Source organism: Crinia signifera, chromosome 4 (genome assembly GCF_055691185.1).
Source record: "Crinia signifera chromosome 4, ASM5569118v1, whole genome shotgun sequence".
NCBI classification, from domain to species: domain Eukaryota; kingdom Metazoa; phylum Chordata; class Amphibia; order Anura; family Myobatrachidae; genus Crinia; species Crinia signifera.
The window spans coordinates 18,959,031-19,094,451 of NC_139220.1; the positions used below are offsets into that span (position 1 = coordinate 18,959,031).

At 44.4% G+C, this 135,421-nt stretch overlaps 2 long non-coding RNA genes across 3 annotated transcripts; one reads left to right on the top strand and one right to left on the bottom strand.

Annotated features, from left to right (window-relative positions):
* Positions 1-9,557: 9,557 nt before the first annotated feature.
* Positions 9,558-31,419, bottom strand: LOC146073818 (uncharacterized). The gene is made up of 2 exons (XR_014473317.1): positions 30,350-31,419; positions 9,558-19,834 (listed from the first exon to the last, which is right to left on the bottom strand). It is a non-coding gene; the product is annotated as an uncharacterized LOC146073818 (long non-coding RNA).
* A 1,251-nt stretch (positions 31,420-32,670) lies between these two features.
* Positions 32,671-100,634, top strand: LOC146073819 (uncharacterized). Of its 2 annotated transcripts, XR_014473318.1 has the most exons (5): positions 32,671-33,905; positions 33,995-34,071; positions 61,171-61,223; positions 91,397-91,446; positions 98,360-100,634. It is a non-coding gene; the product is annotated as an uncharacterized LOC146073819 (long non-coding RNA). The 2 variants fall into 2 exon arrangements; XR_014473319.1 differs by lacking the exons at positions 91,397-91,446; positions 98,360-100,634 and adding an exon at positions 69,307-69,439.
* Positions 100,635-135,421: the final 34,787 nt, after the last annotated feature.

Below are 135,421 nucleotides of genomic sequence, written 5' to 3' on the forward strand. Positions count from 1 at the left end.
TGGCTGCAGTTTGGTGAAAATAGTTCCCATAAATCAAAGTAGATTAAATCCTGTGGCGCATAGGCAGACCTGTCCGCTCCATGTCAGTGAGGACAGGGCTGCAAGTGACAGGGGCAGTGCCATAATGTGAGGGGAATGGAGGCAGCAGGAAGCCACAGACTGAGAGTTATATAGTGGGAGGAGCTGGGTCCCCACAGCAGCACAGAGCATACCTGCCGAATTTTTAATACTCCTCTCCGGGAGAAGCCTGGAGAGGAGTGAAAGAGGGGCGGGACGTGGCTTCGTTTTGGGGGCGGAGCAAGACTGACATCACCAAGCCCTGCCCCCAAGACAGACAGCCACATTCATTCGTGGATTCGTGGATGGGGGAGGGGCTAAAATTAGGCAAAATTATGCAATTTGCGTCATTTTAGCCACGCCCCCTCCCCGTGGACCCACGGAATTCGGTTTTATACCGCGGGGAAGGGGGGAGCACGGGGCCTTGGCGTAATGCAGGAGACTTGCCCACCTTCCCGGGGGGCCTGGAGGGGGACCCGAATTGCAGGCCTTTCCAGGAGGGTAGGCAAGTATGGCATCAGGAGATGAGTGATGTGTCAGGGAGGACAGGGCTGCATGTGACAGGGGCAGTGACATGATGTGAGGAGGGGAATGGAGGCAGCAGGAAGCCACAGAGTGAGAGTTATATAGTGGGATGGGCAGGGTCCCCAGCAGCACAGAGTATATCAGGAGATGAGTGATGTGTCAGGGAGGGCAGGGCTGCATGTGACAGGGGCAGTGACATGATGTGAGGAGGGGAATGGAGGCAGCAGGAAGCCACAGAGTGAGAGTTATATAGTGGGATGGGCAGGGTCCCCAGCAGCACAGAGTATATCAGGAGATGAGTGATGTGTTAGTAAGGACAGGGCTGCATGTGACAGGGGCAGTGACATGATGTGAGGAGGGGAATGGAGGCAGCAGGAAGCCACAGACTGAGAGTTATATAGTGGGATGGGCAGGGTCCCCAGCAGCACAGAGTATATCAGGAGATGAGTGATGTGTCAGAGGACAGGGCTGCATGTGACAGGGGCAGTGACATGATGTGAGGAGGGGAATGGAGGCAGCAGGAAGCCACAGACTGAGAGTTATATAGTGGAATGGATGTGTTTCTGCAATAGCACACAGAATTGATGTCGATGCTATACGCCATGTTGGAAGATTTTGGTGTCAATGTTACAAAGTCCATGGCTGCGAGGTAATGGGAGCCAAATTTGATCCCATTTTGTGATATCGGGGGAAATTTACCAATATGAAAAACCTAGTTTTTCGTATTGGTATTTTCCCTACGACTGCATACGACTGTTTAAGTCGTATGCAAAGTCGTGTTCCGGAGGATCAGTTACAAAGCAGTCATATACGACTGCTTTGTAACCCTCCGATGGTGTAATGATTCGTATTAGCGGCCGTATATACGGCTGCTAATACGAATTATTTCTAGCAGTCTGCACGGATCAGTCAGATCCGTGCAGGCTGCATGGTGTAAAAAAAATAGAAAAAAAAATAAATTAAAAAAAAAAACGGCGTGGGGTCCCCCCCACAGCCGAAACCAGCACCAGGCTGACAGAGCCTGGAGCCGGTAATTAAAAATCAGGGAACCCGACAAATAGGGGTTCCCCGATTTTTAACAACCAGCCCCAGGCTCCTGCTCTGGGGCTGGTTCCCAAAATACGGGGGACAAAATGACTAGGGGTCCCCCGTATTTCAAGAACCAGCCCCAGGCAAAACCAGCCAGCGGGTAATGCCACAGCCGGGGGGAGACTTTTTATGCAAGTCCCCCCGGCCAAAGCATTAACCCTACCGACCAGTCAGCCTGGCCAGGGGCCCTGGGGGAGTGGGGACCCCCCCAATAAAGGGGTCCCCCCCCTCCAGGACTTACCTGACCAGGCTGAAGCCTGGTGCTGTCCTCGATGCCCCTGGGCGGTGGGCATCGAGCTGATGGTTTTGTGTAAAAAATAGAATAAAAAACATTGTTTTTTACTGTGGCACTACAAGTGCCAGCAAGCCTCCCCAGCAAGCTGGGACTTGGATAACCACAAGTCCCAGCCTGCTGGGCATTAAAGGGCCCGCTGGGTCTTGTAGTGCCACCGTAAAAAAAATAGTTAAATAAAACACACTGACACCCGTTTTAAATAAAAGTTTAATACACACATTACATACATACTGATACTTACCTTTCTTGATCCCGTAGGTAGCCCTGGTCCTGATGTCCTGTGTCGTCCTCCAGGTCCATGTCGGCTGTCTGCGTCGTCCTCCAGGTCCATGTCGACGGTCCGTGTCGTCCTCCAGGTCCATGGCGGTGTCCGGGTCCGAAGAAATCCATGTTGGAGCTGTGGAAGGAAATCCTACTCACCTGTTCCTGCGCTGAAGAAGTCTTCTCTTGATCCGACGTAGTCCAGGTAATCTTCCTGCTGTCGCCGGTCCCCGCTGTCTCCGCTGTCCGTGCATCGCGCTGAGGAGAGATGCTGAAGTTTCATATTCGGCGCCTCTCCTCAGACTGAATTCTATTGGCCGCCTAGCAGGCCAATCAGGAGCCGAGAAAGTCGGCTCCTGATTGGCCTGCTAGGCGGCCAATAGAATTCAGTCTGAGGAGAGGCGCCGAATATGAAACTTCAGCATCTCTCCTCAGCGCGATGCACGGACAGCGCAGACAGCGGGGACCGGCGACAGCAGGAAGATTACCTGGACTACGTCGGATCAAGAGAAGACTTCTTCAGCGCAGGAACAGGTGAGTAGGATTTCCTTCCACAGCTCCAACATGGATTTCTTCGGACCCGGACACCGCCATGGACCTGGAGGACGACACGGACCGTCGACATGGACCTGGAGGACGACGCAGACAGCCGACATGGACCTGGAGGACGACACAGGACATCAGGACCAGGGCTACCTACGGGATCAAGAAAGGTAAGTATCAGTATGTATGTAATGTGTGTATTAAACTTTTATTTAAAACGGGTGTCAGTGTGTTTTATTTAACTATTTTTTTTACGGTGGCACTACAAGACCCAGCGGGCCCTTTAATGCCCAGCAGGCTGGGACTTGTGGTTATCCAAGTCCCAGCTTGCTGGGGAGGCTTGCTGGCACTTATAGTGCCACAGTAAAAAACAATGGTTTTTATTCTATTTTTTACACAAAACCATCAGCTCGATGCCCACCGCCCAGGGGCATCGAGGACAGCACCAGGCTTCAGCCTGGTCAGGTAAGTCCTGGAGGGGGGGGACCCCTTTATTGGGGGGGTCCCCACTCCCCCAGGGCCCCTGGCCAGGCTGACTGGTCGGTAGGGTTAATGCTTTGGCCGGGGGGACTTGCATAAAAAGTCTCCCCCCGGCTGTGGCATTACCCGCTGGCTGGTTTTGCCTGGGGCTGGTTCTTGAAATACGGGGGACCCCTAGTCATTTTGTCCCCCGTATTTTGGGAACCAGCCCCAGAGCAGGAGCCTGGGGCTGGTTGTTAAAAATCGGGGAACCCCTATTTGTCGGGTTCCCTGATTTTTAATTACCGGCTCCAGGCTCTGTCAGCCTGGTGCTGGTTTCGGCTGTGGGGGGGACCCCACGCCGTTTTTTTTTTTAATTTATTTTTTTTTCTATTTTTTTACACCGAAGCCTGCACGGATCTGACTGATCCGTGCAGGCAAAAACGCAAATACGACATGAAAATGGTGTTCTATTTTCCTGTCGTATTTGCGTGGGTGTTTTACACCACTAAGCAGCCGTATTATCCATACGGCTGCTTAGTAAATCAGAAACCACCATTCTTTTGAATGGTGATTTCTGTCGTATTCTATCGATGGTGTAGACATTCGTATTTGTAACTACAAATACGAATGTTCCATCTTTAGGACTACGAATTGTTGTATTTTTGGGATTGTAAATCCCGAAAATACAAATTCGTAAAAAAAAGGTGTATTTCTCCCTACGAATACACCTTTTTTCTACGAATCCATTTTGGTAAATGTCCCCCATCATCTCCCATTACATTGATTCGGGCCCACACATACAACTCGACTTAATATTACTATTATTTTCATTATCATTTGAGGAAAGGTGTGAAAAGTACTAAGAAAATAATGATTTCCTTATAGCAAGCAGGCCAGTAATAAGGCCGGGCATTGTATCTCCTACAACCATAACCAACGCTCCCATAAATGTTCTATATGAGTGCAGACATTTGCTTTGTACAGATTACACTAGTCATACAAATCTAGTCTGTTTGTGCAATATGAACAGGTGACATTTTGCAACACTTATTTCTTGTCTTTAGAGCGCCTGGTAACATAAATGACAAACAAAATAAACTGGTGGCAGCCATTTTGTGGACGGAACCAATAATCATGAGGCAATTCACAAGTAATATGTGCAAGACATTGGTTCCTAGTGAATTAATAGCCTGGCTTCCCATCAGTATTTCTCCCTGGCAATGGAAGGGTTAACCAGGCCGTCGGCAAGGCCCGTGGCATCTCAGACGGGCTGTGTCAGCCTCCTCTCTGCATGGCTCCTTTTCTCTGATGTGTGTGAAATTATCAGTACAAAGACTCCTCCTTAACGGTGCGGGAACTAAATAAACACAGAAAGCCTTTTGTTTCCTTGACGACTTACTCGTGACTGTTTTGACTAACGCCCTCCATTTTGTTTACGCTTTCTGAAGGCTCTGCGCTAATGATAAGGAGGATGGAAAAAGAAACAAAAATAAGATATGCTACAGATTAGAAATGTACCCAGACTGCCAGGGGGCACCAAGTCCGTGTGAATATTCCTCGCTTTCGATTTACTGTCTTCATTTTTACTTGGCTAGAGCTTTGGGGGAGGAGCGGGGGGCATGGTGCCAAGCCAGGCCTAAACGTGATCATACTGGGTAGGGTGGCAGAAGCAATCCTCTGTTAACACATGAGGCACTGGGTTGCGGTTGTTGTCTCATGGAGGGCTAGATGTACTAAGCTTCAAAAGTGATAAAATGGAGAGTGATAAACCACCGGCCAATCAGCTACTACCTGCCATTTGACAAAATGGCAGGTACGAGCTGATTCTTTGGTGCAGCGGCACCTATCAAGGCTGTTTGTCTGATCCAGCGGCAGCAGCTGTAGATGGACAATGGGGTCCGGCAATTTCTGGGGCAATGGTAGACTCTAGAGGCGACTGCAGCTCAGTTCAACATTCAAATAGGGGAAATATTTATTTACTCATTTACTTATTTATTTATTACCAGTTTCTTATATAGCGCACACATATTCCGCAGCGCTTTACAGTGAATATTTGAACATTCACATCAGTCCCTGACCCAGTGGAGCTTACAATCTATATTCCCTACCACATGTACATGCACACACACAGACATTCTAGGGTTAATTTTTGGAGCCAATTCGCCTACCAGTATATTTTTGTATTGTGGGAGGAAACCAGAGTACCCAGAGGAAACCCACGCAAGTACAGGGAGAATATACAAACTCTGCACAGTTAGAGTCATGTTGGGAATCGAACCCTTGACCTCAGCGCTGTGAGGTAGTAATGCTAACCGTTACACCATCCGTGCTGCAACAACTGCCAGTGAGTCAGTCTGGAATGGCAGTGGGTGTGGCTCCACTATTTAAATTTTGAACTGTGCGGCAGCCCCCCCTCTGAAGTCACCCCTGTTATTCCCTTCGAGGAGATGACCCAGATGTGACAGGTGAGGGAGGAAGTTCTCAATGCACTACAGGGTAATAACTCCCTTGAGATTGTGCTGAGCTCTGACTGGAGCACTACAGTGTGGACTGTGGTATAATGTGGGGCTTGCGATAGAATCACCAGCCACCACCTTCGCCAGCTGCCAGGCCCTGCCATCTGTCAGAAGGGGGGCGCGTGCACATGAGACGCTCGCGCGCCCCGTTCCGACTGAGCTCCCCGCTGCCGTCCGCCGCCTCCCCGTGCCGTCCACCACCTCCCCGCCCCACCAACCCTGCCCATCTCCCTGAGGCGGAGACGGGCAGGGTTTCCGCTGCCCGGCCATGAGTGGGACGCGTGTGCGTGGGAGATGCTCATGCGGCCCTCTCCGCCAGCGATCGCCAGCGGGGAAATTCTATCGAGCGCTGGAGCTGAATGAGAGGGGCTCCATCTGTATCCTCAGAACAGTGTGGTATAATGTGTGGGCACTACCTTTTGGTATAATGTGTATGCAATGCAGTGTGGTACAATATGTGGGCACTACAGTGTGGAATGTGGTATAATCAGTGGGCACTACCTTTTGGTATAATGTGTGGTCACTACCTTTTGGTATAATGTGTGGGCACTACCTTCTGGTATAATGTGTGGGCACTACCTTTTGGTATAATGTGTGGGCACTACCTTCTGGTATAATGTGTGGGCAGTGCATTGTGGTATAACGTGTGGGCACTGCAGTATGATATAATGTGTGAGTAGTATCAGTTTGGTATAGTGTGTGTGTGTGTGTGTGTTACCCATTACCTCCTCTCTTTGTAGAAAGGGGGCCCTTTCAAAATGTTGCTATGGGGCTCACAAAGTTCTGGTCACACTGCTGTCCATGTCCCCTGCAGGGGGTGATGCGGTACCGCTAAGTGTGTCAGGTGATGCAGGCCGCTAAGTAACTCCAGGGGTAGGGAAGGGGATCGGGTGATGCGGCGGCCGCCGCCTAGTCGCTCTGGAGGGGGGGGGGAGTTGCGGCCACCGCCGATGCCACTCACCTCCATCAGGGGGGGACCTGCTGCAAACTGCCACCCTCCAGTGACCCGGCCCTGACTACAACGTACAAAAAAATACCAAATCATTTGATTCTTTTTCATAACATTACAGTATATTTCCTGGCTGCAAGTATTCCAGACAGCTGTATTCTCCTCTCGCTAACCCACCATTGCCAGATTATGCTATTTCTCGTACTGCAATAATCCCGACCCTTTCAAAATTTCTTATTGTCTTTTTTTTTTTTTGCTCATCTGCTTTTTTAGATTTCAAGGGCAATAAACTGTTGAATTTTTCTGCCACATCTTAATCTTGATTAACAAAATCTGCTGTGACCAAGGCTGAATTATTTTTTTCTAAGTGTGTTTCCTTTGTCGTAGAGCCTTAACATCCGTAGTTTAGATTTGTCTTTGTTCTCGGGTTTTATGCTTAGTAAAATTAATTTCATTGTTGAAGAAGTGACAATGCCGCCTGTTTAAAAAACGAAATAGTAAAACATGTAATAATACAGTCAATTAATGTTTGCGGGAAACAGAGGACAATAAAGTAGGTGACAATCCGAATCTACAGATTTATGAAACCTTGGAGCAATAATATAGTGTCGACCAATCAGGCTGCTGAAAAATAATAGGAACTGTTTAACTAATTGGTTGGGACTTATCTCTTCCCACTTTATCTCTCACTACACTCTCTCCCATATATGGCGTCCAGGACATATAGATTTAGGACCTTATTCTGGTTGACTCGCAAGGATGCAAATTTGCACCCTTGCGAGTCCACCAGAACCAGCCCTGCGAATACATAAACATCCATTTGCAGGTCGGGGAGAAACTCACACATCTTTCGATGGTCGCAGACCATAAGTGACTCTCAGGTCACTTATATATGCGTGCACACTCGGGAGAAGTGTCAGCTGCCCGCCCCCGGCACCCACATCCCGCGGCGTTTTCCATGGGAAGGCCGGAAATTTCAAACCCTGGGCGTTCCCATGGGCGAGAACCCCGGCCCACCGACCCATGCCCCTCCCACCGCCCTCCCCCCGCCCGCAGTGTTGGGTGCGTGCACCCGGTGAATAATCTGTTTGCTGTGGACGCATGCACATTCCCAGAAATGCGCATTTAGAAAACATTGGGCTTGCATGCAAACAGACCTGAATGAGGTCCTGAGTGGCTCATTACATATGCACTGCACTCATTACATATGTGCATATGTAATGAGCAGCTCATTACATATGCATTGCGCTCTCATAGCTACTGCCTGAGTCCTATATACTGGTTCAGAGCCGTTCACACTGCGTAAAAAATGGCTCTGAACCGTGTAGGACTCTGCTTTTTACCCGCTTGCGAGTACCGGTTATTTGTAACCGGTAAATGCAGACTGGCGCTTTCACACTGCAGCTCTAACCTTTTTAAAAGGCTAAAAAATCGGCAATATATCGGTTAAGAGCTGCAGTGTGAAAGGGGTAAAAGATTCAGATTTTGGTATGATTTAAAATCCATTGAAATAAATAAATAAATAAAAACAATAATAATAATCGAAATTCATTGATTAAAAACAGCCAAAACCGTATAACTTTTGAAATTTTAAATCTGAATTCTTAGCCACGGGAAGTTTTGACCCAGGACTTTCGGTTCAGATCAGATCTCCTCAGTGGATCAGGATTTTGGTCCCATTAGTATTTTGGATTTCGGGAGAGCTGATCCGCACAACTTTTGTATTACACCATATAGCTCATTTAGCTTACCAACTAGCACCGATTATGTTGATTGTTATTTAGAGTTTTCCTATTTGTAGTTAACAGTGCTGGCTCCAGAGGTGGTTGGTGATTTAGCATAGCTCCGCCTCCTCTTGCCCTTGGTTTTGGTGTCTGACCTCTTCCATCCACCAATCATTATGCTTCTGCAGCCATATCCAGCATGGCTGTGCCTGAGGAGCACCCAGATGCACTGTTGTATCTAAAATACAATGATAGTGACTGGGCAGGATCCTCTGTCTGACACTCGGCCTCTAGACTGTTGCATGCCATGTGTGGCCACAGCTGACCTCCATTGCCACCAGTTCCTCCTGTATCTGGTACTGTCAGGCAAGAGGCATTACCTGTAATATGTAGAATGTGACAAGTACACTGTAATCCGCTCCATCTGCTTAAAGTTAAATAGACCACCATGTGGTTCTATCACTGTGGAAAAATACTGTGTATGCCTTTCACTGCATCGTCTGATAGCTTCATCCATCGTTCTAGAATTTCCTCGGGACACAAGAAGTATTTGAGGTCTGATGACCATGCAGCACTGAGGGTATTTTAAGACCCAGCAGGAATTAAAAAGAACGCATTGCAGCCTGTCTATAATTTTGGAAACAGATTACATGTAAATAGCCCTTTAGTTGGCATCTCAACACTGTAACCTCCACAAGCTTGTGGGCTCTGGGTCATTGGGTCGACCAATATTAGGTCGACAATGACAGTTAAAAGATCGACATGGGTTTTTCAACTTTTTTCCCCTGAATGTTGACATGGTCAACATGGACACCACCAAAGTGTACCGCTGCGATCGCCATGGTTCGGGCACTATTTTATTCTCCCTCCAAGCCCTAATGGATGGTCGGGCACGAAATACCGCCTCTCAGCAAAAAAAAAAAAGTAAAAAAACCCATGTCGATCTTTTGACTTAAATATTTAAGAACTCACACTTTATAAAATGTACCCCTAGGAGAGGTTCTTACCTTTGAGCAGTTCTGAACCCTGCCCAGGAACAACAATGTCAGTTGAAGGGAAGGTCGTAAATCTTCATATTGATATAAGATGCAATGACTCAGCTTTAACGAGCGCAAAAAAACAGACGAGTTCCAAAATGAGTCTGAGAATATATTTTATTATTTGAATTTTCTAAAGTCACAAAAATTGTTCACTTCAATCCTGTTGGACGTGACTGCGATATAGCAATTTTAAGGGTAGCTTCCTTTGAAGGACATTTACACAGCAATAACACCAGGTTAAAACGTTGCCTTAAAACCCATAAAGTACTGAGGAACTGGGCTGGACCCGGATCATGGGCTTCCGGCTGCGGCTGTCCACTACTGAACCACGTTCTCCACCGCTTAGTACATAGACCCCACAGTCAAGTACATTGGATTCAGAAGTCTTAAGCTGGGCACACATCACTAGACTAGTTATGCAATCATGGTAACGATACATTGGGGGGGTATTCAATCCCGACAGCATTGAACAGGCATCTTGGCAAAACATGCACGACTTTATAAACGGTCGGACTTGTTTTTTCCAAGAACGGCTGTGTATTGTCGAGCTCACCGCCAGATCTTGACGATCTGGCCACGCGCCCTTTTTCGACATTTAGCAGGTGGGACATTGAATCCCGCCTGCCGAGATGCAATTGAGCGGGCCGAGAACGGGACCGGGTCATGACTGTCGTGACCCGGGATTGAATACAGCCCATCGTATCATCATATGGAGAATCACATAATAGGTACATTATATCGATAAATCGTATCAGTCCGACATGAGACTGCATGATCGTTACAATATGTACCCAAGTTTCTGCAGGCCATACACTGAACCCTCATTTTTGATTTGCAAACTAGATCAATCTATCAGTCTGTTGTCGATAAAAAGCTCAGTACGTATATGCGGGCAGGTCAAAATCATTGGAATCCTCCAGATGGTGGTACCATTGATCGGTTTCACCGTCTGAAAAAATGTACAGTGTGCGGCCCGCGTTATTTATGTTACCCACCTGTTCATTTTATGGGTAGAACTACTGATATTTTCAGATAGTACTTTATTCACCATCTCTAAAGGAATGTGGTATTCTTGTGTCTATAAGGAAATATTAGCTGTATTTTGCTTCGGCCAGAATTCCATCAAGAAACATTGCTCCAGTCATAAGCGGTGCTACTATCGTCTCCTGAATTGTGCATGGCAGCTGCTGACACTGTAGAGGTTAAATATTAGTTGTGGCAAGGTGCAGGCTACACATAAATATTCATAGGTACTTCTGAGACTTTTCTGGGAGCTAGCTGCCAGTACAAACCCTTGCTTGGGCTATAAAGGCCGACGGGCCTCTCTCGTGGCACAATCCTTTGTCTTGTGTAAGCTAGACTCATACATTAGCAACATATACATACACACACCACAAATGTCCGCACGCGTGCCCCTGCAAAAGACATAAAGGGAACATTATTACAATGACGAGGCATACAATAATGCAAAGACCAAAGACTACTGATGCTGACAAATACAAGATAATACTGTCTATGAAACAATGTCCTTGACACATGATTACGTATATATATATATATATATATATATATATATATATACACACACACACACACACACAAAGAATGTATAGCAATTGCAGAATTGAACATATAAATAAACATTGGAAAAGTGTACCTTTTAATAAGAATATCATTATAGATATATGCATATATATATATATATATATATATATATATATTATATATACATATTTAAATATGTGTATACTGTGTGTATATATAATTGGTGTTTACTTACATTGTACCTGCATAATAAAAAAAAAATGCAATCGTACCTGTTAATGTACTCATGGTGCCACTTTTTGGGGACGTAGATTTGGAACTTTAAATAAACTTAAAATATCTAATATGGCAACATTGCAATGTCTAAGCTATTTTTATAAATTCATGGTACATTCGTTCATATAGAGCTATACTTATATTGTTAATAACTTTTATATGTTAGAGGAAAATAGGACACCGACAAATGCAAGTTAAAAAAAAAATTATCAACAGGCTAAAATAAAGATTAAAATAAGTTTACGGTGATATGAAGGTTGCAAGAGACTAACTAGAAGTAAATATAAGATCTCTAAAACTGCTCCGGACAGCACATTGTCATCTTGGCACAACTATGTACACTATATAAACTCTACTATTTATTGTAAAAAAAATAACTAGGCCATAATAATAGCATTTAAAAATTATATAATAATTTTTTTTTTTTTTATAAATATATACTTTTTTTTTTAAGTGGTGTTTCTGGAGTTTTAAATTATACTTGGTAAATATGAAGTTTTTATAATAGTTTATAATTGTCGGTGGGGATGTGAATGTTTTCTCGTATGATTGCCTTTTCATTTTCCCTGCAGTCAGCAAAAAACTTTTTTATAGACTTTTTAAGTTATTTTTTCGAAAAAAGGTATTTTATAGTAAAAATATATAAATAATAAATGAATACAAACACTTGTCCTGATGCGAGATAGGAAACAAACTTTGTTGCTTGAATCCTCCTGAACTGATATATATATATATATATATATATATCACTGCATATATTATTATTAATAATAAAAATAGTGACGATGATAATGATTTTTATCGGCAGCATTACTCTAATTCTGTCATTTTACAATTGTATGTACATTTCATTATAGGGAATGTTGTATAATTTAGTGAGCAGGACCCAACTCCTGGACCGTATGGGTTAATGTGCTTTGTAAGTTTGTATAATAAGTTTACTTCAGAATGTTCCAGGAACTGTATAATGAAGCGGTTAGTCTCAGTTTGGATGTTGTGTCGGACAAAACAGTGCAATAGCTGTGGATTACGTTTTCAAGGGGTGTTAGTAATGTGAAGGGGGTAAACTACTGTCCCCACCATTGCTCCCGGATATTGTATCCTGTACCTCACAACCTGAGCAGCTTAGATTGTTCTCTGTGTCCTTGGTGTGAGCCTCCTGTTATAGACTTTACAAAACCTTATCAATGTCATGGGACTGTACAGTGTACTGTGCTGCTATCATACGCCCCAACAGTATACCCTAATCAAGTGGGTTTTATGCCTATGTTTGTTTGTTTTTATATCATTTTAATAACTGCACACATTATATATATAATTTGATCTAACTCTTTGTTTTATACAGTACAGATATTAACTACCACAGATGCATTATTTGTTACTGTATTGGTTAAATTAGCCATTATTTATTTGAATATTCTTTCACAGTAAAAAAATAAATGCAAAATGTAAAGTTTTGTTCCCATGCTGCATTTAAAAAAACTGACTGTAATATTTAATATTTAACATGTCTAAAAAATTCCGCTCATAAATATTATATATAAAATTTTGCCATTTAGATTATTATAAAGATGAGTTTATAACATACTGTACATATAAATATATATATATATATATATATATATATATATATATGATTATAAGTATGCTTGTTGTGTGCATGCAACATACTAAAAAGCAACTTTTAAGATACATTTTGAAGGAAGTAAATATGATCTATAGTCCAATAATAAAGTGGCGCAAAATTAAAATTAATTACCAAATTTTTGTTATGGATAAACATTCTAAAAACCTGTTATTGTCTCCAGTGAGGAATATTTTATATCACTAAACTTACAACATCTAGACGCACATTAGAATTGTTTTTTTTAAATACAACCAAGTGTTCCTGGTACATTATATTTTACTAGGTTAGTATTTACATAGCCCTATATCTATAATAAAATCTATAATGACCCTGAATAATTTTTATTGTTTGTTATAAAATATATGAGAAAATATTGCTCGGAACATTGTTTCCATATATATATATATATATATATATATATATATAGTTATGTATGTATGTACGTACGTACGTACAGTACAGTATGTAAGTATGTATGTACAGTATGCATGTATGTATTCCTCCCACATTTCAAAAACATATTAGTAGGTTAATTGGCTTCCAACAAAAAAAATTACCCAAGAGTTATGTGTGTACGTGTTCATGTGGTAGGGAACATAGATTGTAATCTCCACTGGGGCAGGGACTGATGTGAATGTTCAAAATATTCTCTGAAAAGCGCTGCGGAATATGTGTGCGCTATATAAGAAACTGGTAATAAATAAATAATAAATAAGTAAGTAAGTTTAATTTATAAAGGGCACTTTCTCCAACAGGACTCAAGGCGTATGTATGTACTGTATGTATGTACAGTATGGATCTCTCATACATTTGTAAATATATGGTATAACTACTATTATGTGAATAACTATGTATATAGTTATTTCCATTACTAAACATGTTTTTGTTTATTCGTTTAAATCCAAAGTACATTCATTTTTAATAGGGTATCATAGTTTGCTTTATAGGAAAACAGAATAATGTAATATGTCATATAATTATATACCAATGTTTTATAATTACAAGATAATATATAATAATAATAAAAAATATTATTAATAATACTAATAATAATACTAATAATACTATACAGATAGGATTGTCCTGTTGCTTGGAGTAAAACATAGATTGTATGAACAAATTATAAAACACAACCATTGTGTATTACAGACTTTAAAGACAGTAACATATAATTACTCTCCTAGTTGCCTACTGTAGATATAATAGCCATATCAATACTAATTTTCATGTATAATTATAAATTTAAACTTATTATTGTTTGTTTAGATTTAATAAAATTATTTCCAATTTTTTTGACGTTTTATAGCTGATACCGTGTTTTTTGGTTTTTTTTTTAGAAATGTTTAACTAATTCAGTTTTTTTGTCTTTTTTAACACTTTAGCAGCATTAAAGAATACAAATCAGTACAACAAATGATTACAGAACATCATTTTGTGATGTAGGAAAAGATATTATTTACGTTTTATCGTAGAATTGTAATGTAACTGCCTTGAGTCTTATTGGAGGAAGAGCACCATATTATTAAAATTATTATTGTTATTATTAGTAGTAGTAGTACTTGTTGCACGGATGTATATGTTATAATAGCCATATCTTATAAGTAAGAGTTTATTTGGGATTCTTGGTTTACATACTTTATATAGTTTAGGCATGTTCATAATTTTTATGTCATAACTATTTTTTTCAAAATTAATTTTATATATATTTGTTAAGGCCAAAATATATATGTCTTAGTATTTTATAGACACTGTGTACTAACAATAAAACTACTATTGTAGCAACTACTATACATATAGAATATATTTTTTTACTTAACTGTTGCAAGACTTTTAATTATTTGTTTTTCATTACTTCTACTTCTACAATTGTTAATATTATTATATAATAGTATAAATTTGGTTAGATCATTTGAGTATGTATGATTGAAGTGTACCTGATTGCTTTAATAATTTACATATACATTTACAGTACTAAAATTTTATTTAACATAAAATGCTTACAGTCAATTACCAGTTTCATAACGTCAGACTGGTAATCTTATACATAGGCATTTTTCACCTACTATAAACAAAACTCACACTCATCAAATGTGCATAATGTGTTCATACTTAAAAAAAGACATATAGTGAGTGAAATTTAAATTCTAAGTAAAATAAGTTTTCGTAAGTACATAGTATCTGCCAAGAACAAACAATAGATTATATGAGAACAGATAATGTTTGCTGAATCGGCCAAAAATTGAAAATGCTGTATTACTGTATGTTAATCTAAAGCGGTTGCAATGAAGTCCCTCGAAGCACCAAAAGTGTTAAGGATTTATAATGTGTTCCGTGATATTCATGGTATGTTTTATTTGATCATTTTTATCATTTTTATTTTAAAGCGATCACAATATTTGGGCTATAGTTATATATCATGTATAGCGCCTTACAGATATCTCCAAACGACGACTCTGCAAGATTCTTGTAGGAACAAGATATATAACTCCTTGTAACATCATACTTTCAATTAAAAATGTTGTCCTCGTAGATATTCATGTTCCTGTAACTCCAGCAAATATTTTTAAATTTTTCTAAAACCTTTTTTTTACAATGTACAGATGATTTATTCAAGATCTAAGGTCCGTAAAACTTCCCGGACTTTTATATTCTAGCTTTTTTTGTATTGGTCTGTTAAGGCATGTGTTTGTCTATGTCTCAAATTCATGTTTCCGTGCAAAAGAACTGAAGCAACGTTAGCAGTGATACTGGCTTTTACATGACTGCAGTTATTCAGGAAATTTAGCAAACAAACAAGGAACGTGTTGCCAAGTCCCTTTTTTTTTATTGCAGCATGGGACAAATGGCGATGTTAGTCTGCGAGTCCTAGAGCCTACTATACAAGTACGTGGGTGTATTGTCATATTGATTTTGGCAGTTAAACAACCCTTGAAAGAACAAGCTGCAACATTTTATTATCAATATCATAGTCAGCAACTAACCCTTACAAAACTGTCTACGGATTGGCAATACAGTGGCGTATTATACAGTGCTGAAAAATTATATATTTAAAGAATAATGACTTACTGTTATCCAAAGGTATGCAATATTATTTTAACACTCCTGCTCATAATAAAAATAACTGCAACTGTCTATAATATATCCCCTTTAAATAACTAGATTATCTATCTATCTATCTATCTATCTATCTATCTATCTATCTATTTATCTCATATTTATTTATTGCATATCTACTTGTCTAACTTTCTCTCTTTCTCTCTCGCTCTCTCTCTTTCTCTCTATCTCTCTCTCTCTCTCTATATATATATATATATATTTAGGAGACAGGGTGAGGGCACTCCAATGAAGGTGTTGAAGTACCGGGGTGCTGCACTCAGAGAACAGGTAGCAATGGGTAGGTAGTGGCACACGGTCGGATTTAGTAAAGAAAGTTGACAGACACCTAGTGTCTGTCAACCTTCTTTACTAAATCCGAGCGTGTGCCACTACCTACCCATTGCTATATATATATATTTATATATATATGTCATCTATATAGAATGTATTTAATGACAGTTAAATGTACCTCTTCAGACAGTAGGGTTAATTTTGGTTATCCGGATCCATCCTATTAGTATGTTTTTTTGATTGTTGTAGGAAACCGGAGCACCCAGGGGAAACCCATAGAAACAAGCGGACATACAAACTCCACACATATAGGACCTCAAACCCAATACCTCAGTGTTATGCAGTTGGAATACTATCTGCTATGCTACCTGTGCTGTTCTATCTATCTGACTATCAATCTATGATTTAGATCATGCCCGCACCTGATGTATTTATAATGGTGTATTATAACAATTTGACCCACGTGTAGATTGGGCTCTATAATCACCATTTTATAAACAAAAAGTTGTTGATAACACAGATGGGTATTGTGGTTATTCCTAAAGTGGGAAACGACCCCCCATCATGTACAAAATACAGGTCAATTCTCTTGAACAATGATCTTAAGCTGTTTGCTAAAATCTTAGAAAACACACCGGCCTTAACCATGACCTCTGTTGTGCACCAAGATCAGCTTGGATTTATTCCTGGCCTGCAAAAGGCAGCCAACAAGCGCAGAGCAATGGACCAGATCTATTCGGGCTCCTGCTATGGTGATGACCCTGAACAAAATTTGGCTATTTCTCCTGATTATTAAAGTCTACATACATACATACATACATACATACATACATACATACATACATGCATACATACTTAGCCACCTTCATCATGCAAAAAATGACAATCATACGAAGAATGTATAAATTTTAAAACGAATTAGGACAAAACGGAAATCACTGAACTGGTCTGTAGAAGTTCTAAGAAGTAATTGTAAGTGGGAAATGTACAAAATGAACTACTTTAAGGTCTACAGTATTTGACAAAAACGTATGGCCAACTTAATTTGGTTGATTATTCAGAGCTATTTAAAAATAAAATAAAAAACGGTTTGGAGGACTGGGGCAAATTCAGCTTATCTTCGACCGGAAGAATCACATCAGTTAAAATGGATGCCATTCCGAGACTTCTATAGATATGGGATAAGCTCCCAATTTGGGTTACTTGCTCTGAAAGATGTTTAAAAGAGCATATCTGTTTGTCTGGTAGGAGTGCCATGGTTTGCTTTTACTTCCTTCGGACTCTATCTCGAGATACAGGCCTATAACTTCCATGTGTAGAAATATCACACCAAGTTCTGGGTTGATATAGATGTGGCTCTTATATATAACCTTCTCTACTTTTTCACTATTTTGGATCGCCCCAAAGGCATGGCCTCCAGCGAACCAACTCCCTTATGTTCTTGATGGTTTAATTACCACTTGAGACTACAGAATGCAAATTAGTCGACAATCCACCCAGATTGACTCCCTTATGGAGTAATGCAGAACTTTTACTCCCTGGTGAGAACCAGGAAGTATTTTAAAGTTGGACAAAGTCTAATATAGAGTTCCTTCCAGATATTTCACTTACGTGGCATTTCCTAGAATTTTTCGATGTTTTTGCCGAAGTCTCTTCACTGAAATTATTTTACTTTTCCATGCAAGGGGCCTAACTTTAACTGTTTAGAAGCTCCTGCTTTCCCATGGCCACCTGCTGCACAAATTGAACTGCTTAGGGATATTATTTGGACCCTGACGAGTGGACCGAAATTAGGGATTATTGAACAGACTAAATTTATATACAGGAAGTGTGGGGATACAACAAACCCCAAGATATAGCTCTGATACAGTGGAGAGAGATAAAATACCAACCAATCAGGCTCAAACTGTCATTTTTCAAACATATCCTGTAACTAAAGAGCTGATTGGCTGCTACTTTATCTCCATCCACTACAGTGCATCTCTCTCCAAGGCTTAGTATGTTCCCCCCCTTAGACACGTATGAATTGATAGGGCATATGTGAAATTTGTGAAGTATATACAAATTCATGCACATGTATGTAAATCTCACACACACACACCCCTAGTAAATGAGATCTCTTGGGGTCTAAAATACACTGAAAATGTTTATGTATTAACCCCGTCTTGAAGACCATAATACACTTATCTATAGTTAATAATGAATAATGAATATTGTTATTTAATCTGTCACTTTGTTACTATTAGAACATTTACATGTCTTTAAATCTTCTACTGGTATTTTTAAAAATTAAATTCTATTTTATATTATATATACAGATATTTCTAGTTTTTTCTCTTTCTTCTTTCTGTTTTCGTGCCTTCTCCTTTAAGGATAGTGTGCCCGATTACTGTGCGAGGTGCTGAGAATCTGACTTACATATGTACAGTATTGCTGCTTGATGCGACTCGATCCCTTCTCTAAGAGGCTCTATGGCGTAATGCAGCCTACATGGTCCCGAGCTGTGGATTTTGCCACTTGCCGGAATTATATCCCTGGGGGTATAACCTTTTTAATCCTCTTTAGTTAATGTATTGGTGATCTTTACTTAGGCAAAATAAACAGGGCAGCTCCCGACAAAAGGAAGGTCAGACTTCCTCAGTTACTCTCTGACCTCGGGGTCACGGCCTTTGTTCAGATCTCAATGGGAGCCGCTCTCAATGGGGCATCACAAAATAGAGAACTAATTTAGGCACGTGTATTCAGAGGCTCGCTGGCTATCGGGTTTGCTGTAGCTGAACTTTTTTTTTACTCTAATATGGGAAGAAATGTGTTTTCTGGGTTATGTGGTTGTTGTTTTTTTTTTTTGTTTTTTTTGTTTTTTTGTACTCATTATTCAAAACACACACATATTGCTATACCTACTCTATGGGCCTCATTCAGATATGATCTCTGGACTGTGAATGTTGGGAGCTCAGCGATCTGGTAAATGCCGGCCCTCCACGGTGTCTCCCTGCCGATGTGCCTCTCCTCCCCTGTGCACGGCTGCAAATACGTTCCCAGCCGCGCACACGGGGAAAACCATTATATGGATTTCCCACATGTTCGCAGCTATGAGTAAGTCTAGACTTGTGATCACGGCTGAGAGAAGGAGGCCCTTGCTGATGTCAGCGGCCCTCCCTCCCAGCGTCTGCATTTAAGGGGCATTTCCAGAAAACGCTGGCATTCTGTCCCCTAAATGATTGGCACCTGTCAATCAACATGTGAATGGCCAGCCATCGGCTGTGTTCACAAGGATGGCTCAGACATGCGTACAGCGCACTGCGCGCTTGCACGTTTGTTCGATAATCCCTCGGGCCGCAAATTAGCCGCCCAGCGAATGGGTCTAAATCGGGCCACATGTGCCATCATGGTGTTAAATACAATTACAACGGTATATGTGCAATGAGTAAAAATACGTTAACAATTTATGAAGATAAACTTATCTCTGCCTATTTCCAGTGCGATGGCATCCAGCTGGTCTACCTTCGCTCCCAGAGTACTGGCGCAGATGACGATCCTGCGTGATAAAGAGAAAAATAATTAATTAAAATCTAGTTTGTATGCGGCATCATGCAATTTATCACAATACATGAAAGTCTCCAAATTTCAAAAGTTTTTTCTTCATTGCAAGTTGCACAATAATTATCCTATTTTCATTCCCTCTATAAAAACATCATATTTTTGCACACGCGTCATTAAAGGTCTGCAAATACAACCACACATTTGTATGTGTTGCATTGCACCCACATGTTCATGTTCAAGGGCTCCAGCCAGTACGTCTGTTGGAAAGTCCATCTTGAAAATTCACGCTGATGTTGGCAACTTGACGTGAAGTAAACGCGTAAGCTGCACATGTGAAGGCAGAGGCATCGTGAGATATGACTATGTATGGCAATACGTTCCCATTCTTTGGAGTAATTTATTTTGCTAACAACTCCATAAGATGCTTCCTCTGTTCGCTGAGCAGATGTAGGATAACTGAAATGACTGATGTCACCAGCACCTTGATTTTGAGGTTTTTGGCAGCAAACCCTTGGTGGACTTTGTCCTGAAGATATCAAAGTGTCGCCTAGATAAACAAGTGGTTATGTCACATCCTGGCGCAGATGGTAACGGCTAGTAAGAGAGGCTTGCAGGTAGGTGGTAGAGAGATGAAGTGTCAGCGGGATAAGCACAGTGGATCATTAGCTGTGTGAGGAAATTAGGTAAATAGAGTCACGACTCAAACAGAAGGCTTTTTTTTTTTGCTTCTGTCTCTTATTGGCGCATTGCAGCAATTTAGACGGATTTAAGCTCCCTGGTTAGGTAAAAAAATTATGACGGTTGTGAAGAATTGTGGTCCGATGAAAAGAGACTAGATGACACTTCTGGGAAGTATGCAGTGCCTGGCTAAATTGGTGGCTGAGCAGGAAGTAAAATACAGTAACCATAAATAGTTTCATATGAGCTGTGCATATTGCAGTTTGAAAGTATTATTACAGCTTCTTATTACTTAGACCAGGGGTTCCCAATCTTTTTCTAATCACGGCACCCTAGAGTATCAGAATTGTTCCATGGCACCCCTAGGCCCCAAAAAATATATATCAAATTAAGAACATTGTGTTTATATGTGCTTCTTAGGTTCAGTTATGTGGTAAAGGGCAGGATTTGGTTCTGATTGGACATATTTTATGATTGGCAGCCACCAGCACTGGTTTTGTCCAGAAATAATTGATCATAAATTATTTAAATTGGTCCTGGACGACCAACCCGAGGCAGCCCAGGGAGCCTAGGCGCACAATTTGGGAACCACTGACTTAGACATTTATTCATTGGCATCACCGATGTGGGCGTCACCTAGTGCACTTTACTTCCATACTGGGCGACTGAAGATGTGAACGCCGTTAGAAGTGCCTTGGCCTCATGCCAGTGAATCCACACCCCCAGTCTATGACATCTTGGGAGGGGTCCGATATTTGTCACACTGGGGCCTGCCCGAGGCTCCAGGAGCTGTTGAGTGTCCCCCAGTCTTTGTGTGTCCAGTGCTATCACCCAAGATGCAAGGAACCCTTCTCCAGCTTGTGGGTGTGACCGGTGATGCCAAGTCTATGGTGGCCTGGAGGTTTCCCAACCAAGGTGCCCTGCTTTGGTATCAAATGTATGCTTTAAATTCACTATTTACCTCATGAAGATGTGTGGGAGGGGGAGATGGGTAGGATGTGGGATGAAAATTATTCACAGGTATAAATCCTATGCATGAACACTAGAAACACCAAGGAGACTGGCAAAGGCAGCCATTGTGTGGGCTTTTGTTTGTCACCGGTTACTGGTGAATTGATATACAGGTTGAGTATCCCGTATCCAAAATGCTCGGGACCAGGAGAATTTTGGATAACGGATTATTCCGTATTTCGGAATATTTTAATATTTCAATGATGTATTTTGAAGTATCTTGCATTTATGCTGTATAAACACATAATATACACACAAATATATTTTATTACCACATAAAATACACACAAATATATTTTAATTGTTCAAAAAACAAGGTTTCAAAACGTGAAACAAAATTTGTGTACTATCTCAGCACTGAATTTGAATGCCAAGCAATCATTGTCTTGCACATATATAGTGCCAGTTACATATCATGTCCCCAGTGATGCTGTTACAAATGTCCCCAGTGAGTTTTTAGCAAAAAAAAAATAATTTTTCACTTTCTGGAAAGTCCGTATTTCAGAATAATTTGGATAACGGATATTCGGATACGGGATACTCGACCTGTACTACTTTCTCAAAATGTCTGCCTTCGTTTATTATAACCACTGGGGTACTAAACATTCATTTGTCCACAGTGGAATAGATAGCAATACTGAAAATGTGAAGGATTGTGATTGGATCTAATTTTTGTAGCTTAAATAGGGGTATACAGTAAGCAACACAGTACAATAACATTTTGCTAAGGAACACATAAAGGTGAAAGGAATTTGTATGACAGGGTAAATTTAATTTGATCGGATTTGCAGGCTGGTTACCACTTCAGGTACGACTATTCTGGTGCATGCCGCAATTCAAGGGCAATTTTTTTTTCTACAAGTGTGAAGGGAGCTGAGAGTGGCCTACTGCTCCAGAAGTTCTAGACTCATCCTGCGGACACGGTGACTTTCCTTTGATGCGGACAAGACCATACTAATGCTTATAGGAATCGTGGCCATGCCCCGATTTGTAAATTATAAATGCATGCAATGCCTGTACATACAATTCTTACACAGGTTCTGGAGAGAATCTGCGTTATCTGCGTCAATTATGTGAAGGATCAGTGACCAAGCAGAGTCAGCCATTTTGTTTCCTGGCAGAGAACTGGTTCTGCCCACAAAATGTCTGCCGCCGCCGTGTCTAGGCAAGAGGCCCACTTTAAATCTGCTTTGCATTTTTTTGTTTTGCAAAGTAATCTTACAAAGAGGTCAAAAATGAATATGTCCAGACCATGTTCCTTTCCCATAATTACACTGCAAAGCACATAATAATCATTTAGCAATGACTGTTCCTGATGCAAATTGTGCCCGTCGCAAAAGCATATCTTGCCCAGCGAATCCTTCAGCAGAATGCATGCTGGCTATCTGAGACTGCTGATTGAGGGTAAATTAGATGGAAGCAGAGCAACGCTAATTTCCTCTTCCTCAATTCACTGAGCTTGTGACATTAAATTTGTTGCCAGATTTTTTTTTTTTTTTTTGCTAAGTCTTGTCCAAGATGATTTGGTAACCCTTTCTCTGCGGCATTTCATTGGTGGGATGATCGAGAACAGGGACGTGCAGTGAGGGAGGGGGGGGGCAGGGGCGGTGCTTCCACTGCAATTTTGTTTAAAATAATAAATAATACACCTATGACACATATTCTGTGTCATAAGTATTTTCTGTATATTATTTTAGTAATTTCTAACATTGAAATTAGTTGGGGAGGCATCGATAAGCGTTGCTTCCCACTGACAAGTGTAAGGGGATGAAGCCATGGGCCGAAAAAAGCCCATTAAAAAAATTGGTAAAAGAGGCACTTCTAGAAGTGCTTCATTGACAGGAGCTGCTGTGATTGGACAGCAGATCCAACTGCTGTCCAATCACAGCAGCCCCTGTCAACTAAGCTTCTATTAGTGCCGATTTTATCTGGCACTCCCCTTCCCGTTCTACTGCCCCTGGTGCCCCAGATCGACTGTTCCAGCCACGCTGTGAAGGGAAGTGACGTCTGTGGAGTCCTGGCGAATATATATTTATTTTTATGGGGTGTCTGCGGTGAGGGGGGGGGGGGTTGCGGTGAGTGACAGTGCCTCTCTGTATGTATTTTATTGGATTTTATCATACTTTTTCATCCACGTGAACTTCAATTGGGAATGGTAACGTTACCCAAGCATAGCGGTAGCAAAGCCAGGCACCTTGCCCAAAGCATGGCCAGTGCGAGCGAGGCCATGCTGTACACTAATTTGGAATCTACGTAATGAACTCTAAAATTGGCACGAAAAAAACCCCAAAAAAATGGCTGCCATATACACGCCGACCTTTTGCTTGTGACGACCTTTTGTCAACCTTGTGGTGTTGACTGTAAACCTAGACACTGTTGACTAGACCATATACCATAACCCACGTTCACTTTTTCTGTCTATTAAATACTATTTTTCTATTATTATTATTATTTATTTATATGGCGCCACAAGGGTCCTGCAGCGCCTAATACCCCTTTCACATAGCCATGCCGGATCGGACCTGGAATCTTGATTCCGGGTCCAACCCGGGTCCAGCTCTTTCACATTAAACTTAGATCACCCATTATACGGAGAAAAACACATTTTTAACCCTTGTTATTCCCCGGATTAAATTGCCAGGCCAGTAGACCCGGTTTATAAGCTTTGGTGCTTTCACTCCAGACCTTGACCTGTGCCCACACGTCACCAACCAGTTACCAATTACCATGCTCCAAGGTGAGGTGTGAAAAGGGTATAACAGAATATATAAATGAGCAAAAACAAGAAAATAATGACTATGGGGGGTATTCAATCTTTGCCGTTATTCCTGCCAGGGGGAAAACCGTCTGCCACCTATTCAATGCTGCCATTTCCTACAGCACTGAAGGCGGATTCCACCGAAACGGATCCGACTACAACAAGTCAGATCTTTTGTGTTGGAAACGTCCGCGGATTGTCGAATTCACTGGCGTTTTTCGACAATTTGCGGCCATTTTTGACGACACGCCCACTTTTCAACACGCAACAGGCGGAACATTGAATTCTGCGTGTCGAGAATCTGTCGAGTGGACCAAAAACTTTCCAGGATTCCGAATAATGGGAAGTTCCGACAGTCGGAATCCCGGATTGATACCGCCCACAAAGTACAAGGCAATTTAGGACAAGTGCATGGTAAATAAAGATAGATCAGGACGCTGAAATCATTATTAGGGTGGCAGAGTTCTAGGGTTAAGTGCCGTTGAAAAAAGTGAGAAGCAAAAAGATATCTAAAAATTCTATGGGGTAAATTTACTACAGTAAAACTTCTAAAACTGGAAAGAGATCACCCATAGCAACAAATCAGATTGGGTTTAATGGACAGAATCTGGTTGCTATGGGCTGCATCACCTAATTTTTAGAAGCTTAAGTAAATTTACCCCTAACAGAGAAAAGAAAGTACATTAGGATTGAGGGCCCTGCTCGTCAGCTCTTACATTCGACAAAGAACATTTCCTCCTAGTGTCCTCATAATGAGATTAGACGGTAATCACATCTAACCCACAGTGGATCGATTTGTTAAAAAAAAAAAAAACAACAACGGACATTTTCAAGGACATGTCTTCAAAGTTTTGGGCCTGTTCCTGGAAAACAGGGACAGTTTGCCATCTAAGGCTTGTGTTTCAGATTCAAAGCGTATTTCACAGGATGTAGGGGCCTGGTCTTGTGAAGGTTTTATTTTTTTTGTGCTTAGGAAAAAAAATTTAGTCAAATAGCAGATGAATATATGGGAAAAAAACAGCCTTACGCCTCTCGTAGAGCTGAGAAAAGCTTCTAAAATAGGTCAGCAAGAATTTCTTTTGAAACCCAACCATGAAATTTTAAAATTGGCAGCGTCTAGGCCGGTTGCAAAATGCTTTGGGTTAGAATGCAGCTGATAAAACTGGTGCTTCGGGGCAGACAGACAAAGGAGGGTCCCCATAAAACGCTGTGGATACCCCAGTAAATATTTGGCAGTGTGCGCTCTTCTACAAAGAACCTCGTAAATCTCCCCACCTCCGTTTGTGCGCTGTGTGAGAACAGCTTTGGGAAATGACAGCGGATCTACAGTATAAACTGGATACCAAACTCAGGTTTTGTTTTTCTTGATTAAGCTTTGCCGAGCGCCGTATTGCGACATACGCCTTTAACGAGACATTTTATCCTCTACAAATAAAACATTCACAGCTCAAGCGGGGGTCGTATAAAGCGATAACCTTATTTTTATAACACTTTTCTTTCTTTTTTTTTTCTTTTATTGAATCCGCAGCATTCCTAACGGTTTGCCGTAAAGGAAAAATGTTGTCGCGTTGGGCGTTAGGATTTTGCATGCCGCCGTTTACGCTCCTTAAATTCATCGTCTAATGGGGCCTTTGCTGCAGGAATACTGGCCCCATTTATCGGGTGCTGGACTTTTAAATTGTATAAGAATTTTAGATCGTGGGTTGATTTCACCTGGGTGGGCAAATTTCACCATCTATACCGGAAATAATTACCATAGCACATTTAATTATTAATAGTATCTTTTTTATGGTGCCATAAGGCTTCCGCAGCGCCGCTGGAAGTGTTTTTCGCCACTGAAAATGACATGGGTGACCGGACGGGGCAGTGACAGAATAGTTCACTTTACAGATTATACATAATCTGCAGATTACGTCTTTACCTAGGGACCAGACCTCTGCTCCCAAGAGCTTGCAATCTACCGGGGGTTTGCGTTACCCAATCTCACCCCCCCACATACATCTCGCTATTACGCCTGGTCCATAAAGTTGAAAGGTGGCGCTGGATTGGGCATGATTGGCAAGGCAACGTTAAGGGCGGTATTCAATGTCGGGAACTATTTCCAACACGGGAAATTACAGCGGCCCCTATTCAATGCTGCCGTTTCCGACAGTATTGAAGGTGGATTTCAACAAACACAAGACACGCCCCAACACTGAATGACACTTATTATAAAGATACTGTAGGCTGACAGAGGAATTTATCCATGTTGCCCTATGAAAAAAATGAGTGTGAAAGGTTTGGCGGGCACTACGTAAAATTTGGATGAGATCAAAAGAAGCGTTATTTTTCCATTCAGGCTACAAACACGAATGTTGCGTCTAACCTCGTTCCTCTCTGCTACAGAAAATTACATCCGACACACCCTGGTTCCACGCCAGACAGTCACAGCCCCTGGATGCATTATCCACATTGATCTTGTGACTTGTGTATCTCTATCGCAGCTAAGCAGTGCACAGCAAAAGCACTTTTACACACACACATACACAATAACACACACACACGATGATAAGTAACAACGTTCTTTTAAACCTGTTGGTCACAATTCTGATTAGAGGGATAAATACAGTCACTGTAACAGTAACAGATAAGCATTACATCTATCTGCAGGACACAACGACATGAGATCAGCACCAGAGGTGCACGAAATAAACTTCAAATATTAAAATGCAAAGTCTGTGTGTGTGTGTGTGTATACAGTATATATATATATATATATAAATATATATATATATATATATATATATATACACACACACATATCTATACATCTCTCTCTCTATATATATATTTCTATAGATTGATAGATATATATATGCACCTGTATATAGTATATTGGCATTTTCCTGTATAACCCACATATTATGCACTGCGTATGTAGAGAGAACATAAAATGGCGGATCTGAACAAGCAATGAAATGGCGTCTGGACACTGCCAAGATATCAGACACTATGTTAGTTGCCGGGACAGATTTAAGTACAGTACTTCCTTACTCCTAAGTATATTTGAACTAGGTGCATTGTGTGTGTGTGTGTGTGTGTGTGTGTATGTATATATATATATATATATATATTCATATATATATATATATATATATATATATATATTCATATATACACATGTAGCACTCGTCTGTGGTAACTAGCAGTTCCCTCTATAGAAGGGAAAAGGAGGAACTTTTATCCTTGGAACCACTTGTTCCGCCTTATAAATAAAATGTGATAGAATATATATATATATATATACACATATGCAGAAAGACAGATACATTAGTGCTGCACATGTCGTGCTTCGTTATACTTAGTTGTGTGAGTTCTCAGTCAGGTACAGTAAGAGCACAGCACCAATAGCTGGCTGTATATTAGTCTGTCAGCCCTCAGTGTGACCGGCATGGAAGGAGTGTTTGCAGTGAATGTCCTGTGAGTGACCAACATGCGTTCTCCCTGCTGCCAGTGCTCAGCCCTGGAACACTGCCGGTCCACACACAGTTACACAACTTCTGACCCTTCCATCTCCTCAGTTTAAGGGAAAAGGCATGCCGCTATAATAAACAAGGGGTTAAACAATAGGGGTTGTTTCTTGCCAATACCTGAGTATTAGGGTGCTATTAACAGATATCAGGATGGGGTGTAATATGGAGTAATGACCCCCTCTCCAAAGCCACTGTTACTGCCGCCCTGCAGTATACAGGGATTATATTTATATGTATGTATATGTATATATATATATACATATACACACACAGACACATGCACGCATACATATAGATATATTAGGATGTTTGGTCTACATACTATATATATATATATATATATATATATATATACACTGTATACATATACAGTATATAGATCGATTGAATGAATCTATGTATTAGTGTAACATATATATATATATATATAATATATATAGCAGATACACAGAAATGGAGGGTCATTCTCGTCATCATCATCATTATTATTATTACTATTATAATTATGTGGGATAGCAGCGATTATTTGTTATGAAATCATCATTCATGACAGAAATTGCTGGTACAGTAAAAAAAAAAAAAAAAAATGTTGTGGTACAGTAACTACATTACCAACAAGTACAACAAATGCTGCTACTGCTGCACTGTACATTTCCTGTGTATCAGTGCAGTCCCTATACTGACATACAGAGATCAGTTACATTAGCTGTTATATATAGTATAACATATCTACATATGTACTTCATTTTATCTTATACTATATATATATATATATATATATATATATATATATATATATATTACACACACACACACAAACCTACATTGTCAAGGTTTATTTTTTATCTCTATGGTATGTGTGTGTGTGTGAGCTGTGAGGAGTTTACCTTACAGCACATATGACACATATTGGTGCTTACACACCATAGATATTTCTGTATTATACATTATATAAAAAAATGCAGTTATTCCACTGATCGTTGCCACGAATCACCACGAGAGACACTACTGGGGGGGGGGGGGGGACCCTGTACATGGTAACTCTAGCACCCTGACAGGAAAGCGTGACTATCTCCACCTCGCTTGCCATATAACATTAGCATTACATCCAATCGCTAAATTAAGTGATCACCGATGACAGGACGCACCATGAAACCGCTCAATGACCGTCACCATTAACATGTCAGGAGCCACGATTTGGGAAAGACTGTAAGATACTGTGAACCGAGTTACTTTGCAGGTCTTGGTCTTACACGCCGGGTCCCCACATCCTGCCCACCGAGTATGGGACTATTTTTACTTTGTCATACTACTCTTTAGTGTTTTCGTATTCCTCCTCTGCTCGGTGGTGCCTGTACTACTTTTTATACGTGTAAATGAACATACAACATATCTGCGGATTAAGGTGAATCAGCACGTGTTCCTGCCGGTAACACGCGGTCTCTAGGCTGTGCCGGGTCCATGTATAAAACCATGTAAAACTGTGCATCTCCTAACTTTTTTCTCTTGTGTGTATATATATATATATATATATATATATATATATGTCCGAGGTAGGCGGCACTCAGAGACGGTATGAACAGTTTAAACCATAAACAGGTTTATTGTGCAAGATGAGGCAACGTTTCGGGGATGACCCCCTTTCTCAAGCCAAAACAAACAATATATATATATTATAGTGCACATTATAGTTGCATGATGTTGTTCCTTACGTGGTAATTTTGTCTGTACGCAGAAAGACCCCGATTTATATAGAGTAGACTGAATTATATAATACACCCCCCCCCACCCCCAAAAAAAAGTCATTCTCAAATTCTTGACCTTCAAAACCTGCTCCCCTCCCAGTATGTGGACAGGTACACAAAGTTGAGTCGGGCCAATGCACGTATAATAGTTCCTCTCTCTCTCACTCTGGTTCCCGCCTCCCCCCACCTTTTTTTTTTTTTCTCCTTCAAATTTACCAATGAAGTTAAAAGTATATATTTTTTGATTAGAGCAGAGAGAATTCAATTGGAGGAGAGGAATGGCGAGAGATGACGCAACGGGACACTTGGCCGGGTAGAAATGCTGATGTATGCCAAAGCAGATGTACCAAGAGGTACTGTTGCTATGATAGAATTAGCCGATTCCCCCCCCCCCCACGCACCCACTCATCACCACCGCCCCCCTCCCCAACACACACACACACACACACACACTCTTTTTCTCTCTCTCTGCTTTTTTGGCTTGTACCATCGAGACTGCAAGCAACTCACTGTAAAGAAGGAAAGGAAGACTCCAACGGATGTTTTCATTACAATGAATAGGGCAAAAAAAAAAGGGGGGGGGGGGGGGAATACAGGTTAGTGAGAAGGCTAAAAGTAGAGGTATTTTTATAGCGAAAATATGTTGGGGGGGGGCTATTAAGTCTAAACACAGGGGGTGCAGTTCGGGAAACCAATAGTATTGCACTAATCGTAAGACGACAGTAGATTAGAAATTAATAAATAGCTACAGAACAGTTATCATTTTTGCTTTTTTTTTTTTTTAAAGATAAAAAAAAGACCCCCACCTTGGTTTTTTTTGAGTCAGTTTTCCCCCTCCGCAGGATCATAGCTGTTAAGACTTTGCTTTAACTCCTCGAAGTAAAAAAATTGATAAAAAAAATCGGAAAAAGAAAACATTGAAAAAGAAAGAAAAAAAAAAAAAAAAAATAAAGTGGGGAATAGCTTGCGGGATTTTATTTTTATCTATTTTTTTTAATTCATTTTTTTTTTTTGTCTTGCTTCTTCGTTCGAGTGAGAGAGAGAAAGAAAAAAAAAGTTTGTTCTACTGAACTTAGTCAAGCAGCCTTTGGAACCGATGCCAAAAGAGGCAGGATGTTCTCCTTACAATAGCCGTACAGTGATCTGCCACAAATGGAAAAAGCCAAAGGTTGGTCTTTAGGAAAAGAAAAAAAAAATTATACAACCTCCACTTCTCTTACTCCGTCCGTCCGTCCATCTCTGCAACGTCTCTGAGGCATGCAGGGTCTTTTTGGTTTGCAGAACCCTTGCAGCAGCAGAGGGGTTAAGGAACAGGTTTTTATTTTTTAATATCTGGCGGAGACGGAGGCTGTTGCAGCCGTATTCTAGGAGGAGGGGGGGGGGGTGCACTGTTTTTTTTTTTTTTTATACTGTTATCTCGCTGGCTTTTTGCAAAGACCAGTGGAAGGGTCGTTTATTAAAAACAAAACAAAAAAAAACGTACTGGGTAACTAGCAACGAGACATTTGGCAAGAATTCTGCAGCTTGCTTGAGGTTATACAGGGGGAGGGAGAGCAGGCGAGGCTGCAGCATTATGAGTTCGGCAGTGGAGAGGAGAGAGAAAATGGAGGACAGACATTTCTTCCTCCTGGACGTGGTGGATCTTCTGCAGGATCCTCCGGCATTTCTCCTCTTTCTTTGGTGTCTGATTATTTTTTTCTCCCCCCCCCCCCCCCCACACCCACCCCACCTTCCTGTAAGCGCACTCAATCAAACTGCAATCATGCCAGCTGGGTTTTCTGTTTTTTTCCAGCCCAGCGTTTGAGCTGTGTCGCCCAAGTGCTTATCAGCCTTTGACTCGGTGCCAAGATCATAGCTAGAAAAAGGGCCTAGCGGCTTCGGCTGGGTTTTTGCAGATGGTTTTAAAGTGAAGGCAGGGGAGCTGCGGGTGGAGAGGGGGGTGGGGGGGGAGAGGGGGGTAGGGCAACCTCTAAAACAGAAATTAAATAGGGGGAGAGATCATCGCCCATAGGAATATTATCGGGGTTCGTTTTTCCAGGTATTTGACATTGTGTGTGTGTTTTTATATATGTATATATATATATATATATATATATATACATACACAGAAACATACATATGTACACAGACCCACACATAGACACACACACACACATATATATACACACACACACACATTTATATATATATATATATACACACACTCACATACGTACATACACACACACATATATATATATATACCTATATATATATATATACACATATATATATATATACACATACATTCACACACATACTGTGTGTATATATATATATATATACACACATATATATATACAGAGAGAGAGAATGCGTTTTCTCCTTTGAGTGATACACTGCAGACACGTCACGTCCGCTGTCCTTATATACTGGTCTGTACCTATATAGAACAAAGGCCAGCTTGGCATCATAGTAAGCCTGGCATCAGTGCGATTATACCCACTGGCAAGTGAATGGGTTGTATAAAAGGGAAGGCGGGTGTATAATATGTGCAGGGCTCCCAACCAGCTCAGGCTGCGGCACAGCATATTATTAGGGGGGGGGGGGGATTAAGAAGCCAAGCATTTGCCATTTTTGGGTGCTATTTCTGGGCACCCGGATAGGGGAATACCGCCCTTCCCCATCGTGACCCGCAGGGCACAGTTTCCTGCCTCGCACCCTTTCAGCCACATTCAGGTGGCACTGCTGAAACATTCCAAATTATATATGACATTGCCAATCCCATGTTGGCGTTCGTGTCTTGCTCAGGCATGCACACTGGCACGTTGGGGATAGTCATCACGTGATTTTTCTTTTTTTGAGATGATATAAAAAAAATATTTTTTTTAAAACCACCCACCCGCACCCTGTAATCTCCTGTAAGTGACTGAAGTGTTAAATCAAAGGCTACAGTAGGGCAGGAGGTGCAGGGCTGCTGGCTGCATTGGTGCACGGTGGTACGTGTGTGTGTGTGTGTGTGTGTGTGTGTGTGCAGCTTGCTCACGCAGGGCTGTGCCTCTGTTTCATCATCAGTCCTAACCCATCTCTTTCGCTAGCTCACGTCCTCCTCCCTTCTACATGAGACAGACTGCTCTAGTCTCTTGCAAGGGGGAGCTGGGCGTCTGCAAATAGCTCCAGCTCCTGGTTGCATTCCTGCTGCACGGGCCTCCCCTTCAAATGGCTGGTGCCAGGGCATAACTTTTTTTCTGTTGCACCAAATAGGATCATTTTCCTCCCCGCTTTTTATTTAACCCTTTTTCCCCCCCCATTCTGTGGACTATTTTTTTTCTCTCTATGGTTATTTACAGCTCCGACTCTTCCCCCTACAGCTGCAGAGATTTGCTCTCCAAGACCTTCCTGTACCCACTGTTTACTGTACAACCGAATTTTTTTTTTTCCTCGTTGGTATAACAATAAGCCGGCCCATGCCAATTTGCCGTCTTAAAGGACTACGGCGACCCCCCACCACCCCACCCCCACTCTTCTTTCTTTTTTTTACGAATCGTGACGCACTCCGTCCGTCGACCAAACATACCGCCCTTTTCCGTTTTTTTTTTTTACTCCACTCGCGAAGCGACGCCGCCTAACTAAAAACGGATGGATGCTTCTATTTCCTCTTTTAATCTGACAGTGGCTACAAAGGGAATACTGCTTTTTTTTTGTCGTCTTTCCGTCCTTCGCTCTTTCTTGCTTTTTTTTTTTTATTATTACTATTTCGGTGTGGGAGGTATAACCGTGTACGTAGTAATGCACTGTCTGGGACAGGTGCCAGCTCAAAGACAAAAGGCATAAAGTAGACGGCAAAGACGGGAAAATGGCAGTAAACGACAAAAATCGATCCCGATTTTATGATCCTCTACCGCAAGAAAAAAAAAGAAAAGAGGGGGAAAAAAAAAGACGTAGACTCAATTCCCACGTTGGCATGGCACGGAGGATACCACCGTCGAGGTGCCTCGTTAGAGGGGAGGGGGATCTGCAATTTGGGGTATTTTTATTTTTTTTTAATGTCTCTGCCAGCGCCAGAGGAAGCGTCAGTTTGTATGAAGGGGGTGGGGGCCTATTTTCTCTTTATTCCATCTGCTGAATAATTCATATTTAAGTAGTAGCGCAGGACTATTAGCATGCTCCAGCTATGCTGTTTGTCTGTTTGCTAACATTCTTCATTCAAGACTTGTTAACTGCCGAGACGAGCTTAACACGTTTCGTGCTCTCCCTCCCTGCCTCTCTGTCTTTCTGATGCCTTTCATGACAGACCTCGCAGCCTGCTGTCGTTGCTGGGTGCTGGTAGCCAAGGGGTAGTGGTGGCAGGGGGAACGCACACTACGGAGGATCTCATGCTAGGTAAGCACCGCCTTCTGTTTCTTACAGGCCCTGCAACCACTTTGCAGAAACTGCAAACGTCTAAGTCTGCTCTTGTCTGCTTTCCACAGGAGACTGCAAGGTGAACACATTTGGGCTGGTGCCCTCCTCCGTCCGATGCTCAAGAAAGCTTGCCACCTTCACATGGGTAAGGATCTCTATCCCTTTCCAAAGCTTTTTACCACATTGCTTATAGTTTACGTATTGTCTTTCTATTGCAACTTTAACGTAGAGAACAAAGTTAGAATCTATTGCACGGTTGAAAAGGTTGCTTTTATTCCCCCCCAACACTTAATTCATTTCAACCCATAGCAAGGAATTGGCCAAAAGGCTTTAAGACTTCGTTAAATTATATTGACTCCGAAAAAAATTGGCATTCAGTTTAACTACCTCTAGAACAGACTGCTATCTCGAGGGTTTAGGGTACTTTCGTTTTCACAGACTCATAAGAGAAATTCTACGTGCAGTGGAACATGTTTTAGAATCTTTTTTTTTTTCTTGCTTTTTTTGTTGTATATTTTCATGTTAGAGTTTCTCGTTCTTGTGGAGTGTTTTTGTGCTGTGATTTTTTTTTCCCCTTTCATTCAGTGCTTAAGCTTTTTTTTAATTTATTTTTTTACATTAACCATCTGTATGGTTGTGGTCAGCACGTTGTCACTGAGTAACTTCTTATTGTGTGGGGGGGCATTCCTTCCCTGCTTGCGTTTAACCTGCTAATTTTGGAATAATTACGTGTTTTGTTTCAAGGTTTAGTATAATTTGACAGGTTAATAGTTTCTTGTGTTATCTCAGTGTGTCGATGTGTTATGCAGTATTCAACACTTCAGCAATCTATGAAATAACATACACACACACACACACACACACACACACTTACACTATATATATATATATATATATATATATATATATATATAGTCCATGAGTAATAAGTAATAGTGTATGTGTGCATGTTTAGAGTCCATTACATACATAAGTACGCAACTGACCGTATACATGTGTTGAGAAAGTATATATACATATATATATACAGTATATATACATATATATATATATATACACACACACACACACATATATATATATATTCTTAAATAATCAACTGAGGTGCATAGCTTGCCCATTTTAATATTATATGTCCTAAAAGACAGAATATACACTTTAATGTTATATTTCCATACTTAGTTGCATACTAGTAACACTGTAAAGTAATTGTAAACATGCTATTGCGTGATACACGTATTACCGTAACTTGTTATTAAGTCTTGTTATTTGTACCAGGATGTGTTTGCATGCTCCTTTTGTCAAATATGATTGCTATTCCCAGGACATGTTAATAGCACTATCTTCTACAGACATTTCAATGAATACATATAGATACATGCAGTACACAGTTTATAGGTAGTCGTAGCTTTTCACCACTTATGTTATGTTCAGCAGGCCATTTTTGCATATATATATATATATATCTATATATATATATATAGATATATATATACACAAATAAACACACGCACATATATATATATATATATATATACTTACTGTATGTGAATATAAGAACTACAACTATACTCAGTATAAAATCTATATACATTTCTCTCTCTATATATATATAACTATATATATATATATATACACATTCATAAACACACACATATCACACATATATATATATATATACGCACATGCTCACACACACATACACACACACACATATATATATATACAGTTACACACATGCTCACACGCACACACACACATATGTATATAGCATAAGCTCAGCTATTTTATTTAAAGAGTATACTGTAAGTTATAAATTATTGCTCAAACGTTAGTTTTATAAATAAGCAAGATGGATAAAATATTTTTGATACCTAGATTGTCATTATCATGATCAATACCCTTCTGTTCTGTACTTCGGAGGATGCAGTGTGACACAAAATGGCTTGTAGACGTACGTTATTATCTACTCCATGCCTGTGTAATACATACAAGCCTTCCTAGAATAGCGCCCTTAAAACGTGTGACAATTTGACTATAAGATAAACTTTTTGCGCAAAAAAATAAAATAAAATGTAGAATTTTGATTTAGATATTGGGATATCTGATAGATCATTTTCTGGGCCTGGTGAGGTGATGTTTTAATGTACACCCAGTAAACACTGCATACACTAAATTCCGCCGAGATCGCTATATTTTTATATTATTTTTAAAGTTTTTTTTATTTATTTATTTTTGTATTATTATTATTTACCAAAATTCTGAAGAGACCTTTTGTCCTGCTGGCATTGAGAATTGTTTCTTCTCATTTATTATAAATGAGTGAGGTAAAAAAGGCTGTCTGTAATTGTCACTGGAAGACTTAACAGACAAGCTGAATGAAGAGAATTAGTTATGCAGTAAATTTCCATTCAAATGTGGTTTTTTTTGCCATTAATTCAGAAAATCGTATAGATTAGCCAGGAGACGACAGGGATTCCCTTAGTCTCCTATAGCTTATCCATGTACTGTTGTTTGAATTCGATATTTTAGTTTGTTTTTTGTGCATCATTTCCGTCCATGTTGCGCTTTTTTTTGTTAATGGCGCACATTAATTCATTAAACACTGGGCCGCAAAATTGATTTCAAACAAAGTGAAGCTTGGAACCTTTATTCTGACAAATGCACAGTACAGCCATTTGTGTTATAAGATTAAACTCAAGGTGAATTAAAACAAACAAACAAATATATATATATATATATATATAAAGACAAAGGAACAGAGTGCGCTTATAAGTAAAGGTACATAGCTTATTCCTCACATTTGTTTAAAACATTTATTCAGTAAAAGCCTTAACAGCTGGCCAGTTGTTATATTGGAAAAAATTGTATACTACGACAATTGTCACCTTCAAAGACTATATGTATTTGTGTATTTTATATGAGCCGAACTGTTAAGGCTTTTACTGAATAAATGTTTTAAACAAATGTGAGGAATAAGCTATGTACCTTTACTTATAAGCGCACTCTGTTCCTTTGTCTTTATCTCTATCTGTCTTAAGTCCCGGCTAACAGGGGACTTTCAGAGTTGCTGCTAGCCATCTTTAAGGCGCGGACGATTAGGTATTTCCCTTTTTTTATATATATATATATATATATCTTTTTAGTTTTTTTTTTTTTTTCTAATGGTTTTAAATGGATAAGGGGTTTTGGCTAAATTGAAATATTGCAGTCACTTTCTACTTGATCATAAATAGCATTATAATTCATTTACTCGTAAAAAAAAATCACCATTGACTGTAGCGTTGCTTTGATTGCTGTTATCTAAATTATAGGGGGGGGGGGGGGGGGGGAACAATCGTAAAACAATGTAAAAACCAGGTGTTCCAATCTCAGACATAAGGAGTAACACAAAAAAAAGCAAATCACTAAAGCAGATCTTTGTAACAGAATATTAATGAAATCATTTGAAAGACAGGTCACATGAAACCAGACTGGCGATCGTCCAAAATTTCGACTGAACTGGGGACGGTTTCTTTATTTTATTTTTTTATTATTTCATTTCATTCTAAAGAGCATATTGTTTGTATTTCCACTTTTGGACACTAATAGTCTTGTTCCCTCTTTCCTTCTCCCCAAATGCCACTATAATATATTGTTAATTTAATGGCGGACACCTTATGCTGCTTACAAAAAGAAAAAAACAACTAATTGGACACACTGCATATAAAATATGCTATATTTTTGACAATCAACTCTGCATAGGTACTATTCAGCCTCTTGAGACAAACTGAGTGAAGCCGGGATTTTATTGGGTGGGAAAATATTCGTAGAGTTTATTTGTAGGAAAGATAAATCGAACTTATCCCCACACCACCGTTTCCATCGTCGCAAGTGACGCGGCGATGTAGTTAATTAGTAGGCCATTTTGTTTTAAAATTACACGTTGAAGTTCTTACACATGGTATCATTAGTACTTTATATTTTCACCGTTAGAAAGGTCATGGATATATATATATATATATACACGCGCGCACACATATATAAATATTGTATCTGCTGTAAGGATTTCAGGCCCAGTCTTCTGTTCAGATCCTGGTTGAATTCAAATATGTCACCAACGTTTCAGGGCAAACAGCCCTTTCTTCAGGGTTGTAAGGCTGGCCGTGCAGGCTCTGCGGTTCGGTATTACAGGGCCTCACATTAGATGTCCCACACATTGCATCCAGAACACACACACTTAACCCCTAACTGCGTGATTAAACACATTACTCTGATTTTTCTTTCTTGCATAATTTTTAATATGTTTGAACTCTATAATCCTCTTTTCTCTTCTCTTCTTTACCAGACTGCCAATTGTCATATTGAATTGATTTATCTGTCCCCACATAAATTACATCTTCACTTTGATCATTTACATGTCAAACTAACTTTGGGGCAGCGGTTTTCAAAAATAACCCAGCGCTAATAATAATGAAGATTATAATAATGCTAATAATTAAAACAAGATTGCCCATTTTTTATGACTTGTACGTTAAAGAGGAATGCTTTTCGGTGTAGACGAGTGATGACGCAGTCTTAGTGCACAGGAATATTTGTGGTGCATACATTTATTTTATAGACGAGATAAGTGATACACCGCATTATAAGTAACAGAGAAGTTGTGCGACAATATAAAGTACCAAGGCCGCCGACCGAAGCTTTACACCGGTCTTGGGTCTTTACGATGACTTCTAGTATCTGCAATAATGTTATTTCATTCAGTCCCTATAATCCACCAATTTTTCCTACTACCGCCGAAGTGCTGGCATCATAATTTACAGATCTAGAGATATAATTTAAGGAACTTGCAAATGACATCGCCTTGGGATCAAATGCGTGATCTCCTTCAATGTGATTATGTTGACGGAGGATTGCCCATTTTTAATTGTATAAAATAGTCTATTTCCAAATCAGGTTGTTTTTTGGTGCAACGTCTCTGAGCTGGACGGATAGGACGTAGTGAGTGTAGAGAAATGTCGTTCATGTGAGTATTTCTGTGTGTATAGAATTAATTTAACTTCTTGTAAAGCTGAATAAAGCTACACTCATAGAGTTATATGAGTCTTAAACCTTGTAGAGGTACAATATACTCTACAAAGGAATGTTAATGTCTGGTCTATAATGTGTAGAACATTAACTGTCACAGCGGTCAGCTCTTTGTCTATTTCAAACGCCATCTGCATTTGAAATTTTGTTTTTGTTTGTTTTTTAATATCATACATATTTATTATTATTATTATTATGCTTTGAATCCAGCCAGGTCCTTACGACCTTGAGCTAAGGTCGTTTCTGCATGGACTTCCCTAAAATTTGTATTCTCCTTTTGTCAAGCAACGGTTGAGTTGCGCAAGTGGAGCCCAACGACAATGCATCGTTAATTAATGATTGCAGCTCGATGCACCTGTAAACAACTTATACTACACACAACGGCTCTGAGCCTGGCACTTGGTAGTTGTGTGTGCGTATATGCCCAGGGAAGCGTCCCTGCTGACACAGGCACCAGGTACAATACGAAAGGTTGTAACGGCATACCCAATACATGGAAAGGGAAGAGAAGCTGTCGGATGAACTGGTTGTAAAGCTTGTACCTGGCACACCTAGGGGAGCTGGCAGAGGTGGCAGGATCTCAGAACGCAGAGTGTGGGTAGTGCTTTGCCGCCATTATCCAGCTTATCTACTGCAGCTATCGCCTCTGCATGATGCCACTGGGTACAGCCTCGGTTTGTGCGGTTGCCGATGCAGACCTCGTTTGTTTATCTCATCTCTGCACATTTTTAATATGCTAATGTTTTATTCACGGACACAATTATCGGGAATCATATTTAGTGTACCGTCCATGGGGTTTACTGTCGTCACGCAGAAAAGGCTTTGCCTCTATAGGACACGGCTGTTCTCTTTCTCGTATCCTGGAAATTGGTGTGGCTCTAGGGGAATAGCAGAAGTGACAGAACACAAGCCTGTATAGAACATAGCCTATTGCGTTACACAAAGGTCTTATCAATGAAAGAGTGGATCTTGGGTGACAGTTGTGTTATGGGTGGGCATGGTGGTTATTCTGCATGAATGTTGCAATCTCCGATTTTGTCAGTTGCAATTTATGCAATCAGAACCTCTTTGTAGAATCGACCTTTGATCGTTTATTGCCTCATTGGCCGGTTGGACATAAGGCTACCACGGCGACCACGGCTATTTTGATTTACCCGGATTTTCTTTTACTAGTAAATCTGCACCACATTTTGTAATTGACGGTTCCCGACGACTGACAACCCTTTGAGTGCCAAGATCTCTGTGCAAAATATTTGCTAAAAATTCTCACGTTTGTTATATAAATTCAAATCAAAAATGTTGTTTGAAAAAAAATATTATATTTCCTATATAAGGTAAATGTTACAGGTCATTGTGATGAATACAAATGTTTGCTCGGCTACTTCCACCTACTTTGGCAAATTTACCTGGCAACTCAAAGGGTTAAATAATTTGACGACATCTTTGGCCGTTATACCGAACCGCTTACGCAGTAGCGGCCTTATTGTTATAATCCTGGCGGCCATTTTACCTGTGAAAGCAGAAGCTTTAAGTCCCAGGCGATGAAATTGTAAAGGAAATAAGGTTTTGGACATACCCCGGTATTAATGTATTAACCCTTTGTGAAAATTGCCAGGCAAACTTTTTTATGTTTCATAATGACCTGTAATGTTTAAAGTATATAGGAAGTATAATTTATTTTTTTACACCTCCCCCCCAAAAATTTGATTTGAATTTATATAACAAATTTGAGTGATGTTGGCACTCAAAGGGTTAAAAAAAAAAAGAAAAAGAAAGAATCGTTAATATATCCGAGGATTCGTTTGTGCGGGTTTAAATACAGATGTAGTCATACACTGGTGTAATCACAGTTGCATCTTCTCCCAGGGTGAACTGGAGATTGGTAGATTAGAGTGAGAGCTCCCAGAGAGAGCAGGTATGTCTCTCCTGCGCGGTAGGTGGGTTGGGATTTGCAGCCATGCCGCGAAAGTGCGTAATTTAATTTTATGCTGCATCCTGCTGTTTCACAAAGCAAATGATGTAATCAGGCCCCACCCAAACCAGTGAAAACATTGGCTAGGCTGGAAAGTGACAACGCAATAATAGTCACCCCAGGAGGATGATGATGCAGTGGGAACCCATCAGTACCTCCACAGAAGAATACGGCACTCTTTGGGTATTTACACGTTAGTAAATATGCGTGTATGTGTACAAAATACCCCCCCTAGTCTTCACTTCAAATGGCCTTAGTGCTACCTTATTTTGTCACTTGAAAAAAAAACCTATTTGTTTCTATCTCGAAAACTCCGTGCAGGAGAGACCTTTGTCTCTGCAATATGTAGGCCTCTGAAGGTCAGGGGGCAAGGATGAGATTGAGTTATTGACAGGAGTAGTTGTAGAGCCTGTACCTGGGAAGGGCAGACAGGAGGAAATGGAGGGGTATGTATCCTCATGTGCAAGGTGAGAAGGCTCCAGCCAATCAGCTCCAGTATGTATATTGACACTTAGGAGCTGATTGGCTGGAGCATTATCACTTTGCACATAACATGTGGGATAGATCCCAATTCTCCAAGCTTCATACATTTACACCATAGTCACTGGCTGTATGTAGAGTCACTGGCTGTATGTAGAGTCACTGACTGTATCTAGAGTCACTGGCTGTATTTAGGGTCACTGGCTGTATGTAGGGACACTGGCTGTATGTAGAGTCACTGGCTGTATGTAGAGTCACTGGCTGTATGTAGAGTCACTGACTGTATCTAGAGTCACCGGCTGTATGTAGGGTCACTGGCTGTATGTAGGGTCACTGGCTGTATGTAGGGTCACTGGCTGTATGTAGGGACACTGGCTGTATGTAGGGTCACTGGCTGTATGAAGGGACACTGGCTGTATGTAGAGTCACTGGCTGTATGTAGGGTCACTGGCTGTATGTAGAGTAACTGACTGTATCTAGAGTCACCGGCTGTATGTAGGGTCACTGGCTGTATGTAGGGTCACTGGCTGTATGTAGGGACACTGGCTGTATGTAGGGTCACTGGCTGTATGAAGGGACACTGGCTGTATGTAGAGTCACTGGCTGTATGTAGGGTCACTGGCTGTATGTAGAGTCACTGGCTGTATGTAGGGTCACTGGCTGTATGTAGAGTCATTGGCTGTATGTAGGGTCACTGACTGTATGTAGAGTCACTGGCTGTATGTAGAGTCACTGGTTGTATGTAGGGTCACTGGCTGTATGTAGAGTCACTGGCTGTACAGTATGTAGGGGTATGTGCTCATTTGGTCAACCGTGTCTAAGTTGACACTCAATAGGTTGTCCACTATTGGTCAACTCACAATAAACATGAAAAAGGTTGACATGCTTTCGGTCGACATTGAAAACAGGTTGACGCAAGCAAAGGTTCGAAACGGTCAACATAGAAAAAAGTAGTTTTTCATGATTTTTGTTTTAGCCGACTTGTTCTTACTGTACTTCACCATCCCAGTAGGCATAGAAGAATAGAAAGCGCACTTGGCACCATGCCCGAAGCATGGCGAGCGCAGCGGCATATGTCAACAACCATGAAAACCTTTTCCCATGTAGGTCATTTCCAAGTCGACATTTCCTTGTGTCAACCTTTTGACCATGTCGACCTAAAGCAACCTTCGGCGAGTGTGATAGTTGCCGAAGGCGTTCGCACAGGGGGGTGCACATGCGCATATACGCACATGTGCAGACCCACCACCATCGAAAGCAGTTCTGAATCAGCCCCTTAGTGATATCATATGAATAAAAAATAATAACAAATTTAGAAATAATGTAGGCAAGTGATGCATTACAGGGGCTGCTTGGGGTGGCCATCTGACCTTCAGAAGATCGACAGGGTTGGAAGGTTGACACAAGCATTAGGTCGACAATGGCTAAGTCGACAGTCAAAAGGTGGACATGAGTTGTTCATGTTTTTTGGCCCAAGTGTTGACATAGTTGACATGGACATCGCCAGAGTGTACCACGTTGCTCGCCACACTATTCTATTCTCCCTCCGTGCCCTAGTGGATGGTAGGCATGATATACCGCCTGTCGGCACATGTCGGTTCAAATACAACATGAAAAAGTCATGTCGACCTTCCAACCCTGTTGACCTTAGCCATGTCGACCTTCTGTGGTTGACCCAATGCATTTAGACCTAATATGGGTCAACCCAATGATCCATATCGCTTGAAGGGAAGGAGGGATGTTCCCAAAGGTTGGATCCTACCCCGAACTGTGATGAGACAATGAGCCATTGGGGCGGTGGAGTCTAGACCAAAATGTCCAATGAGCCATTGGGGCGGTGGAGTCTAGACCAAAATGTCCAATGAGCCATTGGGGAGGTGGAGTCTAGACCAAAATGTCCAATGAGCCATTGGGGAGGTGGAGTCTAGACCAAAATGTCCAATGAGCCATTGGGGAGGTGGAGTCTAGACCAAAATGTCCAATGAGCCATTGGGGAGGTGGAGTCAAGACCAAATGTCCAATGAGCCATTGGGGAGGTGGAGTCTAGACCAAATGTCCAATGAGCCATCGGGGAGGTGGAGTCTAGACCAAAATGTCCAATGAGCCATCGGGGAGGTGGAGTCTAGACCAAATGTCCAATGAGCCATTGGGGAGGTGGAGTCTAGACCAAATGTCCAATGAGTCATTGCGGAGGTGGAGTCAAGACCAAATGTCCAATGAGCCATTGGGGAGGTGGAGTCTAGACCAAATGTCCAATGAGCCATCGGGGAGGTGGAGTCTAGACCAAAATGTCCAATGAGCCATCGGGGAGGTGGAGTCTAGACCAAATGTCCAATGAGCCATTGGGGAGGTGGAGTCTAGACCAAATGTCCAATGAGTCATTGCGGAGGTGGAGTCTAGACCAAATGTCCAATGAGCCATTGCGGAGGTGGAGTCTAGACCAAAATGTCCAATGAGCCATTGGGGAGGTGAAGTCTAGACCATAATGTCCAATGAGCCATTGGGGAGGTGGAGTCTAGACCAAATGTCCATCTCTCGCCTACGGCCAGTTTCCATCGGGCGACAATCAAAACTTTTCTGGGGGCTCTAAGAGCAGGAACTTCCATAGTCCCCATATAGTAACTGTTTTAGGGAAGGGAAGACTACAATTAGGAAATCAACATATAAACTGTTTTTTTGTTTGTTTCACTTTTTTTACGGGTGGCGTCTTCGTGATCACGCGTTTGAGTTTTCAAGTCAGGTTCCACTTTATCTTTCACCAAAAATGTTCATTTTCTTGGAAATGAAATAAGAAATGAAATTGTTGTAAAATTAGTCTAAAAAGGCTAGAAAGGGGTTAAAAAAAACCACTGTACAACTCAAAACAGAACATACCTAACAAAGCAAAGTTGTATATAAATAGGGATTTAAACAGTAACAAACTCAAGGTTTCATTACAAATACTTTCCAGCACAAAGACATCAGAATTCTGTTTTATTCAATGCATGCCTCTACACGGGCTATCCAATGATATATATTAGCAATCACACATCAAGGCAAAACACACCTAGACATGACGGGCTCCTTTTTAACATCTAGTTCGAGTTCTTGGAAAGTCACAAGAATCCTGCAGTCAGCGAAAAAGGAAAATAAAAGAGAATGACCTGGGGTATTTTACACGGCTCATGTTCCTCCGCGTGCTCTCAGACATTTCCAAAAAACCTGATGAGTTTCGCAGAACTCTTGCTGAGTATCATATACAATTATGTGCAAATATAACATGAACCCGAGTGCCCTTACTGGGGTGTAAGGTGTCAATATGAGATATCGAACGGAGATCCCCATCAAGTTGTTTTACTACTCTTTGTTGTGGTGTATTTAAAACCCTTCAATTAATTTTCTTGTTCTCTATTCCTGAATTCTAAGCTTATCTATTTATGAAGCTGGATAATCAGTTGTCACCATCAATGGTGGTTAACCTTGATGGTTTGAAACCGCCGATGGTCATCCGTGCTCTGTTACTCAGCCGGCCAATCAGAGTTAGCGGGCATGACTTTACGAGAGCCACGTCAGTGAGCAGGGTTGAGTGGAAAGCAAAGCCAGATTAAAGGGGGGGGTACTATACCCCAGGTACCACCTAGCCAGAGAACACTAGCATCATTAGCACTCCCTCTTGTGCAGCAGCAGCAGATCCAGCCAGCCAGAATGCGAGCAAGACAGTATGCAGTGCAAGCAGAGAAACAAGTGTATCAGGTTTCATGAGCTACTGTCTTAAGTACCCCCTCCCTCCCCTAAGGTCTCTGTGCCAACCACTGGATCTCCACAGGAATGGAAAAACTATCTAGCATTGGTATTTTTCAGCCATCGATGTTTGAAGGCCATCCCTAGCTCAAACATGATGCTAGTGATAGGACAGCAGAAGTACTTGGGGACTTGGGAATTTATAGGAGGACAGCAGAAGTACTTGGGAAAGCCTTCACCGTAGACCTTAGGTGATGGACAACATAGGCAATGGTCGTATACCGGCTGGTAGTCTTTAATATGAAGATATCCAGAGCAAGATATAGGGATCCTAAAATCTTTGTAGATCATTTCTATATCACCTCTTAGATAGTTGTCAATAATCTGTTAATATTGTATTTCATGATATGCTGATGTTATATCATGGATTAAGGCTTCCCTGGCATGGCTGTGGCATCTTTGAGGAACTGGAATCACAGCGACTTTGTCTTTGTTTAATGGTCAACACAGACTGCTGCCATTAGGGACCTACTGGTGATGCTGCATGCCCAACGTGTTTGTGTTGGACTTGTGTCTCTGTTTAGCTTGATTGATCCCATAAAATTGGTAAATTGGGCATCTAAAAGATTCTGCCACACCATCGCAATCACCAGCAGGGACACGCGCAGGGAGGTACTGGGTCATTGTGGAATCAGTAGGTACCTTCTCTGTCTAAATGCATTACTAGCATTAAAGACAAAAAAAATCTTGATTTTAATGCCACATGAGGCTTCTGACATCAGAAATACACAAAGGGCCAGTAATAAATGTAAAGGACCCTTTTTGGGATGCTCCGCGACTGATTCCTACTGAAAATGTTCTGCTGATCTCCTACCCAAGTTCATCCCAATGACACTATGGTTCTCGCCGCATGTAAGGGTTAAAAAAGCCTCATTATAATGTACCACTGTGAGGTGGTACATTATATCATGTGCCAGACGGGTCTTGGACAGTGGATGTACTGGGGGTTGGAAAATAACTGGACATATACAGGTCGTCCAGTGGCACTGCTACCGTAGGAAGTAATATGCTGTAGGACTGCCAGTGATTTATCTGCCAGGTTATAGACAGACGCGGGAGCTGGTACAGTATACAGCACACATATAGGGGTTTGTGGTTGGGCACATTAATGGTGCATCATTGTTTATTGTATTTGTTTTTCAGGAAGCAATACATCTGTGCTTATTGTATAGTCTGATGTGAATGTTCAACTATACTCTGTATAACACTGTGCTGCGGAATCTGTGTGCGCTATATAAGAAACATCCAGTAGTGCCCAATCACATAACACCCAGCAGTGCCCTATGATATAACACCCAGCAGTACAATCACTTAAAACACAGTAGTACCATCACATAACACCAAGTAGTGCCCAATCACATAACACCAAGTAGTGCTCAATCACATAAAAAACTGTAGTACCATCACATAACACCCAGTAGTGCCCAATCACATAACATCCAGTAGTGCCCAATCACATAACACCAGCAGTGCCCAATCACATAACACCCAGTAGTGCCCAATCACATAACACCAGCAGTGCCCAATCACATAACACCAAGTAGTGCTCAATCACATAAAAAACTGTAGTACCATTACATAACACCCAGTAGTGCCCAATCACATAACACCCAGTAGTGCCCAATCACATAACACCAGCAGTGCCCAATCACATAACACCAGCAGTGCCCAATCACATAACACCCAGTAGTGCCCAATCACATAACACCAGCAGTGCCCAATCACATAACACCCAGCAGTGCCCAATCACATAACACCCAGCAGTGCCCAATCACATAAAACACTGTAGTACCATCACATAACACCCAGTAGTGCCCAATCACATAACACCCAGCAGTGCCCAATCACGTAACACCCAGCAGTGCCCAATCTCATTAAACACAGTAGTACCATCACATACTATAACACCAAGTAGTGCCCAATCACATATCACCCAGTAGTACAATTGCATAACATACACAGTGCACCATCACATAACACGTACAGTGCACCATCATATAACACCCAGCAGTACCATCATTCACCATGCACCAAGTAGGGCAATTGCATAACATATACAGTACACCATCGCATAACACCCACAATGTCCACACAAAGACGCACTATCTTTCGGACACTGGTGACATCATCAGACAGAAAAGCCACCCTATCGCTGCTCAGTATGTCTGTCCAACCATGGTGGCCAGTCCTCCTCTGCATCAGGGCTATAGGCAACTGTGTGACATTAGTTATGGAGAAATGCGTGCATCAGACTGCTGCATTTATTAGGGATTGTACAGCAGATCTGTGCCTATGTGTTACTATTGGGACCATAATGACATCTATGCATTCCCCTAGCAGTCTCATTATTAGAAATAGTAGCCGAGTTCAGCTGCAGCGGAACTACAAATCCCAGTCTGAATCAGACCCTCGGCCCATTGCCTGAACTGGCTTCCGCAGTGTATTCCAAGTAGCCTTTGATTGTTGTATTCCCTCCATAACACATTAAGATATTATGGTTTTTTTTCTATTATTCGTTCAATTGCCCCCCCCCCCCCCCCATTACATGTGTTATTACTAGCACATATTATTTGTATTTTGCAATGTTGCATGGCGCTGCGCACACCATGTGACGCCTTTGGATTAAACGTATACCTAGATTGCTGCCTCCCAGTGAGTAATGCTGAATGCCGCACATTACGTGTATTCTGGCAGTCACTGCTCTCGCTCCCTCTGTGAGAATCAAAAGCTTAGCATGTTGTCCACGGTGCTCTACTTTCCCACAGTCCTGGTGATCATACAGCTTTCCTGTCTCGCTGTACATTGGTTTTCAGCACATAGAAAACGTACAGTAACAGGCCCATCGGATGTGGTCAACGGATCGAAGATGACTAGATTGAAAATGACTCGGTGGATCACTAATGGTCAACTGCGACGAGTTAGAGACCTAAAAATGATCGGCATACACTTGATTGACATTGATAGAAAGTCGGCACAAGCAAAAGGTTGAAAATGGACATGGTCGACACTGACATGGTCAACACAAGTTTTTCGTGTTTTTTTTAAATGACTTGTTCATACTTTACCATCTCAGTGGACATAGAGGGAGCATCAAGCAGTGTGCCGAGCGCAGCGAGCCAAGCGAGGGGACACAGTACACTTGTCAACCTATGTCAACACAGACACCAAAAAAAAACTCATGTCAACCTTTTCACCTTCGACCACATTCCTGTCAACCTTTTGCTTGTGACAATTTTCTCTTCCTGTTGATCTGCCATCTATTTTTAGGTGGCGATCTAGTCTCGTCGACCATTAGTGTGGTCAACCAAGTCATTTCCGAAGTAGACATCGCAGATCTTCTACACCATAACCCAGGCCCATCTGCTCTGTATGTCTGTTACAGGATATTTCTGTTCCTTAGGTAACATCCAATGGGGCAATAGAAACATAAGAGAACCATTGTTTTTGTCTCTGCAAGATCCCATTATTGCTTCCCATAATGCCTCAGCCACTCTTATTCCTGTGTGATACGGTTGTGGTCAGATTTTTTGGTGCTGCAAACATTTGTGGCGCCTTATAAATAAAATAAAATTAATAATAAAAGTAGTAATAACAATAATAATAATAATAATAAGTTGCTTATATCATATACATAAATCATGTAACATTCTGGGGTGATTCGATTAGGTACGGGTTGGGTTTTGGATAGATGTAACGTCCCATGTATGAATAGAGTGTTATCCGATTGTATCATCAGGTTTTGTTGGGCAGATTATCCTGCATATTATTTTTATTACAATCATATGAATAAGGTTTTTTTCACACCCTTTTCACATCATTTTGGTATCACCTAAATGTAGTAATAAGCAATTGTAGGAGAATGTGCTAAATTCTTCTCTAAGCCTTTGATGAAGAGGAAGCGCAGTTTATTCAGCCGGGGGCTGGCAATTCCATCGCCAACTCCCTGCATGTCTCCCTGAAGCGGAGACGGACAGGGTCTCGCCGCCCAGAGACTGGGACACGCACGCGTGTGAGACGCATGCGCGTCCCATTCTGATGGAGTCCCTCTCCACCGGCGTTCGCCAGCGGGGACGTTCTGGCGAGCGCTGGGCAAGCATGAGAGGGGCTCCATCTGTAAGTAAAGAAATAAAAGAAAAATACCAGAGGGAGCCCTGTGATAATAATGCTATCTTTTAGATGTGTTCTGGCCAGGTCATGTTGGGGGTGTAATGTCTGTATAGGGTGTAATAGATGTATTGTGGCCAGTGGTCAGGGCATGTTGGGAGTGTAGTGTCCTATGTTTGTATTGGGGTTAATAAATGTATTGTGGCCAGTGGTCAGGGCATGTTGGGAGTGTAGTGTCCTATGTTTGTATTGGGGTTAATAGATGTATTGTGGCCAGTGGTCAGGACATGTTGTGGTGTAGTGTCCTATGTCCGTACACGGTGTAATAGATGTATTATGGTCTTAGTGTCCAATGTTTTTATACAGTATAATATAATGAGTATTCCCAGTTGTTCATATTCTCATGAGTATGTCATAGATATGCAGACGTAGGTTTATATATTGGCTTGTCATTATGTCCCTTTAATCTAGAACACCAATTAAACTGGCTGATTACATTAAAACCTGCATTTAACCTGGTTTCAATACATCTGCCACCTCTTTCCCCCCATTGTGATGCTAAAACAGCTCTGACCCATTGGGGCATGGTCTCCACAAGACCTCCGAAGGTGTCCTGTGGTGTCTGGCATCAAGATCTTAGCAGCAGATCCTATGAGTCCTGTAAGCTGTGAGGATGGGCCTCCATGATTTAGACTTGTCTCTCGAGCACATCCCACCCACAGTTGCCAGATCTGTGGCATGGTCTCCACAAGACCTTTGAAGGTGCCCTGTGGTGTCTGGCACCAAGACCTTAGAAGCAGATCCTATGAGTCCTGTAAACTGTGAGGACGGGCCTCCATGATTTAGACTGGTTCCTCCAGCACATCCCACCCTCAGGTGCTAGATCTGTGGCATGGACTCCACAAGACCTTTGAAGGTGCCCTGTGGTGGCTGGCACCAAGACCTTAGAAGCAGATCCTATGAGTCCTATAAGCTGCGAAGTTTGGCCTCCATGATTTAGACTGGTTCCTCCAGCCCATCCCACCCACAGGTGCCAGATCTGTGGCATGGACACCACAAGACCTTTGAAGGTGCCCTGTGGTGGCTGGCACCAAGACCTTAGCAGCAGATCCTATGAGTCCTATAAGCTGCAAAGATTGGCCTCCATGATTTAGACTGGTTCCTCCAGCCCATCCCACCCACAGGTGCCAGATCTGTGGCATGGTCTCCATAAGACCTTTGAAGGTGCCCTGTGGTGGCTGGCACCAAGACCTTAGCAGTACTGTAGTGAGATGTCAACGTAACATCCACAGGAATGCTAATGTTTTACAACAGAACATTGACCAGAGCAGCACACTTCTTTTTAGGCATTGTATTAAAGCATAATAATGTTTATAGACATCATAGAGCAGTGTGTTGCCATAATATGTAATGATGTCACATCCAAATTAACATAACGGGCATGAATCAGACCCAATGTCTATAAGCTTATTACACAGGGAAACACTCTATAAAAAAATCCCACAAATTGTCCTTATTCTTCAGAAAGTTAATGATTATTATTGTACTGTATTATTGGTTTATAATGACAGCTTGCTTATTATTACATAATATCAATGGGCAGTCTTATCTGATCTGTCTATAAATGCATTAGAATTGCCTTATCAATTATGCAGGAAGGGCCGGCCATCTTAACATATAGACACACTGGGCAGCTGTCCAGGGCCCCACAGTCCGATGGGCCTCCGATCCTGGGTGGTGGTCACAATCAGAGCACTGAGGAAGCATTCTTCCACATAGTGACTGGCTGTCAGTTGTTGATTGGTGGGTGGCTGGAGACAGGGGTATAGCCAGAACTTTGTGTACCCCGTTTCAACATATTGAATTGGCCCCCGTCCCAGTGATTATTGATAGACACTTCTCTGCAGCGGTTATTAATATTATGTCCCATAATAGTGCCCTCATTCATCTTATATACCATAGTAGTGCCATCCATAAGGTAATGCCACATAGTAGTGCCCTAGTTTATTTTATTATCTATTGTAGCTCCATGATGTCACATTGTAGGGCTGCCAGTACACATTATACCTCCTTGTCACCCTAATTCACATGATAACATATTACAGTGCCGCCTGCTTATACTGTGCCACATTACAGTGCTCTCCAGTTCATATTATGCCACATTAAAAGAGCCCCAGTCTATATTATGCTCCAGCATACTGCATACATTTCATACTGTGCCACATTACAGTGCTCTCCAGTTCATATTATGCCACATTAAAAGAGCCCCAGTCTATATTATGCCACAGCATACTGCATACATTTCATACTGTGCCACATTACAGTGCTCTCCAGTTCATATTATGCCACATTAAAAGAGCCCCAGTCTATATTATGTCACAGCATACTGCATACATTTCATACTGTGCCACTTTCAAGTACCCCAGTTCTTATTATGTAACATGATAGTGCTCTCCGCATTACAATGAGAAGATCAGAAAATGACAAATTGCAGTGCCCTCTGCTTTATATCGCACCACTTTACAGTCTTACCATTAAAACATATATTGCAAAATCTGAGAGAAAATGTAATGCCACAAAATTCAGACTGATCAGACCCAACTTTATCCTGGCTGCCGATGTTCCCACTGCCTGTCATCAGTAAATATACTGTATTTGCATCCCATCCCTGTCCATAGATATGTTTTCTCTGGACCTTATCTAGTCACCGGTAAAGCAGGTCTATCAGAAATGGTGTACATGGCTATTCTCTATTATATGAGCTACATTGGCAGGGGAGGCTCCAGAGGGGGAGGGTTACAGCACCGTTCAAAATTCGAATAGGGTTGCCACATCCACTGCCACAACTGCCATTCCAAACTGACTCACTGGCAGTTGGTGTTTCTCAAAAAAATTATAATCTTTACAAATTAAAACAAAACTCTGTAAAACATGTGCAGTATATTGGTGTACATTTATTATAGGTTGATTTTAATTAATTTTTATCCATTTTAAATAGATTAAAATCGACATAGAGGCTAGAACACACATGTACTTACAGATTTACATTTTGTTATATTCATTTTTAAATATTATTAAATGTTAGTTTTAGCCCCAGAAACTCATTTTAGATTTGATTTCTAATCATTATAAATCCATGAAAAACCACCTTTAATCTATACCATGGTCTAAAATATTTTATTTTACCATTAACCTTCTTGTCAATACCATTTATATCATTCGCTGGGTATGTTCCATATTTTATAACTTTTAAATATCACCCAAGAGAATGGGGCTTGGCCATATCAAAGGGGGCATGTCACATCCCCTTGGAGGCGTGTCACATGCACTTGGAGGCATGTCACATCTCTGGGGAGGCGTGTCATATCGCCTTGGAGGCGTGTCACATGCACTTGGTGGTGTGTCACAGGCCATTGGAGGCGTGTCACATGTACTTGGAGGCGTGTCACATCTCTGGGGAGGCGTCACATCTCCTCAGAGGCATGTCATATCTCCTTGGAGGCGTGTCACATGCACTTGGTGCTTTTCCTGCTGTTTATAATATCTGGAGCACCCTCAGCCTACCTCCATTGCCCTTAGAACATTACCCGAGGCAGCAATTTTAATAAAATACCCCTTTACCCTGTGTGCAAACTACTGTTCTCCTATCCCTGTTCGTTCTCCGCTATTGCCCATTTTATTATGCAATAACAATTTTACTTTTCTTTCTTTCTTTTTTTACTTTTTTTTCTGCATCTTATGTTTCATTCAATGGTGGCAGTGTTGCTATTCCTATCCGCAGATAACGTGCACTGCATGCCCCCGATAGAAGCCGTAGTATGTAGTTCTGTATGCCATCTGGTGCAGTGACAGTGTTAAAGAGTTAATATACAATGCTGATTCCTGGATATGTCTTACAAGGTTATTTGACACCTTAAAATATGTGAGTAAAGCACACAAACCACAGTAGTAAAAACACACAGTGTGTCTCCTATCCGCAAAGCCCCAAACTGCACACTTTACATTAAACTAAGTGCACGCTCCCTGGATTAGGTTACAGACAGCAAAGTGTGTTGTCCAATTACCCAGCACTAAAACTGGGGATTAGCCGGCCGGCAGGGCCACCTTTACTGCTGGGAGCCCAGGTTATTTAACTCCGTCGTGGCTGGTGAGTCTCCCAACCTGGATCAACAAATATATATTACACAATTACCCAGGGCAGTTGCATGGCTGGGTATCCATGAGTGAAGGAAAAGCGCTATCGGGTAGAATAATGGCATAATGGTTATCATTACTAACTAACCTGGGTTCAGTTCCCAAACTGTGTGGAGTTTGTACGTTTCCACCGTGTTGGAATGGGTTTCCTTCTGGGTGCTCCTACACTTACAAAATCATACTGGTGGCACTTTACTCTGAATGTGACAAAAGGAACCCTTGTGTACCCTACTGAATCTTGCGTGCCTCTGGCCTAATTTAAGGGGGTGTGGCCTTGCTGGGAATCCTGATGACATCACTAAGGGGGAGCGGCATCCCAGGAGATGCTGGGCAGGCTCTGGAGAAATAGTGTCTGCACTGTCAGCTCGTCCTCTATGACATCAGCCAGGTGACACTTGTGTACGGCCTAACTCACATCTATTCCCGGAGACAGAGGGGCGCATGCCAGCGTACCTCTTCAGCCTCCTCCAAAGATGGGAGGTATGCTTCTGCTGCCACTGCTATCTGCAAGTCTAATTGTGCAGTGACCAATATGAATTCTTAAATCAGTTGGACTTATATTCACAAACGATAATAATAAAAAAAAAGTCATGTGGTACAATATGCTATATATGCATTTTACATAGGGGCCCGAGATTAAAGTCTTGTTGTTCATTAAGAGTCTGGACACGCGGGCGCTCAGTCTGTTGGTGTTGTTTTTGTCTGGTGTATTTTATCTTTTGCTTTGTGTGTTTTTTTTTGTGGCTTTCTTATTGATTGCTTTGGTCTTCTCTCTAAAACGTTTGACAACAATATCCTGGTGTCCGGGAGAGAAAACTGCTGCTGTATATACGTGACCCTAGCAAGACAAAAGCCGCACAGTTATTCTATGTATTGACAGATATATATATAAATATATATACTGGGCATCAGTCCCCCGGTAGCACCAACCTAACTGCTACGTAAACCAACTAATCTCTTTGCAGATAATTTGCCTGTGAAGTGTTGTATGTTTAGAAGCTGTCAATACCACTTTCCCTTCTAGTTGACTGATGACCGAGTCAGGGCTACCCAGGAGGCCACAGTCCCCCCAGCTACCGTCCCCAGGTCTAGACAGTGCTGCGAGCAGGGACAGCGAGCTGATTCAGGGCTCTTCGCCACTATGCAGCCTATGCGCCTGAGTACTTGAGAGGTCCTGAATTGCTCTAATCTGTTTTTTTTTTATTTAAGATTCTGTTTTTCCAAAATGAACGGGTGAAGGGGCCACAGACCATTATGGGGGCCCCAATCAGGCGCCAGATTCCGAGGTTGGGATTAGCTGAATTGCAGAAAACTTTTGCGCTCAATGGATAAATGTAACCGAAAACATCAAATTAAAGCGGATTAACGGAGACTTTTACGATTTCGGTGCATGTTACTTTAAGCCATTAAAGGGGTTTGGGAGGCAGATGATAGAGAATCCTGGTGCAGCGTTATGGTGCTTATCTCCAGCTGGACAGCCCAGCGCACCTGTGAAAACAAGGCACAAGGGCTAATGTGAATTGGCTTTCATGGGCCGGCCTGGCGCTCTGCTGCTGCTGCTGCTGGTACAGCGACTTGTCCTAGTTTCCCTTCTTCCTGTATGAGACAGGCAGAAAGCACATTAACTCCTCGCATCCTGGATGTCTTCCCTGCTAAGTCGTCACCTATAAACGCACGATTTTTATGAAAATTTTGTTTTGCAATTCGCATTCGTCTGTTTTTAATTGATTTCAAGCCTGCAGAAAGCTGCGACGCGACCATTCTCAGGCCTGCACAGGACTGGGGACTTGGCCGGGCGAGGCAGGAGTTACATGCCGGCTGCCTGATTATCTCATCCCTGCAGCCAGACTCATTTACTCGCTGTTATTGATGAAGTCATTTTTTTTGCTAAATTGTTCTGAGTTTGATCCAGGTCAACTTCTGTGTGACTCGTGTATAGAGGTTTCATCAGGCTGGGTACTAGACAGCAGAGGCCAGGAATACCAATGTGGCTGCGCAGGAGGCGGGCAAGCACCTACAGATGCCCGAACCCCATCTCAGCTTACGCCAGCACATACACGGACTCCTATGTGCAAAAAAGTGATGAAATGGAGAATGATAAATGACCAGCCAATCAGCCCCTAACTGCCACACCACCACCCGTTATTTTGAGAAATAACAGTTAGGGGCTGATTTGCTGGTCTTGTCACTCGACTTTATCACTTTTCAAGGCTTGGTACATCTGTCCCATAATGAGGAGGGAGATAAAGTACCAGACAATCAGCTCCTATTCACTATATTACAGCCTGTGTAATGGCAGTTAGGGTTTGATTGTTTAGCACTTTATCTCTCTTTGCTTTATCTCTCTCTCCAAGTCTTAGTACATTGGCCCAAGACACGTATGAACGTCATGTGCTGTGTGGTTGTTTTGCAGTTAGTTCACATGCATGTCTGTGGTTTCCTTTATGCTAGCATGAGGTGTGCATGTGATTGACGGGGAAACGGTCATCTGTCAGACCACACTTACGTCGACAGTCATTAGGTCGACCCCGGAAGGTCGACTGGCCCCAAGGTCGACAGGGTTAAAGGTCGACATGGGTCAAGGTCGACATGGGTTTAGGTCGACATGAGTTTTTCACTGTTTTTTGAGCCGACATGTGCCGACAGGCGGTATTTCATGCCCTACCATCCACTAGGGCGTGGTGGGAGAATAAAATAGTGTGCCCGAAGCATTGCGAGCGATGCAAGGGGCTGCGGTTCAACTCCAACTGTGTCCATGTCGACTGTGTCGACATTCGGGTAAAAAAAACAGTGAAAACCTCATGTCGACCTAAACCCATGTCGACCTTGGCCCATGTCGACCTTGACCCATGTCGACCTTTAACCCTGTCGACCTTGGGGCCAATCGATCCTCCGGGGTCGACCTAATGACTGTAGACCTAAGTCTGGTCTGACAGATGTACCGATTCCGATTGACGTGCTCATACGTTCCTACATTTCGGGATGTTATCTAAGTGGCAAGTAACATGATTGGCATCCTCATACCCCCATGCTGTGCAATGCAGCATCACAGTGCAAGGGGCAAAATGCCCCCAGGAGTGGCGGAGGGTGCAGAAGGATCTAGGAGGGAGGAACGTCCCAACATTACACAAGAGTAGGCAAGATCAGGGGTGCCATGAGTGGTATTGGATCATGTTCTGATTTTGTGGAGGGCCCAATAGGGGCAGAGTATATCACCCCTAACCGCAGCTTGCCCAATCTATATAGTAGCAATTGCCACCAACCAACGATGAATCAAAAATCATCTGCAGTCTATGCCCGATGTAGACAATTCTTACAATCGATGAAAGAACTGTGGCAGTTCTTACCTATGGGCTGCAGCCCCCCCCAGGTAAAATCCGCCACTGTAGTGAAGCCAGATGCAGTCTGTGAGACAGCACTGGCTTCACTGTGACCGGCAGTGACTTCCTATTGGAAGTCCGACCTGCCAGTCACAAAGGCAGTCCCATTAGGAGGTGTTCCCTCCCTCCGAGACGCCTTGTTGCGGGCTGCCGGGCAAAAACGGCAAATGCACATTACCTATATCCGGTACTGTGCACGTGCTGGTCCCGGTGCCTGTAACTTATATTGTACAGGCGCTGGGACTATGATTACTTCTATGGGCTGCCGCCGAAGCAGCCCATAGAAGCTGGCCATATGCGCAGTACATATGTTTGTACTGCGCATGCGCCAGTCCAGGCGCCTGTCATCATAGGACAGGTGACGGGAAAAGGCAACTGCGGCGACAGGCGGTGGTGACAGGGGGAGGGGGGGTGCCTGCGGCCAAAAGCAGCCCCCCTCCCCGAAAGAGGTAGGAGCCCCAACTGAAGGAGAACTAGAGGATTTCCCATCATCGATGATACAGAAGCACCAAATGACCACCCGTAACATCATTCCCGTTTATTAAAGTATTTGGCCATCATGAGGCAAAACAAGCGTTGTTTTTCCAGTGCATGTCAGCACTGAATTTAAAAAAAAAATGTACTGTAATTGTCCATTGAGATTCATTACATGTGGGTCAGTGGCAAACCGCCAGTGCATGGAAACCGCCACAAATAAATTCCACGTTAACTACGTTTTATATATCTATCACCGATGTTGCCATATCTGCATCCGTCAAGGAACCTTCTGGTGTTGCCAGTAGTAATATTTTCCGACGTTGCCTCTGAACTGTACTCATGACTAATATTCTGGATTTAGGACAGTGTACTCAGGGACAAACCGCCACAACCAACACAACCACACTGTGTACTTTCTCAACTAGTGAGAGAATTAGAGGGGAAGTGTAACTGTATTACAACTTGTCCCTATGTGACATTGGATTTTATGTTTCACAACATGTGCTCTCATTTCGTGTAACTATGCAGCATTGCTGTACTGTGTGTGACCATATTTCGGTGGTGGAATCCTATTATGGGACAGAACAGAGTTTACTGTAGTCATTGAATGGAGCACGAAGTAATGTCCATTTACTAACACTATTTGCTGGGCTGTCAAACTCTAAGTATGTAAACTAGTTTTTAACCCACGTTACTTCATACTATTTTTAAGCCCTTACCTTTTTTTAGCCCCTCAAATCATATTTGACTATGACCCTGACCCCAGAAAAAAGTCATAGTTCACCTAACTCCTAGGTTCCCCAATTGTTAGGCACAAATATAGTGAAATGCGTACTCACAGCATAAGTGAGTCTTGGCGGTTGTTTTTGGCCAGTCGACCATGGAATGACCTAGGCAGATAGACTAGGACCTGACTTTACCAAACCATGGTAAAGTGATAAAGCGGTGATAAAATGGAACCACACCAGGCGAGCAAATGCCTTCCCAACCCCCCCCCCCCCCCCCCCCCCGCCGCCGCAATGCGGACATCCCTGCCACAATTCCAATGGATGTTTAACATAAATTCACTGATCATGGAATGATTTTTTCCCCGTTTGCAAATATAAGTCAGTCTTGACTGGCCTATAATTGTGGCGTGCGACTCCAAGAACGGGGCGTGAGCTGACGTCATGTGACCCCATCGGCCTGCCTGCTTTTGCATAGGGAAGCATTTTCCTGGGTGCACCCATCGTTTTTGTAGGCACCCCGAGGAAACACTGGGCGTCCAAATGGGCCTGCCCGCCCGTTTGATTGCAAACAGCTTGGCGACTATGCAAGTCGCCGAAGCCATTTCCAAAAGGCATAATAGCGCATATGCAGTCCCCAAAACATCGGGACGGGGACAAATTTTCTAAATTGCGAGTCGTCGTTAGTCAGGCCCATTGCCCAATCAAATTCCTTATGTCAGTTAAAATGCTCAAAAAAAAAATTGCATGCCGTTCAAAATGCTCCAATCCTGTTATATTTTATTTTATGAAACAAATATTTTTTGTAAAGAAATTTAAAAAACAAATCCAGAAAAAGATATTGAATGTTGTTAAATATGCCTTACGCTTAGGACAATGTCCTTTGTAAACGGCGCGCTTGTGCAATCGAACTGACGGTCGGACACAATGCCGCATTGAGCGGACTGGAAGGAGCCAGCTATAAGGGCACATTGCAAAGATCACAGGCAGGGTTTACCCGAGGACAGCCTTTTAGTCTTATGCTTTCAGGTCATGTTCTGTGTATGATTAACAGGAACCTTAGTACAGAGAGGCGATAGAACCAGCTGATCTGGAGCTGCTGCTTTTCAAATGACAAGACTATGATGCTGAAGCATGCGAAGGATCTATGTATAAACAATCAGTATTATTCTTCCCATAATTGCAGCGAAAGGGCTTTTTTTTTTTTCCGTGACTCCTTTCTCAGGACAGGCGAGAGGGGGGGGGAGGGGCTTTACGCAAACTCATTAACATAATAATGCACTTAGCAAATGTTTACATTGTGCAGTGAGTGAATGTGAAATATTCAGATAAATATTTAAACCGTGTCCTGAGAGTGACGGGTAAAGCGGTAGCTCTCTGGCGGGGCTGGATGTGCATTTTCTTTTTCAAACAATTCTATATATATAAATATTTTTTTTTTTAAATGACTGACATCTAGCAATTAGTTTTGCTGACATCATTATGCTCAATCTGGTTTCGCCCAGAAGTAATCGCTGTAACCTCTACGGGAAAAGGAGGTCGTGGATTAGGGGAAAGCGCAGGATTTTCACTTTTCACACAGGGGATTACAGCGTCGCCTTTCACCAGGAAAAAAAAAAAGGGTCACAATCTGTGTTTATACATGCAAACTATTCAGTATAGCGTATGCCAGGGGTGGCTAAACCGGTCCTTGAGATCTACCAACAGGACACGTTTTCCAAACCATCTAGCTGGTGCCCAGGTGCAGTCATTACTAACTGTCACATGTCCCAATCCACCTAGCTGGTGCACAGGTGCAGTTATTACTAACTGTCACATGTCCCAGACCACATAGCTGGTGCACAGGTGCAGTCATTACTAACTGTCACATGTCCTAGACCACCTAGCTGGTGCACAGGTGCAGTCATTACTAACTGTCACATGTCCCAAACCACCTAGCTGGTGCACAGCTGTAGTCATTACTAACTGTCACATTTTCAAACCTGCTGCATTCATTCGTACTATAGATCTACGGGTTGCCTGAGATATATGAACTGTTGGTAGATCTTGAAGACAAGTTTGGTCACCCCTGGCGGTACGTGGTACATAGCAAACATTTTGTTTATGCCCTGATCCAAATAGCCAACCAATCACACTGCCAAGTACTTGTAGAAAAAGCCTTTGCAATAACTTCACCTTAAATCATATATTTGCTCTATTGGCACTGGCCAAAAAGATTTTGCTTAGGACAAACTTGGCCATCAGCCGCCAATGTTTCATAATCATCTATGATTTATAGCCGAATACTTGCCATCGATGGGGGATGACCAGATGGTTCGCACATAGCACAGCATAACTGAATGTATTTTTTTCTCCAAGGTGCCAGGATACGGAGCATAGATCACCTCCCACTAGATACGCCCACAGGTTCTGATTGGCTCATAGATCAGTCAGACAAAGAAAAGGGATGACCCTCGGTTGATGGTCATCCATTGCATAGTTGGCTATCATCGATGGCCACTTGCAATATCGCCATCTATGGCAACGACCAATGGCAACAACAATGATGGCCATCCTTAGACTAGGCTATCTATTAGCTGGGTAGTTTAAGGGTGTGGCCTTGTTATAGTGGTGGCGTGGCAGTTAGGAACATGTATATAGCTTGGTGGCTCGGTGGTGTGGTCTTGTTATATTGGTTTTGTGGAAGAGATGATCATGTGTATAGCTGGGTAGGTTGGGGGTGTGGCCTTGTTATATTGGAGGGGGGGCAGAGAGGATATTGTGGGAGGTGCGGGGGTGTGGGTTGTTAATTGGGGACATGGTTGAGAACTGGTGTACCCAGAGGAAACCCATAGGGCTCTTGCACGTAACTGCTCAATGCATGTGGAATGCGGGCTGATCAGAATCGGGCCCTGTATGATGTCTATTGGGTTCTTGTGTTGGTGGCTGCGTACACTATGATTCTCAGTAAGGTTACTGATATTATATGGAGGTATAAGTATCTAGGCCATAGAGTGTCTACCAGCAATCAACTGATGCTTTATACCCTGATCAACCTAATAAGTCCTTGTTTGTCTGTTTTGTAGGTTCAGTTGACGATGAGACATGAAACATACAAGGATTACAGAAGACTATACAGGTATTTACAGTACCTATTTGTTAATGTCTGTAACGTCATACTTGAGATAGAACTATTGTCTTGTAGGGTCTTGGCGTAGCAAGGGTGAATCTGAGTTTAGCTTGCCCAGATCATAAGAGGGATTTATTAAATCACTAGACTTGAACGTTAGTGTTATGAACCCACCAGATGAGGTCACCTAGTCTTGGATGGTGGGCCCATATATTTGGTCAAGATTATGCTAAGCGCCTCAAATTAGCTTTTTTTGTTATATTTCATTGTTTATAAAGAGTATTATGATTAGAAGTGTTTAGTATTTACAGTAGTGTGCACATCTGATTTCTGTGAGTAATTATGGGTCAGAAGCAGTGGCAGATCCAGGGGAGGGGCTGTAGTACAGTCAAAAATTCAAATAGGGGAGCCATGGAATACCACGGTTTTCACTTACTTTTCATCACATACAACATAAAATCTTAATTTTTATAAAATGTACTTTTACTGGACTGACAAAATAATGACGTGTTGCATTGGGTTAATGCTATATGGCCTGAAAAAAGGATGAATTTCCATGCCACTGTTGCCCATATTGATTTTTGTCTTGAATCATAAATGTCTTTTGTACAATGGGCTGTATTACAAGAGGTAAACTATAAAAGCAAAATGTTATATTAGTAGATAGAATCCTGTAAGATGTCACTTATGTTTTAAACAGTGACAGTATAATACTTTATTAGAATTATTTACATACTGTTTGTGTGTTCTTGTGATGAGTGTGTTTTTTTTTTTTTTAAATATAAACTTTATTTATATGACGCAATTGAACATGCAGCTTTCCTATTCACTGGCGCATTCGTTTGTGCGAAGGGCGCCATCGGAACTCATTTTAAAAGTGTTTTTAATGAGCTTATTAGTGCATGAAAATGCATTTACACTGGACTAGTGTGCACAGGCCCTAATTATTTCCTGTGTTTAGTCATTGTCCCTAAAATCCCCCCCGGTTTTCAACATTGCAGAGTACAACTTCTCTAATTACGTGTCTGTATGCAATACTCAGATTCAGTTCCTTTTTTGTGTGTGTGTGAGTGCCCAACCACATAGTATTACATCACGTCTTGTCTGCTGGCGCCAATAATTACTATTAGTTTGTCCACGGCACTTAAATTCATTTTTATTATTCTAAAAAAAAAAGTCTAAAACACTTAAATGGCATTTAACAGTTCTATCCTCTGGTCAGGACATGCTGAGGTTTGCAAAGCAGTTTATACAATAAACCATACTACTAGTGCCATTGTGCATTGTACCGATGTGTTGTCATGCCACACCAGGTTGAGAGTGGGCGGACCGTGCGGTCTGGGTGTGCTTAACGCTTCCATCCACCACAATACCTTTATGTTGCCATGCACAATGAAGCTAGGTTCTCTTCATGGTGAACAGAACGTACTTTTCCTATGCCAGGATTGTTCCCTCAAATCGGGACAATTGTGCGTCAACGCAAACACGCAACAACACCGACTTTAATTAAAGGATCTTTCCACACATAACTTTTTATTGAAATTTTCACACACATAGGACAGTCCCATTTTGCAGGGCAGTACGGAGGGGTGTGTAATCGGTGCCATCTGCCAAGGCACAGCCTTGGGGGCAGCACCATTGCTGACCCAGCAACTGGTTAACAAGGTGCTTGGATGGCACCGTGCTTCAGTGCTGCCTGGCAGACTCTTCACTTTCTACTACCGCTGGCCCAGCCCCCTCATGTGACATCACTGGTTCAGGGCGGGGCCTGTAAACCTGTCCCTGCTGCTGCAATTCCGAATATACTGAGCACAAAAGAGATTGCTTATGATTCATGTTAATTTATGATCGCCCAATCTATCCACCCACTTACCAATGCGATTGTTTGGGTGACAATCCCATTTTTGATCAATCAGGTGCAGCTGTAGCGATAATTGATAAGTCTGACCAAATATCATCAGATCGACAGATAATGATTCCCTTGGGAACATCACAGACACAGAGAGCATTAAATTCAAGTGTCAGCAACTATATCTAATTTTTCTTACCAACTTTTAAGAAAAATATCCCTGTCGGTGACGCCAATAATCTCTGCCACATTGGATATTCTCTTTACTCCCCGCATAGCACGACCTAGTTTGTTGGAAGGTAGTCATAGTCCCACATTCTGGTTGACTCGCAAAAGCTGAGGATTTTGCAGCTTTGCGAGTCAACTTACCGCCACCCGCACTAATGCACGCCTGCCACATGCACGCCAAACATCGAATGGTTTATCAAGCACTTGCAAATCTAAGTCAGTCTCTGCTGACTCAGATTTGCAGCGCCCTTGTATGGGAAGAGTGCGGGCAGCTGACATCCAGTAATGTCAGCTGCCTGCCCCCGGCACCCGTGTCACGAGCGAATTACCATGGGAACGCCCAGCATTTTAATGGCAATGCCCATGAAACGCTGGGCGTTCCCATGGACTCAACCCATGTCCACCGCCCCACCCGCACTGCTCCGTGAAAACGGGCCGGCGACTATACAAGTAGCCGCATCTGTTCGCACAGATGGCCTGCACATGCGCTTAAGGGAATATGGATATGCGCAGTCCATCACCATCGCTCACCATTGTGAATTCGCAATGGTGAGTGTTAACCAGAATGACCTCCACAGCACAGTCCAACACAGTGCCATGTTATCATTTGCCGGAAGCATTGGCTCATTTTCGCGGCGGCCTTTCATTTTCTTTCTTGCGAGGTGAGCTCTCTCCTGTGATGTTTCACAAATAAACGGTGAGTTTGAGCGGCTGTTTATTCAGCTTTAATCCTATTTCCACCACCATCATTTCTGAGCATAAGGGATGGAGGGAATATATTAAAGATGAAACATTCCGCGAGGAGCAGCACCGTTCTTAGTTTACCCTTCCTCTTGGCGGTTTACTGCTTTCTACACAGGCAAAGGCTGCATATTTCCTTCACTCTGGGGACTGACACAGCCCCTGTTATGTCTTATTAAATGGCCTGACAGCCTGCAAATCTATAATGAGAGCCGAGTCTGCAGACTGTGGGAGAAGACTGTCTCAATGTTCCAGCAAGTTTTTTTTTGCTGCAGAGGCACGGTGCTGTCCTAGCGGTCAGGGCATCCGTGTTACCCGTGGGAGGTCTGTGTCAGCGGCAGTGCCTTAGGTCGAAATTTAAACATGATCATCAATTAAATTAATCAAACTCATCATAATATTTATATACAATTTATACTTGTGTACTGTATATATATATGGAGCACTTTTTGTTCTCCATGAGGACTCAGGGGTCGGTGTATCCAGCAGAGAAAAGAAGGGAGCATTGAAGATGATCCCCGTCTGCCTATCATTTAAAAAAATATACACGATAAATGCTTACTTGCAGTGGACTGGTTGCCACGGGAAACTTGTACACTGATCCACTCTGACCCGGGGGCCAGATTCTGTTTTTGCACCTCGCTATCATCACACTTCCCAAAATCCTCACTTTGGGCGAGATGTACTAAGCTTTGAAAAGTGATAAACCACCAACCAATCAGCTCCTACCCAGGGTCGGATTGGCCCGCTGCGAAACCATTTCCCGGTGAGCTAGTCCAGATTTGGCCACTTCCCCCCCTGGCTGGGCTACTGCTTTGCCCCTGGCTGTGCTGCCCACAGTAAATATGGCGGCTTTTACCAGTTTGAAGATGGCTGCTGGTCGCTCTTGGGTGACGTCACCACGTCACCCAGGACGGTGCCGCTTCAGCGTGGTGATGCGGTGGGCGGAAGCATCCGCAGTGTTGCACCGAAGCCGGGTAAGTGTGGGTAGCCCCAGCAACCCCCCCCCCCCCCCCCCGGGTCAGTAGGGTTACTAAACCCCTCCCCCTTGCGCATTACGGCCCAGATGCATGTGCAGTCTATCGATAATCGGCAAATGTGCAGGTCTGAATTAGGCCCTTTGTAAGCTGCACGCATATTTAGTTCACTAGTGATGTATCAGTAAGGCCCCGTAGCTCATAATGATGAGCTGCGAATGCATAGACACACTATAGACATTTGTTAGGGTCACACAATATCTGTCTCCACTGTGTATAAGCCAGGGCTCCACTAAGATCTAAGAAGATTATGCTGGAAAGAGCACAGTAAAGACCAGCGTTGGATGTTCTTACATTGAGTGGCTCCGAGGCACACAGAGATGAATTTATTTCACAACGAAATGACTCGGAGTTTTCAATAGGATTTCTGTTACTTCAAAGGCTCGGTGCACAATGACGGCTAAGTCCGCTGGAAGAGAAGATTGTTTTAGCAAACTCGGTTACACTAAGTACCGAAGGCATGTCAAGTATTGCCCTAGTTATTGGCCGTAACCCGTCACTGCCGTGGTGGCACCATACAACGTTGATTGGCATTCTGTCTGACAAAAGGGCTATAGAGCAGGGATAGGCTTCCAGACACAGTAGTGATGCCCAGGCTGCATCCATTATTGTGGGACGAAGAACTGGGAAATAATGGCCCTTATTCTGGTTTACTTGCAAAGGCAAATTTCTTCTCAAATGGACAAAACCATGTTTACTGCAGGGGAGGCAGATGTAACTTTGCAGAGAGAATTAGATTTGGGTGGGGTTTTATGTCAAAGTGAGATCTATATTGCAGTGTAAAAATAAAGAAGTCAGTATTTACTCTGCACAGAAACAAAATAACTCACCCAAATCTAATTCTTTATGCACATGTTACATCTGCCCCCCCCCCCCCCCCCCTCCAGTGCACATGGTTTTGTCCATTTGAGAAGGAATTTGCCTTTGTGGGTAAACCAGAATAAGGGCCAATATATATTAGCAATATAGATTACCAAACATCCCTGTTTCTTGTCTGGTCTCAAATATTATTGCCCGTCATGTGTATGCACCGACACAATTCTTCCGAGATAGCTTTAAAGCATCTAATGGCAATCTCACCAAATTCATCCCAGTCCCCTCAAAATTGGAAGCTGTTACTTGTGGGCCTATATCTCATTTAGGGGTGAATTTATGAAGCTTGGAGAAGTGTTATCTATCCCCATAAAGAACGTTATGAGCAAGGTGATAATGGTTCAGCCAATCAGCTCTTACCTGTCAATTTACATATTGTAGCTGATTGGCTGAACCATTATCACCTTGCTCATAACGTTCTTTATGGGGATAGATAACACTTCTCCAAGCTTCATAAATTCACCCCTTAGTCTTCTGGAGAGGTGGCGCGACATCGATGATTTAACATCTAGAATTAAATCAACGGTAACTTTAAAGACAAAACCAACCTGGTCGCTTTAAAGCTGGTGGCTCAATCGCCCGTTACCGGCTTGCAAAGCTCACCGTGCAGTACACTTGCCATTGCTTTTCTTCCCTTTGTCATAATCATAATCTCAAAACTGCGAAACGCGTCTTCAATTTCTTGCTCCGCCCAATCCAAAAGGGGAAGTACTTTCCCTGGAGCCCAATATTCTGAGTATACCAGGAGTGTAGTCAAGTATGGGCATAACTTCAAAAAATGTCTGAATAAACCTTGCCCTCCAGTAGTCGTGATAAATAAAAAAAAACTATTACAAGTTTATGGTCCTTAAGCCTGTGAATTTGTCATTTTAATTCATCATGACCTTATATAGGTAATATAATCTTTTTTTTACAGAATATTTTTTGATTTGAATTTATATAACAAATGTGAGCGACGCTGGTCATTTCGGTGGATATTTTGCACATCTCTCACAGAAATTGTTGCCACTCAAAGGGTTAAAGTTTGTTTCAGAGTTGAGGCCGTTCTTCTGACTACCGACATATAGACGAAACGCTCTTATTTACTTCTGTGTATCATGTAAGAAATAATTCGCAAGTCCTAGGAGAAAGCATGGATTCTTTATGAAGGGGGGAGTTCAATTAATACAAGAGATGGAGTCCTTGTGGGGTGGGATTACTACACAGGGAACACTCTGATGTCAAGGGTAAACATTCGGCACAAGAGGACCGGAAATTGAAAATTGATTTAGAACTTTTTCTTAAGCCGTAACACTTTTTTCGTTCTTTTGCTGTTGTATTAATGCACATCCGGTACAAAATTACTATTCAAACAAAACCTTATACCTTCCTGAGAGGAATGTTTTATGGCGTTCTTAACACTCTGCTTCCCTATGACGGCTACAGGAAAAGCTCTATATAAATATACACATATACACCACTGTACCCCATCTGGAGTTACCGAATACATGTGTACTGTATTTCCTGTAGAGCAGTGATTTGCAACCTTTTTACCTTGCGGCACACTAAATAAGATTTTAAAATTGTCAAGGCACACTATGGGGTCCCCACAGGGCAAAACACATTGTGCCCCCACAAGAAAAAAAACAAACCTATTGGCCCCCATATAAAAAAAAAAAAAACCATCACACTGGTCCCCACAGGTAGCAAAAATTAAATACATTGGCCCTTGACATGAAAAGAAGAGACCAGTAAATAACAGTTGAACTGGTGGTGGCTGTAATCTGGTTTGGGCATCTCTAGAACTGGGGGCACACTTGAGAACAGCTCAGGGCACACTGGTGTGCCACGGCACGGTGGTTGAAAAACACTGCTGTAGAGCAATAGTTAAGTTAGTTCCACCAGCTGCTACCAAGGACAATAATAATTTATTGCAGGAATTTACAATGGTTTCATTAAGTACATCCATGAGTACAAGGTCCCGAAAAGAGGATTTGACATTAACACTGTGGGGGAAATTTTACTAAGATGAGAGTTCTATTTCACATGGGCAACCAATCAGAATCTACGGCTTATTTCTGCTTCTAGAAGATCATAGATAGTATGTGATTGGTTACCCATAGCAACAGCCCATGTGAAATAGAAGTCCCACCTTAGTAAATTTACCGCCTAGAACTTTGTCAATGTTTGTGAGATGTGGATGGACAGGTCTACAGTGTCCAAGTCAGCAGTCAATAAGTCGACACAAAAAGATCAACATGTACTAGGTTGAAATTGACAAATGACGGCATGGGAAATGTCGACACGTGAAAACGGTTGCCGTGATATATTTTTTCACGTTTTTTTGTGTCGATGTCGACACTCTCGATCATGTGCTATGTGACTGTTGTTACTATGGTAGTCACATGACTTATTTTGGCAGCAGTTATTATTCAAATTTATTGGGGGGGAGGGGCGGGGTTAATCACTATTTGGGAAAATCATAGAACGCAATACATGGATTTTTTCCCAATGTTTTGCTGATATTTTCCCTGCCAATTCTGTTAGGTCCCCAGAAGAAGAAAAAAATCATTTGCAAAACTTTTTTTGAATTTTGCATCCCCAAAAGCGCTTGCTTTTTGGAGACAGTACAATAGCCCCTGGTGATAGAGTTACGCACGGTAAATTACCCAATTGGCTGCCTGGCTTCTAAGATTTGTACAGTCCTTATTTATCTACAGTATATATTGCTGTTTTTATGCTGCTTTGTACACTTATGTTTTGCAATTATACATATTTGCATAGTATCTGTTTCATGGTTGGTAAGTGTCATGAATCTCACCACAGAGCTAGTTTCAGATCACTATGAATAGGCACTAGCGCATCAGTGCGAGGGAAATGGTGCGGCAATTGAAAATAGTCATTTAATTTGACATTTTAATGTATTATCGGATGGTTTGGGCACTATCAGTAAACAATATGTCTGTGAGAGGTGAGTGTAAGTGATTGGTTGCCATGCCAACATGGCCCCGTATAAATAACCCCATATAAAAAAACCTCATCATACTTGAATAGTATAAAATAAAGTCCACGTACCGCATCTGTTTGAACACGCTAATCTCAAAAACCGCCGGACAATTTTTTTTGGTGCAGTTTTCACTATGTAGTGCAGTTCTCAAGGAAGATCACCCTATCCCGTATTGGAGCAGAGCAATCATTATTTTAGTGAATCAAGTTCATCATTGACGCGTGCCGCGAGCTCGCAGCTTAGCTCGCGCAACAGTATATAAAGCGGGGAGGAACGCAGCGCTCGGGTCATGTAATATTGCATAAAATATAGAATTGTACTCATGGAGATGATTCGTGCGAGTATTTGATTGGTTTTATTCATTCCCTTTTGTTTTAGGGTGGAAGGGAAGGATTCTTTTATGAAAAAGCCATATGACGTGTTTTTAAAGAATAAAAGGCTGAAACATTTAAAGAGGATTGGATTGATTTAAGATTATCTAGGCCCCCGGTGCACATTTGTAATTATAATGGGTGTAAACTATTTATTTGCAAAGTGCTTGCAATTCTAATTAGTGGGGGGGGGGGGGGGGGCGGCGTTATGTAACACATTCATGGCACCTTATGGGAAACAAGAGGCTTTGTTAGACAGCTGAGAAATTCTAAAGGCTTTCCATGCGGCAAGCCAGCACACAGCTCCGCTTTAGATCGGGGAAAGGGGGCGTTTAACGTTTTTAACCCCTTATGATTGTGACCTCTGTAGTAAATGACTTGAAATATCAGAAAGTGCCACTTCCCATGTTCCCAATCCGCTCCCTGTAGCGCTGCTCAGCTGCCCAGCACACAGAGAGATGGGGCGGGGTGAGACCAGGCCCTTGTGACTCTTGGCCCATCCCCATGAGACATGGCACGCCCCAGTATCAACCAATCCTAACTGTCACAGTGGTAAAATAGAAATGGAACTCAAAGATTTTTTTGCTGGGCCATGGTGCCTCTGCAAGACGATGGCCTATATTGCAACAAAGTAAGATTAAAGTCATCGATTTCAGTTCCTGCCCCTATGCCACCTAGCAATGTTTCCCACATTTCAATGCCCGATTCAGGGCTGCCACTAGGAATTTTGGGGCCCAGTCAAAACCCCCCACCACCACCACCCAATTCCTAACCTGGTGGCCAGTGGCAGTGTCAGCGGCGCAGCATCACCCGGCTCCTGCATCCCCTCGGTCCCACTCGGACATGAGCGCACATTGCAATGCACAGTGCAGCCTGCAGAGCACTGAGCCTGGGACACAGAGGGGAGCACCCGAATGATTCTGATCGGCGCTCCCCCTCTGTGTCCTGGGCTTGCTGCTCTGCGGGCTGCCCTGTGTGGTGTGCGTGCCTGGCTGGCTGGGGAGCCGCCGAGTTACAGGCAGTGTGCAGGCAAGGGGGGGGGGGGGTGCCCAGGACAGCTGTACATAAAGCAGCCCCCTGTCGGCGGCCCTGAGTGGGCCGCAGAAGGGTCAGAGTTGAAAGTGGGCGGGATTTAATTTAAAGTCAGCCAATAACATAAGGGGTTGGTTGAATTATAGGAGGGACCTATTTAGTCTAGATTTCACAGAAACAGTCATTAAAAAAGTTGCTTACTGTAGGGAGCAAGTGACCACTGTTCTAACCTGGATGTGTGACCGCCCCAAATACAGCACAAATTCTGGAGTGAAGTACCGCCACTGGCCACTCGACGGACCAAATTACTCCTTTGTGTGCTGAAATATGTCATAACAGAAAGTGAAAGCAACTTTTTTTTAAACTTGCTAGATATGCAGAGAGGGAGCTGTGAAGACAGATTGGAGGTAGGAGCAGAGAGGGACTGGGGGTGCGGTGGAGAGTTTTTGGGCTGAAAACTGTCACAGCTCAAAGCGGAAGTCCATTGCAGAAGCCGTCATTTCGATGGGCTTTTGGTTTTAGCTAGTAATGTATCATTTGCTTTTAATAACGTTATCAGCCCTGAGCTGTGTTGTTCAGATAAATTTCAGCCGCATTTCCTGCCGTTCATAACAGGAAGCCAGAATATCGCTTTCTCCGCCGAACAAAAATGAGCATTTGCAGATACTTCTCGATGGCAACTGAGAACCTTTTAAATACAAACGCTTCATTAATTTGCCAAAAATAAACGTGGTTCAGGGTTCGCGGGACCTCCGCATTAGCTTAAGCCAAAAATTTATCATTTCTGTCAAACGTTACTCCACAAAAAGTTGTCAAATGCAAAAACAAAACCCCAAAATCTCGTTATCATTGACTAAAATTCCTTTCCAGATTTTTTTGAATGCCAGGGATAATGCCCGCTAGGCCGTTGCCCAAGGATTGGCATTTTCCTACGGCCGTTTTCACATACCGTAGAGGGCAGAAGAGCATACCATTAGTGGGCCTGCCTTCAGCGCCTGTGCGTCACTTGCTGACCCAAGGGAAGCGCTCCTTGTGTCCTGGGCCGTGAGCATTTATCGCGCCCATAGGAGTGCTCGGCGTTACCTGCACCTTCAGGCAGATGTCTGATCCTCCAGTTGTTTATGCACTAACAGAGCCATTGTGTCAATAGGGCAGTGTAAATATATCCTCACATAACCCGCACATTATAGAGAGCACTTCCTTAGTTACGTCCCTCTGAGGGCTTGGCTGTTTGCTTATCTCTTTATTGCGACACGGAAAATGTTTTCCATACAAACAGAGAACAAGAATAGAACTCAGCAACAGGCTTAACCCCTTTGTCTGTGGTAGAAGCAGAGGCCCAGCCAGTCCTGAGAGCTAAGAGACCTTTCTGTGGCAGGGAGATATAGGGACAGATGTATCAAGCTTTAAAAAGAGAGTGATAAACAGCCAGCCAATCATCTCCTACCTGTCATTTTTCAAACCCAGCATGACAGTTAGGACCAAACTGGTGGAGCCAATTTGAGACGTAATTTAGGAGTATGGAGTTCTATGGGAAAATAGGTCCTTATTCAAAGTTAGAAAGCAAGCAACCGGGGTGGAACCATGCTGCACTGCAGGTGGGCAGATGTAAAAAGTACAAAGAGAGTTGATTTGGGTGGGTTACATTTTTTCTGTGTAGGGTAAACACTGGCTGCTTTTGCATGTAGCCCACAAATTAGTTAGACAGCCTTATTTTTACACTGGAATGTAGGTATCAGTTTGAACACACCCCACGCACATGTAAAGACCCGTACACACTAGGCGATTTTAAGCTCAAAATCTACTAGTGTGTATGGTGGGCAATGAGTAGTGAGCGCTAATGCGCACTCCCGCATCATCACCAGACGCCGCCATCTGTCACCCTGTATTACAGGCCGACTAATGCACTTTCCACAGTCTCCGATTGCACTGAGCGATTTATCTTCCAGTGAATTTTAAAACATCGCTGAGGGGCAAAAACGCACCAGTGTGTTAACTTCAGCACATGTTACATCTGCCCCCCTGCAGCACAGCATGGCTTTGCACAAGTGTTTTTTTTACTTACAAACATGAATAAGGCACACATTATGGCCTTATTCTTTTGTACGACTATTGTTTTGTTAATTTTTCTTTTCTAAGGTGCTCATATTCTACTGTAGGTTGTTTTACTTCTTTGTGCGCACAAAAGGTCGACATGATTTTAAAAAAAATTGCCGACATGTGCCGACAGGTGGTATTTCATGCTCTGCCATCCACTACAGCACGGTGGGAGAATGAAATAGTGTGCTGAGCGTGGCGAGGGGATGCGGTACACTTAGATGGTGCCTGTGTTGACTGTGTCGACCTTTGGGACAAAAAAAGCATGTGAAAAACTCATGTGCCCTGGTAAATGCCAACCATTTCACCTCGTGCCTCACTGATGTTGCACCTCACGCCTCACTGGACCCTGGGAAAATGAAGGTCTGCCGCTCCATTTGGGTGACTGGGGGACTGAGTATCTCTTGCAGGGACTTTGGACCCTGTGAGAGTGAGCAGTTTGCGATGAGCCTGGAGCAGAGAAGGCAGCTACTCATTAACGCTGACACCGTCGGGAAGCGGCTCTCAGTGCCTCTTGCAGCCACTCCAGGGGTGGTTTAAGGACAAAGAGGATTTGCATACTTTATGCTGCGACGGCTGAACAGCAGATACAGTATAAACATGTTCTTCCGCAACCAGTATAAATAGCTTGTTTGTCCTTTTTCTTCAGAGATCAGTCGATAACCTTTGCTACAGCGGGCGCCATGGCTAAAATATATATATATACGCTCGCCGCTCCATTCCAACCGACAACGTCTGTGCAAAAACAAGCATTTTCTCCGCAGCGTCTGCAGCACAGGCACTGGGGACCCAATCCCCCCCCCCCCCCCCCCTGCAACAACTAAATGACCTTAAAAAGAATAACATGCTCCAACATAAACACTGGGGATGTAGTTTCTCATGCAGTTAATGCTAATTAATAGGTGAGGTAGGAATCCGTAATATATGATTTTAACTCCCGCTGAGCGTGGCCAGCAGAGGACACCGAGTTTTATTGGATGTCGGTGTCGCCGGTCCCGCGCAGCTCAGCAAACAATAAACGCGATGAATATTCTCACGGGCTTTGAAAACAGACGAGAACTTTGCAAAAACATGAAAACGACAATCACGTGTTACAGTGGGGGCCCTTTCATAATGTGGCAATGGGGCCCGCATGTTCTGACTACACCCCTGGCTCAGCGTTCGGATGAGCTGATTGCGGCAGGTTCATCCCCCCCTACTCCAAAATTGGGTAGGGGAGGCGGCCGTCCGCCGCCTCCCCCACCACCATCGACGGTCCCCACCGCCGCCCCGAACCCCACCTATCCCTGACCATCTCCTTGAAGCGGAGACCGGCAGGGTCCCGCCACCCAGAGATTCCTGGGGTTTCATGCTCATAGCCAGGGGTTGAATGCTCGTTGCCAAGGGGTTAATTGCTAGTTTCCAGAGGTTACATGCTCATTGTCATGGGTTTCATGCTCGTTGTCAGGGGTTACATGCTCGTTGCTAAGGGTTTCTTGCTCACTGCCAGAAATTTCATGCTTGTTGCCAGAGGGTTACATGCTCATTGCCAGGTATAACGTGCTTATTGTCAGGGGTTAAATGCTCAATGCCAAGGGGTTAATTTCTAGTTGCCAGAGGTTACATGCTCATTGTCATGGGTTTCTTGATCAATACCAGGGGTTTCTTGTTTGTTGCCAGGGGTTTCTTGTTTGTTACCAGGGGTTTCATGCTCATCGCCATGGGTTTCATGATTATTGCCAGGGGTTGCATGCTCGTTGCTAAGGGTTTCTTGTTCGTTGCCAGGAGTTTCTTGCTTATAGCCAGGACTTTCATGCTCGTTGCCAGGAGTTTCTTGCTCGTAGCCACGGGTTACATGCTCGTTGCCCAGGGGTTAATTGCTCATCGCCAGGGGTTTCTTGCTCATTGTCAGGGGTTAAATGCTAGCAGGCACGCAAGTATTTCCTGAATCTGGCACTTCTGGGTAACGCTGTACACATTGCACTCCCTTGACAGACGTTAAAGGTCCAGTAGGACCTCTGGTATCTGCCTCCTCCAAGGCACAGTACTGCTGTGTCCAGTCTGCCCAGCCATAGACCCACCCTTATCCGTAATAATCATTTTTGGATATAATTGACAAAGGTGTACGCCATTTTGAATGAGTTTGTGATGTCTGGGTGGCCGTCTATTTTCAGTACCGAGCAACAGCTTCGCTTGCTGACATCTGCAGTTCCGTAGCCTGGAACATCGCAATTGCATTTGTGTACACACAATGAATTAGGCCCGGGGTGCGGGGAGAGGGCCCTTTTACCTTCCTAGGGGGCATTGGGGCTGAAGAATTTGTCCACACTTGCGTCTGGTTTGGCATGTCAGTAAAGGAATAAGATGGCTGTAAAAATCCACCATGGCTGATGACTCCATCACATGTCGCAACCACGGACACGCATTGCAATTGCTCCACCTGGTCAGTCAGAATAAAAGGGGCAAAATGACAAGTCTGTCATGATTGTTCCAGCTGAAAGCCCTGTCCCCCAGAATGCATTGCAGTTGAGCACTTGCATGAGGCAGCACGTATATATCCTGTTCACAGGCCACAAGCCTCTAACCACAACAACTTGTATGCGTAGTCCCTCAGATAAGTGCCATTTTTAAACTACCCCTCCCAATTTCCCATAATAAACCTGATAAGACGATTAACCATTTCATCTCAAGTTACAACCACTACGGCCTTAACCCTCTAGCTTCCGGGCACCGTTTCTTTTGAATTCGACTAATTTGAACAATCAGCTCCTACCTGTCATGTCACAGTCTGTATTTTAAAAAAAATGACAGGTATGAGCTGATTGGTTGGTGGTTTATCACTCTCCATTTTATCACTTTTCAAGTCTTAGTACATCTGGCCCCTTTTGCGCTTGGTTGAACATGGGCACCTGCGCAGTGCCGCGCTCGGGGTTCCATGCGGGAAGTCACGCGGCTGCCTATGCATTGGCTTATGTTTTACTGATCGCCATGAGGGGCTCCTATTTACACTGTAAATGGGCAGGGCATGCTGACATTTGTAGTGCTAACTTTTAAGGAAGGGAATCCAAGTCTGCACCTAACTCGGAAGGCAAATATAAAGCGTAAATGCTTTATTAATGACACAGTATTTTCTTACTGTAGCTCAACGTGTTAAAACTCATGTCGACCTAAGGATCCCATTCCCTTCACCACCCCATGTCAAACTGAAACCAGTCGTACACTGAGACCCCATGTCCCTCATTTATTCCAAAGCCCCCCTTTCTATGGATAATGTCCTCCATTGACATTAAAAAGCATCTGTGTGGTTCCCAAAATGTGTAGTACACCCTTTATAGGATTACCACCCAATCCCTTTAAACCGGGACACTCGTGAATTACAAGGTTCTGTGGCTGGCTGACTTCAAGCCTTCATTGCACCTGGTTTTAATCAGCCACAGAACCTGTGTAATCCATGAGCGTCCCGGGTTTAAAGGGACAGTATGGTAATCCCCTGTACGACGGTGGGTTAGTGCACTGTGGGGGTCTGCAGCATCGAAAGAGAAACATCAGGTGTTTGACCACTGCAGAACGTGCAGCTCTGAGGACCAATGTATGGTCGTATGACACTGACGGAACGGCAGTGAGGGTTGCGCTGATATTACAGACTGATACACTATATACCGGAATGTCTTTCTTAGGAGAACTCTCCTTCTAAGGCTTAATAGCACCAGCTTGTCTAGAAGGGGTTAATGTTTGAGGTGACACCCTCCACTCTCAGTGCGATGTAATGGAAAATGCCCAGGTGCGCTGCAAATGTTCAGCCATTGTTTATGAGAGAAACTGCCCTTGGGTTCAGGACATGTAATGTGGCTCCCAGAACAATATCGCACAGGGGGGAGTTGGGGGGAGCTTGTCATCATTTTTTTATTCTTTCATTGAGCCCACTTCTGTACAGGGGAACTGAGTGACTGCAGCCTGTGAATGTCCTTAATAGATATATATATTTCGATATACGTTCGATATATATATATATATATATATATATAGCGTGTGGTGCGCGGCGGCACTCGAATAACTGAAACAAACTGCAGGGATTATCCCAACGTTTCAAGACCTTTCGGTCCCTTTATCGTCTTCTGCACCTTGATAAAGGGACCGAAAGGTCTTGAAACGTTGGGATAATCCCTGCAGTTTGTTTCAGTTATTCGAGTGCCGCCGCGCACCACACGCTATCTACAAATACCTTTGGGTATAACCTGTCGGCGGGCACCGGTTTGTTTGCATCTATTGAGCCATTGGAGTGCCGCATCAATCAAATTGCTATATATATATATATATATATATATATATACTGTGACAGAGGTGGCACTCCGAGATTCACAGAGTGTGACAGAGGTGGCACTCAGGTAGTTTGTGCTTAAATCCACAACAATCAACGTTTCAGGGACTGTGTCTTTGACTTTCATCAGGATCCACCTCTGTCATAGCGTCTAGTGGAGATGCAAACGTGGATTTATTAAATTTGGCAACGTTTCGAGCCTGCGCCCCTTTCTCAAGCCACAACAAGTGATATATATATATACACACACACATCATTTTATTTATAATTTTTTTTTGGGGGGTGGGTGACTATATTTCGCATCATAGTCTCCCTTGAGGGCGATACACTTGGTCCAGCAAGGTTCAAATTTTTTTAATAACCGTCAGAAAAGTAGGGTGTCACAAAGCCTGCAAAATACTTCCTGACTTTCCCGTTCGCCGAGAATTTATTCCCGAGCCGGATTTTCAAATTTGGAAATAGGAAGAAGTCAGTCGGAGAACAGGGTGGATGGGGAATCAATTCAAAGCCCGGTTGGTAATTTGGGCAATTTTGCATGGAATTTGTTATTATTCAATTTTGTGCTAAACCACTCGCTTCTAGCGCAAACCCCCCCCAGGTACTATATAATAGCCCATTCAAAGTGACAGAATCTGTAATGTACTTTCACTTTAAGCTGTGACAGTTTTTACTTTCAGTTTGAGCAGTGACCGTTTTTAGCTCACAAACTCTCCACCCATCCCCCAGTCCCTATCTGCTCCCCTACCTCTAATATCTGACTACACAGCTCCCCCTCTCCATATCCATGAAGTTTGAAACAGATCAGTGTCCCTGCCAGGGGCGGATTGGGACTGCAAGTCAGCCCGGGAAAGACACATTTTGTATCAGCTCGGGGGGGGGGGGGATAGGTGGCGTCCTATGTAATGCGGGGATGCGGGGGGTGGCGGCCGCTGATGTAATGCGGGACGGCGGTGGTGTTTGTAATGCAGGGCTCACTTGCTCCGTTCTTCAGCCTCCAGATGGGGTAACAGGAGCTGGGAGCCCGCTGCCGCCGCCGCACATGACAGTCCATGGGAGGTGCTGTGCGCTGTCGCGCATGTGCAGCAGCCGTCCCGTGGCCATTTTGGATGTGGGCAAAGTGCCATGGCCCTGCCAGTCCAGGGGGGGCGCGGCCGGCCCGTTTTTCAGGAGTTTTGGGACGGCCCACCAGGAAATGGCCCGGTTTCCCGGTGGGCCAATCCGCCCCTGGTCCCTGCAAAAATAGCTTTCACTTTCTGTTATGCCATCTCTTAGCACACAAAGGACTAATTTGGACCAATGAGTGACCTCTAGTGGTTACTGGTGGTACTTCACCTCACAGAGGTGAGGAGTAGTTAGGCTTTTATATATACACATGTAGATTACAGCGTTTATACTGTATAACATTAGTATACTAGAGTACTTGCTGTAAGACCAGCATATGTTGTTCCTGTGCTGCTTTCCGGCTTCATCTCCACTTTAAATGGCCGTAAAAATAGAGTTTATGGTTTTCTATGGCAAGGGCGCTTCTCTGAACTCTTGATGTGGTGAAAACAGGGGGACTCCCCCAAAACTTTTCAGAATACTCACTGACATTCCAAGAAAGTGGGCAAGATCTAGAGCAATTGTCGCAGGTCCTGGTTATATGGTGCCATAACATATATGGTGGTGGTTCCAAAGGTGGGACTTCCACCGAAATAATATTATTTATATAATAAGTTATTCAGTAAAATAGTTTTTGAATGTGGTAAACACCTTCATTCAGTCTTATGCTTGATTGCAGCAACAACAGAGAAAGACGTCTTGTCTTCGTCTTTTAATTAGCGTTGTTTTTGAGCACCTTAAATGGCCGGTGCAGCATATATTAGTGCGGATTATCCATCGGAACGGCAGGTATTATTAGCTGCACTCTGTACTGCCGTCTTCTCGACAGATAAAGGGTTAACTAGCCTCAGTTCTGCCACGCTAAACTGCGTGCACTTATCTTATCCAACTGCAGTGAAAGTGTTAAATAAAACAAATAACAAAACACCCGTCGCCAGTTCTATTATCGTAGTTCCTTAATGCCAGTAACGCTGTAAAAAGTTACCCTTGGCACGGACGCAGTTAAAACTTGCCCAGCTTGTTTTATTGTTTCCATGAACTTCTGCCAACCTTCCATCTACAAAATGTCCGCCGCTGCTCCTCCGCCATTTTGTCGATGTGTTTTATTTCGTGGGTTTTTTTTTTTTTCTTCTTCCCCCTCCTGCGCCCGACGTTGCTGCATCTGTGCCGGACAGGAGGTCTCGAGGAAAGTAAACAGGCGTGGATTCGAAATCTTCCTGTTTTATTTCGTTGGACGATTGTTGCTGCCTGACTCCTCACGAGGAAAAAAAACAGAGGCGTACAGAGCTCGAGGAGTTTGGATCGAGACCAATGCCTGCTCTCGACAAGCTGACCTTGGGGCAGTGCCATTAACTGTTAGCACAAATAGCGCTACTGGCAGCCTCAGCCGAGATCTCTGACCCAGCTCACAGATTGACGACTGGATCGAAAATCCACTTCACCATAGGCAGCGATGCAGATGCTTCTGAAGGGTTAATTGCAGCGGGCTTACTTAACTGTGTCGTGTACCGTGCACAGGGTGGAAAGTTTTGCTTGTAAATTTAATTATAGTTAATTGAATTTAATTCTCATGAAGATTTAAAACACTTTTTTTTTTAAACCAACTGTAATTTTTTTTTTTTTTTAGTACTGCTCTTAGGGTTATTGCGCCTATTTTAAGGTTGTTTCGGAACCACAAACGTGGCAACGTGGCAGGCTGACGATTCTTAGCAATGAACTGTTGTGGTATAAATATTAAATGCCCAATTACAAATATATTATTATTACGTCTGACCTGGCTAATCATCCTACCCTTATTTACTCTCTGAAATATTTAAATTAAATGTATTTTTTTTCTATATATTTTTTACAATTGTATTACTATTCCTAGTCTATTATTTCATTTTATAGATCTTGGTACTGGAAGCGGCCAGTGCAGTGTGCGTGTGTGACTTGAACAAGACAGAGATCTTTACTGATCTGAAGCGCTAAGTTTCTTCCGATCACTTCTGGCATGAATAAACTTGGGAGTGGTTTCGTCAAATGGGGGTGTGGTTTGTGTGGGGTGGGATGTGGCTTGGCATAGTAGGAGAGTGGCCAATTTTTGCACCTGGGTTGTTGGCTTGTATGACAACATTAAAATTAATCCACACAGTAACCTCATGGGATCTGACACACGTTTAAAAGACTGCAGTCATTTGAGCTGCTGTGACATAACAGGTCCAACCTCTGTTTACGAATCTTACAATAGAATTCCTGCAGAGCCAGTCTGGAAGTTACTCTTTGGATGTTCTGTTAGCGAAGCAACTTTAATCCACCCAAAAAAAGGATAGTTATGTTATATGCACACAGTTTTCCCCATTACTCTAGCAACTTCAGTGTCTTATGCTACACATACATAATTGTGCAAAATATTGTAACACGAACAACGATGGGGTTGTGGCAATTAAAGTAACATTGTCCCAGCGTGGCATACAGTACGGGAACACGGTCCCTTTAATGTTGGAAATACGTCAGAACTTTTTTTTTTTAACGCCACAGCTTATTCTCTCTACCCTTTGTATTTTCTTGGAATTACTGAATGCAGCTGGGGATGGAGGGCAGAGAGGTAGAGAAAGGAATGGGACTGGGGTTATTTTAATTGTATTGGGTTTTTTTTATTATTTTTTTTATTTTATTGTTCTATAAACGTTAAGTAAAATATATTGCATGGGCTATTCCATACAGGGAAGTAAATGTTTGGGCTATTTAAGGTTAATATGAATGGGGAATTTATTTGAATAACGTAATGGGAAGAAAAAAAAAATCATATTTGGGGGGGAAAAGGGGCCACCTAGTCGCGGTATTTTTGAAAAAAAAATCAAAAACTGCTTTTTAATATCATAAAGCAGTAGGAAGCGCAGCTCAGAGATGGGGGAATTCTGTAAAGATCCTTTTTCTTAAATGGTATCATGGAGCAGTAGGTCACAAGCTGAATAAACTGAATTTACTGTAATCTGCTTTAAATACACGCTGAGTAATAATGTGCTCAGAATGTTCTTTGATGGATGGGCCTAAAAAATTATACAAATAAATTAATTTTAACCAGATAACATTTTTACTTTTTTTTTTTTTCGGTCTGTAACCTATTTTTTTTCCCTTGATCTGCTGCAAAATTGTATTAAAGTCTTTGCATGCCTGATATCTGTGAGGACACTTGAGGATCTGACATACAGGCTAGCGTTAGAATTTGGACAATGTAGGGGCGGTCAGTGGGTAACCAGGTCAGGTGTGTGCCTGTTCGTGGCAGGTGTGTGGCTGTTCGTGTGGCAGGTGTGGGGCTATTGCTATGGCTTTTAATAATTCTTTTTACCATGTGTCAACATTTCTGCACGCTTAGCTAAATATATTTTCTAAGCAATTATAGAACCAATGTCAGTTAGACATTTAAAGAGCAAAACATCTACATACATGTCATTTCTAGGGACAGTTTTACTATGTTACTTTTTACCTGCCACTTATTTTATTTTATTAGTGCTGCTAAGCGGCTGCCCTCTCTTTCCTGATTGGCCCAACAGCGCCGTCTCTTTCCTGATTGGCCCAACAGCGCAGTCTCTTTCCTGATTGACCCAACATTGCCAAGCCAGTCCCCGAACAGTGCCGATAAACTCTGGTTGAAAAAAACATTGATGGCTTGTTCTTGTCCTGTTGTTAATATTTTTAACAACACTGAAGAATTATGTGCTGGTCACGTTAAGAGTTATATCAAATCACGGAGACTCCGTGGGCCTGATTAATGTCCCATTGCTACAGTGACGTATGCTGCCACAATGTACCGGTGTTCTGTGCTTTGCACATGTGCTGGACCTGTACTGTGCAGACTGCCAGTGATTGACAGTTGGCTTCTATTTGGCGCTGGGGAGGGGGTGGCGTCAGTCGCGGAACTTGTGAATGGATTGCCCTGGTGCAAAATATAATTTGGGCCCCCTCCTCCATTATAACCCAAGTTCACAATATGCCACTCAGCAGTGGATGGCAGCCTTATTCCTCTGTGCAATGCACCTACTGCACCAATGGTAGTTCCGCCTATAGGTGGCGACAAACTCGTTTCCCAAAATGAAGGCAAGTCGCGGCCATTGTGGGTATGGGCAGGGCCAGGATTTTTATTCAAAATTTCCTGGCCTCCTAGTTTTAGCTGCGGTGGTCGGCTTGTGGGACAACGTGAACCATTGGTGGTTTCCAATCACGTCTTCTACATATATACACAGATGGTATAGTAGGCAGATATTGCAATTTTCATGAGCTGTTCCCTACAAAGATGTTACACAGAGCACTGAGCGTGATTCGGCAGTGAGAGCCAGAGACTCCCTCCGAGGCTGGTTGCAGGCTCTGGCTCCCTACAGCTGCTGGAAGGTGCGTGCAAGATTTATGGAATTCTATAAATACATTCAGAAAAAGATTTAGTGTTCTTTGAGTCTGAGCTGGCTGCAGGCACTTGTCAGTGAGAATGAGACGCAGGAGTTGTTAGACTCTAAATTAACTCGCTGGAGAAAATCGCGAACAGCGTGCCAAGCAAACGCCTCGCACCGATACCACAAACTTTGCCTGACAATGAGGCACGGGGGGATTACGCGTCGCTCGACGTTACCTTTTAATGTCTCGTGAAATGATACATTTTGTAATGCGCAAAAAAAACAACACATAGTTTTTAAAAAAAATGCAATCTTTCCCTACTGCCGTTCTTCCAAAAGGGTTTTCCTCTATATTGCGTATTCTGCGCTTATGTAACGCCTCTCAGCCGTTATGTGTTCCGTACCGAAGTACGACATCAAGATCATTTTAGAACAAGAGAAGGTAAAGAGAGAGATGACCGTTTAGTCAGATTAGCTTTGAACTCTCGGGATCACAAACAGCCTCGTCACAAAAGATAACCTCCGCGACATCTTCTGCCTTTTTCAGGCAAAGTATTTCCCATTAAATGACTGGGACGTGACAAACCTCTCTATTCGTTTCCATGCTCAGCCAGGGGATGCTGGGTAGCTCGAAATCTGCATGGCAACAATTACCATTTGAGGAACAGGCCAATTCTGTGCTGTCATAGGTGGGAAATTTAAAGGGACCTTTTTTTCTTTTTTTTTCTCTTTTATTATTCTTCTTCGTATAATTATTATTATTATGTACTTTCTTATTTTTATTATTGTGTAGTACCATAAGGTTATTTTCCTATTCATCACTGTAACTGAGGATGCCTCTTTGAGGAACAGGACAATTTTGTACTGTCGTAAGTGGGAAATTTATTTTAAAGGGACCTTTTTTCTTTTTCGCCGCTAACTTATAATAATAATAATAAGAAGAAGAAGAATTATTATTATTATTATTATTAAAAGGCTTGAGTCCTATTGGAGAAAGAGTGCTATAAAATTATTATTATTATTATTATTATTATTATTATTATTATTATTATTATGGTGCCTCATAAAAAATAAAAAATAAAAGTCAATCTTTAATCCAATTGGAACAATCCAATTTGTCACCCAGTGGCCTAGAAATATACCAGCAACAATTTTATATATATAAATATATATATTTATATATATATATATATATATATATATATATATAACTTATTGGGGGAAATGTAATAGGATGAGAGATTCAGAAAGTGAGCGATTGGTGAGAAATCTCCAGTTTTTTTAAAGCGGCAATCATTTACACTGCTCAGCCACACTGATTGCCGCTTAAAAAAAACAACTGGAGATTTCTCACCAAATCTCCCACTTTCTGAATCTCTCATCCTATTACATTTCCCCCCATTATGTTTTTTAACCTGTTTTATGGTCTATTTAACAATATTTCTTAGTAATATTTCTTAAGTTAAAAAAAAAAAAATCCCATTCTGCTTAGGTGGTAAGTCATTAATAAAATACGGCCGAGACAGCTGGGATTCAGCCGCACTGGCACAAAGCAGCCAGCGGTAACTTACCACCTTGCCGTGCTAGCTAGATCACACGTGTGTACTGTTATTACAATTAAATGACAGCCTCTATTCACAACAGTATAAATATATTTACTAGTAGTAGTAGTACGTTTATTTATAAGGCGCCGCAAAGTGTCCGCAGCGCCGTACATAGCAAACAAAAAACAAATGACAAGGTAACGTACAGGGTGTGTTGAAAAATACAGTATGAATAGGGGTATAGCTGGTAGAACTAAAATCAGCATCAGTTCAGAAGTAGGTGTCAAAATTGTCGAGGAGACTGAAGATGAAGTAGAGGAAGGGAAGAACAGGACAGGAGCACATGTGAGGTAAAGAGGTAGGGTGAGTACGTGAGGCAGGAGGACCCTACTCATAAGAGTTAACATACTAAAAATAGGTGGGTGGACGAACGAAATACAATAGGATAAGTAGGAACGGAGGGGAACGGAGGCAGGATAGGAGGATCAAAAGAGGTTAGGAGGAGGGATAGGCTAGTCGAAAAAAGTGGGTTTTGAGGGAGCGCTTGAAGGAGGTAAGGGAATCAGAATGCCTGATGGGTGGCGGGAGGTTGTTCCAGTGCAGGGGGGCAGCGCGAGAGAAGTCTTAGACACAGGAGTGGGAGGAGGTGATTAGGTGAGAGGTCAGTCTATTAATGTGCATGCTTATAGAAGTGCAGGCACTGCCCATACCAACCAATCAGATTATACTTATTTATCTAGCACCTTCTAGAAGATAAATTCCAGAACCTGATTGGATGCTGCAGGTACCGTATATGATAAACCATGAAGAAATAATTTCAGATTATATACACACAATAGATATAAATTAATTAAAGAAAAACACATATAACAAAAAAAGGTACTTACGGTATGTATTATCTGGGCGTCCGATTATTGCATTGCATCGCATCGCATCGCATGCAATATAGTGGCATGCAATGCAATGTGATTTTTCATTGTAAAGACCCAATTTTTAATTGTATAGTCACCCATGGGTGATTTCATACCCCCACTATCCAACTACGCACGGAGTTGATCTTATATAGTGTGGATAGTTGGATAGTGGGGGTATGAAATCACCCATGGTTGACTATACAATTAAAGATCAGGTCTTTACAATGAAAAATCACATTGCATTGCATTGCATGCCGTAAGCAATGAAAAAATCGGGAGCCCAGATAATACATGAGTACCCCCCAAACAAATTATATATATATATATATATATATATATATGTCTGTCTTTTGTTAAGTTGCCCCTACAATATGCCACTGTGTAGTACACCCTAACTGCCGAATTCCCTTGGTCGGTTCCTCCCCTCCAGTTTTTGGACAGAGCCATCCAGTTACATAGGGACAGTTAAACACTCACTGTCCCCCCACAAATGTCCACCACCACAGCGATGCAGCCCGCCGCCGTCAGTAGGGGTACTTGGGCCTGTAGCACTGCACAGACAGGGCTCAGGGGCAAACGCAGGATTTTTAGAGGGGGGGGGGTTCCAAAATTGTCCCTCCCTTCTCCACCCCGCCCCCCACGCCCCCTCCGCATAGGCAGACATGTTAGACATATTCAGAATCTGGGGGTTGGGGGTGGGGGGGGGGTGGTGGTGAATATATGAATTGTCTGCCTGGGGGGGGGGGGGGGGGGCTGAGCTGTAGGGGGATATCAGTCACCCCCCCTCCAGCACAGCCCCCCCCCCCCCCCCCCCCTTCATAGGCAGGCATGTCACATGTGCATGTAAGTGAACCCATCCCCAAGTACCCCCCACACAGTTGTCACAGTGAGTCTGCCCTGATAATGCAGACATAAGTCACAAATAGACACACACACACACACACACACACACACACCTTCCCTGAATATCATGCCAGGTACTCAGACACAGTGAACACATAGATCTGCTGTCCCCTCAGCCCCCACTCACTTTACAAAGGCTGGCCACGGCACTGCTCCTCGGTCTCTCTCTCTCCCCTCTCAGGCTGTAAGTTTCACTTTCAATATCAGCCTGAGAGGTGCTCCCCCTGCCTGCCAGCGGCTGCATCTTCAGCTCACAGCAGCCGCAGCAGCAAGGAGGAGAGAGACAGGGCTGTACAGCGCCCCTTGAACTTTCCGGCGCCTGGAGCATAAGGTCCTCTGGAACCACCCTCCCTACGCCCCTGATTGCAGGGCTTAAAATAATAAAAAGAACTATCCTGTACTATTATGTATCACAGAGGAGGAGGGGTAAGTGCAAAGTAAGCATGCCCAGTCCTGTAAGGGAGGCATAACCACACACCCAAAATGGCCACACAGATTTTTTCTAGAAGGCCTCGGCCTTGGCAATGGGTGTGGCAACACCCTGTACAGGGTGAAGTGTGATCTCTTGGCTGCCCTGACATTTCTATCAGAGAACATCTGTAAATAATATGGTAACTAGTAGATTATACTGACAAGACATAGTTGTATTTTATTTCTTGTGAGGAAATGTTGGGCGGGCAGCTGGTGACTCTCGTCACTTCAGCAGGGGACAGTTTGCCTCTTCAAATCCATCACACGAACTGTGTGATACTGTTTGCAGTACAATCCGGCTTTTATCATCTCCCGCCGGCAGAGGATCCAAGGAACAATGTGCGCGGCCCCTGCTTTGATCATACACAGCATACAATATATTTACCTTTTCCGTCAGCTTACGAAACAGACACAAGTGTTTGCTCTGAGAGCGAGAATTCTCCTAAAGTGCCTGCGTTCTCCATGGCTGAAAAAACGTCACCTTATATCACTGCAGCCAGAGACATAAAACCAATTAGGAGTAGTAGAGTTGGACAGCATGTTTTGCCCCCCGCGCCCAATAAAAACCACACAATGCCCCACGGTGCCACTAAAACACACACACAACGCCCCATGGTGCCACTAAAACACACAAAATGCCCACGGTGCAACTAAAAGAGTTTGTGGAGCATGGCTCCGGCTCCCTGTGAACTTTCGGCGCCTGGAGCTTGTGCTCCACCGGCTCCACCCTCCCTACACACCATGGATAAAATACCAGCCAATCACCTCTTGACATTTTTCATCCACAGCCTGTAGCATTCAAAAATCATCTCCTTCAATCTGACATTTCCTTTTATTTTTTAAACTTGTACGAGAAATGACAGCTCAACTCTCATTGACTACTTTGGGCTACAGCAATTTTTTGCTTCTTTTTTGCACAGTGCATATATTTTCTCAGCCAGTTTATCATATTTTAGACTTCAGGTAGGAATACATTAGTTGTGGAGGACACAAATGAAGTAGGGGTGAGGGAGCAGAGAGAGAGCGAATCAAAACTATGAGGCTAGGATTTGGAGAAATGCAACAAGGCACCGGCTCTTGTTACCCCTGCGCTATGGACTCCAGCCAGACGGGAGGTTACCGAGAGGTTACCCTGTCTGCCTGTCTCCAAAATACCCATCCAGTGCTGCTGGGACTGCCAGCGATCTTGTAAATGTAACACTAGTCTCATTAATGCGGCCTCCCGATATATACCAGCACCTGTTACACTGGCTGCTTGCAGAGTCCATGTTTGCAGTTTGCGTACCAGTCTGCATTCCTCCTGTCTGCAGTTGGCCCTGGCGTGTCTTGTACGGTACATTATATGTGATACACGCAAAGAATGTGTCAGCGGTAACACTGCTGTTCCAGGTGGCAGCTACCAGCCAGAACCTTGTCAGGCTGTGGGGGAATTCTACTGGAATACGGTCGCTAGGTCAACACTACGAAATTCAAACGGTCAACATGAGTTTTTTACGGCTTTTTTGTGCCGACAGGCGGTATTTCATATAGCACATTGATGGCGAGCCTTAGCAATCCAGCTGTTGTTGAACTGCTGCAGTTTTGCTCACTGGCCTTGCTTCAGCTGTTGCAGGGCATGCTGGGATGTGTAGTTCAACAACAGCTGGATTGGCAAGATATCGTTATCGTGCATATAGTTTAAAATAATATCTTTTATGCTTCCTGTCCCTCTGCTTTTAAACGTAATAATGTAGCAGTGATTAGAACATACATTTATATATTTCCCTTATATACCACAGAGTATAACCGTACCATCCCAATGTCCGATGCATCCCCAGCAGTTTTAGTTCTCTGCTTGTCCCTAAAATGCACGCTCCTTAGAACCCCCATAACAGGTGCCTCCCATACAGACATGCTAATTGGCCCGGCTGTAAAACATACGCGTAACCTGTCACACGTTCACCTGTTAAAACAGCTATTTAGAATTTGCCACTAATCCCCTTTCACGGGTTGGTTTACACGTTCAGCACACTCTGCCTCTGTCTGCAAAATGAAGGCCCCATTCTCTGGCTGAGTTATGGGGCTCGGGCTGTGCAGCTCTACGCTGCCCTGTCACTGAGGACGGTCTGGGGTGAAGTGTCTTTAGTTTCATGCTAAAACTGAATTGCTAATCCTGCTATCATTTTGACGAGGAACTTGATACGGAAAAGGCCTGACTCCCCCCTTTACATATTTCTGAGACGACCGTTAACGACAGCCATCTTTAAAGGGAACAGTTTTAAGTTTCAAAAGTGATAAAATGGAGAGTGATAAACAGCCAGCCAATCAGCTCCTGTCTGAGATTCTTCAAACACAGTCTGTGACATGGCAGGAAGGAGCTGATTGGCTGGCTGTTTATCACTCTCCATTTTATCACTTTTGAAGCTTAGAGAATCTGGTCCATAATGTGCTATTTTTTTTTAAAGGCTGCGTACACTGAAATCTACATAAATATTGAAATTTATATGTGTGTGTACGACCGCGAACAGGTACAGAGCCGTGCACACAGAGAGAAAATCATTTACCATCGGTGATTGGTAGCACTAATTCAATGAGAATTCTACCAGAGGGAGTCTACGGGATATATATACTAAAGGCCCCGTACAATTATACGATATCGGCCCTTTTTCACATGATTTCGACCCATCGGGCCTATAAATCATGTGAAAATCACCATATCGTATGATATTTACCTCAGATTCCAATCCAATGCAGGGTCCCGTGCGCATTGGATATGGAGATCATCATGGCTGCCACAAGGATCATATCCGTACAGCCATAACTCTATGGGGGTGCCTTTAACCTTCCAAAAATTAAAAGAGTTGATGTTGCCCATAACAACCAATCAGATTCTGTTAATTTTTTTTAGGAAGTGATAAACAGTATTTGATTGGTTGCTATGGGCAACATCACTTCTTTTCATTTTTAGAAGCTTTAGTAAATTAACCCTGACTGGTTTACGAGCAGTTGGAATATTTTAAATAAAATCTGATAATATGTATCCCGTTCCGTTGATGCCGTATCTCCCTGTGGGGTAGATGTATGAAGTAGCGATGAGGGCGGAGAAGTGGCCCATGGCAATCAATCAGCACTGAAGTAACATCTAGAATGTGCATAATATATAATTATACAGAGCAGCTGATTGGTTGCCATGGGTCACTTCTCCTCTGGCTCACTTCTCTTCCCTTATCACTGCTTTATATATCTACCCCTGAGTGCGCTGCAGCTGTCCGTCACGTTATTTGTTGAATGTATGGATTATTGCGCACCATGTAACAGCTCAGTGCAGCACATTCCTGCCCTGTGACCGGCTGACCTCTGACTGTGCGTCTTGTGACGTAACGTGTTATGCAGACTGTCAGCGCTTATTGTGTTTGTGGGGTTTGTGCTGTGAGCAGGAACTTCGGAGTATGGCAGCCGGGTGACATCTAAAGCCCCGAGCTCTTCTTCAGCTTACAACCAGCACAAGGTTGTCTGTCAGCTAAAAATAGCTGGAACTACCCTACATCAGCAAAAAAGCCAAACATTTGGCACTTCACAGATGTCTCTGAGGGATCGATAGACTGTATGTGGTAGTGTAATGACAAAATGGCTGCCTCTGTGCCTGAGTGATATGCAGGTGGGGGGGGATCACAATGCCGCCCACCGGATCTGACACTGGCACCAACCTTTGCCACCGCACATAAGCTTTTCTAAGGGGGGAACTGGCTGCACCTCCAGGGCTCTTCTGTATCCGATCGTCGGCGTCTAGCTGGACAATCACATGGTTGACCGCTCTTGGTCGAATGCATCTAGTTAGATGCTTAAAGATAGTCAACAGCGTCTAGATTGATAGAAACGGAAGATAGACGCAAGCGTTAGGTAGAAGGGAACGTGATAGGCAGTTGCAAGGTTGACGGGAGTTTTTCAGGTATTTTTGCTTTAGACCGACTTGGTTCATACTTAACCATACAAGTGGTCATAGAGCTAGACTACCGGGCCCGAGCCATGGAGAGTGTAGGGGACACTGTACACTTATAGGGTGTCCACAGTGACCTATGTCGGCATAGACACCAAAAAAAAAAACGGGGGAAAAATTTGTGTCGACCTAGTGACTATCGATCACATTCCCGTCGGCCTAACGTTGTTTCTGTTGATCTAGATGCTGTCACTCTTTGGCAGGTATCATAACAGGGTTGGGCAAACTGTGGCTCTTCTTGCGCCCTGCTGTCTGCTGGGATGTGTAGTTCCACAACAGCCTAAGAGACATATGTTTCCCGCAATACGGGGCAGCAGTGTTTCTGGCTGACAATGAGTTAATGCTCCATTACATCTCCCAGACCTAGTTGCACTATGATTAACCTAAGGCATTTCTAATTGCACAATGTGCTGAACACCGGAATTAACTCAAATTACCAGTTTGTTGTCTTTATGTACAATCGACTGGGTAAATGTATGTGCTGAGCTAGTATAGAGTATTCTTATTGCTGGAGAGACATCTTCTGAAACCTATATATACACAGTATATCACAGTATATCATAATTGACTACTTTTGAAAACTAGTTTCAGAGAGATTATAGTTGGTAATAGAATTTGGCATACGAACGCAGGTGAGCAGCTGCCCGCCTCGTTCTCGGACCGGATGCCGCAAATCTAAGTCAGCCCAGACTGACTTATATTTGCAAGCAGGGGAAAAATATAATTTGATGGTCGGCTCACATCAAATGATTTCGCCTCCGTACGCTAGGTTTATGCAAAACATCAATTCGCAAAGCGGCGGGGATGTTCGGAGTGTGGCGGGAGAACCAGAATCACCCGCGCCATACGTGGATGCGGCACACCCTGTGTGACAAACCCCCAGCTGAATGTGACCACTCCCCTTTTTCCAATATTCACACTCATCAATATCAAATGTTGAGAGGGCCAATATAAAAAGATTTTTGGGAATTCTGTTGAAGTCCAGAAACACACACACACACACACATATATATATATATATAGATATATCGAGGACAGAGAGGGCCAGATGCACTAAGCTTCAAAGGTGATAAAATAGAGATTGATAAACAAGCCAATCAGATCCTCTGGTCCAGATGAACTAAGCTTCAAAGGTGATAAAATGGAGAGTGATAAACAGCCAGCCAATCAGCTCCTGCCTGCCAGGTCACAGAGTGTGTTTGAAAAATGTCAGGCAGGAGCTGATTGGCTGGCGGTTTATCACTCTCCATTTTGTCACTTTTGAAGCTTAGTTCATCTGGACCAGAGAGAGAGAGAGAGAACGATATATATAATATTTGTGAATATTATTTTTATTTTAGATTTCGACTTTGAATCATTCCTAAATCTGCTCTTTATGTTATTGTTTTGCAGAATTCTGACTGAATTTCCAGCTAAGTCACCATTATGGATGTGTGGAAGAAGTACGTATCATTTCATCATTGGGTTTGGAAATATTTGATACTGGGGCTCATCGTTAGTAAGGGCAAATAAATATATTGTTTGTATATATGGGTGGAATTCAATTGTTGCATCGCGCCAGATCTCACGTCTAAAAGTGATGGGAGATGATGGGACGATATTCTATTGATTTTTTTTTGCTGCACTGGTTCCGCTAATTAGTGTCGAGTTTAGCCGCGTAAAGCAGTTATGCCGACTACACTTATTAGCGCGACACAACACTACACTGTCCAGGTAACTCTTCGCACATCTCAGCTCGCCACCAGGATGAAGGGGGGGGGGGGGTATTGCACAGCTGAAAAGCCCAGGGCTGGCTGCTGATTGGACCTGGAATCACTACCTGCTAGCAGTCTGGAGTGTTAGAATGAAATGCAGCAAAGCTGGTAAATATTAACAGTTCACTTGTTTCTGTGGCATTAACGCCTCATAGAGAGATAATGATTAAACCGTCCTCTTCACCCGCTGTGCATCCTATTCTCAGGCATGGAAGAATTATGTTTCTGTTGTAATTATGTATATTGCTTTCTGAGTTGCTCAGTGGTCCAAGGTATTGTTACGGCTTTCATTTCCACTAAGCGTTCAGAGAATTTTTTTTACAAATAAAAGTAAAAAAAAAGATATATATATATATATATATATATATATATATATGTCCTCAAAGACACATAACTCATCTACTGATATACTCTGTGCTGCTGGGGACCCTGCTCCTCCCACTATATAACTCTCTGTTTGTGGCTTCCTGCTGCCCCCATTCCCCTCCTCACATCATGTCACTGCTCCTGTCACATGCAGCCCTGTCCTTACTAACACATCACTGATCTCCTGATATACTCTGTGCTGCTGGGTACCCTGCTCCTCCCACTATATAACTCTCAGTCTGTGGCTTCCTGCTGCCTCCATTCCCCTCCTCACATCATGTCACTACCCCTGTCACATGCAGCCCGGTCCTCACTGACACATCATTCATCTCCTGATATACTCTGTGCTGCTGGGTACCCTGCTCCTCCCACTATATAACTCTCAGTCTGTGGCTTCCTGTTGCCCCCATTCCCCTCCTCACATCATGTCACTGCCCCTGTCACATGCAGCCCTGTCCTCACTGACACATCATTCATCTCCTGATATACTCTGTGCTGCTGGGTACCCTGCTCCTCCCACTATATAACTCTCAGTCTGTGGCTTCCTGCTGCCCCCATTCCCCTCCTCACATCATGTCACTGCCCCTGTCACATGCAGCCCTGTCCTCACTGACACATCACTTATCTCCAGATATACTCTGTGCTGCCGGGGACCCTGCTCCTCCCACTATATAACTCTCAGTCTGTGGCTTCCTGCTGCCTCCATTCCCCTCCTCACATCATGTCACTGCCCCTGTCACATATAGCCCTGTCCTTACTAACACATCACTCATCTCCTGATAGTGGGGAGGGATGCTCTAACATCGGCGCCCCCTTACCGCCACACATTGCCGCAGATAGCCTACATAATTATTGCATATGCTCTAACATATGCAATAATTATGGCAAAGGACAGCTCTTGCGTTAAGAGCTGTCCTTTGCGGTGAGAGACAGCGGGTCCCGATGGGACCCGGCAGCTCCCAGCGGCTCCTCCCTTACCCGGCGCTGCTGCTGCTGCACCGGGCTCTCCTCCTCCATGCACCTGCAAGAGGATCATAGTGAAGGGAGGAGGAGGTCATAGGTCCGGGCAGCACAGCACTGTGCTGCCCGGACACAGGTGAGGGGGGTCCATGCGGGGCGGCAGGGGTCAGAGCGGGGCGGCGGTGGGTCATGGTAAAAGCCCATAGGCTTCTATGGGGCATTGCCAGATTTTCTGGCGATGCCCCCCGTCGCAATAACCCAGCGGGGATGCTTAGAGCATCCCAAAATGCAGTAAAACCCTGTATCCCAAAATGCGGTAAAAACCCAGATAACAGGGTTTTTACCGCATTTTTAGTTTAGAGAATCTCCCCCATATTCTGTGCTGCTGGGGACCCTGCTCCTCCCACTATATAACTCTTAAAGTCTGTGGCTTCTTGCTGCCTCCATTCCCCTCCTCACATCATGTCACTGCCCCTGTCACATGCAGCCCTGTCCTCACTCACACATCCCTCATCTCCTGATATACTCTGTGCTGCTGGGGACCCTGCTCCTCCACTATATAACTCTCAGTCTGTGGCTTCCTGCTGCCTCCATTCCCCTCCTAACATCATGTCAATGCCCCTGTCACATGCACTCCTGTCCTCACTGACACATCCCTCATCTCCTGATATACTCTGTGCTGCTGGGGACCCTGCTCCTCCCACTATATAACTGTCAGTCTGTGGCTTCCTGCTGCCTCCATTCCCCTCCTCACATCATGTCACTGCCCCTGTCACATGCAGCCCTGTCCTCACTGACTAACAGATCATGTCCTTGTCTCCAGAAACCGCAGCACATGGGTCTAATGGAAATACTCTGTGCTGCTGTTAATTTACAGATGTGATTGGCTGATATTGCTCTCCTCGCGCAAATCTCAGGACACACAGGTGGAAGCATGCCACCACCAGTAATGCTCTGTACAATATGGTTGGCTAGGCCATCGTGACAAGTTCTGGTCTCTTCTCTTAGAACATCGAGTAGTAAATAACTTTAGAATTCGAAATTGTGGTATAAAAATATTTGAACAAAATGATATTTCTGTGTGAGAGGAAAACGGTGCGAATGAGCTGCACTATACAGCGCTATACATGCAGAAGTATGTACAGAGAGAGGCAGCCAGTGTATTCCTGGTATGTGCTGCGGACCACCAGGAATGTGAGGAACCACAGAGTAAACGCAGGATTAGCCAGAGGAGAGACCATTAACTTTGACTGATCCCTCAATTGGTTCCATCCTCACTTGTCACTTGGGGGGGGGAGGGGGAGCTGGGCGGCCGGGGAGGGGGGGGGGGGGGGATGAACAATGACCTTGTGGTCTAGTGGTCATTCCCCAGGGAGTGACTTATTTGTCTGCAGCTCCTCAATCCATCAGCCCCTTTCATAGTGTTACCAATGAATGTGGAATGCATATCTGTGTGGTGTACCACATACACAGCAGGCAGCGTAACACTAATCAGAGGGAAGACTGGTCATAGACAGGTTCTCGTTAAACACTCAGAACCACAGGAGGGACGCAGGTATCCTATACCGTGGAGGTGTACCTGAGAGGTCTGGGGCCGTGTGTTGTATCAGCGTGTTATGTGTTGTACAGAATACTGGGGCTGGTGCATATGGGGCTGTATGTTATACCACCCATGGTGCAAATTTTATGGGGTCATTTGGAATAACCTTGTAGGTGACAGAGTCTAGCGGGGAGCAGTCAGCCACTAGTTTGGGCTGTTTACCAGTTCGATTGTATAAAGGTAATTGGGGGCGCACCCACGCAGAGCGAAACGCAGGTCTGTATACAGAGCGTACGCAATGGCAGGCGGCGGACACATTGTACGTTTCTCAGGCACAACTACGCCTGCGACGAAAAGGGCGTAACTGGCAGTTACTGGGTTTACTGAGGCCGCATCTGTAAAATTGTGGGTCATAGCACAACTTTGCTGAGAATATAGTAAATTGGTGGAAGGAGTCATGTTGGGGGGGTCTTTTAATCGTAAACTCTATGGTGTGGCCGAAAGTAGGTTTAACTCATTGGGGGCCAGATGCACTAAGCTTCAAAAGTGATAAAATGGAGAGTGCTAAACAGCCAGCCAATCAGCTCCTGCCTGACATGTCACAGGCTGGGTTTGAAAAATGTCAGGCAGGAGCTGATTGGCTGGCTGTTTATCGCTCTCCATTTAATCACTTTTGAAGCTTAGTGCATCTGGCCCTGGGTCAGCTGTGTCTAGGTTGACCCCAAAAGGTCAACATGCACAAGGTCAACCTGGGAAAAAGGTTGATACAAGCAAAATGTCTGCATGAAAATGGCCGACTCGTGAACCGGTCAACATGGGGTTTATAGGTTTTTGGGGTGTGAGTTTTTATCTGGTAGTCACAGGGCTCACTTGACTCACCCAGTCTTTGTCCATGTGGATGGTATGAAAAAGTTACAAATATTAAGGAGAAAACCATGAAAAACCATATGCTGTATCCATTAGGTCGACCAATAGTGGTGGACCTATTAACTGTCGAGAACTTCCCACTAGCGCCGATTGCTAAGTGAATTCCTGGTAACCGTGTGATTTTGTTACCGTGGGGACTCTCTAGTAATTTGGCGGCCATTTTGAGTTCTGTAGGAAGAGCTGCAATATGAAGTGTTCCTATCTCAGCTTATGACGCGTAGTTACATTGTCCCATTGTCCCCAGCAACACTCATCACATGAAGTAAGAAGCTGCAGTAAAGGGGGGGGGGGGCAAACAAAATAGGGGTACACTGCTATGGTTCAGTTCCAGCATTTATTATTTATGCACCAAAGGCTTTTATTTGACCTAGCAATGCCTACTGTCACTGTCACACAAATATGCAGCACTGAACAAACATAAAATGCAGCAAAACATAATCTGTGGTTTAATCAGGGGTCACGTGATGTGAAGCCCCAAAACTGCAAGCTGTAGTTCTCTTGTGTAGTCTCCATAAGTCAAAACTATGATGGTGTGACATCTAGTGGCCATATGCTGGTACTGCACTGCACTAGTCTTATGTGGCCAAAAGTAGGTAACATGGGTCTCTTAAATTGTTTGAAACTGCAAGTCCCATTGTTTCAGAGACAGTGCCCCAGCTACGTTGTCGTATTGTTTTGTTGAGGTGTGTCAGTCATTCCTGCTCCTGCCTGGCTGTGTTACTATAATGTTAATCACTACTGGCCCTGTACTATTACGACTTACACATCTCTTATATATTTGGCTACATCTGTCACTCAAAGTGTGTCTGGAGCTGTAACGCTGGGTTGTGGACTTCCATCTTAATTTATGATTGTCATCACCTGTTTTAAACAGGGTAATTGATAAGAAAGGTGTTTAAGCACAGGTGATGGTAATCCATAAATTAAGAAGAAGGTCCAGAAACAGAGCAATGTGTCCCTCCTGGAGAGGGTCATGTTGGGAGGTATGCACCTCCCCCCCCCCCCCCATTCACGGCATCCCCACGATTAAATGGCACATGCAAAACACTGACATGGCTATGGTCGACAATGAAAAAGGTTGACAAGATTTATTTTTCACTTTTTCAATGTTTTCATATTCATTCTCATGTGTCGACATGGACACCAATGAAGTGCCACACTTATGTCAACATTTACATGTGTTGACCTTTCTGTGTTGATTTTTTCTTGTGGCGATTCGCGGCACCCCCCGCGACCCCCCTCCCGCGATTTGCAGCACACCCCCCGCAATTCGCGGCCCCACCCCGTGACACGCCCCCCCTCCTGCGATTCGCGGCACCCACGACCCCCCCTCCCACGATTCCCCACCCCTGACACCCCCCGGGCCCCCCCTCCCGCGGTTCACGGTGCCCCCACGACCCCCCCTACCGCGATTCCCCACCCCTGACCCCCCTCCTGTCATTGCGACCCACCCTCCCGCGATTCACTGCAACCCCCCGCGCCCCCCCTCCCACAATTTGCGGCACCCACACCCCCCCCCGCAACCCCCACTCCCGCAATTCACGGCATCCACCCACGACCCCTCCTCCCGTGATTCGCGGACACCCCTCTCCTCCCCCCCCCCCCCACCCCCCGTGCGCGATTCACGGCAACCCCAGGATTAAATGGCACATGCAAAACACTGGCACGGCTATGGTCGACAATGAAAAAGGTTGACCATGAGTTTTTGAAGATTTATTTTTTATTTTTTGGAATGTTTTAAGTCAGACCTTTTACTGCTACTATTACTGTTTATGTAAATGCATTCTGAATGACAGCAACATCCTACCATCCTTCTACAAGAATATATAACCAACTAGGTGATTCATCGCGCCCCGTGCCCCCCCCCCTCGCAACCCCCCTCGCGCAATTCACGCCCCCCTCCACGCTTTGCGGACCCCGCCCTCTCCCGCGATTCGCCGACACCTGCGCCCCCCTCCCTTGATTCACAGCGCCCCTCCCGCAATTCACGGCACCCCTAAGCCCCTCTTTAGTACCCCGTATACTCACACACCCCTATCACTACCCAGCTTCCTGCTCTCCTGAACCGTAACTTCCACTACTGGGAGTCGCTGACGCTGTTTTGCCCACATGCCCCTATCATGCCTCATAGCCCAGCCTCCAGCTCTCATGCACCCGAACTCCCACCCAGTAGGAGGAGACACTGACTGAGGGCCACCATCCTGTACTGCCACACTGGACCCTTACCCACTGGCAGAAGCTGCACAGTATCTCCCACACTCCTCTTTAGTCCCCCTTATGCTCACACACCCCTATCACTACCCAGCCTCCTGTTTTCCTGTGTCGTGACCTCCGCCAGTGGGGAGCCGCTGACTCAGAAACACCCTACTATACTATTGCACACACATACCTAAACAACATGTACACACAGCCCCCCCACACCCACAAATGTCACTGTACCATCCACACTATCAATGTACATCTTACTCTGTAACCACTTTTAATTAAACAAAACAATACACCCCCTTCCACATCATATGCTCTCTATTTAACACATTTCACCTATAACTCAAGTTGCAATACAGGCATCTTTCATACAATTCTAACCATCTTTCTCATATGCAAATGTTCACAAATTAAGGGGGCGCAGCCCCTTACGACGGTGTGAAGAGCGCCCGTAGGGCGCGATGAATCACCTAGTGATATATATTTATATATTGGGTATATGACTAGGGGATTCTAGGTTGACACTAGCAGTATGATTCCTAGGAGCTTACTGCTGTTTCCATAGCGTGACAACTAAAATGATATATTTTTTATGTTTTTCAGCTTATCTGGACCAAAACGCTGGGGATGGAGATATTAACCATTGCTAAACACTGTGGTAAGTCAACCCTCCATGGTAAGTATAACATTGCCACAGACACCCAGATTTTGGGACCCATACACTAATACAGCTGCTCCGTAGCTCCCCGTAGTATCTACCGGCCACTTTGACCAATACAGGCCAGGACACAGAGATCAGAATCTTCCAGCTATTGATCTATAAGGGATTGATTAAGAAGTATTAGGAGTTACTGATCATCCTGAACTATTGCTGATATCCAGCCAATTTATCAGCTACAAATGTGATGTGATTAATAATAAGAATCTATTAATTATAATAGAGTAATTGTCAGAAGATGGTTAAAAACGCTCTGACCAGGCGCACCTTGAAATTAAAAATAATATATTTTATTTAACGCACATAAATACATAGCGTACATATTAAATACATAGGGCTAAAGGTTATAGCCATATTTGGCACAGGGTGTTTAACAGCCAGTGCTCACAATTCAGTAGAGGTGCCATTGTTTTCCCTCTTTCCCATAATCTCTGTATTGTCTATCAAAGCTCTACATTCTGACACAATTCAGTAGAGGTGCCATTGTTTTCTCTCTTTCCCATAATCTCTAGATTGTCTAACAAAGCTCTACTTTCTGCCACAATTCAGTAGAGGTGTCATTGTTTCCTTCTTCCCCATAATCCCCTGAGCTTCTCTCAGAGCTCTCCTTTCTGACATGTTGAGGTTTCATAAACTTCTCCGGGTTCAGCAAGATGTTGGGATGGTCTAGTGGCAAATGTGACATCATGATAAATTAAATATGACATCATTGAAGGCGTAATCAGGTTATCAAGCTACAGTATGTCTGAGAGAATATCATTTTTGAGTTAATTTTATTCTTTGTAATGTCTACTCTACAAAGTTCTATACAGATAATTGTTACTTTTCAGTGTATTATGCTTTTGTACTTTTTAATGTTTCTAGTCTAGTCTTCACATTTGTCGAATTAACCGCTGGTAACGTTACCGACTGGCCCGAAACTCTGGGTCAGAAGTAATTGTTTTGTAACCCGGACCCAGGCGTGCTATCGAATAATCTGTATTATATACTTACGTAAATGACTAAGGGAGGAAGTCAATCCTGGAATTCCGACTGTCGGAATCGCAGGCCGTTTTCGTCCCGATCGACAGGACCTCGACAGCCAGAATTCAATGTTCCGAGTGACGGGAAAATGGGCGTATCGGTGAAAATGGCCCCAGATTGTCCAAAAACGGTCAAGAATTCGACAATGGTGGACGTTTCTGACCAAACAGATCCGACTTGTTTAACAGTCGGATCTGTTTTGACGGAATCTGCCTTAAATGCTGTCGGAAACAGCAGCATTGAATACCGGGATTGAATACCCCCAAAGCCGGGACAATAACTCGTCTTTCCCAGCTGCATGCCCCCCTCTGTGATATGTTGCCCAATTATGCGTTCATGCTATGTAACAATGTTATATTTTGTTTCCAATACACAAGATCCCAAGAGCTGACTCTCTGCCTGAGGCTGACTGTCCTTTGGGGTGAGGTAGTAGGTTGTTTAGTTTTGGGGTTCATCCCTGGGTGTCAGATAACTATACAATCTACTGTCTTTCCTGAAGTGGCTGTGATTTCTTCGATGGAGGAACAAGACTATCGCGTTCTCTCTTGATGTGCGCAATCTGACGCCGTATAACGGAACTGTAACTGTTACTTATGCTGTATGACATCTTGTCCCATTATTCCTGAGCAGAATTAGGCCCTGAGTGTTCTCTGAATTTGCGGAGATTGCTGAGTAGTGTCCCCAATAGGTCATGTAGGTGCTAATGTCTATCCACAGAGGTTTTAAGGTGAGTCATGCAATGCTTCCGATTCTCCAGACGTTTGGTCAAGTGTCATCTTCCTCTCGAGCTGTCTCAGCGGGGTGAGGTAGTAGGTTGTGTGGTTTCAGGGGACAGGTTTTTTTTCCCCCAATCAGGAGTTAACTATACAACCTACTGCCTTCCCTGACGGGCAGCATGGCGTCCAAACTGGTTCCCCCTTCCTCCGTACGAGCCTAATGCCGCTTTTCTATAGAAACCCACAAGTACGTAACGCCAAAACATTACAGAGCCCCCCAGCAGCTGCCACTCGATAATGCATTTTGTATTATGCCATCTCTGTGTGATTTCAAACCATTTATTTGTTTTCAAGCCGCTGACTGTTTCCCTCCGTGCAGTTAAAAAAGAAAGATCAATAAAGATTTGAAATTTTGAAAATACTAGTTGTGATCGCTGTGTGTCTCTTTTATAACAACATAAAGAAAAGGCCGGTGTGAGCGCAGATTTAGTCATTTCTACAGTTATTACATACAGAGCCGTTTGCCAAAAGATTTAAAAGGTGATTTTTGTATTGGCAACAAGCGGTTCAGACCCCTTGGCAAGGGCAGGTGCAAAATAATAGCCGGCTTCTGTATTAAACACGGTGTTAACAAAGTCGTTCCTAACGCAATCAACGAGGAACAGGTTTTGCTGCCATTGTTATTACAATAGCTGAATTTATATGGGGGGGGGGGGGGGGGAGGGCTGTGTCGTTTTGACTCTCCTTTGGTGTGGTAAGACATGCTATGCATGGGTCTTCACACGGGGGTGGGTGCGGGGGTTATATACTACGATGGGAATTCTATTGAAGACTCTTTCTATTATCGGATGCAAAGGTCAATATGTCTACACCAAACTGTTGACAACATGTCTACAGACAAAAAGTTGACCTTGAGATGGTCGACACATAAAAGGTTAACATGAGTTTTTCATGGTTTTTGGGGCAATGGTGCCGCTGCTCGCGCTTTACCGTTCCCAGATTCCACGTGAAAACTCATGTCGACATTTCCATGCGTCGAACATTGCCACGTCGAAATTTTTTGTCTATGCCGACCTTGTGGATATAGACCTAGACACCAAATACTTCTTTGGTAACGTGCATATACAGTAATGGCACTATATGTAAATTAGCTGTTGGGTTCTAGATCTAATCATTTGCATAATGTGCCAGGTCACATGATATCTATGGCTAAAATGGCATAATGAATAATAATAATAATAATAATAAAAAAAAAGGGGGCTTTTAAGTTTGAAAACCGAAAGCAGAAAGGGGGAATTGGGGTACACCCTACGCGTTTTATGGTGATAACTCTCCAAGCTGGGGATTATAAGAGGGGAACAATGAGTTTCGATACTTTATAGATGAACACTATCATGAAGATTTCATTTTTATTATTGTTGTTTTTTTTGCTGCCTTCTGTGGGGATATCGGAAAGTCGTGTTCAGCTCCACGGTCATTTCCATGTAGAAGCAGAAGTTAGGGGCTTATCGTAGATTCTACTGATCCCGAATAGGAGGGTGAGGCCGTAGCAGGCCAAAGATTAGGTGATCACGTTACAGGTGTTGTAGTTTTATTCTAGGAAAAGAATATCCGATTCCGCAACTTCCACCGGCAGTAAGGCTGTAGGAAAAACAAACTATTCAATTTTCAACATAGTCCCCATCCCTTTCCACCCATGTGCGCCAACGCTTGACGAGTCGGGCAAACCCGTTGTAGAAGAAAGCTTGTTGTGGACACCAGGACCGAATGGCAGTTTTCACCTCGTCATCAGGGTTGAAGTGTTGACCCTTGGGTGCTCTGTCATCTTTGGGAAGAGGTGAAATTCGCAAGGTCGGGCCAGTACGACTGCTGCAAGCCTCTTCCCAAAGATGAAAGAGCACCTTACGGGTCTTTCATTTTTTATTTGGCATTACTTTTCACTCCAGCCCCGTAATATAACTACGCACACAGTCACAGTGTTATTCCTACATTAAGATGTGTGATGATTTAGACAAAGGCAACACTGTTATCATGCGATTCTGGGAGGGTACGGTATATCACTGTCACACATACAATAATGCAAATGTGTAACATTGTGTTAGTGCTGGCTGCTGCTGTGTTACGTCTAAGTTCAGCATTCTGTAAAGGAGACAATCTCAGAAAAACTTCCATCTGCACAGCAACAGGGAACAAAGGACGGTAAGTGTCCACCGTTACAATACCCTTTGCATGCCCGTTTCCAGATGGCCCAGCTCAGAGGAAGAATGTTCGATTAAGTAATGCTACAGAGAGAAGCACCACCCCACCATGTTGTATTCCCGACTTTTACACAGGTCATGTTACTGATATATACAATTATAGGACAGAGTATATAGCTGATATTGTGCTATTTCAGATGGAGGGGGAGATCCTCTAAACTAAAATGGGGTAAAAACCCTGTTATTTGGGTTTTTACCGCATTTTGGGATGCTTTAAGCATCCCCCGCCGGGTTACCGCGGCGAGGGGCATCGCCAGAAAAATCTGGCGATGCCCCATAGAAGCCTATGGGCTTCTAACGTGACCCCCCCGCCCCGCCCCCCCCCCCCCCCCCCCCCCCCTCAACTGTGTCCGGGCAGCATAGAGCTGTGCTGCCCGGACCTGTGACCTCCTCCTGCCTGCATTATGATCCTCATTCGGGTGCAGGGAGGAGAGCCCGGTGCAGCAGCAGCAGCAGCGCCGGGTAAGGGAGGGAGGGGTGAGCCGCCAGCCCCATGGGACCCGCTGACTCTCACCGCAAAGGACAGCTCTTAACGCAAGAGCTGTCCTTTGCCATAATTATCGCATATGTTAGTGCATATGCGATAATTATGAATGCGGTAGCCGGTGATAGAGGGCGGTAAGGGGGCGCGGATGTTAGAGCATCCCCCCCGGAGTCTGCCTATCACAAAATGTAAGGATATGTATGAGGAACCACATCATTGTTCTACATAATGCAGGTGGCAGCTGTGGAACGTCTTAGACACTCAACACTTTATTTTGAGGGTCTAGAAAGTGGTTTTTGGAGGCAGTGTGGGGTTGGGGGAGTAGGTTGAAGTTTTGCTTAGGGTCCGAGAAGCCTTACACCTGCACGGAGATACAGATTAGGTATCCCTTATCCGGACATTGCAAAATCCAAATATTTCCCAAACCTACAGTTTGGGGAATATTTTGTTTTTGGGGTTTTTTTTGGTCACCCCCTCATCCCTTGGTGACCATTGGAAGATGAAACCAATGGTCGACGCTGCTCTCAGGGGACACCGTGGACATTGGGGGGCTGCCAGGGGACCAGGTGAGTGTGTATATATATATATATTCTTGATGTTGGGATTCTACCGTCTATATATATATATATATATATATATATATATATATATATATAATTAAATTCTGAAATCCGGAATAATCCCTTATCTAACATGTGGTCCCGAGCATTTCGGTTAAGGGATACTCAACCTGTATTGCAATATTGCAAACTGATTGTTCACTTCTACATCTGGAAAATGAATACCACTGTTTGGCTTAGTTTGACACAGTTTACACAAGCAAGTGTAATGTCAAAGCACTACTTCATAATCTGTTCAGCAAATGTGTAGGGGATGTTAATTAACTGAAGGTGTAAATAAGAAAGGACACTCAGCATATTGTATTTTTCCTATGTCTCTTACTTGTGCCTACAGGCCCACACTTCACCAAGTTTTCAGCACCTGGGAGATTACATTTGCAAGCAGATGGAGTAGACTCTGTTGTAATGTTTTGGCTACACCATAATGCCCAGCTTATCTCTTATCGCAACAAAACTGTTATTCGATTAATGGGAGAGTTAAGTGTGTAGCCACCAGCCCACATATGTCGTCCCCTCTTACATCTTGTCCCACCATGTATCATTTATTCTGTGCAGGTATTTTGGCCAACTTTTATGGGAAAGTGCCCAGCAGATAATTGGCACTGGGACCCTAAAAGATGGTTACAACATAGTTTTTGGGATCGGTGTAAACATTGTCGCACAACTATGCAGCATTAGTCACGACTTGTGGTTGCAAATGACGCCTGCCGTCTCCAAGCCCTGAGTCCTGAGAAAGTCACATAAGTCAAGAACCAATAGGCAGACCGCTTAGAGGACAGCACAATGGACCCTTGGGGAACGTGAGATAATTTCCAGGCTGCTACAACTGTGACGACACTTTTCCAAGAGTGCCGTTTAAAAATCGGTGGAGCTCATTTCTGTTAATCTCTAATGTGACTTGATACAGGCAGCCCCGACCAATTCATTCAAAACATTTTTAATAAAGGTTGTCTGCTGTATCATATAAGTTCTTCTTTCTGTCTTCACACAGTCTGTAAATACAACACAAATTGTATATGTTATTAATGACCTCTATTCATTTTTATACATACACATGATCTCTTATTCAGTATATTAATGATTCTCAAAGTGACACTGTGGGCTGATTGGGGCACTGAGGAAGCCAGCCCACTGTCTACAGTACATTTTGTTCATGAAACGCGTCAGCACCGCCAATACAGGGAGACTAGTATCTGTTGTGATGATCCTGCTCTATTACACTACAACACAGTGCCCCCAAACTGTTGTCTCAGTGTATGTGGTTTTATTGAAGCCAAATTTGGCACAGCTGTACTCACTGTTATACACACTGTACATGGAGGGGAGTGGGATGACATACAACTAACCAGCCATAATGTATGAATGTAGGTACCAGGTAGCAATGCGGGATGCTGGAACAGGAGGCATATCACAGGTAAACAGGGTTCTCATTGGAGCAAAGTGGAGTGACTCTCTCACACAGACTTAAAATGGCTCTGCACATGTTCATTAGTAGCCCCGACGGCCATCTTGGTATGGAGGATGAAGCTTCCCTGGAGGAGAAGCAACATGGAGTCTGTGAAATAACGTACTCTACTTTCAATACGATTTACAGTTACCAAGTGTTCTAAAGAAGAAATATGTCAGTCCAATTCTTCTCATTTACTAGTCTAGAAAATAATAAAAAGAAAGTTTGATAAGTCTACCCCCACTGTCCTATATTCACCTAAAATTACCTTCAACAGATGCAAAGGGGAGTAGAAATAGGGTTACTCTATACTACAGTATAAGTAAGGTACAGACTGACCATGCTGTTACTAAATGCATAAGTCAGTCACGCTCAGTGGGGCAGCCATTTTGTGTGCCCTATTACAGTAAAGGCTAGTCATTACTCCTGCAAACAAAATGGCTGCCTGCACTACGTGTAAACCTGCAGCCGTGCCTACTAGGTAAAATGCCGTATTAAGACCAGAAAGAACGATATGAATAGAAGAAATGACAACAAGACAATGAGGTGAAATACAGGGGGAATTACCACAACTACAGAATGTCATGTAAATATACCACATTCTGTGTATTCCACCCCAGCTGACGCTAATGAGGAGGCGTCCCGTGCTGAGTCTCTGCAGTTTCAGTAATTAAAAGTCTTTCTGCAAGTTTAGTAATTAAAGATATTTGTCCCCGAGGGTCAGTGCAGGAGAACTCTGTAAGCAGCCTGTTAATTAAGTCCACAACAAAGCGATATGTAATACCTGGGGCTGCCGCTTTAATCTCTTGCTACAGTCTGTAGAGAAATAGTACAGATGACAGGACGGTTACCCGGCACCGCAGGGTGGCCTAGGAGTTATAGGTAGGAGGGAAAACTGAGCGATATATATATATAGGATAATTGTGTAACCATAGCAACAACACATATACATGCATGCAAATATGCATAATACAGCATATATGCTGACAATATCCAGCTTGACCATGTAGTGTAAAAGGATTTATCAACACAAAATCAGCTTGTCTATCTACGAATGACTAAATATCCCCCATAAATCTGAATATATAAAAGGCTAACTACTCCTCACCTCTATTATCATTTATTTATATGACACCACAAGGTGAAGTACCGCCATTGACCACTAGAGGCTACTCAACGGACCAAATTACTACTTTGTGTGCTAAAAGGTGTCATAACAGAAAGTGAAAGCCATTTTTGCAGGGACACTGATCTGTTTCAAACTTGATGGATATGGAGAGTGGGAGCTGTGTAGACAGAGATTGGAGGGAGGAGTAGATAGGGGGCCAGATGCACTAAGCTTCGAAATTGATAAAATGGAGAGTGGTAAACAGCCAGCCAATCAGCTCCTACCTGCCATGTCACAGACTGTGTTTGAAAAATGTCAGCTGATTGTTTTTTTTTTTTTTTATCACTCTCCATTTTATCACTTTTGAAGCTTAGTGCATCTGGCCCAGGGACTGGGGGAGGGCCGGAGAGTTTGTGGGTTAAAAATGGTCACAGCTCAAAGTAAAAGTACATTGCAGAAGCTGGCTTTTAAGTAGTATATCTATAATCCACATTTCCTCACCTAGTACATCACAACTCAGATAACACGGAATTAAGAAAATGCTTAAGGTGCTAGGAGACAGCATATATGTGCAGTGTAAACGGAAGTGCGTCGGGAATAGCCCAGGTCAGACCGGCGGTGTGAACAGGATTTGTCCTGGGTCTGACAGACTCAGATTGGAACGGTGTCCCAAATCCTGAATCTTGGGTCAAACTAGTGTAAACGACATTTCTCCAGCCAGATAACAGCTTCATGAGGGTATGGTCATTTGCTGCATCTGAGACTTTCACGGATATACCCAATTCTCAGTTGGCCGCCTCCATGAAAAGCTGAGTTTTTGATGTTTTCACATCAGTCCCTGCCCCAGTGGAGCTCCCAATGGTCCTTATTCAGATCTGATCGCAGTAAAAATTTGTTCTCAAAATGGACAAAAACCATGTGCACTGCAGTTGGGGCAGATGTAACATGACTGTCAGTCAGGAGATGACCACTGGAGAGTACCAGAAGCAGACAGGCACAGGAGCTGGAACAGATTGTGATCAGGCAGGTGAGACAGCTTCTGGGCGGAAGCTAACACCGGCGGGGTCTGGCTCCCTTAAAAAAGGAGTGTGACCAATGAGCAGGATCCGGCTAATTAATCCCTGCTGGGATAGCGCACGCTGGACAGCGTCCTGCACGCTGCCCAGCAATGCCAGAGCGGGGAGAGACGCTTCCGCCGCCCGTCCCCGGTGTCCTCCGTTGCCGAGCAACCCCAACGGCTTCCGCCTGAGATTGCCTCCTGACGTGGAGATAGCTAGCATCTCTGGTTGCTGAGCAACCAGACATTACACGACATGTCGGGCGGCCGGGCAACCCTTGCCTGCCAGAGTGCTCCTCCGGCGCCTGACAGTGACCCTCTTCAATTTAGCCTGGATGAAACTCCCTCTGAAATAGTTTTTCACTGCTGATTGTTAAACAGATAAACAATCGTCTTTTATCCAATAAAAACTATTGATGTAAAAAAAAATAAAAGGCTGCAGAGGACTGAGATTGCAAACGGACCTATCCTCCATTGTCTTTTCTATTTCCTATAGTTTTGGTCTTCGAATCCCAAAAGGGATTCAATGTGCGAGCGCAGAAAGAGAATGTAGAATTTAGAGTTTCACCAAAGCTCCCCATTTGGCTGCCTCCACCCGGAGACGCGGATCGGTGGCATACAAGTGCATCTGAGATACAGGACGGGCTTGTGAAAACAAAAAGTAGAGTTTTAATGCTAGGATGATCAGCCCCTTGCTGTTAGCAGTGGGACTCCTTCCAACACCCCTGGGCGGTGGGTGGGGTGATAATAATGTTAAAATGGTTAAAAATAACATTCAATGCTGGTCACAGCAAGCCCTGGCAGCGGAGAATGTCAGACTAGACACAGCGAGAAGTCTGCTTTATATGCAGGTTATGAATCCGATTAATAGATGTGCCCGGTGCCATATTAGGGTTAGGTTTGCAGCAATTTCACAATGGGCTTCAGTATATGTACACAGCTCACATGCTATAGCGAACGCCACCTAATGCCTGGACGCACTTCTCTATGTCAGTGTAATTTCCCAACAGGCCAGAGCTGGGAGACAGTGCCGCCTCATGGACGTTGTATTTCTTTTCATATCAGTCACACTGTCCCAACATCAGCTGTAAGTTGGCGAGGCTGGCGGAAACATGGTCACACACTGAGGTGCGTAGTATGATCAGATTTCTGCATTTGAGGGCACATAAGCAGCCATCTTGTCGAGGTTTATGGTGATAAAGTACCATGTTTTTGCCAGCCCCGCCATCTTACAGCTGATGCTCGGCGGTTGCAGGCTCAGGCTTGCACAGGTGTCTGGGCGGTGGGGCTATTAGTCCTGGCTAATACTAAGCAACCAAAACTCTGCGTTGTGTGCGCCAAGCACCAGGTGCTGCTATTAGGGGTCTGGGAGGCTGGTCTGGCTGGCCACTATGGATTGGCCAGTACCTTCCTATTAAGGAAGTCAGACCTGGCTGCAGACACCGGTGATAGCGTCTGCTACAGCTCATTCCCCTCCTTCACACCATCTTGTGGTGTCATCACCTCATCCACCTGCTGGTGACTTTGCCCAACGACTTGTTCATCGGTCCGTGAGTTCCCAGTTTTCTACAGATTGTTGCCGTTTAATTGTGTTGTGTTATATTTGTGTTTATTGTGTAGCATATATTGCTATTGAATTTTGGTGTGGTGTATTTATCTTGCATATTTCGGGGTCTATATCGCCTGAGATTGTGCGACGCACAATCTCGTGTTGGCGACGAGGTCGCAGGTTTATCAGTTATTTGCGTCAAGGTTGCTTATTATTTATATGTTATTTTTGTAGGTATCCCTTTAGTTAGTTCTCATCTTGCCTACCTCCAGGGAATTCCAAATCCTTGTACCATGTAAGACCTGGTGGCTTCGGAGTTGGGACGGACCATATTATAGGTGAAGCCTAGCAATGCAGGATCTAGCACTGCAAAAGAAGTAGAGTAGGGGCTCACTGTGACCGTTCTAAACAGCGTTCACGGCTGCAGGGTTCACACTCTGGATCATAACAGATGTGAGGCGCATTCTAATGGCCGGTGGGGAAATTTTAAAGAAATAGAGAACATTACTCACATCAGAGATCTTGGGCCTAATTCAGACCTGATCGCAGGACATATATAGGGCATCACAGATGGTGTAATGGTTAGCATTACTGCCTCACAGCACTGAGGCCATGGGTTCTATTCCCACCATGGCCCTATCTGTGCAGAGTTTGTATATTCTCCCCGTGTTTGCGTGGGTTTACTCCAGGTATTCCGGTTTCCTCCCACAATCCAAAAATATACTGGTAGGTTAATTGGCTTCCAACAAAAATTAACCGAGACCGATGTGAATGTTCAAATATTCTCTGTACAGCGCTGCGGAATATGTGTGCGCTATATAAGAATCTGTTAATAATAATAATAATAATAATAATAATAATATTTGTTTTCAAAATGGGCAAAACCATGCTGCACTGCAGGGGGGGGGGGGACAGATGTATCATGTGCAGAGTAAGTTAGATTTGGGTGTTATTTTGTTTCTGTGCAGGGTAAATACTGGCTGCTTTATTTTTACGCTGCAATTTAGATTACAGTTTGAATACACCTCACCCAAATCTGACTCTCTCGGCACATGTTACATCTGCCCCACCTGCAGTGCAGCATGGTTTTGCCCATTTTCAGAACAAATTTATGTTGCGGTCAAGTCTGAATTTGACCCTGTGATATTATCACATCCTCACATGTGACTGTGATGTGATAATATTGTCCCAATTCTCAATGCGATAATTTACTTAATTGTACAGATCAATTATCGCATGCAGTGGGTGTCTGCATCATTATTTTTTACAAAAAATACCCTGTTCCTGTGCACGCAGCGCCACTGCCAGCTCACTGCGGGTTTTTGTTTTTTACATGTTTTAAAATAAAAAAAAAAAATTGAAATATTCTGAAATATTTGGACAGATCGCATTTCCCATTGGGAAATGTGATCTGCTTAATACAAATTTTTTTGACATAAAGGTTTGGGAGCAGTTTACATGAAAACTGCTACAAGAGCCTTTCATATATTTAGGTGATACTAAAATAATGATAAAAGGGAGTGAAACACCCATTTTTAGTATAAATAGCAAATCGGCCCCATCAGAGTGAATAGACTAAAGCTGGGTACACATATATACAATTGTCGGGACGTTCTTTCGTTCTGGGTCGTTCAATTGTATATGTATGTACGCTGTCCCGTACGAGCGATAAACTGTCTTGACCGTCCATACTCGGTCGACGGTTCTTTGCTGTTTAATTTTCATCCGACAGGACGGCCTCATATCGGTACAAAAGTGCAGTGTGTACGCACGTCCGACCGATATGCTGCCGTCCTTGCAACTATACTGACAAAGCTGGAACGCCCATGTGGGCGTTCCAGCTTTGACTAAAAAAAAAAAAACGGCGTGGGGTCCCCCCCACAGCCGTAACCAGCACCAGGCTGAAAGAGCCAGGGCTGGTATTAAAAAATCAGGAAACCAACCAGATAAAACCAGCCCCAGGCTCCAGGTCCGGGGCTGGTTCCCAAAATACGGGGGACAAAATGACTAGGGGTCCCCCGTATTTTAAGAACCAGCCCCAGGCCAAACCAGCCGGCAGGGTAATGCCACAGCCGGGGGGAGACTTTTTATACAAGTCCCCCCGGCCAAAGCATTCAGCCCTCTGACCGGTCAGCCTGGCCAGGGGTCCTGGGGGATTGGGGACCCCCCCAATTAGTTTTAGGTCTTTGGAAGGATTGTTGTCATTTCATCCTGCAGGACAAGATCCTAACTGCCCTGTCACTTCTCTCATGGCCCCCGGTTCCTGCACCCTGCAGGTAGGAGCCATTGTTTGACATGCAGGGCACGGTCTGATCTGTTCAGGTGAGTGCAATGCACACAATGAAGAGTCACAACACACCCAGACTGGTGATCTCATTAGAGACTCCCGTGGCACGCCAGGACACAGCTAAATGATACGGCTAATGGGTGTGCATGCTGGATACAGGCATTCGCTGCGAGGTGTAATTCACGTGTCATGTACAGGCATGTCTGCATTGTGTGCAGAAGACTTCACGCTGCGTCTCTACTTCATTACTGACCTACAGCAGCCTGGTATGCTTACAGTAACCTAATTACCTGCTGGAACCTGATTGGTTGCTATGGGCAACGCCTGCAGTTTTCGTTTTTTTTCTAGAAGCTTTAGTAAATCTGGCATTAGTTTTCTGCTAATTAATACTATGGGATTTGTTCAGTGTTGCGCGCACTGCCGATGACGGACGCAGTTGCCACTGCGCATGCGCTGACAAAGAGTGTACATGGGACTCGATTCAGACCTGCTCACTGGGCTGCGAGTGTTTGGAGCCCGGTGAGCAGGTTAACGCCGCGCTGATGAACAACCGCATCAGCCGTCCCTGTGCATGACTGCGAATGCGTACACAGCCGCGCACATGAGGGAAAATCACCCTGCCTATCACCCTGCGAGCAGCAAGTTAAGGCTAGCCTTCACTCGTTGCTTTGGGCGGACGGCTCGGCGTACTGTGCGCATGCAAGATAGATCCATTATCGCTCTGACTGCAAATAAGAAGCCCGTGCGAATCGGGCACATGGCCTTTTCACAAAGAGGGTGACAGTCATCATTTTTGGGGTGGAAGGGTCGGCAGTTTCCCGGGCGCTGCGCAGTCACCCCCTGCAAATTTGTTTGCCGCTTGAGAAGACCAAATGCCTGATTCAGACCTGATCGCTCATTTGCTAAGTACACAGCCACCGCCCAGACAGAAGGAAAACCCGCCCTGCACAAGTCTGTGAGAGAATTGCGAATGGATCGCTATTCTCTAGTCTCTACAAATCCATACGCAATTCGCTCACTATGAAAGGGTTTCCCAGTCTGTGCAAAAGTGAGTAACTCTGACCCTCCCACAGGCTGATTGAGGCTGGAGGCGGAGCTGACGTCTCAGGCCCACCCTGGAAACACCTGGGCACGCCTACTTTTTTCCAGACACTCCCAGAAAATAGCCTGTTACCACCCCCAAATACCGGCTTCCTGACTGTTAAATTGCGGGGGGATAAGCAATTTGATCCATCGGCTACTTTTTTTTCCACTTGCGTATGCACTGTCATTTGATAATCAATAGGATTGCGCATTTGCACATCAGCAATTAACTCTGAATACCTCCCCCCTAGTGCAGGGTTGCCTGCCCTCCAGGAATGGCCGGGAGGGTCCCAGAAATCGGGTCAACCTCCTGGCCCTCCAAAAAAGGGGGGCAAGCCTCTCGGAATCCGGGCAGTCTCTCGGCGGGGGAGGGGGGAAATACCTACATTGCATGGTGCGGTTGGGGCGTTGCCATGAGGACATGATCGCACTGGCCACACCCCCACATGGAAGATCTGCCCATTACCCCGCCCCCGGAGAGGGCAGCCACAAAGTAGGCAACTCGGCCCTAGTGTCACATGCGAGACATTGAGGCAGCATAGGGCTGCTCAGGGCGACGTTAGTGTGACTGATGTGCATCTAATGTTACCATTTTATGTACACGAGCAGTGGCTGTAAGAAGCCAGTATGGGAGTGTCTCTGTGCAAGATGGCGGAGTCATTAGCATATTTTCACAAGTCCACTGCAAGCAGAATTGTAGCGCTGCCTGTTCCCCTGAATCAGGCCTTACGTCTCGTCTATACCATGAATATATGAATATGTGCACGTAATTCAGCTGTAAACATATTAAATTACTGTTATTTTGCCATATTTGCATCATAGTTGCCCTCATACCAGCCGCGAATCAGATGTACATACTGTAGGCTATCATTTCAAATATTTTCTAAGGAGGGGGTCTGGCCACCCCACCCCACTTTGGTCACACCCCCTCCTAGTACCAGAGCCAGGCACAGCTGTTGGGGGGCCCCTGCTCATCATCAAGCGCATCCCCTCAACTGAGACACTGAAGAGCTGATGCAAAGTTGGGCACACTATGCCAGGCATCAAATGCCACCAGAAATGTCACATTTTACACAGCTAGTGAAGCCCACAGATCTTAGATGCAGCCCTGCTGAGTGTATCAGACTGTATGTGCCAGTTTTACATCATGGGAACGCTGCGTTATATGTACAGGGCGATGCCAGGAGAGAACAGTAATGTAAGCATCAGCATGGCAGTGACAGCGTAAGTAAAATGACAGTACAAAATGTAAACACATACTTGCCTACTTTGGAAGAATAGTTTCAGGGAGATTATAGTTGGTAGTAGAATTTTACAAAGCTCCCCATTGAGGGGGTGTGTCATGCTCCACCCAAAGGGTGTGTCTAGTTCCATATATGGAGAGATTGTGAAAAGAGATTGTGAACGTGGCACCTAGAAGCGTGGGGGTGTACTGCTACATCTGAGAGGAATCTTGTAACATGACTTATATCCAAATGTAGATGAGCCCCAAAGCAGTTAGTAAGAGATACTATACTTGGTAAAGTGCTGGGAAATGGTGCTGAGGATTCAGTGTAAATGTATCTATCTCTCATCCCCAAAAATGTAACAGTGTAATGTGGGCTAGGTGAAAGAAGGGAGATTGCTAGACTAATGAGGGAGAGAGGGAGATTACTGCTATTTCAGGGAGTCTCCTGCAGAATGCAGGAGAGTAGGCAACTATGTGTAAACACAATCTAGTACTTTAATAGTGTCATATACATAAGCCTGTCCGTGCCTGCACATTGTTATTAATAAATACTAAAGTCACAATTACCATGTAAAATACAAATAAATCCAGCCTCTAATACATCATTAACGTGCTACGTAAGTTCATTCAAATACAAACATCTGTTTTCATTCAAAATAATGGCAATCTGCTTCCTCCAGCTGTAAATACTGCGATTGTGCTACATTACCACTTTTCTTCCACAAGATGGCAGTATAATATTTCTTTGCTAACTTCAACCGTTATTCAGCATAAATTGAGAAAACGCAATTGAATATTTATTTATTTACAGTTTTATAGCGAATGACTGTGACTGGGCGGCATTTTGTGGGTGTGTTTGTCCAAACCCCGGCGTGCCCAGGCCTTTTTCAGGTGGGTCTTTGACGTCAGCCATGACCACTTCCAGCCTGCTGCTTTAGCAGAATTGTAGAAGCCTTTGACTGGCGCAGATGGAAAGCACTATTCGATGTTTCGATCTCAGCTGCAATTATTTGATCGCAGCAACCATTTTTTTCTCAACTTAGCGGTCCATGAATGCGGCCCATGCTTTGTATCATCACCAAAATCTAATTTCTATAGGTGTACACATGCAATAATCGATAATAATATGCATGATATCAATATTGTCAGCAATATTATCGTGCATATTGGCTAATGTGTACGCATTATATAGTTAATGATGCTCCCTCACTCCCGCAGGCCCTTATCGACCCACACTGTCATCTGTACGTGAATCTCATCAGCGACAGCATGCTCCGGATTTGGCTGCTGAGCGATATTCTGTATGTGAATGCAGCTGTGGTATTTGGTATACAGATCCAGCCGAAGTCGCACACAGAATATAGGCATGCTGCATATCACTTTAATCAGTAGAAGCTTCTTGTGCATCCCCTTTACTCAGAGGCGTAACTAAAGATGGACATGGGCGGAACTACCATTCAGTGGAACGCACTCCCTCGCTCAATTAGACTCTCCCCGACCCTGCAAAGCTTGAAATGTGGTGGCTCCAGCTGTGCACCGAAGGCGCACCACTTCTAGGGCACCCCCTACGGACTACATTCTGTGATGGGTTTTGCTGGGGCAGGACAAACCTCCCCTGGTAGGTTTATCTTGTCCCAGCAAAGCACACCACATAAGGGATTAATATGCATTTTTGGCCACCAGCCCCTAGTAGTATGTTGATCAAGTCCTCACTACTTTCATCTAAGCTGTAATGTGTATTGAACTTTGGCCAGTGCCAGATTAAGGTCTAAATGGGCCTGGAGCTAAAAAATTTCAAGGGCCTATTATGCGCAACAAATTCTGACACTCACAGGATGCAGGGAGATATATTGGCGGGTGCCCCCCAAAGGTGCACCCGAAGGACGCCGAGGTTCTAAGTCACTTGCGGGGTGAGGTGGCATTCCAGTCATAAAAAAAATAATGAAAGCCAAAACTTGGTAGACAACATTTCAGCACCTTTTATGTGGTCACGTAAATTTACCACACCATATACCCCTTATACAAATCATGCAACACAAAAGTAACCCCCTTACACTGTACTTGCCTCTTACACATTATGCCACATGGAATGAGACAAAATTCACACCGACTGAGCCAAACTCACACTATGGCACACAGATTGAGTCAAAATTCACATTAAACCACACAGATTAAGGCAAAATTAACATTTTGCAACATGGATTGAGCCAAAAATACACACTATACCAAACAGATTGAGCCAAAAGTCACAACATGCTTCACAAACATGGACATTGCGCGCCATAGGCACGCATTAAAAATTTACACCATAATGCCCATTATATGTTAAACCACACACAATAATTCCATTATGTATTATGCCAAACACCATAATGCCAATTAAAATTATGCTACATAAGTGCTGCTTGCTTACATGTTCATTGCCAGGGGTTCCAGGCTCATTGCCGGTTCCATGCTCGTTGCCAAGGGGGAATACATGATCACAATAACTGGGGGACAGCCGCAGCCGGGCAGAAGTGACAGCCGGGCAGAGAGCTATTTGAAATAATACCCCTTTTACACCAGAAAATGCAGTGACTTACCCAGGAATCATTCAGGGACATTTCCAGGCTTGCCCCTTTTACACCAGTAATATCTTTGGAAGCAATTAACAATATGAACCTGGTAACACATTATAGGCCCAGTGATTTGGGTTCGAATGAGATCAACATCGAGCTTCTGTGATTCCAGGGGGTGGAACTAGCAGCGAACTGGATGGGGGGGGGGGGGGGTCAGAATTAGCGGGTCCCATGTTATCCTATGGGGAAACCGTTCCAGCTTTGCCTGGCGGTATCTCCGGTTCCCGGGGGCTAGCGATGCGGGGCTGGGCTCGTTGGAAAGCTCCAGTCAGTGGCGTAACAATTAGGCCGCAGCCCCCGCGGTGGCGGGGAGGCGCCGGGGGGCTGCGGGCGCTGGTGGATCTCCGCCAGCTCCCCACTGCATGTGGGTGCAGCGGGAGCTGGCAGGGGTGTCTGTGCGGCGCGGTGGTACCTGTTTAAGGGAGAGCCTGGAGGTCCCTGCGCCTGCGGCGCTGAGTATGATGCTGCCGGGGTCCCTGCAGTGAAGTGGAAATAACGCGCTATCTCCGCTGGAGATAGCGCGTTATTTCCACTTCACTGCAGGGACCCCGGCAGCATCATACTCAGCGGCGCAGGGACCCCGGCAGCATCATACTAGGCGGCGCAGGGACCTCCAGGCTCTCCTTTAATACAGGTACCTCCGCGCCGCACGGACCCCCCTGCCAGCTCCCGGGGGGGTCCTTTAACGGGGGGGGGGCAGCTGCAAAATTGTCCCGGGGGGGGGGGGGGGGGCGGTGAAATTGTCCCGGCGGGGGGGCGCAAAAGTTTTAGTTACGCCACTGGCTCCAGTCCTCATCTACAAAATGGACCTATTTGGAGAGTGGGCCTAGAGCTATATCTCCATCAGGCCCATTGTTAATCCGGCCCTGACTGTGGCGCTCTTTTACCTGTACTCTGTTTTTGCTATTTATTTTCTGTAATGCTAAGTTTTGTCTCCCTGTACTGTTCCTTTGTACGGCGCTGCGAAACACTTGTGGCACCTCATAGATAAAATTATAATAATAATAAATAATGTATCATAAAAGGTTAACGCTGCTCCTCACCTCTATGGGGGGAATTCAAGTGTAGTCTATGCCATGTGAAGCAGATCAGTCAGTGTGACAGGGAGCCTCCAATATCTGTGGAACACTGCGGCCCACAATGTGGGGCACACGATCATAGGCGAGAGAAGATAGGCAGGTGCAGCAGCAGCCTTTCTCCCCCGCACAGCACTGTGCAGTGTGTGCTGAGCTGGGGAGAGAGGCTTTGCTGTCCTCTCTTGCAATGGGGGAAGGGGGGGGGCAGGCCATCAGACCTGGGCCTCGGCAAAGTATTGATGGTGAGGAACCTTTGGCCTCACACCATCCATGAAAAAAACATCGACCTCCAAGCATCAATGGTGGCTAACCTTCTATAATTGTTGGACAACCCTATACCAGGCTTCATTAGTAAGCAGTATGGTAAAGAGGTGTCTGTACTATCGGTCTAGCCTGTTTTATGAAAGGGGCAAATGTCCTGGGCCCCTTGTGTGCCCCCTTCCTCTATTATAAGGTCAATATGGGACAGGACAGACATATTATACGGCCTCTTTGGAAAACCGGACCTGCCATGGATGAGTACACATGCTTTGGTTTAGGAATGGCCGTAGGAATGGCCATCGGTGTTTACCTATCGATGTTCACAATCGATGGTACAATCAATGGTCATTCACAAAGGTATGGAACCATTGTAATGAACCAGAGTAATGTGGTTTTGCCCATTGATGGTCATCTCCCCGGGCAGCGGTCCAATCAGAGGTGGGGACCGGACTTTATGATTCATGCAGAGGTCAGGGTTAAGCCCTGTGACCCAGCAGAAGGGCTAAAAACACAGCAAATAAAGCAATATATTAATAATTGGTCAATGCAATCTTCTTTTCTTATTGGTCGCATATTATCCAGCTTCAATAAGATGCATGTCCCAGTGTAACACATCTGCCAGTCACCATCCGCAGATGTCTGGCTGAGAGAAGAGGAAGGAAACGAGTTCAGACAGGAAGATGGAAACAATGTGGCATCAGCACAATTGGTAATTCTAAACATAATCTATATGTAGGATTTAATAACACTTATAGGGGATCAACCCGCAACATACACCTGACAGATAAACTGATCCCAATCGTGTCTGCAAGTGGAAACTGAACAGTGAGAGGGGGGGGGGGGATCATTCTAGTTGTCTGGCGAACTTTCCAACAAGTCTTTTGGGGTGGTCCAGTCACGGATGCGGGTCCGGCACTAGAAGCATCTAGGGTGCGGATTTGGGTGCCATTGCAAACCCTTACACGATGCCTCAGTTTCTACAGGCAACCCCCTAGAGCAGGGGTGGGCAATAATTTCAGCTGGGGGGCCGCTTAACACTTCCAGTAAATGTTCGAGGGCCGAGCTCAGGCAAAGTGGGTGTGGCCATGTAAAAGGAGGTGTAGTCACCCAAATGGGGGTTGTCATTGAGTGTAGTGTACCACACCTTATACACATTATGCATGACAATAGTAGACCCCTTTATACTTGCCCCTTACACATTATGCCACACAAAATGAGCCAAAATTCACATGGAGGGAGTCAAAATTCACATTATGACACACGGAATAAGCCAAAATGCACGTTATACAACTGGGATTAAGCCAAAATTCACATTATGCCATCCAGATTGAGCCCAAATTTATTTATGTCACCCGGCTTGAGCCCAAATTTATGTTATGTCACCCGAATTGAGCCCAAATTCACGTTATGGGGAGTGGAGGGGCTGCACTGGGCAGAGCATACACCACGGTGTCTGATATAACCTGTTTTAGAGGTTTAGTCCCGCTGCACACTCAAAAGGCACACCGGATCACTAGCAGCTGCATGCTTCTCTAGTCAGGACTCCAGGGCGGGCAAGACGACCAGAGAGAGCAAGCAAGATAAGGGCAGCCAAACCAATACACTGGGTCCACAACCACCAACGCATTGGCATTTCTTTGGTAATGAAAGCCTAGATATATACTGTGTATGTAAATTTAGATAGATAGATAGATAGAACATCCGTCACTCAGGTCTTATGAGCTTATATCCAAATAGCTTGCTCCGGTGCCCCCACTGTGGAAGCCCAGAAAGCCCCACTAGGATATATGAAGATGAAGAAGTGGCACTCAGAGTCAGTTTGGCATGAGAAAACTGGTGGGACCAGATTTATTCCCTGGTCTACGTTTCGGGGCCACACCACCCCGTCATCAGGACAAAACAATAACACATATATACATATGTACATACATTCCACCAACATATATAACACATATATATGCACGTACATACACAGGAGTGTACAGTATACATGTCACGCATATATACCTGTGTGTATGTGTACATGTGTATATATATATATATATATATATATATATATATATATATATATATGCGCAGCACTCCTGGGGACTTGATAAGAAAATCACTTAAATCAGCATATATAATACGGCTATATTACATATATACATAAAATAATCGGCTGGCAGCTCCTTACTTTTGTTTATTATTTTTCAGTGCCGTGGTGCCTGAGCGAGGGAAGCCAGGAGAGGTCAGGAGAAGCCAGGAGAGTCACGCCGCTGCCTATTCCCGACTGCGCCCGCCCCGCACAGCATTACTGGGAGTGTGGGAGGGGACGCGGTCACGCGGCGGCCGTCCCAACCAATGGCAGGGAGGCGGCTGCCGTGTGGCCGCATCCCCTCCCACACTCCAGTAATGCTGTGCGGGGTGGGCGCAGTCAGGTATCTGCGACGGCAGCGGCACCGCACTTTTTAGCCCTGCGAGTTAAATGACAAGCGGTTCAGCTAGTCGGGCCGCTTGTCATTGGGATATAGGTCAGTGCGGCGGGCCAGCCCTGAGCGTCTCGCGGGCCGCATCCGGCCCGCGGGCCGCCTGTTGCCCACCCCTGCCCTAGAGTGTTGGTGGGTAACTGGATTCCCCCATTTAAATATATTGCACTTCTGTATGCACTGTTTATAGTTATGTACTTTGTAAGAACTCCACCATATAAATAACATAATAACAGCAAACCTTAAACATTATGGAAGGTAATATAAAGTCTAGATTGTTTGAGTCAACATTTGCCGACAGGCGGTATTTCATGCCCTACCATCCACTAGGGCGTGTTGGGAGAATAAAATAGTGTGCCAAGTACAGCGAGGAAGCGTGGCGAGCCATGCGAGGGGACGCAGTGCACCGATACGGTGTCCATGACGACTGTGGCGACATTCGAGACAAAAACATGAAAACCCATGTCAATCTTTTGACTGTCGACCTTGCCCATGCCGACCTAATGCTTGTGTCAACCTAATGACCCTGTCTACCTAAGCCCATGTCAACCTTTAAGGCATAGCTGCCTACCCTCCTGCATTCCGCAGGAGACTCCCTGAAATAGCAGCAATCTCCCTCTCTCCCTCATTAGTCTATCAATCTCCCCCATGTCACCTAGCCCACATTACACTGTTATATCATAGTTACCTCCCCTCCTGCATTCTGCAGGAGACTCCCTGAAATAACAGCAATCTCCCTCTCTCCCTGATTAGTCTAGCAATCTCCCTCATGTCACCAGGCCCACATTACACTGTTACATCATAGTTACCTCTCCTCCTGCATTCTGCAGGAGACTCCCTGAAATAGCAGCAATCTCCCTCTCTCCCTCATTAGTCTATCAATCTCCCCCATGTCACCTAGCCCACATTACACTGTTACATCATAGTTACCTCCCCTCCTGCATTCTGCAGGAGACTCCCTGAAATAGCAGCAATCTCCCTCTCTCCCTGATTAGTCTAGCAATCTCCCTCATGTCACCTAGCCCACATTACATTATTATACCATAGTTACCTTCCCTCCTGCATTCCGCAGGAGACTCCCTGACATAGCAGCAATCTCCCTCTCTCCCTCATTAGTCTATCAATCTCCCCCATGTCACCTAGCCCACATTACACTGTTACATCATAGTTACCTCCCCTCCTGCATGCTGCAGGAGACTCCCTGACATAGCAGCAATCTCCCTCTCTCCCTCATTAGTCTAGCACTCTCCTTCATGTCACCTAGCCCACATTACACTGTTATATCATTGTTACCTCCCCTCATGCATTCTGCAGGAGACTCCCTGACATAGCAGCAATCTCCCTCTCTCCCTCATTAGTCTATCAATCTCCGCCATGTCACCTAGCCCACATTACACTGTTACATCATAGTTACCTCCCCTCCTGCATTCTGCAGGAGACTCCCTGAAATAACAGCAATCTCCCTCTCTCCCTGATTAGTCTAGCAATCTCCCTCATGTCACCTAGCCCACATTACACTGTTACATCATAGTTACCTCCCCTCCTGCATTCTGCAGGAGACTCCCTGACATAGCAGCAATCTCCCTCATTAGTCTATCAATCTCCCCCATGTCACCTAGCCCACATTACACTGTTACATCATAGTTACCTCCCCTCCTGCATTCTGCAGGAGACTCCCTGACATAGCAGCAATCTCCCTCTCTCCCTCATTAGTCTATCAATCTCCCCCATGTCACCTAGCCCACATTACACTGTTACATCATAGTTACCTCCCCTCCTGCATTCTGCAGGAGACTCCCTGAAATAACAGCAATCTCCCTCTCTCCCTGATTAGTCTAGCAATCTCCCTCATGTCACCTAGCCCACATTACACTGTTACATCATAGTTACCTCCCCTCCTGCATTCTGCAGGAGACTCCCTGACATAGCAGCAATCTCCCTCTCTCCCTCATTAGTCTAGCACTCTCCTTCATGTCACCTAGCCCACATTACACTGTTATATCATTGTTACCTCCCCTCATGCATTCTGCAGGAGACTCCCTGACATAGCAGTAATCTCCCTCTCTCCCTCATTAGTCTAGCAATCTCCCTCATGTCACCTAGCCCACATTACACTGTTACACCATAGTTACCTCCCCTCCTGCATTCTGCAGGAGACTCCCTGAAATAACAGCAATCTCCCTCTCTCCCTGATTAGTCTAGCAACCTCCCTCATGTCACCTAGCCCACATTACACTGTTACACCATAGTTACCTCCCCTCCTGCATTCTGCAGGAGACTCCCTGAAATAACAGCAATCTCCCTCTCTCCCTCATTAGTCTAGCAATCTCCCTCATGTCACCTAGCCCACATTACACTGTTACATCATAGTTACCTCCCCTCCTGCATTCTGCAGGAGACTCCCTGACATAGCAGCAATCTCCCTCTCTCCCTCATTAGTCTAGCACTCTCCTTCATGTCACCTAGCCCACATTACACTGTTATATCATTGTTACCTCCCCTCATGCATTCTGCAGGAGACTCCCTGACATAGCAGTAATCTCCCTCTCTCCCTCATTAGTCTAGCAATCTCCCTCATGTCACCTAGCCCACATTACACTGTTACACCATAGTTACCTTCCCTCCTGCATTCTGCAGGAGACTCCCTGACATAGCAGCAATCTCCCTCTCTCCCTCATAAGTCTAGCAATCTCCCTCATGTCACCTAGCCCACATTACACTGTTACATCATAGTTACCTCCCCTCCTGCATTCTGCTGGAAACTCCCTGACATAGCAGCAATCTCCCTCACTCCCTCATTAGTCTAGCAATCTCCCCCATGTCACCTAGCCCACATTACACTGTTCCATTTTTGGAAGAAAAAAGGAATGAGAGACAGATACATTTACATTGAATCATCAGCACCATTTCCCAGCACTTACCAAGTATAGTATCTCTAACTAACTGCTTTGGGGATCATATACATTTGGATATAAGTCATTATAAAAGATTCCTCTCAGATGTAGCAGTACACACCCACGCTTCTAGGTGTCACGTGCGCAATCTCTTTTCACAATCTCTCCATATATGGAACTAGACACACCCTTCGGGAGTAGCATGACACGCCCCCTCAATGCGCACTGTGCAAAATTCTATTACCAACTATCATCTCCCTGAAACTAGTTTTTAAAAGTAGGCAAGTATGCTTTAAGGTGACGACCTAAGCCCATCTTGACCCCTTTCACACCACCCGCAAATTACCGGGTTAAAGCTTTTCAACCCGGTAATTTGCTGAAAAACCCGAATTTTTCGGTTTTGTGAAAGAGAAAACACGGGTCTTAAATCCCGGCACTCCGACCCTGGTCAAAAGCAGAGAGCTGGGATTTAAGACCCGTGTTGACCCTTTCACACCACCGAAAAACCTGGGTTCATCAGCAAATTACCAGGTTGAAAAGCTTAAACCCGGTAATTTGCTTCTTGGTGTGAAAGGGGTATCAGTCTTCACATAACGATTCCAGTGTCTTGCTTTAGTTCTACCTAGTAATACACAACTGATGATTTAAGTGTAACAAGTGGGTGACATGTGCATGTGGGCGGCCATATAATTGGAGCCTGCTGCTCAATAGCTGTGACACACGTCAACGAACCAGAGAGAGACGGTGTACCTACATGGCAGTAAGTGTATGCATAGAGCACACGGAGCACATCTGTACAGTGCGACTCATCTCCTGACTATCCTATGTGTTACTTGCCAGATTTCTCTAAAATTAACTCAGCTGACAGAAGCACCTGTGATCCATTTATACAACACTAACATAACAGCACAAGAACCAAATGTGACTGCAAAGTGATTGAGTACATTTATCATAGTTCCAGGGAGTGCGCAGGTCTGCCACCAGGGGGCGATGTCCAGACTCCATCACCAGCGATACAGCTGGATGGTACATGGGTGGTTCTGTTAATCCATAAAGCAAGGCATATTTCGCCAGTGTTAAGTCTGTAACTTATATTATATCAAACCTTCATGAAGGAGGTTACAGGAAGTTCAGCATGCTTCTTTACTCATAAACTGCAGGGAAGGAACTACATACATTACAGCGACCACTATTATATTTATAATGTGTCTGATGATCCGAGGGAGCACCACTACCACCAGTTGCTAATCTCACAATCTCTCGGTTATCACATTCAGGAGTATAAAGGTGGCCCTACACTAGTGCGATTTGGGCCCTTTTCATCCGATTCCGATGCAAAGGGCGTGTGTTTTACCTCTATTTCTGATCCAATGCATATTGGACCGTAGCTGTAGATCGCAAGAGCTGCCTTTAAATTTACCGGATCTTGGCTGGGGTCGCATACGATAAATCCAGTGGTGGCTCCAGGGGGGGCGGGGCTGCAGCACAGTTCAAAATTCAAATAGGGGAGACACACCTACTGCCACCAACTGCCCTGCCTATTACATGTAGCCAGGTGACTTGGGGTCCAGTGGCGGCTCCGGGGGGGGGGGGTGCCAAGATGTGCCATGTATCTTGTACCATATGCTAGGTAACTGAGGACACCACTGCTCTGTACCATATTTTCTTGGCTCGTCTCCTTTAATCGGGGTTAATTTTTATTTTAGCAGAACACAGAGAGCAGCGACTCGTTTCATTGGGTTTCGGGCTGCTGAGCACCACACATGTGACACCGGATTCCTGGGTGCCAGGGAATGCAGATCACTTAGCTTGTGGGTGTTTGTTGGGCAATATCCTGACTTTCCGACACGCTGATCCTTTTCTGCTGTGTCATCACAATCACACATTACCTTTATATTGTTTAACATAAAGAAGAATGTCTGTATCCGGCTGTAACAACGCGATTCCTGTCCACACAGGATCAAAATAAACTGTAAGATGCTTATTGCACCAGACAGGGGGCAAACGGGTTCATTGTTTTATTGTGATTGCAATATTGGCCGAAAATCTGTACTTTGCAGAACCTCCTTGTGTATGTGTCACAGAACGTGACACACAGATCGTTGTTCTGTGAAATGAGAAGTTGTGCATTATCAGCCTGATTCAGAATCACACACAACCCTGCTGTCATTCCGTCTAAGTCTGAGGCGAGTGCCTGACTGGCAAGGATCTGAGTAACTGCTTTGTCCTCTATGCCCTCGTATGCTGGAACAGCTGCCAGCACTATTACACCTGTCCCCGTACTAGGGCCCTTATTCAGATCTGATCGTAGTACAAATTTGTTCTCAAAATGGGCAAAACCATGTGCACTGCAGGTGGGGCAGATGAAACATGTGCAGAGAGAGTAAGATTTGTGTGAGTTATTTTGTTACTGTGCAGGGTAAATACTGGCTGCATTATTTTTACAGTGCAATTTAAATTTCAGTTTCAACACACCCCACCCAAATTTAACTCTCTCTTCACAGGTTACATCTGCCCCACCTGCAGTGCAGCACAGTTTTGACCATTTTGAGAGCAAATTTGTACTGTGATCAGATCTGAATAAGGTGGAAGAGATACAACTGAAATAGGTGTACGCCCAGCTCACACCCAGTAATGCCCATTTCACAGACGGAGGGAAACAGCTGAGATTGGCTGTGGCTGTTACTGCGGCTTCAGCATGACCGTTGCTGCTTAGCGAGCTGTTCTGAATTATGCCCAATATCGCCTAGTGCATTGTGTCTCATCTCATGTTTGGATGGAAATATACTGTACTTCAGATCCATGTCAGTCTGTGCTTCTCTGCTGACAGTATGACGGAGCACTCTCACATTTACTGTGCAACTAAATCCAGAAGATGGGAACACAATAAACTCATTACACAATGTCTCCTTACATAGCGGGGGTGATTGACAGATGCCTCAGCCCTGTACTGTATATAAGACATAAGCCGCCTCTGAGGTACAACAGCTAAAAGGTTTGCTGTGACTGAAGACCAAGACAAATAGAGGCACTTTGTGCCTCTTACCTCGGTGAAGCCCTAGTGGATTTATAGATTGTAAATAGAGTAATCTAGGAATTGTCTTGTGGTCGAGGGTGAGGAGAACGTTTAACATCTGACTGATGTACGGTAAAGGGTTAATAAATAGGATTAGAGTTGGAGAGGTGTAACTCATTTTACACGCACTGGCGATGCAGAAACGGCTACCGGGGCGAGCAGACACGCCCCGATCACGCCCAGATCTACAGATGCCATTATTACATCAGCAAATAGCTGTGGATGTTACAACTGGATTTGCTTCTATGAAGCTGTAGGCTACATCCAGATGGATTTTATTTTTCTCATTTTGTAACAGCCGCACGGGAACCTAGACTCTGAAAGTGGCGGTGTTCCCAGACACACCGATGCTGCTAGGCGCGGCATCAAGGGGGTACTGCGGGACCTGGTGCCCAGGGCTCAAACAGAGAGGGGGCCTGGGTGGCAGCAGTGTTGATTAGTGCCGCCAGCTGATTGAGGCTGGAACACCGGGCGGCAGTCAGCACCGGTGGCATTTTGAACACAGAGCCGGGCGTGAGCAAATTAGAACTTTAGGATTAGCAATCACTAGCCAGTCGGCTCCATATGTGAGATGCCGCCAGCGATGTCTCTACTGTGAGCGGCACCGCAGGCAGAGGCAGAAATCCAGGCCCCGGCTTCAACCCCGTGAGTAGGCCGCAAACTGCAGAGACTCCCGGAGCGTCCCCCGGCTCCGCAACCCACTCACAGCAGGAAACAGGCACATGTCTAGGTAGGCAGGGGCCCCCGGAGCGCAGTGTAGAGGCAAGGGAGCTGAGAAAAAAGCTCTGCCTTACCGATAGGAGCCCCAGTGACTGGTGTACTCCCCGCTCGGCATCCAAGCCACGCCCCCGTGAGTACATATATAAAGCTACAGAATGCCGGGCAGTCTAATGGGTGGTCCAGTGCACCCCCGGACCACCCCTTAGATTCGCCTATGATTCACAGGTAGGGTTGCCACCTCAGGCATCTTCGATTCCTGGAGATCCCCCCCCCCACACACACACACCTTCATGTGCGCATGCGCTCCCGGAAAAGTGGGCGTGGCTTTGCAAAACGGGCATGACCTCTTCAGTAAAGTGGGCGTGGCCTCTAATACATACATGTACTGAAGTCCCTATTGTTACATTTAATAACACATTTCCCCTACTGACAACTCCTACACAGAGATACCTCATCCACCCTCCCCTCACCCTGACACCAGTGACAACAACTTCACAGCAACCTCCCCCACCCCCTCACTTCTCTAACATGCATATCTGCCCCAAACACTGAACGTCCACACACACAAATCCTGCCCCCCCCCCCCTTCCTCAACACTGGCCTCACCATTTCCTCGCCTGACAGCACAGAGGGCTCTGTCCTGGGACTGATACACAGTAGCAGCCGGCTTATCTCTCCTCTGAGGCTCAGTTTGGGAGGAAGCACTGCAGCACAGTGCTCCTCTGTCCTCTCCTTTCCTGCGCCCCAGTATAAATAAATTTTGGAAGTAGAGGGAGCTGTGGGGCGGGCAGCAACTTCCAAGTGCTGGAGACGCACTGTGCATGCCCTGTGGCCTTTCTGGCACCCGGAGCTCAGGCTCCACCAGGAACCACCCCTCCCTACGCCACTGACAGTGTGCACACTCAGTTGGGAGGCTGTGGAGGCTTTCAAAGTCACCTGGATTCAGGGAGAATCCCATAATCCGGGAGACTGCAAAAATGTCCTGGAGGGTTGCCACCAATTCAGGGAGAATTCAGGAAATCCTGGAGAGGTGACAACCCTATTCACAGGTCTCTTGGAGCTAAGTGGGCAGATGTCTATCTCCCATCATGTCACTATTGCACAGTAGCAATATTGGCAGCCATCAGCCATCAGGTTCTGTAGGTTTAAAGTAAATCAGGGTTGCCTACCCTCCTGGAATGGCTGGGAAAGGGGATGCAGTTTAAATCCCGGCGGTCGGGATCCCGGCGTTCAAAATCCCGACGCCGAAATCCCGACACTTTCTCCCCCCGTGGCGAGCGCAGCGAGCCCGTATGGGGGGGCGATCCAGGTCCCCGGGATTTCGGCGTTCGGGATTCCGGCGTCGGGATTTTGAACGCCGGGATCCCGACCGCCGGCTTTTCATGTCAAATCCCGGAAAGCCATCATGCTCCCGCAACACCCCCCCCCCCCGCGGGTCAAATTACGCCAGGGTTGCCTACCCTCCAGAAATGGCCGGAGTAAAATGACGCGATCGAGTCATTTTAACCCCCCCCCTGAAAACCGGCATTGCACGGCGGCGGCGTGGCTAAAATGACGCGATCACCGTAGGCACGCCCCCCAATAGGGAAGCCCGTCTGTGGCTCCGCCCCCAATCTGCCTCTTTTAAGCTCCCGGCGATAGCTCCGCCCCCGTGTATAACAGAGCTGGCTGCCTTCCGGGAGAGCAAAAGTCGGCAAGTATGAATTACGCGAATCGCACCATTTTAGCCTCGCCCCCCCCCCACAGTGCAATGACTTAAAAACAGCATTGCATGTCATGGGGCGTGGCTAAAACGGCGTGATCGCTCTGGCCATGCCCCCAAACAAGTAGCCACTCATGTGGATCCACCCCCGCCTCACCCCTTTTCACTCCCCGCAGCCTCCCCCCCCCCCTCCCCCCAGAGCTGGCTGCCCTCTTCCGGAAAGGGCAGCCACAAAGTAGGTAAGTATGAAGTAAATGTACCCATGTTGTTAGTCCATTTAGAGTGTGTGGCACAGATAGACATTAATAATATCCATAGGCCGAACCACTAGCACTCCAGCGGCTGTGGAACTACACATCCCAGCATGCCGTGGCACAGCACAGTTTAGAATACCGTAACAGGAGAACTGCTGCAATGCATGCTGAGATGTGCAGTTCCACAGCAGCTGGAGTGCCACAAGTTGCCTTCCCTGTGTTACACTATGGTACTGCATGCTGAATTGGGATTTCCTATTATTGTGGAACTTCCTATATTTCAGGTTCATGTGAGTTCTTACTGTGTTTCTGTAGGTCGCCTTTCAAATGCCCTTTGTAACTTCTAACCTGTCAGACCCTGTTCTGGCCTCCTCTACTGTCTTCAAGCAAACACCCCCCCCCCCCCCCTCGCTCCCTTCCCCCCTAGAAGATGTTTGTACTTTCAGTCACTGTGCACAGCAGTAGGTAAACTGGAAATATGAAGTACAATACCCTTCCACTATACCAAAGGACAACAGCCTTTAACCCTTAAGGTGCGTACACACGGGGGGCGATTATTGCAAATATCGCTGGAAATATGGTCGCTGAGTGACCATATTGCCAGCGATGGGAGTGTGCACCGGAGATAAATCGCCGAGTGCGCACTCCCGTTTCCAGCAATATGATTGCTGAGCAATATATTGCTTGCGATCATATTGCCCCGTGTGTACGCACCTTAACACATGGAGGCTCATTCAGGTGAGCTTGCAAAGCGTCCGTTATAAGCACATCAGTCGATGTTTACTTACTGCACATGCATCTGAGCCACAGTGCGCGCATTCAGCGAGTGAATTGCAATTACAATAACCCTAAGGAATCATTGCAAAGTGAGTGATGGGAAAGCAGAGTTTGGGGATGATAACCAGTAGTGGTCGGATAAACGCAGGCCTTGCATGGTCTTTCAGATGCCGTTTTGGGGTTTTGCATAAATTAGCAGCTACAATCTTACTCGCTACCGGAGATCCCTCTGCAGCTCAGGAGAGCAGCGCATTCGGCCCGTCTACAGAGGCACTGCGGCTCAGCGGCATGATCCAATCAGGAATTGTACCGTGTTGGACGGCAATGATGCGATAGCTGTGGGGCGTCCCTATGCTCAGGTTACCTTACGCCCATATTAGCATATAATCGCAATCGCATACAGCAAAAGATAGCAGCGGCAGCAGCAAGACCAACTGCACCTGAAAGAGCCCCATAGAGTTCAGACAATGGCCCTTATTCTGGTTCACTCGCAAAGGCTAATTCCTTCTCAAATGGACGAAACCACGAGCACTGCAGGGGGGGGGTAGATGTAACATTTGCAGAGAGAGTTAGATTTGGGTAAGTTATTTTGTTTCTGTGCAGGGAAAATACTGGCTGCTTTATTTTTACACTGCAACCAGAATAAGGGCCAATGTGAAAATAGTACGAGATGAGCCCAAATGCACGGCGAGTGCAGGCAGGGCCGGCGCCACCACTAGGCAGCTCTAGGCATTTGCCTAGGACACCGGCCACTGGAGGGCGCCAGTTTGCAGCCTGAGTGGCACCGGCGGTCTCCAACCCTCGGGAACGCCAGCCTGCCGCCACAATTACCGGCACCGCCCCCCTGTACAGCAGCCGAATCGGGGCACCCCCCCCCCCAGACGGCAGGTGAATACCGGAGCGCCCCCGCCACCGAGCGCAGGATTACTAGAAGGGGGTTACCTAACGCAGTCCACAATTTTGCACTATGTAGAACATTGGAGCAAATGTGGGAGGCTGGAGGAATGGTAGAAGAACCTAATAACGACCCTGGATATTAATGTAAACATTGGCCTTTTTATGCACTGGATATTGCACGGAATACAGTATTAATATCTAACACTATAGATTTTCCATAGTATAGGCTGTATCACACATTTAAATAATGTCAATAAATGGGGACAAAAGGTTAAACATACCAACTAAATACACAAACATAATAGAACCACATTCTAAGCTCACATTCTCCCACCTCATGGTAAAGCTCCTGTCTCTTCTACCTTGTAGCTACTCTCGGGTCCAGTGCATTTCCAACATGTTTTGTTTGGAACATGGCATAGTTATACAATGAATAACCAAAAGTGGAGCCAGGCAGGGTTTTTATGCGTCAACCCATGGCGCAAACCACGAAGTAACCTCCATTCCAAGGACCTAAAGTTAGCAAGTGGCGACTCATCTGCCAACACCATCATACACCCAAGACATGGGGCTATATACATATAAGGAAAGCAAAGCCTTATGTAACAGTTTGGTTGGCGAGTGGTAGGAGGTTGTCCTTAGATTTTGTTTGCACAGTGCTCCTGTAAGTATCTTTCTGTCATTCCAGACTGTGGAGCAAAATGCGCCAGCAGAGACGCATTTCACACAGCTGAGCGCACACAATGGAACAACAGAGCATAATGGAGGCTCTTGGCCAATCAGTAACCTGTTATCTGTCTGAATATTTGTCACTATGGCAATTGAAATCATATCATTTTAAATCACGGTGGACAGACGTTTATTATATTGCTGCACAAGCTGAGGGGGGTACATTTAATAAAGCTTCTACAAACTAACAGAGGTGATGTTGCTTATAGCAACTGAGCAGATTCTATCATTTCCCTATTGAATTCTAGACAGAATCTGGTTGCTAATGACAACATCATATCTTTTCATTTTTGAAGCTTAAGTAAATGTACTCCTTATTGTTATTTCACCTGACAAGGGACAAATACAGGTCAGATTGGACCCCAGCCCCTGCTAACATTACACCCCCCGCCAATAATGTATTTGGGCAGATATTAATTTCCCATGACAGTTCCCCTTCAGTGACCTATCCTAAGCAGGGATTAGTCTATTTGGCGCTGGATTATTTTTATATACTACTCTAGTCTATAATAAGACTGCTGCCGTATTGCGATGAACCTTTATATATAGGGAGAATATGTTCTGTCACGTTCACATTGCGATATATTGCGTCACCGATAAATAATTAGCCCCCGGATTCCACTCAGACATGTTTTATAATATTTTGCCTGATGCGATTTGGAAATCACCGGAACTATCTGATTGGTTGCTGGAGTTTTATGTAGCAATGCATAAATTACAACATTTTATTATTAGACAGGAGCTAGTGACACCTGGAGCTTATTTGGACTATGAGCTTTTTTCTGGTTGACTCCCCCCCTGCATATTCGCACAGGGGAGCGATGTTTTCCGACTGCACATGCGTATAGTCAGTTATGCGCGTGTGCAGCCGCTGTGTGCGAGCAGCCATGGCAAATAGATTATTAGGGGTTGGGATTGGGGTTGCGAGCTGGGGGAGGTGAGGTTTCTTAGATTTGTGAGCTCTTGAAAAATCATTCGATGCCAGCTCCGTACCCAACAGTGTTATACCACATGTACACATGGCTGTGCCAGCACCGTGTCCAGTAGTGTTATACCTCATGTACACATGGCTCTGCCAGCACCATGCCCAGCAGCGTTATACCACATGTACACATGGCTGTGCCAGAACCGTGCCCAGCAGCGTTATACCACATGTACACATGGCTGTGCCAGCACCGTGCCCAGTAGTGTTATACCTCATGTACACATGACTGTGCCAGCACGGTGCCCAGCAGTGTTATACCACATGTACACATGACGGTGCCAGCACCGTGCCCAGTAGTGTTATACCACATGTACACATGGCTGTGCCAGCACCATGCCCAATAGTGTTATACCTCATGTACACATGGCTGTGCCAGCACCGTGCCCAGTAGTGTTATACCTCATGTACACATGGCTGTGCCAGCACCGTGCCCAGTAGTGTTATACCTCATGTACACATGGCTGTGCCAGCACCGTGCCCAGTAGTGTTATACCTCATGTACACATGGCTGTGCCAGCACCGTGCCCAGTAGTGTTATACCTCATGTACACATGTCTGTGCCAGCACCGTGCCCAGTAGTGTTATACCTCATGTACACATGGCTGTGCCAGCACCGTGCCCAGTAGTGTTTTACAACATATACGCATGGCTGTGCCAGCACCGTGCCCAGAAGTGTTATACCTCATGTACACATGGCTGTGCCAGCACCATGCCCAATAGTGTTATACCTCATATACACATGGCTGTGCCAGCACCATGCCCGGTAGTGTTATACCTCATGTACACATGGCTGTGCCAGCACCGTGCCCAGTAGTGTTATACCTCATGTACACATGGCTGTGCCAGCACCATGCCCAGTAGTGTTATACCACATGTACATACAGCTGTGCCAGCACCGTGCCCAGTAGCGTTATACCTCATGTACACATGGCTGTGCCAGCACTGTGCCCAGTAGTGTTTTACAACATATACGCATGGCTGTGCCAGCACCGTGCCCAGTAGTGTTATACCTCATGTACACATGGCTGTGCCAGCACCGTGCCCAGAAGTGTTATACCTCATGTACACATGGCTGTGCCAGCACCGTGCCCGGTAGTGTTATACCTCATGTACACATGGCTGTGCCAGCACCGTGCCCAGTAGTGTTATACCTCATGTACACATGGCTGTGCCAGCACCGTGCCCAGAAGTGTTATACTGTACCTCATGTACACATGACTGTGCCAGCACCGTGCCCAGTAGCGTTATACCTCATGTACACATGGCTGTGCCAGCACTGTGCCCAGTAGTGTTTTACAACATATACGCATGGCTGTGCCAGCACCGTGCCCAGTAGTGTTATACCTCATGTACACATGGCTGTGCCAGCACCGTGCCCAGAAGTGTTATACCTCATGTACACATGGCTGTGCCAGCACCGTGCCCAGTAGTGTTATACCTCATGTACACATGGCTGTGCCAGCACCGTGCCCAGAAGTGTTATACCTCATGTACACATGGCTGTGCCAGCACCGTGCCCAGTAGTGTTTTACAACATATACGCATGGCTGTGCCAGCACCGTGCCCAGTAGTGTTATACCTCATGTACACATGGCTGTGCCAGCACCGTGCCCAGAAGTGTTATACCTCATGTACACATGGCTGTGCCAGCACCGTGCCCAGTAGTGTTATACCTCATGTACACATGGCTGTGCCAGCACCGTGCCCAGAAGTGTTATACCTCATGTACACATGGCTGTGCCAGCACCGTGCCCAGTAGTGTTTTACAACATATACGCATGGCTGTGCCAGCACCATGCCCGGTAGTGGTATACCTCATGTACACATGGCTGTGCCAGCACCGTGCCCAGAAGTGTTATACCTCATGTACACATGGCTGTGCCAGCACCGTGCCCAGTAGTGTTTTACAACATATACGCATGGCTGTGCCAGCACCGTGCCCAGTAGTGTTATACCTCATGTACACATGGCTGTGCCAGCACCGTGCCCAGAAGTGTTATACCTCATGTACACATGGCTGTGCCAGCACCATGCCCAATAGTGTTATACCACATGTACACATGGCTGTGCCAGCACCGTGCCCAGTAGTGTTATACCTCATGTACACATGGCTGTGCCAGCACCGTGCCCAGTAGCATTATCTATCATGTACTTATGGCTGTGCCAGCACCGTGCCCAGTAGTGTTATACCTCATGTACACATGGCTGTGCCAGCACCATGCCCAGTAGCATTATCCATCATGTACTTATGGCTGTGCCAGCACCGTGCCCAGTAGCATTATCCATCGGGTTGGGATCATTTGGTCTATTGCATTATGGTCGAAAGTCATTAGGTCGAATCCATTAGGTCGACATGCTAAAAGGTCGACATGACTCTAGGTCGACATGGGAAAAGGTCGACATGATTCTAGGTCGAAACGTCATTAGTTCGACAGGTCATTAGTTCGACAAGGTCATTAGTTCGACATTGTCTATGTCGACATTCACAAGGTCGACATGGGGTTTTTCACTGTTTTTTTACCTGAATGTCAACACAGTCGACATGGACACAGTTTAAAGTGCACTGCATCCCCTCGCATCGCTCGCTGCGCTCGCTATGCGTCGGCACACTATTTTATTCTCCCACCACGCCCTAGTGGATGGTAGGGCATGAAATACCGCCTGTCGGCACATGTTGGCTCAAAAAACAGTGAAAAACTCCATGTCGACCTTGTGAATGTCGACATAGACAATGTCGAACTAATGACCTTGTCGAACTAATGACCTGTCGAACTAATGACCTTTCGAACTAGAATCATGTCAAATCTTTTCCCATGTCGACCTAGAGTCATGTCGACCTTTTAGCATGTCGACCTAATGGATTCGACCTAATGACTGTCGACCATAATGCAGTAGACCAAATGACCGCATCCCTATCCATCATGTACCTATGGCTGTGCCAGCACCATGCCCGGTAGTGGTATACCTCATGTACACATGGCTGTGCCAGCACCATGCCCGGTAGTGGTATACCTCATGTACACATGGCTGTGCCAGCACCATGCCCGGTAGTGGTATACCTCATGTACACATGGCTGTGCCAGCATCGTGCCCGGTAGTGGTATACCTCATGTACACATGGCTGTGCCAGCACCGTGCCCATTAGTGTTATACCTCATGTACACATGGCTGTGCCAGCACCGTGCCCATTAGTGTTATACCTCATGTACACATGGCTGTGCCAGCACCGTGCCCAGTAGTGTTATACCTCATGTACACATGACTGCCAGAACCGTGCCCAGTAATGTTATACCACATGTACACATGGCTGCCAGAACCGTGCCCAGCAGTGTTATACCTCATGTACACATGGCTGTGCCAGCACCGTGCCCAGTTGCGTTATACCACATGTACAGATGGCTGTGCCAGCACCGTGCCCAGCAGCGTTATACCACATGTACACATGGTTGTGCCAGCAGTGTGCCCAGTTGCGTTATACCTCATGTACACATGGCTGTGCCAGCACCGTGCCCGGTAGTGTTCTACCACATGTACACATGGCTGTGCCAGTACCGTATCCAGTAGTGTTATACAACATATACGCATGGCTGTGCCAGCACCGTGCCCGGTAGTGGTATACCTCATGTACAC